At 45.8% G+C, this 144179-nt stretch overlaps 3 protein-coding genes and 1 pseudogene across 3 annotated transcripts; 2 read left to right on the top strand and 2 right to left on the bottom strand.

The window, feature by feature from the left end:
• The first annotated feature begins 11134 nt into the window (after positions 1–11134).
• LOC131502153 (proteasome maturation protein-like) lies at positions 11135–11561 on the top strand (annotated as a pseudogene).
• A 25144-nt stretch (positions 11562–36705) lies between these two features.
• Positions 36706–37245, bottom strand: LOC131502152 (uncharacterized). The gene has a single exon (XM_058712739.1). It carries the CDS (start codon positions 37243–37245, stop codon positions 36706–36708), a length of 540 nt encoding a protein of 179 aa, XP_058568722.1.
• Positions 37246–38949: 1704 nt separating this feature from the next.
• Positions 38950–46472, top strand: GPR101 (G protein-coupled receptor 101). Its single transcript, XM_058712639.1, has one exon. It carries the CDS (start codon positions 38996–38998, stop codon positions 40487–40489), a length of 1494 nt encoding a protein of 497 aa, XP_058568622.1. The 5' UTR covers positions 38950–38995; the 3' UTR covers positions 40490–46472.
• A 3089-nt stretch (positions 46473–49561) lies between these two features.
• LOC131502015 (transmembrane 9 superfamily member 2-like) lies at positions 49562–139370 on the bottom strand. Its single transcript, XM_058712638.1, is given in 18 exon segments — positions 49562–49727; positions 63358–63529; positions 65427–65538; positions 68089–68237; positions 69839–69998; positions 79283–79340; positions 79542–79661; positions 80901–81033; positions 82271–82379; positions 86208–86269; positions 86271–86288; positions 98939–99050; positions 104126–104253; positions 121340–121469; positions 122147–122274; positions 126951–127044; positions 128875–128942; positions 138872–139370. Coding segments are annotated over 18 exon segments (2007 nt in total). The 5' UTR covers positions 139058–139370; the 3' UTR covers positions 49562–49659.
• Between the last annotated feature and the right edge of the window lie 4809 nt (positions 139371–144179).

Raw genomic sequence — 144179 nt, 5'->3', positions numbered from 1 at the left:
CTTCTCTACTCCTTGATGTCTGGGACCTCAGCTGAGAAAAGACTTGAACATTTGTGAAATGGAATCATCTGGAGGCTTCCTCACTCGTATATCTGCTCCCCAGCCTGGGATGACTTAAAAGCTAGGTTCAGCTGGGACTGTCAACCAGTGCCTTTATGTGGCCTCTCCATGTGCCTTGGGCTTCCTCACAGCTTGGTAGCCTCAGGGAAGCCAGATTTCTTATGTGTTGATTCAGTTTCCAAAAGTAAATGTTCAAATGAACATGCTGGAAACTCAATGGCCTTCTATTCCTAGCCTTGGAAGGCGCATAGCATCACTTCCCTTATAATTTATGAGTCAAAGTCATCATCACCCCCAGTTTCATTGGGGGAGGATATAAACACCACCTCCCAATGGGAGGCCCATTCCAAACCACCAAGCAGATCATGACATTGCCTAATGAAGGCTCCCATTAATTGCCTCAGCAATAACTCTCAAGTGGGGACTCCCCCGCTCTAGATGATGTCTCAGGATCACCTGAGGAACAGTCCAGCCTTCTAGGAGTTTGTGTTCTCTAAAGGTCATGGGCTCAATCGCCCAGGTTACTCTTATTCATGCGCACTCCTCCACCAAGTACGTACAGGGCTGATACTCGCTCACATGGCATCGTTGTGCAAGTTTAAAAGGTGCCCCTTGCCCCTCTACATAGACAGCACCCTGTTCCGCTAGACATGAGCACAGTGAATGAAGCATGGGTCATATTTAGTCCCCAATCCCTTGCTCTCTAAGCCAGGTGCCTTTGTGTATGACACAATCCAACATCTACAAAAGGGTTCTCCCCATCCTTGCCACACCCTTCGCTCTGTGCTCTTACACCCTGTGTCTAGTCCATCAGGAAACCACATCACCTTTCTCTCTACACATAGAGCACAGTCTAACTGGAGTACAATTATGAGTGCTCGTCTAGTCTTCTCTACCAGAGAGGAAGCTCCTCGAGGCACATACGGTACCTCATTTACTTTTCATGCAAACAGAAGGCAAGAGTGCCTCTCTCCCATCGTGGTGCCCAAATACCTCAAATACCAACATTAGAAATTCCTTTCTCTGGCTTCCTGAGTCTACTTGATTTTTAAGTTTATGTATTTACTTATTTATTTTGAGAGAGACAGAGACAGCACGAGCAGGGGAGAAGCGGGGAGAGGGAGAGACTGAGAATCCCACGCAGCCTCTGCACTGCCAGCGCAGAGCTGAACACGGGGTTGAACCCACAAAACCGTGAGATCATGACCTAAGCCAAAACCAAGAGTCAGACGCTTAACCGACTGAGCCCCCCCCCCCGCCCCAGGTGCACCCTGAGTCTCCTTTAGATGCCAGCGTGCCTGGCATTTAATTCAGTCCCACTGAAGTGTTACATTACCAGCACCCTGGTGTGACAGAGCAGTCCTCACCTGCTAACCTAGAGAACGTTTCATAGCCCGAATCGTTCACCTTCCTCCTCTTCTTCACAGATGCTACTCACACCCGAAAACATAAAGTTCCTCAAGACCTTAGAAAACGAATTCCTCTATAAAAGTTTAAAAAAAAAAAAAAGCAGGAGGAGGGAAAGGTCTAACCAAGATGATGGAAATCGGTAAAAACCTTTCTGAAAAGCAATTTGGCTCTGTGTATCATAAGCCTTTGGCCCAGAAATGCCCCCTTCTGGCAACTGATCCCGTGGTGGGGGTGGGGGGAACAATTTCCAGAAAAAGAATTCCATACAATGATATCCACCTATAATGGTCTACCAAAAGGACAACCAAAACGTCCAACAATGGGAGGTCAGGCAACTAACCAATGCAGCCAATGGAAGTGGTGTTTTCAAGGAATGTTTAAATGACATAGGGAAACGCCCATGATATAATTTAGCGGATAAAGCAAAACACAAAACTACATCTGCAGTAGGGACAGGTTTCCATTGTTGTTTATTGCTGTATACACAGTGCCTAGAACAGTGCCTGGCTCAGTAAACAATCACTAAGTTAATATATACCATATATATAACATACATAACATAGTCATTGAATGACTAAAATAATTGAGTGCCCAGGGTAGGGCCAAGCTCTACCCTGGAGTTTCGTGCGGTGTACCTATCCTGTTAACCTGTACCACAATCACAATTGTGATTTTGTCTAACAATTGTGAAACAGTTACTGTCATCATCCCAATTTTTACAGACGAGAAAGTTGAAAGTCTGAGAGGATAAGTGATTTCGCTCAAGGACACTTAGTTACTAAATGGCAGAGCTCAGATTCGAACCCAGGCAGTCTGATTCCAGGGGCTAAACTCTTTAACAATACAGTAATACTTGACGCACACCTTTGCGCACGTATGGGGAAAAAAAAAAAAACCTAGGAGAAAAACACCCCGGTGTGTTACCAGTACCTTATCTCTGGGTGATAGGATAAGAAGGAATTGGTATTTTCTTCTTTTGCTTTCCTTTATAAAGTCCTGACAATAATGATGCATTGATTTTTTTTTATTTATTTATTGAGAGAGAGAGAGAGAGAGAGCGCGAGCATGAGCTGGGGAGGGGCACACAGAGAGAATCCCAAGCAGACTGCACTGCCAGCATGGAGCCTGATGTGGGGCTCGAACTCACAGACCGTGAGATCACGGACCTGAGCTGAAACCAAGAGTCAGACGCTTAACGGACTGAGCCTCCCAGGCGCCCCAATGAGGTGTGGCTTTTGTATTCCGATTTTTTCAATTTTTCAATTTTTCAATTTTAAAAATGAATTTCATTTTTAACCAACCAGGAACTTTGGAGTTTTTAGTAATTGAGTCCAGCCCTTGGTTCTGAGCTCATGCTCGCCACCTGGGGCAGGTTCGGCCACCTCCCGTCCTGACCTAGCCATATGCTCGGATTCTCTCTTGCCAAACCCACCAGACTCCCAGCTGTAAGTGTAAACAATGCTTCCTGACGGAGGTTGGGGTCAACCCTATGTCGCTTTGCGGCTGTCCTGCCTAGTCTCTAGCTTTCTGGCTTACCTTGCTCTCACCCCCTGTTCTGCCTTTGCTACTCAGGCTCTCTGCCTCCTGGAAAACCATCCCCACCCCATCCCTGCCCCCATCTTTCACTCTCAGAGCCTATAGGCTCAGTATGACATCACAGCAACACCCACTGCGGCAGCTGGGGGGGGGGGGGGGTAGTCTATGTGCAGAGTCCTTGCGGCACACAGGATTCAGGGACAAGCCCTCTCTCTCTTCTGTGACTTCTTCGCTTCCCTCTTCAATTACAGACCCCAAGCTGATCACACCATTCTAATAAGGCCCTGATCAATGCTAAGGAGTTATTTTATGATTCCCGCAGGTTGTATTCCTGTTATTATTACACATCACAGCATCCCATTAGCTTTCAAAAAACAAACCGGCATTGATTTGCTGACTCACTCTATGGTCTCTTATGACGCCCAGATCTTTCCATTATGTTTGCATCTCCAGGCAAGGAGAGAATTGATTTCGTCTCCAGCCCTCTAAGAGGTTCCTGTTCACTCCCTGCTCCCAATCTCCACCCTGTCTCAGTACCTCAAGCGGAAAAGTGTGGAAAGCAACAGAATCCTGAGGTCTATTTGTCAAACCCCCAAGCAACAAAAAAACAAAACAAAACAATCACAAGAAGTAAAGCAAAGTCTCTTGCCTACTTTCTGCCAGACCTCTCCGATTTCTGTTTTAAAAACAGAAATAGCCCTGGCGCCTGGGTAGCTCAGTCAGTTAAGCGTCCGACTTCAGCTCAGGTCGTGATCTCACGGTTCGTGAGTTTGAGCCCCACCTCGGGCTCTGTGCTGGCAGCTCAGAACCTGGAGCCTGCTTCAGATTCTGTGTCTCCCTCTCTCTCTCTCTGCCCTTCCCGCTTTCTCTCTCTCTCTCTCTCACTCAAATAAATAATAAAAAAAAATTAAAAACAGAAATAGCCAAAAGTAGTTTCGTTTATGGCCTGTAAATCTATGCAGTGGGGGCAATTCAGGGCTTAAGCTATGGAATCAGAGAGCTCTGGGTTCAAAATCCAGCTCCAAGACCTCGCAGCTATGTGACCTTGAATAAATCGCTTTGCCTCTTAAGACCTCAGTTTTCCCACCTGCAAAATGGGAGTGATTACAGGACAGTCGGTTCTGCTACAACGTGATGTATGTGTTCCTAAAAATCCCACGCTATGTCAAATTGTGCGTTCAAAGTCACAGGATTCACGGGAAAAGATAAGTTGAGAGGCACAACAACTCAAAACCTTCATCAGCAACATGTTCTGGAAGACAGGAACCGAATAAAAACAGCATGGCCATTTTGTGCATGTTAAATGGTCAAGTAATACATAAATACGACAACAAATGTGGCACTTTAAAAAGACCTGAGGTTTGCTTGTGCAGATAGCTGTCGGAAGGGCTGTAGCCTGTGAATTCTTGCCAGGCAGGGGAAGGAGGGCGATCTGAGATCAGACAGAGGGGCTAGAGCAGCTGCGGACTGCTGTGGCTCCCATCACACGTGGGGAACTGAGAGAGCTGTGGGATGTCTAGGGGCGTGTCTGTGCATGCTCGCACATGCTCGCACATGCTTCGTGTATCCCTGTGTGGTTCGGTTCAGGTGGGTGCAGTTTCCTGCGCTCAACTCGTGTGTCTTGCGGAGGAAAGCATACGTGAGCAAATACGAAGTTCATGTTATGCTCAGATTGTTCCCGACTCTATCAGCCACACTAGTCGGAAAACGACTTCACATTTTTTCGAAAGAGGAGTTCGAGTGGAACTGACCGTCCTGACCTCCTGGGCCTGGGAAGATTACATGAAATAAGGCCTTTAGCAAAATGCCTGGCACACGGTCAGTTCCCAATAAATGATAGCTGCAGTTATCAAAAGCAGCAGTAAGAGCTCAGACCTACAGACCTTACGGTGCCTGCAGACAGAATCCAGAGCTGCCTTGATGTGGGGTTTTCCTGCGCACATCTGATGGGAGGCAGTGGAAGCCCAGTAGAGCTCAGCTCTGTTCAGAGTCAGCTCCCCCCCACACCCTACCGAGTGCCTATTTGCCGTTAATTCTATGAACGTCTCTTATGGCCCTAGGGTGCCAAACAGTGGCTCTGCTGCGCAGGGTCTACAAGAGGAGCCAGAGGCCCAGCTCTTGGCCTAAAAGAGCTTCCTCTCTCTCTGCTCAGTGAGAGGGTAAGGTGAGACAGGGGCCGGAGCTGGCCGGCTGGAGAGTCTCCAATAAGCAAAAAGGCGACACTGTCGGTTCCAAAGCAGGGAAGTTTCAGGATCAGGGCCACTGTTTAAAACAGGCGTCAGCAAACTTTTTATGTAAAAGGCCACAGAGTAACTTTTTAGGTTTCGTAAAAGGCCACAGAGTAACTTTTTAGGCTTCGTAGGCCATACGATCTCGGTTACGGTTCATCAAATCTGCTATTGTAGCAGGAAAGCAGCCATAAGCAATACATACACGAATGGACGTGGCTGTCTTCCGGTAAAACTTTATTTATAAAACAGGCAGTGGGCAAGATTTAGGCCCCAGTTTGCCAACCTCTGCTTTAGAGAGGTTCTATCTGGTAGAACTTGTGCCACGGATGCAAAACCACGTAGGTCATTTTAAATTCTTCTAGTAGCCGCATTTTGTATAAATCAAAAGAAAATGGTATTGTTCATTTTCATGTATATTTTATTTAGCCCCTCAAATATCCGACATACTATGGCTTCAACATGCAATGAACAAAACCATTATAAATGAGATCTTCTGTTTTCTTTGTACCATGCCAAATCCTTGAAATCTGTTATGAGTTGAATCATGTGCCCCCAAAAGGTGTGGAAGTCCTAATACACACCGTTTGTTGTATTTTGGTAGAGCGACCCTAAAAAAGAAATATAAAATCTACGCCTTTGTGTTTTATGTTCTCAGCACCATCCAGTTCATACGCACCACCTGCCGAGGACTTAATAGACAGCCAGCCATGGCTAGTGGCCACCATATTGGACAGCCCAGCGGGACAGAGAGCAATGTGGCTACGTCAAATTGATTAGTTTAGAGACAGAAAGGTGTCAGAGACACAGATGGCTTGAGGACTAAGTGCAAGCAAAGGGCTTTTTGAAAACTTAGCCCTTCCTTGAAAACGTATCAAATGGGATGGTTCTAGGCGTTTACTTTCTCTCAACGGCTTGGGGGCCCTCAGGAACTGCCCATGGCACAGCCTCGGAATGCCCCATTTTCTTCAGCTTTGGCTGAAGTCATTTCATTCCTGAGCTCTGTTTTTGCTTCTGTGATGTGTGATGATCATTTTTGTCTCCCAACCGATTCCTTCTGAAGTCAGTCTGTGGTATTTTCCCTTGAAGTAATTTGGCAGTTTCATCGTTTTATCGCTCTTACATTCCCCATTAACTGTAGTTGTGCCCCAACATATCACGTGAAGGGACGGGGAGATTGTAACAAAAAAGTCTAGCTCCGTCTTTGATACTGGACTGCCGACACCTTTCAAGCTCCTTTTCCCTTTTCCCCTTTTGTCCTACGTCTATCAAGGCCACAAGACAGCCTGGGCATCTGTCCCCTGGTGCTGGTGAGCAAGTCCAAACCAAGAGCACCCGAACCCCAGGTGCCAGAATCTTCACCCCAGTCCCATCTTCTACTCACAATACAAACCTGAGCCACTCAAGCTCAGCCCTCCTCCCCCCAGAAAGCCTCATGACGTGAATAACAAACTTTTTCACGCCCTCTTGCTGCATGTGCGACCTCATCGGCCTCAAGATCCAAACCCATTTTGAGGGGGCGGGGGTAGAGGGCCTGGTGTTGCGCTCTGCGAGGGAACCTCGAGACCATTGGTGCTGACGGCCGGATGATCTAAGAGATGGACCATCAGCTCCTGGAGGTCTTACTTCGATCACTCACAGCTTACTAACTGACTCCACACCCTGCCGGTAAGTGTGCACTGTGAGCTCCTGCCTGCTGCCTGCTAGCGAGCTTGCATTAGAGCCGTCGTGGCATTTCGTAAGTCCTAGCGAGCCCCGGTTTCAGATAGGACCAAGCCAGGTAGGGCAGGAGTATGGGCTGGGGACCCTTCTTAATGTAGCCCTAGGCTGGGCACCACCGTCTCAGAGCGAATCATCTGTTTTCTACTCCTGCACGAGCTATGACTGACGCTAGACTCGAGGGAATGACTCTTACTCTGTGACCATCGGTTGGGTTTCAGCCAGGCATTTGTCCCGTTTTATAAAGCGTTCAGGAAAAAGACTGATACCGTGTGCAATATCATGGTCATGGGTGGTCACCGGTATGAGGGAAAATAGTCACCGTGTGCAGTGCTGAGATCACACTCCTAAAAGCAGATGGCTCATTAGGACCCTAAATGTGTCTGGTGAAAGAAACAAAGATTCTGATCCTCAGAATCATAGGGGGGAAAAGACCCATGGTACTCCCATGGCACACACCCTTATGAGAAGCACACTGAATGCTCTATCCCCACCCCTCTTAAAGAGCCAAAGGGCACCATCACTCCAGTGGACAATTGTAAAATGGACCAATGAACACTCTAGGTTCTATTTAGTGCCACAGCTGGTCGACATGCCAAGAGGTTAATTCAAACTCATTTTAAGCCCAGAGTCTCTAGACCAAATAAGACAATAATTGCCATAAGAAAGGTCTCTCTATGTGATGATATTGGTTTGAGACTTTCTAGAGGAATAAACTTATAAACATGACCAGGGTAGAGAGGATTCCCCCAACACGAGGTATATCCAATAACCACCAAAACAAAAAATGAAATCAAAAATCTTTTCATACAGGCTGAGGAAAGAGAAACTGAAACAGAGGCCTGAAATTTGACTCAATCATAAATCCAAATTTTACCAAAATAACATATGCAACACAAAAATAATAGGGTTCTTATTGGCTTTTGCACTCGAAAACATACATTCTAAATTAACATCTGCTGAAATGCACCAATTGGCAAACTTTCGTGGCCTAACTGGTGCTGGGGCCCAAATTACAATTATACCTGGGGATCTCTACATGCTTAGGGGAATTACCAAATATGAAATAAAGGACAAAGAGGTATGCCTCACTTTAACCATCAGAACTACCATCTTGGCTAAATTGCCCGTGGTCATCCATGCCCATAGTGGGCATAGCCACTCTGACCCAATGAGTAATAAACCAAAATAAAATTAAATATTTCATAGTTACAATTGGCTTGATATAAATGAAATCACATGGACCTCTTCCCTGCTGTTTAAAATTCGTTAATCATACCCAGTAGCCCAAACTGGCCAATGCTCAGGCCTGATTAAAATGAATAGTGCCCAACAGTGGATTGCTTCAACCTTAACTACATGGCACCCCTGATTGAGGCCCCTCCAAAGTTACAGGGAGCACAGTTCACAAGACTGCCCTCACTTCTGACACCAATTGTAAGTTTAAGCATTCTTGCGATCACACTAGGCTTCAGTAATTCACTAGAAGAATCCATAGAGTGGCACCTGGCTGGCTGAGTCAATAGAACATGGGACTCCTGATCTCAGGGTAGTGAGTTCAAGCCCCATGTCTGGTGTGGAGCTTGCCTAAAATTAAAAAAAAAAATCTTTGGGGCACCCGGTTGGCTGGAACATGCAACTCTTGATCCCGGGGTCATGAGTTTGAGCCCCACATTGGGTGTAGAGATTACTTTAAAAAATAAATAAATAGGGGAGCCTGTGTGGCTCAATAAGTTAAGCGTCTGACTTCAGCTCAGGTCATGATCTCACGGTCTGTGAGTTCGAGCCCCACGTAGGGCTCTGTGCTGACAGTTCGGGGCCTGCAGCCTGCTTCGGATTCTGTGTCTCCCTCTCTCTCTGCCCCTCCCCTGCTCACGCTCTGTCTCTCTCTCTCAAAAATAAACATTAGAAAATAAATAAATAAATAAATAAATAAATAAATAAGTCAACTTTGAAAACAAGAACTCATAGGGATAACTAAATGCTGTTATACTCACAGTTATAGTTTGTTACACCGAAAGAATATACAGACTAAAACCAGCCAAGGGAAGACATACGCAAGGCAAAGTCTAAGAAAGTTCCAAATGTGGAGCTTCCGGTTGTCCTCTCTCCACAGAGTCACGGACAGTACTACTTTCCTGGCATCCAGAATGTGCCAATACACATGGGCTATTGCCAATCAGGGGAGCTCACCTGAGCCTTGGGTCCAGAGTCTTTGTTGGGGCTTGACCACACAAAGCTGGTCGGCCATCCGTGTGGCTGGCCTCAATATCCAGCCCCTCCAGAGGTCAGTTGATACTCTGTGACACAAAGCCCTCACCCTAAATTGCGTTGTTGGTATAGCCCAAGGCCCCAAGGCAAACAAAGATATTCCCGTTAAGCATGCCACTTCAAGGGCTTAAACACCACCTCTAAGAAGCCAAGGGCGAAGGCTGGACCTGCCTTTGGACACGGTTAAATTCTTTCCTATACACTTGCCACATACACACCCAATATTATTGAAATTATTGACTCCATGCAACCCACAACTGGAAACATCTTTGGCTATTGTAGATTTGCTGAATATGTTCTATTCAGGGCTTTTTTCAATAGTCTCTCCGCTGAAGTTTGCCCTCATCATCAAAGAGACATAGTAGGCCTTTACCCAGCTACACACAGAGTATCTCAACAGCCCTACCATTGCACACCACCTTTGCAGCCATCCAACTTTCCCTAAGAGCAGAGGTATGATATCACACTGATGACATCATCTCCAAAGAGATGCATTTGACACACTCAATCAGGGTATTCAAATAACTGGGAATCGTTTGGTCAGCCAAGGGCCACTCCATTGCTGATACTGTTAGGAAACAACTACTGACATTCTCAGCACCTACGTCATTAAAACAACCCAAACATCTTTCAGACACGTTTGGGTTCTGGAGGCAACATATTCCTTGTTTAAAATTTTTTACTTCAGCCCACTTTATGCTGTTACTTACAAATCAGTTCATCTTGAATGGGGCTCCCTCCAACAAGGCTCTACAAAACAACAGGCACTCCCATTCGTGTCTTTCACTGTAGTGGCTTTAGCAACCTCCTCTCATGCCTTCTAGAGTCTCTGGACCACCTATGATGGCTTATAAGTTGTCTGTGCAGAAGAACCTGGTTTTTCTGTAGTACAAAACAACTTTTCTTCTCGGCCCCATGCTACACGTCATTGGAGCAACAAATGCTAGCTCTATACTGGGCCCTTCTGAAGACGGAAACTCTCACCGGTGACTCAGTATTCTTTTGATCGTGGAGGCAACACCCCTTCTTATGAAACGAAAATGATACTTCCATGATACTTACAAACCTGGCCTCTGGTATATCTCACCTCTAAGAAGGGGGCCCTCCCCTTCCTCAGTGTTCTTAACAGATACGATGGTGCCGAAAAATAGTATCCCTCTCTTATGCTCAATGACCACATGGGGAGCCCCTTGAGTTCAACTGAGTGATCAGAAAAGGGAGTTTGTACCCTTTACATTCAGCAGTGCTGCTGGACAGCTGCTGTCTGTCATCTAACCTGGATGTCCCTAATCAAAGAGAGGATGCCACTGTCAGCAAAATGAGCCAAACTTCAGGCCATCATCTTAGCACTAGACAATACCTGGCCAACAATCGGTCGCATACGCACATTTTTACAGACTCCTGTGCTATTTCCACTGATCTGGCCCTCTGGTCTGACCAGTGGCAACAATTCCTTATCCAAGGTTGCCCCTCTTGGGGTAAGGAACACCGGGAATTTATTGCCTCACAGATACCCAAAATATAAACCAAGGTCACACTTCTCTCTGCATGTATTTAATGCCACAATACAAGGTCTCAGCCAGGCACTCCTTATTCTCTTCAGAGTTCCAGACATCACTGATGGTGAACAAGGCATTCATGTCACTTCGTAAAATACACAATGCTGGGCTCTTGAGCAAGGTATCCAGTGGAACATTCCCTTCCCTTAAACTGGTTGCAGGCTGCAGCCCTCATAAAGCATCATAACGGCTTTCTTAAACACATTCAAATTCAAATAAATGAAATAAGGTACAACTGAGTCATCTGTGAAACATCAAAGGTGAATTGTAATAAAGAAGCTGACTCCAAGTGAGCAGTGGGGCCGGCTAATGATAACAGGGTGGAGAGACTGTTCACAGAGCAAGTTGAAGATGAATGTCAAAGGTCTCGGATCACAGCTAAAGGACAGCATTCCAGTTACTGAACTTTGAGCAAGTGGACCTTTATGAAAGTCATGATCTTCTTCGAAAAGGTCTTCCTTGTGTGAAGAATGAACTTTTGCCTAGTCATCCTCTTGAAATATCAGAAAAAAATTTCCAGCTCAACCAAGATAAAATGAATTCTTCCATACTGAGAAACATCCAGGGTCTGTTTGTTCCACTAAAATTACAAATGGAATTCAAGGCAGTACAGCGGGTTCAGCGTCTTCCATTTCCTCCAAGCTCTAACCTTTCACTGGATACTTTGAGGGGTAATGATCAGACTATTGCATTTGAACATATTCTTAATGAGCCATCACAAAGTGAACTAATGGGAGAACCGAACTTGATGGTGGAATATAAACTGGGTTTGCCATAATCTGGGGTGCTGTTCACGAAAATACAGGGGCTACACCTTGTTCATAGTCATCTTTTTACTCTAATTTGATGTACACGACATTAAACGCACTGAAACGAGAATTTTGCCTAAAGAGTATCTGTCATCATTTGAAATTATTTGGGACTTTGGTTTATTGCCATGTGACAATTGAAGGCACTAAAGGGAGATGTTAAAACTCCCAATTTATATGAAAAGAGTAGCCTTCTACGCCTTTTTAAAAAATTGTTGTTAATGAGAATTTGAAAACTGTCTACAGGTCTACAATGCAACCTATTTCTGGGTATTCTATAAATTTAATTTTGAAACCATCATCAGCATTTGAGTCTGCAACCTTCCCAGTAATGTCTTTCAGAATAAACACATGTAATTGATTTTAGTGGCAACACTTCAAATTAAGTACAAAGCCAGGTATTTATATCTTACCTTGTTTCAGTATAGCTCATTAATAGTCACAAGAATAATATTGGCTGTATTGATGCTATTTTAGAATTATAGCTATTCTTTGATTCTTTCAGGTTGAAAAGTATAAGTTGGAAGGTTTTGATTTTGGTCTTGTTTTAAAGTGAAAAATTAAATAAAGCAACTAGGATATGTCGATTTAAAACAAAACAACAACAACAACAACAACAAAAAAGAGTCTGGGGCACCTGGGTGGCTCCGTCACTTGAGCGTCCGACTTCGGCTCAGGTCATGATCTCGCAGTCTGTGAGTTCGAGCCCCACGTCGGGCTCGGACATGCCCATGGCTCAGAGCCTGGAGCCTGTTAAAAAAAAAAAAAAAAAAAGACTCTGACTCCATTTTTTTGCTTGCTGACATCTTTGAAGCCTCGCTCCTCCTCTGCCTTTTGTCCCACATTTGAGCAAGCCCATAAGGAAGCCTGGGTAATCCCTCCCTTTGTGCCGACAGGGTAGATCGAACCACCAGAACCTCAGCCCGTGCATAGGAACCCTCACCCCTACCCCAGGCCCCAATCTCAATAAAACCAAAGCCACTAGCGTCTTCCTTCATTCAAGCTAAATGGACCAGCTTGGGAGCCTGCCCCGTTGCCCCTAAAGAGCCTCATGGTAGCTTTTCCATACCACCTTTGGTGCATGAATGGGATCATCGGCCTCAATTTCAAAACCAATCTGGGACAAAGAGCTAATCCCACCCTCTCCGGGGCACACGCAAAACAGAGATTCTACCAATTAATAACTAATGTAAGACATACCATCACATTTCTGATGAAAACTAACCCCACCTCCAGGAGAAATCAACTTTTAGTCATAAGAGTACCCATTGAAGGAACAAGACATTTTAGAAGCTTATATAACATGTCACATATCTCCCCCACTCCCACTTAGCTACAAATTAATTTCCCCTTCAATGTATTTGCAAAAGCTTACTTTTCTAGCCTGGCAGAAAAGAATGCCAGATTCAAAGCCGTCATCTGTACAGAAATCCCGAGACAGTTTTAAAGAACTGCAATGTCACAGCTACCCTGGTATTGTTAATGCTTGAAGAAATGGAGTTGGTGTTGCCCCGGAAAGCTTTGTCAATACTATAACCACGACATATTTGGCCAACAGCAACAAAAAAAGTAGCAGCAGTAGGACTGAAATCCTGAGTAGGTTTTATAGAAATGAAGGTTCTGTAAGAGGCTGTGTAATGGAAATGATATTGACAAATGCCATAGCAACCAAAACTGCTTGTCGCCTTGTGAAGATTAAAATCTTCCTGATGATCAGGCATTTGGTGTGTCTGTAAGCGAACGTATGAATAAAAAGCTTCCCCCGGAATAAAACCCATTCCAGGCCTGCTAATACTGTTCGGGCAAGAGGGAACTTCAATTCTGGAAATCTCTTTCTTTCAGCCGAATCCTACATAGACGATATCAATCTCAGCTTCCAAACAGAAAGGAGAAATGTGCATGTATGTGAGAATGTGAGGCGAAAAGGCACCTGCAGAGGCAGCCACTGCATCAGGAGCCCATCGATAGGGTTGTGCTTCCAGGCGAGGCTCTTCAGAAATTCTGTATTTCCACAGAACGGTGGTATTTCATTTTCTTCCTTTGCCAAACACTGATCACAGCCCTCACTCGCAGAGTTATTTCTGGGTCTAACTTCCGCTCTTCTTGCCCTGGTTTCAGTGCTTCTCATTGTTTTGGAGATTGTTTTCCTTGTACCTGATTGGTAGACTTGACGATGGTTCAGCATCCTGTCGGTTTCGGGAAAAGTCCTCAGCCATCCAATCTAGCCTTGTCCGCAGGTTGAGAAGCTCAGAAATATTTCCATTCTGTTACAACGCTGACCCGGGCATTCGTCCCCACTGAACACAAACGCTCCTGTCTCTCTGTCCTAGGAGTCACTGCACTTCACGATTCCTACGTGAAAAGAATTCTAATGGAAGATTTCTGTTTTTATTGTTGAAGCATAGCTGACATACAATATCACATTCGTTTCAGGTGTACAGAATAGTGATTTAACACTTATATACATTACAGAATGATCACCACGGTAAGTCTAGTTACCGTCTGTCACCATAGAAAGTCATTGCAATATTATTGACTATATTCCCTATGCTATGCTTTTCATCCCCTATTTATTTTCTTTTTTTTCAACGTTTATTTATTTTTGGGACAGAGAGAGACAGAGCATGAACGGGGGAGGGACAGAGAGAGAGGGAGACACAGAATCGGAAACAGGATCCAGGCTCTGAGCCATCAGCCCAGAGCCTGACGCGGGGCTCGAACTCACAGACCGTGAGATCGTGACCTGGCTAAAGTCGGACGCTTAACCGACTGCGCCACCCAGGCGCCCCTCCCCTATTTATTTTCTAACTGGAAGTTTGTACCTCTGGATGCCCTCCATCTTTTTGCCCATCCCCCCACCCCCTCCCCTCTGGCTACCACTAGTTCGTTCTCTGTGTCTGTGAGTCTGTTTCTGGTTGTTTGTTCATTTGTTCCGTTTTTTAGATTCCACATATAGGTGAAATCCTACGTGTCTTTCTCTGACTGACTTACTTCACTTAATACCCTGTAGGCCCACCCATGTTGTCGCAAGTGGCAAGATTTCATTCCTTTTTTTTTTTTTATGCCTGGGTAATATTCCGGTGTGTGCGTGTGCGTGTATGTGTGTGTTTGTGTGCACGTGTGTGCACGCACACATTTGTGATTGTGTATACTACGCCTTCTTTACCCATTCATGTATGGATGGACACTTAGATTGCTTTTGTATCGTAAGTATTGTAAATCATGCTGCAATGAACATGGGGGGGGGTGCACTTATCTTTTCAAATTAGTGTTTTTGTTTTCTTCAGATGAATACCCAGAAGTGGGATTGCTGGATCATAGGATAGTTCTCTATTTAATTTGGGGGGGGGGGGGGGGAACCTCCATACTGTTTTTCATAATGGCTGCACGAATTTACATTCCCACCAACAGTGTGCAAGGGTTCCCTGTTCTCCACATCCTTGCCAACACTTGTTATTTCTTACCTTTTTGATTCTAGCCATTCTGATTGACGTGAGGCGATATCTCATTGTGGTTTTGATTTGCATTTCCCTGATGACTAGTGATGTTGAGCATGCTTTCATGTGTCTGTTGGCCATCTGTATGTCTTCTTTGGAAAAATGTCTATTCAGGTCCTCTGCCCAGTTTTTAATTGGATTGTTTTTTGGTGTTGAGTTGTACGAGTTCTTCATATATTTTGGATATTAACCCTTTATAGGATGTATCATTTGCAAATATCTTCTCCCATTCAATAGGCTGCCTTGTCGTTTTGTTGATAGCTTCCTTCAGTGTTTAGTTTGATGTAGTCCCACTTGTTTATTTTTGGTTTTCTTACCCCTGCCTGAGAAGACAAATCCAAAAGTATTACCGAGACTGATGTCCAAGAGTTTACTGCCTACGTTTTCTTTTAGGGGTTTTATGGTTTCAGGTCTTACATTTAGATCTTTAATCCATTTCTAGTTCGTCTTCGTGTATGGTGTGAGAAAGGAATACAGTTTCAGGGCACCTGGGTGGCTCAGGTGGGTTAGTCGCCAACTCTTGATTTCAGCTCAGGTCATGATCTCACAGTTTCATGAGTTCAAGCCCTGTGTCGGGCTCTGCGTGCTGACCACAACGAGCGTGCTTGGGATTCTCCCTCTCTCTCTGCCTTTCCCCTGCTCACTCTCTCTCTCTTTCTCTCTCTCTCTCTCAAGATAAAAGAAACATTTTTTTAAAAAAGGAAAGTAATCCAGTTTCATTCTTTTGCATGTAGTTGTCCAGTTTTCCCAGCACCATCTCTTTTTTTAACGTTTATATATTTATTTTGAAAGAGAGAGAGAGAGAGAGAGCACACACAAGCAAGCAGAGGAGGGGCAGGAAGAGAGGAGAGAGAGAGAGAGAGAGAGAGAGAGAGAGAGAGAGAGAACCCCGAGCAGGTTCCGAACTGTCAGCACAGAGCCTGATGTGGGGCTTGATCCCATGAATTGCGAGATCATGCCCTGAACCAAAATCAAGAGTCAGAGGCTTAACTGACTGAGCCCCCCAGGGACCCCCAGCACCATTTATTGAAGAGACTGTCTTTTCTCCGCTGTAAAGTGTTGTTTCCTTTGCTGTAGATTAATTGGCCATATACGTGTGGGTTTAGTTCTGGGCTCTCTATTCTGTTCTATTGATCTATGTGTCTGTTTTGGTACCAGTACCATATTGTTTTGATTACTATACCTTTGGAGTGTAGTTTGAGAACAGAAAGCAGGATGCTTCTAGCTTTATTCTTCTTTCCCAAGATTTCTTTTGGCTTTTCAGGGGCTTTTGTGGTTCCATACGCATTTAGTGATTATTCGTTCCAGTTCTGTGAAAAATGCTATTGTTATTTTGACAGGGATTGTACTGAAGGCATAGATTGCTTTGGGTAGCATGGACATTTTAATAATATTGGTTCTTCCAATTCACAAGCACAATATGTCTTTCCTCTAATGGAAGACTTCCTTTTCTTTCTCTCTCTTCTCCCTTCCTACAAACACACACACACACACGCACGTGTGTGCACAACTGCTCAGGATTCACAATCTCAACAAAGTAGAAAGAACAACAATAACTTGAACTCTCTCTGCTGCCCGTTTGATGAACCCCTCTGACCCCCACTCAGCTCTACAGGTTGCTGTTCTCCTTTTCCACGTGAGGAAACATAGGCTCAGAATCATAGAAGAAGTGCTCACAGTACTAGCCCTTGGTGGAAATGAGATTCCAAGCTTTAACTCCTAGGTGCCCACAACGCCTGGGTGACCTCGGGTTGGCCCAGCTCCCCCCCCAAAACACGCCCCGGAGATCAAGAGTTGGGACACAGCGAGTCAGGCCACTCCCCTTATCCTTCACATCTTGAGAAGTACTAGTAATACCACCAAGACACCCAATGGCCTTTTCTGGGAGTCCAGTCTGAGGCTTACCGACCAACCCAATCTCCCAGGAAGACCAAGTAAACAAAACAAAGGAAGCAGAGGTTGCACAGTTACAAAGGGAAACGAAGCATTTGAACACTGGCAGAAGAAATCAAGTTTGACCTCCGAACTTCACACATGTGCAACAATAAAATTAAAAATATAAGGGCTACGTAAGGGAAAAAGAAAAAGAAGAAACACATTTAAGAAGATCCACACAATGCAAGTGCTTCTGCAAGCTTTGGACTTTCTTAAATGGGACATGCAATTGTTTCTTGCAATTGTATTTCTCTTATCATTTCCTCCTTCCAACCTCTTACAGATCTGCCTTTCACAGAAAACGCATTTGGTGATGGGTACTGAATCGGAACGCTATACTTGTGATAAACCTGTCCTGCTGAGTTTACATAAAAGGAGAGGGGAGGCGGGGGGGCGGGGTGGGGGGAATCAAGTAAGAGAAGATAATGCCATAATTGAGACAATAATAATTCTTCTTCTTACTTTTGCCGTTAAAAACATTTTAACATTTGAAGTGATGAATGCATATCCTCCCAGTCTCTGCTATTCAATAACCCAACTCATTAGGAGGGAGCAGAGAGAAATCTCGGTGGCATTAAGAACACCGAGCAAGGGGAAAATGAAGGCCGGTGTTACAAGCCCCATGGCCAAATTCAGAAGTGGAATGGTAATTAGATTGTCGATCAACACGCACAGGCGATTCAGGCACACATTTTGAATCGCATCCACATTTGCAGAAGGGAGAGGTAACAATGCCTGGAATGTTGCCTTTCAAAAGTATTAATGATGCACTATAAATTTCGTCCACGTATTAACAATAATTCAGTCCTCATTAAGCTCCGGTGCCGATAGCAACCCACATTTCGGCACAGCAGGCCCCTGCAAAATTATTTTCCCTTTGTTAAATCTAGTTTACTTTAATAGTTTGCCGAGCAATCGGCAGACGCTGCGTGGGGGTGGAAATCAATTTCTACGTCTGATCAAATACCGGCTTTTCTAACCAGCAGCACCCACGCTCTACGGACACGCGGGCACCTTCTGGCTTCCGAGGAGAAGAGGCTATGCCCGGGGCTGCAGATGACATTTAGTTACGAATGGGCCGCAGAGAGATAAGCGCCCCCCCCCCTCCTTTGAGTGCTTCTCGAAACGAAAATGGGGGTGGGGGCAGCAGATGACAGCCGCTAGGGCGTCGCAAGACGGGGCCCGGCAGGGACGCCGCCCCGAGGGACCGGCAGCAGCGTCGGGATCAGGGCGCGGTGGGGACCTCGGCCGCGCTGAGCTGCAGGCTCTGCCATCGGCAGGAGGTGGCGCCCTCGGGGCAGGCGCGGCCAAGCCCAGCGCCCAAGGGGCGCCCCGTCTTAGGCACAGTTTCGCTAAAGAAATAAAAGTCTGGAAGCGCCCCCCGGGTCCGCGTTCTGTGCACCCAGGGGGACTCGGGATACCGGGGAGGGGAGGGGTGCAGGCGGAGGCGCGGGGCAGGGCGGAGGTCCCGGCAGTCACCCACCGAGGGGGCCGGCGGGCTCCGGGCGCAGTGACCGCGCCGGGACACCAGAGGGCGCCGTGCGCACAGCTTGCTTAAGGTGCGAGCCGGGCAAGGTCGGGGAGCTGCGGGCCTCCGCGAGGGTGGGGACCCCAGCGGGTCTTCCTTAGCCCACCCGAACCGCCGCTAGTCGCCCGCACCGCCCCCGGGCCACCCTGTGCGGTCCCGCACTTCTCCGGCACACCCGATCAGATACGGTCTGATGACAACCCAGCAAAACGCAAATGAAGGAGGGGGAAGCATCCATAACACCTACGGGAGCTCAAGCAAATGTCATTTTAAACTGCCGAGCATGAGCGGGCGCCTTCAGACGCTCTCCTGCGGCACCTCACAGCCCCTGGGGGCTGCCTGTGTCCCGAGGCACCCTCCGCCTCAGATGCAACGGTGCCCCACCAAGGGGGCTTCCCGTGTGCGACGCCCCAGGACGGCATCACAAATGGTCAAAATAGCACCTACTGTTTGCCGTCGCTGCCCTGGCTACTTTCACGCTGATCATCTTCCTCGATGCGCCGAGGAATCCCACGAGGCGTTCTCAGCCCCACTCTGCAGATGGGGAAACGGTGGCTCACGGGGTCGTAGAACCCGTCCAGGTTCGCGCAGAAGCCGCGTTCTTTTCACTGAATGCAAGGCCTCCCTGATGGGGAACACATACTTCTGCTTACATGGCTGCTTACATACTTCTTCAAGGCAGCAGGAGCTGTCAGAGCCGAAAGGACGCGTGTGAATTCATAGAAATAACTCGGGCTGTAATCCCTTTTCCCTTTGGGAAATAACCCCCAAAGCCTTCCACTGGTGCCCTTTCACTGCGGTATCTCAGACTGGTTGAGGGACACTTCCCCACTTAAGTCAGGAGGTCATCACTCCCAACAGGATCCACGGTGGCCCCAGACACTCAGACCCTTTTCTTTCAGACTCTCAGGCACGGGTCTTGTCAACATTTGCAAGATCTGCTTTCCGCGCGCAGAGCAGAAGGGAGAAGCATCCAGTGGTTAAGAGGTGGCACCAAGCACACCAGTATGAGCTGCCAATGCCAGGGTCTCACCTCCTTCCAGAAGCCTGTGCCAGCTCCCTCGGCCCACACCAGCTTCCCAGCTTCTCCTGCCTCTGACCTCCCCCCCCCCCCACCGGCACTTACTGTAGGAGCCATCCTGTAGCAACTTGCTCATTTCTACCTCCCGTTCTCTGGCTGTCTCGTGTGTGTGTGTGTGTGTGTGTGTGTGTGTGTGTGTGTGTCTTCCCAGGGAGCTGGCGAGAACCACAAGAGCAGAGGTCGTGTCAGCACTGGGCACTAGCAGCTCTCAGGCAGTTGTGAAATTGAATTATGATCGTGTCTCCGCCTGCAGCATCAGTCACTTTCCACCAATTAAATAGGGTGGCCCTGTTTGCTTTTTCTCCTGGTTTTTAGGTTTGTTTATTGGAAACAGTGAGGCCCGCTGGCCGGTACAGTTGCTAAAAAGACAACAGCCGTCGTGAAAATGTGAATCACTTCCTTTGCACAATGCAACGTTCACCACTGTATCCACTCTTCTCGTTTGCAGCCCGTTTCATATCTCTCTTTGTTTATGTTTCTGTGCGAATTCCGGCATGGTTAACACACAGCGTAACATTCGCTTCAGGTGTACCATATAGGGATTCGGCACTTCCACACGTCACCCGGGGCTCATCCCGACAAATGCCCTCCTTGGTCCCCGTCACCTGTTTCACCCATCCCCCCACCCCCTCCCCTCCGGTGACCATCCGTTTGTTCTCTATAGTTGAGTCCGTTTCTTGGTTTGCCTCTGTCTCTTTCTGCGCCTGCATTTTGATAACAGGTACTCATCTATGCTACAGAAAGCCAAATGCAAATTAATGCTAATAGGAAACACTGCTGTCCAGCCAATTCCCGTCTTCTCCACAATTTGCTAGAATGTGTTTCGAGTGCTGTGGAGCAATCAGATGTGCTGGGCTGGAGATCTCTCCCTCTTCCCCATAATGCAGTGCCCAAACTGGCTGTCACTGGTCAGAAATGGAAAGATGGGCAGTGAGGGGGAGAAAGCAAGGGCTGATGAAGAAACATGATGAAAAAAAGGCAGAACAGCGGTCGGGATGTTGGAAGTTGGAAACGCAACAGGGCAGTGTGGACACTACAGAACCCAGTAGCTGGAGAGACGGAGTGTTACGGTCTTGATGCTTGTGTCTCCCCAGGATCCACGTGTTGAAATCCTAACCCCCAGTGTGAGGCTATTTGGGAGGCGAGAATTCTACCATTGAACCACCAATGCTGTGTGAGGCTATTTGGAAGTGGGGCCTTTGGGAGGCCATTAGGTCGTGAGTGTGGAGCCCTCATGAACGGGGTCAGTGCCCTTCTAAAAGAGACTCTAGAGAGTTCCCCTCACCCTTTCCACCATGGGAGGACACAGTGAGAAGACAGCTATGAACCTGGAAATGGGTTCTTACCAGGCACCAAATGTGCCTTGATCTTGGACTTCCCAGCCTTCAGGAGTCGGAGAAATACATGTCTGCTGTTTAACTTCTGTTTTCTTACAGCAGCCCAAACTGATGAGGACACGGAAGAAGGCCTAAAGGGTTGAGACTTCTTGATAGACCATGGCAGGCCACTCAAGTGGCTCCATCCAAAGCACACACCCCTGCGAAGGCTCCAGAGTTTGCAGAGCTACCTCATCATGCGGAGCTGCTGCCTCAGTTTGAACATGAGTTCCGCAAGCTCCCTGAGGTGCTTTGGTTGAAAAGGACAGAGCCTCGTCCAGGATCCCTTCAGAAAATGGTCCACCTCACGAACAACTGAATCTAGGTAATGATCCGCAATGGCTGTTAACATCGCCGAGAGAGGGACAACCAGACGCCGCTCATCTGTTGACAGAAGTACATGGCACCTTCTGTGAAGGGGTCTTGCTGAAAGGCAGACCGGAGTCTGATGAAGCTTCCGTCCAACTACTAACTTACAGGAAATACAAAGGACTGAGGAACGTGTTGAAAGACATCACAGGGATGCGATCAGTAAGATCCGGACTCTGGGAAACTCTACAGAACAAATGATCTCGTTTCTTTAACAGATAAATTGGAAAGACAGGATATAGGGGAACCTGTAGATAAAAAGGCTTAAATCTGTATCAAGCGATCTCAATTAAAGACCTTATTTAGCTCCAGATCTGAACAAACTATAACTTTAAAAATCCTATGGCATCTAAGAGATCACTGGAACTTTTAGTACTGATTGGATTATTAAAGAATTATTGTTGGGGCACCTGGGTCACTTAGTCGGTTAAGCATCAGACTCTTGGCGTCGGCTCAGGTCGGTTTCTGAGTTTGAGTCCCACATCAGGCTCTGCACTAACAACGCAGAGCCTGCTCGGGATTCTCTGTCTCCCTCTCTCTCTCTGGCCCTCCCCTGCTCGCTCGCTCGCTCTCTCAAAAAATAAATAAATAGGAGCGCCTGGGTGGCTTAGTCACTTAAGCGTCCGACTCTTGATTTTTAGCCCAGGTCATGATCTCACGGTTTGTGGGTTTGGGCCCCACATCAGGCTCTGTGCTGACAGTGCAGGGCCTGCTTGGGATTCTCTCTCTCCCTCTCTCTCTGACCCTCCCTTGCCCGTGCTCTCTCTAAAAATAAATAAATAAACTTTAAAAAAAGTTTTTAAAGGAATTATTGTTGATTATTTCACATGTGGTAATGGCATTGTGTTTATGGTTGGTTTTTTTAAAGGCTCCTGTGCTTAATTCAGAGATACATCCTGAACTATTTACCGATGAAATGATGTCAGAGGTTTGCTTCAAAATGTTCCAGGAGTGAATATTACTAACAGTATTATTGATAATGGCCAAAAAGTAGAAACAACCCAAAGGTCCATCAACTGGTCAATGTATAAATGAAATGTGGTATGTCCATATACGATGGAATGTCATTCAGCCATAAAAAACGTACAAACTACTGATACATTCTATAGGCTCAAAAACATTATGCTAAGTGTAAGAAGCCAGATGCAAAAATCTGCGTATTGTATGATTCCGTGTATATAAAATGTCCAGAAATGGCAAACATATACAGAAAGTAGATTAGTAGTTGCAGGGGGCTCGGGTGGGAAAGACAGTGCAGTGAAATGAGCATATGAGGAATCTCTTTGGGGTGATAAAAAATGTTCTACAACTGGATGTGGTGACAGTGGTACAAATCTGTAAATTTCCTAGAAGCCATTGAGTTTTACACTTAAAATGGGTGAGTCTTATGGTTTGTAAATTATGCCTCAATAAAGCTGTTTTTGTTGTAGCGCTCCAGGGGATGGGAGAAGGAAGTGGGTCGGAATGAAATGAAACACGACCGGCTCTGATAACGGCTTCAGCCAGGTGATGGGTACGTGCGACTTATAAAGCTATTGTCTTCAATTTTGCATATGCTTGAGAATTTCCACAATAAAAAAAAATAATTAAAAAGTGAGAGGAGGAGCTTGGAAGTTGAAAGTCGTCAGGAAGGAAGGCTTCTCTGGGGACCCGCTACTCCCGCCAGTTCTCTTGCTCCTGTGCCACATTATCTTTCCCGGTGTCTCTGCTCTTGCCCATGCCCTTGTAACGACCAGCTGACAAGCGTCTTGACATTCCCTAGTCCACAACCCAGAGGGCACTTTCCGCATGGCCAGGCTGACTGCCAGGGCCACTCTGAGGCAAAGTCCTCGGTGCCAGCGTAGGGGGCTGCGGAACAGGCTGCGCTAGAAGCAGAAACTCAGTACAGCGGACTCTAGTATGTTCCGTATAGCCCCCATTCCCATTGCCCACGGAACAGAACACGAGCTGTCGCGTTTCTGGCACTGCCTCCGCTGGATGTGGCTCCGGCAGTTGAGTCTGAGACGCAGAGCACGGCCTGCCAACACGGATGAGCAAAAGTGATGGCAGGTACCCCGGTCTAGCGCTGGATGGCAAAAGCTAAAGAACAAGTCAAAGTCTTCTGAAAGGCCCACGGACCCAAGTGAAGACTAATGACACTCAAAGAGCCCCCAGCAACCTAGGGGGTTCACTAATTCTACAGGCCAGGTACGCGTCCTCAGCACCTTCACTCTGGTGACCAACTCTCCCAAGTTCTCTCCTGAAAGTCCTTGACCATAAAGAGGATAAAAGAGGTCCAAGAAGACAGAGAAACAACTTCTGGGCAACCAAAACTGTCTCTATTTGTGGTGGGGCAAATAAGTGATGGCGAGTGGTTCATTAGCAGCAATTCACCCTTCCGCCCCTGAAGTGGTTGATTACAAACATTTCCCTGGCTATTTCCCCATGAGCTCACCTACAACCACCCGCAGAAATGGCACGTTGCCTTAGGCAGGGAAAGTGCTACATTTGAGCCAAAGAAGCTATTCAGCCTCTAAGCCCCACTGGCTTGTGCCACTTGAACACCACCACAGGAAAAGCAGGACTCTCCTCCTGCCACAGTTACACTCCCGCTGTCACTCCAACTCTCTGGCTGGGTCCAATGCCAAGGGTAAATTCAGGATGCCAAGCAGATGCCCCAGGCTGACACAATTAATTCCAATTAGCTGACCCCTTTTCCTTCTGCCTGTTGGCTCCAAAGGAGCTTTGCCCTGATGCTGCCAGTCTAGCCAGAGCTCTTTCACAAGCTCCGTATCTTGGACAGTTACCCTCCATAAATGTTCACCACGGAGGGTGCGTACAGCCGGCACTCAACACAGCTCAGCCTCCAGCACGGACATTGTGCTTCAAAATGGACCAAATGTAGGTACATTAAGGGTGCATCTGCATAAACCAAACGACGCCAGTGCCCTTTGCCCAGCTCCTTCTAATCTCCACTCTCTGGGTCTCAACATCCCCCTGACACCCCACAGTTCCATGGCACAGATGAGCGGGCTCTCGACAAAGGAAATCGTGACCTCTCCATAAAGAAATAGAATATCAGTGTGAGGGAAGTTCTCCCTAAAAACATCCCCCCTCCCCCACCATTTACTTTTCCTTAGGCTTGCTTCTTTTTTAGGCCAGTGGCTCTCTAAGTCTGCTCATTTCGCCCAGGAGCAGTCCTTCACCCTCACTCAGCCACTTTTCATCTGAACATACATCCCTCTCACTTGGGCCTTTATCTTACTCTTTACTTGGCTATTCGTTCATAGATCTTGGCTGCTATAGCAGAAAGCATGGATTCTCCTCCTCATTTGCCAATCACAGAAGCACTTCCCAGCCATTCCACAGCCACCAGCAAGTCTCTGGCCAGACAAGCCCTTCGACCTGAGATGCCGTGAGAATCTGCCCACTTGGCCCCCGTTCCCTCTCCTTATTATCATTGGCAGAGCTTAGCACAACTTCTCAGCTACAGAATCACCGTCCAAGAGGGAGCTGGCTCCTTCCAGATACAGTCAAGGCTCTGGATGGAGTCCGGTGGCTCGCTGATCACCCACACTGGTCCTAGTCCATAAAGTCAGAGCACAACCAAGCTGCAGGGGAGGATGCTGGGCTCCGTGAAGGCCAGGAGCCATTTTGTAGAGCAGGGGTTAACCGAGGGTCCCTAGAACCCAGACTCTGTGGATTGTCTTCAAAGATCACGAACACTCTACGATTGGGTTCAGACTGGTACATGTCTCTGTGGGTATGGATGCGGGTACATGCGTTCCTGGGTGGACAGGGTCCCTAGCTTTTATCAGCTTCTCAAAGGGGACCCCGATCCAGAAAAAAAAAAGTTAAGAATCACTGTTGTCAAAGAAACAGTAGGCTTGGTTGGCTCTGCTCCTCAGACCATTGTGGAAAAGACCGGAGAGCCAGAGTACAGGGAAGGGCATTGTAGAACTGAGAATGGGATTTCAGGACCCTCTTCTCCAGAGCCAGACAGCCCAACCACAGCCATCAGTCCAGATCTAAATGCTGACTCCAAGGTTCAGACACTGGACGGATCCAAAACTCTTGCCCAGGTCTCAGTGCAACGCTTTACTCATGGACAAGGGTACACATTAAAAAGGTGGTAATGGAAACCGAATCACTGGGACCTCAGTTATAGATCCCTGTCCTTCCTGTGGGTCGTCCCCTCATTAAAAGGAGGAAACTGAGCCCAGAGGAGGGAAATGGCCTTCTAACTATCATACAGGGAAATTGTGACTGAGACAGGCCAGAAGCCAGATTCTCTGACGCCACAGATTGCCATGAAGCACCCACTGGTTTCGCCTATCACCCTCCTGCACCCTGGGCCTATAATCAGTAATGGCTACTGATCAGGTCATAGTGAGTGAAGCCTTTGAAAACGCTGATGTCAGAATAACCAGCGCCACCATCCCCGTGGGACAGGGAAAGCCAAAGAAATCCACTATACACTCGTTTACTTCATTGCAGCAAAGGGAGCCCTGACCAAATGTGAGCATTAGTCAAAAGAGGAATTGAAGACGTTAAGAAAGTCAAGAACCTCAAGAGGCCTGTAGATGGTTTAGAAAACTTACCTAACCGAAATACCAGGGTATTGTGTGTGGCAAAAAAATCCCAAACACCAGAAACTTGGAAAGAACTATCTTCAAGCAACAAGTAGCCAAGTAAGAGAGGAGCAGTGTGAAAAGGGCCCCTTCTCCAAATGGAAAGGTGGCTCAAGAGAAGGGAACGAAGACACTACCCAAAAGGGGCAGGGCAGAGGCAAACTGAAAATCAGGAAGGACTGAGGGAACTGGAGAGAAACCAGGCAAGGTACCTGAAAGCCAAAGCCAAGAGCCTCTTCAGTTATAGTCTAGGAAGAATGCCAGCAAGATGATCAGTGAGGACAACTGACAGTTGGGATAACAGCCATGCTTGGGAGGCCAAGAAGTGATACCACACAGGATATCACTGGGATGTCTGTTCCCTAAGCTCTCACCGGAAGTGTCCAAGCTGCGAGACTAGATTGTGGCAAATGCTGAGGATGTCCAAAGCCTACAGAATAGGCTAAAAGTATAGCGTTCACTAGAACACAGTGGCAAAGTGTCCCCAGTGAAATTAGGGCAGAAGGTGCAACCTGTCCTTACCAAGTAGCCCCCATGACGAAGGCGGGCACATTGACAGTATGAGTTCCATCCATAAGGTAGGGTCCTAAAGAGATCTTGGGGCACAGGCTGGGAAATACCTAATTTGTATAACGAACAATGAGCTCAATGACCAGTTAGACCTCAGATTACACAAGATGAAGTCGTGCCTGGCCAATCTATCGGAAAATTTTAAGCAGCTAAAATGCAAATAGGCAGTAAATAAAAAGCATGAATAAAAAGGGAACGTGAGAATAGAAGCTTTTTGATATAGTGCCAAATCACTACGGGATTGAGAGTATATTTGTATCACGGATAAGCAGTGGGCATAAGGACAAGGACACGGGGATAAACCTGACTTTCTCTTAAGGAGAGAAGTGTAGATACTACGGACTCCCCCCCCCCAAAAAAAAAAATTGATGGAGATCTAGCTTATTTGACTTACTCGAAAATTAGGTGGAAGAAAGTCAGCCTCGTAAAAACTTCAGGTTTCCAGGCAACACCCAACCCTTCTGGGTAGTAACATGTTAAGCTCTTTAGATTAAACTGCAGGAAGATGCTGAGAGGCTGTGTGAGTGGGCTGAAAAGTAGCAGGTGAGCGTCAGTGTAGGCAAGTGCAACATAATGCACTGAGAAAAAGAATCCCATTAACCACTCAAAATAACACACGGAGCAATCAAGCCTCCTTTGTACAAATCCTCGGGACATCTGCATACAAAACGAAAGGGCCAATTTTGCCATTAGACCGATGGAGTGACATAGAGGTCATCCACTCAAATTCCTCCTTTGAGGAATGAGAATATGGAGACCCGGGGACACAGCCAGGTCTAGAACCAGGAGCACACACCAGGAGTATTAGTCTTTAAGCATCGGCTAACAGATCAAGAGTCGCGGAAATAATGTGGTGTGATAGAGGCCCATGGCTTTGCAAGCCAGACACATACAAATCCCAGCCCCATTTCGAGCTGTGTACAAATTAAGCGAGTGGCTCAATCTTTCCGAGTCTTTCTGAGTCTCGTTACCTGCAAGGTAGGAATCATGCAAGGCTGTTATGAGGATTAGAGACACTTTAAAAGTGCTCCACAGAAGGATCTGAATAGGCACTTATCTAAGGAAGATATACAAATGGCAGTACGCACATGAAGAAATCATTAGGGAAATGCAAATCAAAACCACCACGAGATATCACGCCACACCCACCAGGACGGCTCTAATTTAAAAAAAAAATGGAAGATAACAAGTGTTGGCAAGGACGCGTAGAAATCACAACCCCAATACGCTGCAGGCAGACACACAAAAGGGTGCAGCTGTTGTGGAAAACAATTCAGCAGATCCTACGTTAAAAGGAATCACCATACGACCCGCCGATTCCACTCCGAGGCATAGACCCAAAAGGATTGGAAACAGGTGTTCAAACAAAAACTTGTACGTAAATGCTCGTAGCCGCTCTATTCACAACAGCCAAGAGGTATAAACAGCTCAAATGTCCAGCAGCTAATGAGCAGATAAGGAAATGGTGGTCTATCCATACAAGGAAATATTACTTGGTCAGAAAAAGGAATGAAGTACCGATATATATCATCAGTTGGATATACATACTTGGATATATCAGTTGAATCCAAGTTTCAACACGGATGAAACTTGAAAACACTACGCTAAGTGAAAGAAGCCAGTCACAAAAGACTAAATATCATGTAATCTCGTTTACATGAGATGTCCAGGACAGATAAATTTATTGAGATAAAAAGGAGATTCGTTGTTGGTTAAGGCTGAGAAGTGTAGAGCGGGGGATAAGGGACTATAAGCTAAAGGGTATGGGGTTTCTTTCTGAGGCCGTAAAAATATTCTAAAACGGACCCTGGTGAAGGTTGCCCACGTCCACGAAGATACTAAAATCAGTTGAACTGTACACTTTAAATAGGGTGTAGGGCGTAAGGATTACATCTCAGTAAAGCTGGATAAAAAAAGTAATGTGTTCTACGGACAGTGATGTGTTGGTAAATGTTTAACATCTGGATCTCAGAGAAAAAAGTCCTCCTTTGTAGTGTTTGATTATTTCCATGGTGAGAAGGGTCCCTTGACCCATTTCGAGTGACCAACGTGGTGTCGGGAGATACAGAGCTGGGACGAGATGTGTTGAGGCATGCCATTATAAAGCACGTGCATCATGGGGACACAATGGACGTAAATAACCTCGAGATCACACGTGGTAGGAAAAGGTGATAAAATAGTTAGGAAGTGGTGTGTTTTGAGGATTTATTACCTGTGTTTTGAAGGTGATTCATTTAACTGTAGGTTTATATAACTTTTAACGGGTGCTTGCAAACTTCCTGGAGACTTACCAGTCGGCTCTCGCAAACCCAGTACCGACTGTTGCCAGGCACCTCACTGTAAGCACTGAATACTCCTTTTGAAGGATGACACACACGAATCTTCCATAAAAGTGCCACCTTTTGCATTCATTTGGGCAAAAACTCAAAACCGTCTATGGCCATTACAGTTTGGCTTGAAGAAGCTGCTATTTCCCCCCCTCTAATGCTGATATCTGAGCATGGCAGGAATGTTTTCCTAAATGTGGAAATATAATCCTATTTTCTGTAGACTCCATCTTGAGGCGTTCTGGCAACATCGCCACAACCCCCAAGCAACGCTAACTGTTCAAGGACGGCACCTGAACGCGCTAGAGTTGCCTTTCTCTGGTCAACCCACTGGCCCCGGGGGCTCTCTGCTGATTCTCAGCCGCCATCAAACTCAGGGTTCATACTGTTTTATGAAGTCGAACTTCCAAATGTCTTAATTCAATTACAAACAAAGTATAAACCAGCCTTTAAAAACTCCACAGACCCTGGGGCGCCTGGGTGGCTCGGTCGGTTAAGCGGCCGACTTCGGCTCAGGTCATGATCTCGCGGTCCGTGAGTTCGAGCCCCGCGTCGGGCTCTGTGCTGACGGCTCAGAGCCTGGAGCCTGCTTCACATTCTGTGTCTCCCTCTCTCTGACCCTCCCCCGTTCATGCTCTGTCTCTCTCTGTCTCAAAAATAAATAAACGTTAAAAAAAAAAAAAAAACTCCACAGACCCTGTTCTTCAACGCACAGCCAGGGGAGGTTTGAAGCGTTTGGAGCTCTGAATATTCACTACCAATTAGCAATATGTCAGTTCTAACCACCCAAGCCCTCCACCCAAGGAATACATGTAGAATGCAGCAGGCCGGCCCAATGCTCCTGGCCCCTGATACTTCACCAAGGTCACATTGTGAAACTCTTGAGCCTCTGGGCAAGTTGACTCAAGAAGAGTAAGTGTGGTTCCAAAGATAAGAGGGTTTCCTGTTCTGGAAATCTGAACAGGAAAGCGAAGCAGCTACAGCGAGCTCTGAGGTTTTTCCACATGTTACCGGGGGGACTTTGAACAAATTATACAGCTTCTCTGAGCCTCGGTTTTCTCGTCTATAAGATAAGAAATATTGGCAATACCCATCTCATAAGACCGTTGGGAAATTAGATAAGGTGTATAAGATGCCTTGCACGTCAGTGATATGTTTGCAGAGCTGCTTACAACAGGGAAGCAAAGTCGCGTAGCAGCTAAGCAGCCATGTTGTAAAGTCAGAGTCTGTCCTAAATTCAAGTTGTATTATTTTTCAAAGTTTATTTACTTATTTTGAGAGAGCGAGAGAGAGCAGACATGCCCGTGCAAGAAGGGGAGAGGGGCAGAGAGAGAGAAAGAGAGAATCTCAAGCAGGCTCTACACTCGGTGCACAGCCCGGCACAGGGCTACACCTCACGACTGTGACATCCCGACCTGAGCCGAAATCAAGAGTTCTTTGCTCAACCGACCGCGCCACCCAGGCGCCCCACTTTAGGTCATTTTATTTATTTATTTATTTATTTATTTATTTATTTAATGTTTATTTATTTTTGAGACAGAGCATGAACGAGGGAGGGTCAGAGAGAGAGGGAGACACAGAATCGGAGGCAGGCTCCAGGCTCCGAGCCGTCAGCACAGAGCCCGACGCGGGGCTCGAACTCACAGACTGTGAGATCATGACCTGAGCTGAAGTCGGTCGCTTAACCGACTGAGCCACCCGGGCACCCCACTTTAGGTCATTTTAGATTTGTGTGCATTTCTGAATCATTCTGTGGATGGAATCACACACTATGTACTCTTTCTGTGTGTGGTTTCCTTCACTCAGCATAATTATTTTGACATTCACCCATGTTGCCAGGTCTGTTAACAATTTGTTCTCTTTTGTAGCTGCAAATGGGATTCCAATGTGTGAATATACCATTTGCCTGTTGGTAGACATCGGAGCTGTTGCCAGTTTTTATCTGTTACAAATAAAGGAGCTGTAAACGTTCAGGTATGCCACGGGAAAATGTTCTAATTTCTTTTAGGAGTGGAAGGGCTGGGTCATACAGTAGGTATATGTTTAACTTTTTTTTTTTTTTTTAACCAACCCACTTCCCAACGTGGCTGTCCTATTTTCCATCCCAAAAGCAGTGCGTGAAGATTACGGTTTCTCCAAATCCTCATGACCTATGTGGAGAAACGAGCATTAGGATGTGCTGTGATATGGTTTTCCTCCGATCTGTGGGGCTTGGGTTTTGTTGAGGCTCTTGGATCCATGGGTGTCTACTTTTTAACTCCCTTTGGGAAAGTTTTGGCCATTAGGTCTTCAAATAATATTCCTGTCTCCCTAACTCCTTGTGGGACTTTAGTTACACTTGAAATTGTCCCACAGCTCACTGCTGCTTTGCTCCTTTTTTCTCTTTTTTCTTTCGGTTTCATTTTGGGCAGTTTCTCTTGCTGTGTCTTCAAGTTCACAAACGTTTCCTTCTGTGGTGTTGAGCATGCTAACAATGTCATCCAGTGTGTTTCTTATCTCAGACATTATATTCTTTAACTCTAGAAGTAAGATTTGAGTCTGTTTTCTCTCTTCCATGTCTCTCCTTCACATGCCCATGCTGTCCTCCACCCTCTTGAACGTATGGAGTCTGTTTTTCAAAAAACCACTTTAGGGGCGCCTGGGTGGCGCAGTCGGTTAAGCGTCCGACTTCAGCCAGGTCACGATCTCACGGTCCGTGAGTTCGAGCCCCGCGTCAGGCTCTGGGCCGACGGCTCGGAGCCTGGAGCCTGTTTCCGATTCTGTGTCTCCCTCTCTCTCTGCCCCTCCCCCGTTCATGCTCTGTCTCTCTCTGTCCCAAAAATAAATAAAAAACGTTGAAAAAAAAAAAATTCAAAAAACCACTTTAATGTCTTTGTCTCCCAATTCTATCTATCATCTGTGTCTGTTTTCTAGCTAAGGGGTTTTCTTCTCATTACGGGCCACATTTTCCTGTTCCGCATACTGCGTAATGTTTGATTGGACTTTGGGCTTTGCAAATGTTATGTTGTTGGCTGCTAGATAATTTGTGTACTCCTTTACAAATTTCTGAGCCTTGCTCTGAGTTGTGGTAAAGATACTTGGAAACTGTTCAGTCCTTTCAAAAGCCTGATTTTAAGCTTTGTCGTGTGGGATCAGAACAAACTTTAGACTGAGGTTAATTTGGCTCCACTACTAAGGCAATCCCATTCTGAGCACTGATAACCCTGCACGGTATGAAGTTTCTTCTCTCTGACTTCCGGGAAACTGGGCTATAGCCAGCCATGTGTGAGCCCTAGAAATCGCTCCACCTATTCCTTTTGTGTCATTCTTTCCCCAGCCGTGGGTAGTTTTCTCACACACATGTGCTGATCAGTATTTGGTCAAAAATCTGAGGGGTACCTTTTACAGATCTTTGGAGCACGAGTGTGCTCTCTCTCTGTCTCTCTCCGCTCTCTCTTTCTCCCTCTGGAAAGCTCCTCTCTAGTATATTACCTTGTAAATTCTAGCCACCCTCACCTCCCTGAATTCTAAACTCTGTCTCCTCAAGTTAGGCAGATTTTCAGATTCAGCCGGAGTTCCCACCCTGGAAACTCTCTCTATGTAGTAAACTGGGCCAATGGTAGGGCTCACTTCATTTATCTCTCTTTTCTTGAGGATTATTGTCCTGTACTTCCTGTCTTGCGGTGTATGACAATCATTATTTCATTGCCAGAAGCAGAAGTCCAGATATCACATTTTAAAGATTTGGGTTGGATTAGTTTGGAGAATTTTTTTAAATGTTTGTTTGTTTGTTTGTTTGTTTGTTTGTTTGTTTAGAGAAGGCATCTGAGAGGGGCAGGGGCAGAGAGAGAGAGGGAGAGAAAGAATCCCAAGCAGGCTCCATGCTCATTCAGCGTGTTGCCTGGAGGGGCTCGGTCTCATGACTGTGAGATTGTGACCTGAGCCAAAACCAAGGGTCAGACGCTTAACTGACTGAGCCACCCGGTGTCCCAGTTCAGAGGATTTTTAATAACACCCTGATAGAAAGTAGACGGAATCAAAAGTCAGAAACTGAGAGGACCCGTAGAGATTATCTAACCCTGCCCTCACCTCATTTGGTAGATTCATAACACTGAGATCAGAGAGGGGAGGGGATCTTCTCAAAGTCACACAGCAAGTTAGCCACAGAATTAGGACTAGAAATCAGGTCTCCTGCTCTTCATCTCTAATCCATCCAGTTATTTCCTGCCAATATTCTCTTCCAAACCATTTGATTCGGACAGGCATGACTTTGAAATCCAGACCTTCTGTCCTGCCCAAGCCTACAAAGTGGGCAATATTATCTCACACCCAGATGGTACTTAATTTCCCCTGGGTTTTGCAAACACAACCTCTAGGGATGGCCTAAAGTGAATGCCAGAGCAGCTCATAACATGAAAAAACTCAAAACGCCCCCTTGGGCAGGCACTCCAGAACGAAACCATATATCATTCCCCGCTGACTTATTACGAACCCGCTAAGCAAGAAGGAGTGTGACTTAGAATTTAGATTAACTCATCTCGTCATTTCACCACCTATGGGAGCCATGTATCCTACTAAGAGAAGCCATTTTCAGCGCGACTGCGTTTGTCTTCCCACAATTCTGGCAACTCACCTGGATTCCAAACTTTCTCCTGAGCTGGGTCTCTGGGAGCCTTTCTGTTTTGCTTCTTGAGCCTTCCAGGAAGCCGTCTAGGAAATGTCCTCGCGTCGGAGTCAGAACAGGTTTTACCTCTCAGCTCCAACATTTACTTGCTGTGTGGCTTTGGGTAAGTTATTTAACTTCTCTGTAAGGACAGGGATGGTACTATCACACACAGATTCTGAAGCACATTTTTAATTTTTTTTTTTTTTACTTTAGCATCTTTGAAATCAAGAGGTATATTGCTATGAGTGATGTGACAGCTAAATTTGCAGCTTTTCTTTCTTAATGATAAATGATACCTTGGATTCTAAAAATACTGTATTGATCTGTAACTTGCAGAGTTCCCTCAAGGATTAAATAGGATAAAGCAAGCATAGGGCCCGACACATGATAGGCACTCAAGGACCCTTGTACCTCCATTGTTTCTAGAACCAATACCTGGCTGGGCTGTGGGCCTGCGATTTCCCTCGTCCAGCAGGTGGCTACATCCATCGGGGCAGTCCGATGAGGTGAACGAGACGAGGCTGGCATGCTGCTGGCCAATGTTGCTGTGTCTGACTGTCATCAGGCCCTAGACCCCTTTCTAGAAACTTCCTGCTCTCCAGCCCCACCTCATTAATACCACTATCCCGAGCTGATTTCTGCTGCTACTGAATTATGAAGGTAGGGAAAAGGACTAGGTGGCTTCTTGTGCCATCACCCCAAACTCTCCCTGTCTCGTCCCAAACAACCTCTCCAGAATCTAACGAGGCTTGTCCGTTGAAGGGCTCTTCCAAGGCCATCAGAATCGGAGCCTGCAGGGCCTGAAGCCAAATCCACATTCTCCAAGGCCCCCCACATACCTCCAGTTGGGATGCTGATACTTGAATGCCTTTGAAATTCAAGGACACCGACTCTGTTCACGCCTGGAGGAAACAAGAGGAACCAGACACCTGAGGATTTACAACCCTCAAATATCTCCCTGTCCAGAAGAGCGCCTTTCATTTCTTTCCCAGAGCTTCCCTGGCTTTCTTGCCGTCTCCTGCAGGCCGACTGGCCTGTTCCAGAGGCCTCATCCGGCTCGGGCTCCTCCACATCCCCCTCTGCCCGCTTAGTCCCCAGGGAGGCAGCTGCAGCCTCCATGAGCCTGCCACCCTGAGGCACCCACCTTTAATATGTTCCTAGAGGTTTGCGCCCTGTCCCCCAGCGGATTCCAGCAGTCCAGAGAACTCTCAGGACCACAGTGAGGAGCAGGAGAGGGTAGGATGGACCGAACTGGGCTGTGCTGTGGCCACTTCTCACAGGATTCTGTACCACGGCCAGCGTGAGGCTAGGAATTAATAACTGTGAGCGATTATCATGGGAGCTGTCTCCAGGAAAAACGAGCAGGTTTATACCATTCAACCTTGGGAAGATAAAATCAGGCCTAGCAGAAAAAAGACAAATGATCTACAGCAAATGTAGGACTTAAAATCCAAAGAGCGTCCTGGAGCCTGATTAGACACCTGCCTTGTCTCCCTGTCCAGAATGCATGGGGTGCAGGAGTTGGCGGGGGGGCATCTCTCTCTAGCCCATCCACTGACTCAGAACCTTGTGCTCATTGTCGGCCCTCTCCAAAACCTCCTTGCCCTTCTCCCTCACCGCTGTCAATCTTGCCTCTCTGTGGGTCTCCGTTCGGCCCCCTCCGGGTGACCTCTCAAGACCCAGCTGGTCCCCTGCCACAGCCTCCTTTCTGCTCTTTCTCCCTTCAGTGTCTCCCCCACCCCCACCCCAGTCCCGCTTCTACAGGACCCTGGAAAAACAGCAATCTCATCGCATCACCCTGCACAGAAACCGTCAATGAACGATAATGGCAAAATGTTTATCATTGTTAAGGCTAGAGGGTGGGAACATGGGAGGAGGTGATTTTCTTATTCCCATGACACCCCTGTACGTTCGAGATGGCTCAGCATAAAGCAAACCCTCAGCAGCCCTCCAGGGATCTCAGGATACAGTCGCCAGTCCCCAGACTGGCACTCGAGGCCGTTCAGGATCGGCCCCTGCCCCATTTTTCCAGCTTACCTCCTGAAGCTCACCGCGCTGCTGCCTCTCCTGGCCCCCAGCTCTCTCCTGCAGCCTTATCTCTGCCAGCGCGTCTCCTTGCAGAACATGCTTTCCTTTCGGTCCTGCTTAGAAAAACTGTCTCCTCATCCCTCGGGAACCAGATGCAAATGACCCCTGTACACCGCTACCTTCCCAGGCCTGACCCTCCCTTTTTTTCTTCTTTTGGTAGGTGTGGGGGGGGGATGCCTTATGCCCTGGTATCTGCCCAGGCGTGGCACAGAGCAAACACCCCGTATGTGTTTGGGGGAGACCGGAAAGTCTTGGTTAATAAAGCAGGTGCCACACTGACTTGAACTTGGGCAAGTAGGGGAATCTCTCTTGGCTTCGGCTCCTGTCTCTATAAAACGAAGGTAATAGCAATACCACTCTCACAAGGCTGAGGTGCGGATTCGGCGGCATTCTCTGCGTGAACAGCTTACCACAGTGCCACGCTACCTGGCATGGAGGGTGGGGGCGGGGGTGGCTGACTGTATTACAGACAGACTTCCATCAAATGATACCGTGGATCATTAAGCGGCTTCTCTCACACGAAAGGCTCCCCAAACCCACACGAAAGGAACTACCGCTCAGCTCTGGCCGGGAGCCAGAGAAAACTGTGGAAAATTGGTGACATCAAAGTCACCCTTCCTCTCTCGGGCCCGGGGGCAATTCTTACTTTGGAGGCGGGGAGGGGAAGGGAGCGGAGCGGGGTGGAGGGGGGGGGGTGGTCTTCAAAGGTCGAGGCCCGAGGCCCCGGGACCGGGTTTCTGCGCCTCTTTGGAAGAACTGTGCAGGTCTGTGGCCGGGGCCCGGCCCGCAATCCGGGGGCAAGGGAGGCACAGGTCTGCCCGAAAATCCGTCCCGGCGACAATCCCCAGTCTGTGAGGTCTCGGCGAGTTCGGGGCCGCCCGGGTGGAGACGCGGGGCGAGAAGTAGCCTAGTGGGGTCCGCGGCCGCGCGCGCGCGCGCGCGCGCGCCCCTCTCCCTCTCCCTCCCCCCTCCCCCCTCCCCCCGCCGCGGGCCCCCGCTCCTCCGGGCGCCCGCGGCCTCGTGCGTCACCGGCGCGGGCGGGGGCCGAGGGGAGGGGGGCGCCGCAAGGTGAGGGCCCCGCGCCGCCTTAAGACGCCGCGCGCCCCCGCCGCCGCTCAGAGCTTCGCAGCGCTGCGCGCCGGCCGGACGACGTGCGGGCTCGGGCGCCCCCGCTCCCGCCGCGCCCCGCCGCCCCGCCGCGGGCTTCCCCGCCGCCGGCGCCTCGGGAGGCAGCCCGGACGAGCGCGCGGCGAGTCCCCGAGGGAGCGGCACGCAGCTCCCGCGGCGCGACGCCTCCGCCAGCAACAGGTAAGCGGCCCGGCCCGGCTCGGCTCCCCGGCGCCGCGGCCCCCACCCCGCCGCCCTCCCCGGCCCCGCGCTCCAGCGCCCCGGACGCCCGGTCCGCCGCGGCCCCGACGGCAGCCCCGCCACGCGCCCCCCGTGCGCCCCGCGGCCCTCGCCTTTGGCCTCGCACTTCTCGCACGCGGCCTCCCGCTCCCCCCTTGCTCCCCACCCTCCCTTTCTTAGCCTGCCCTTCCTCGATTTTCCTGTCTCTGTCTCTCCGTGCCTCTCCTTCGCTTGCTGCCTCTCTCATTTCGTCGTCTCCATTCCTCTTCCTCTCGGTCATTTTCTCTGCGTCCCTGGGTGGGCTCTCATCCTGTCTCTGTCTCCCATCCTCTTTCTGTCTCTCCGGGTCTCGTTTTTTTTTTTTTTTTTTTTGTTTTTTTTTGTTTTTTTTTCCTTTCATTCTCTCTCTCTCTCTGCCTCCCAGCGTCTCCCGCTCTGCCTCTCTCAGACTCTCCCGTCAGCCCGGCACCCCTGCCTCCTCTCCTGCTTTCCTCGAGCTCCCCCTCCTCACCCACCCCCCGCCCCCCGCCGCCGCCGCCGAGAGAGACCGCGGGAGGACCGGAGGATTCGGGGAGGGGGCCGAATAGGGAGGGGGTCGCGGGAGGCATCCTCCCCGCATCCAGCCGCGGCGGTGCCGCTGAGAAACTAGGAGATTTATCCGCCTGAGCCCGCGGTAGCCAGGGCGGCAGCTGGTTTCCATGGCAAAATAGTCAAGCGAGAGATAGAGATCGGGGACAGAGAAAAACCGAGGTGAGGGCTCGTCGGAGACAAATGGAGAGCCACAGAGACGCACACGCGCTGAAACATACGAAGAAAGTGTTCCGCGAGAGTCCCGGGGACAGAGGGAGAGACAGAGATCCCGATTCTCCAAGCGCACGCGCTGGCGAGACAGCCTGAGCAACGAGAGACAGGGACAACTAGGAGAGACAGCCGTAGATCGTTAGAGCCAACGGCGAGAGACAGGCGGACGGCGACAGAGACGGAACTTCGCGCGCGGAGAGACAGAAACCGCAGGGAGACACGGGGGAGACAGAGATAGAGAAGAGATGGACGGAGACGCGGAAGCGGGAGGCTTGGGGAGACGCGGAGACCGACAGGGACAGGCACGCAGCGAGGGACGGTGAACAGGTGCACCGGGGACTCACAGAGATCGTCGAGGAGATAGGCTGAGAGAGACGGGGAGAGACGAGACCGCACTGGGAAAAGACGGAGGAGCGCACGCACTAGCGAGAGACATAGACAGTGACAGGGACACAGGGAGAGACGGGAGCGCAGCAGAAAGAGACGGAGGGAGAGACGGGGACAAGGCCGGGAGAAAGGCAGAGAGAGACAGACGTGCACACACAGCTACAGAGAGAGTGCGCTGCCGAAAGGGGATGGGGGGGGGGGGGGCGATGGGGAGGGAGACTGAGTCAGAGACATTGACCGAGACTTGGAGGGAGAGACGGGAGTGACGGAGAGACAGAAAGGCAAAAGAGAGCACGACAGACTGACGGAGACCGACAGCGCGCACGTGCTAGCGAGAGACCGGGAAGGAGAGACAGCGTGCGGGACACGGGCGGGCGAGAGAGTCGGAGAAAACCGGTGAGACGCGGCACACACACACCCCCCGAGAGACACGTGACGAGTGCGCTAGTGCGGGACACTGGGGTGAGAGAGACAGCGACACGTAAACAGGCAGAGACAGCGCGCGCGCATGCGCCGGCGGGAGAGATCGCTGGAGAGATGGAGAGACGGTGGGAGAGAGGCGCAGCGCGCGCGCGCCCGCTGAGGGGCCGGTGGGGGTGGGGTGGGAGTGGGGGGGTGGGGGTGGCGCCGAGACCCCGAGAGGGAGGGCCGGAGGGGCCCGGAGGGGCAGAGGAGGTTCAGACGAGCCGCGGTCACGCGCGGACTGGCGCGGCGCGGCGCGGGCGTCCCCGAAGCGGCCCCGCTCGGCGGGGTGACTAACCCGGCCCGCGTGTTTTCTTTGGTCCCCGGCACAGGCACTGAGTGCGGTCCCGGCGCGCCTCCGCCGCCCGCCCTCTGTCGCCATGACGTCCACCTGCGCCAACAGCACGCGCGAAAGCAACAGCAGCCACACGTGCGTGCCCCTGTCCAAAATGCCCATCAGCCTGGCCCACGGCATCATCCGCTCGAGCGTGCTGCTCGTGTTCCTCGCCGCCTCTTTCGTCGGCAACATCGTGCTGGCGCTCGTGTTGCAGCGCAAGCCGCAGCTGCTGCAGGTCGCCAACCGCTTCATCTTCAACCTCCTGGTCACTGACCTGCTGCAGATTTCGCTCGTGGCCCCCTGGGTGGTGGCCACCTCCGTGCCTCTCTTCTGGCCCCTCAACAGCCACTTCTGCACCGCGCTGGTGAGCCTCACTCACCTGTTCGCCTTCGCCAGTGTCAACACCATCGTGGTGGTGTCCGTGGACCGCTACCTGTCCATCATCCACCCTCTCTCCTACCCCGCGAAGATGACCCCCCGCCGGGGCTACATGCTCCTCTACGGCACCTGGATCGTGGCCATCCTGCAGAGCACGCCCCCTCTCTACGGCTGGGGCCAGGCTGCCTTTGACCAGCGCAACGCCCTCTGCTCCATGATCTGGGGGGCCAGCCCCAGCTACACCATTCTCAGCGTGGTGTCCTTCATCATCCTGCCGCTGGTCGTCATGATCGCCTGCTACTCCGTGGTGTTCGGTGCCGCCCGGCGGCAGCATGCCCTGCTGTACAACGTCAGGAGCCACAGCTTGGAGGTTCGGGCCAAGGATCGTGTGGAGAACGAGGACGAAGAGGGAGAGAGGAGGGCTGCGTCCCGGCGCCAGGACGGAGGTGAGGCCAAGGCCGAGGAGGGCGGCGTGCAGGCCGAGGAAGAGAGCGCGGAGGCCAGTGCGGGTAGGGTGGCGGCCGCGGGCAGCGAGGAGGTCTGGGACGGCGGCTGGGTGGCCAGCGAAGGCAGCTCAGAGGGCCGGGACGGTGGCCCCCAACCGGCCGGCAGCGTGAAGGCGGACAAGGGCCGCGTGGAGGTCAGCCAGTGCAACGTCGACCTGGGTGAAGATGACGCGGAGTTCGGCGAGGATGACCTCAACTTCAGCGAGGAGGACGTGGAGGCAGTGAACATCCCCGAGAGCCTCCCGCCCAGTCGTCGAAACAGCACCGGCGACCCCCCTCTGCCCAGGTGCTACCAGTGCAAGGCTGCGAAAGTGATCTTCCTCATCGTCTTCTCCTACGTGCTCTCCCTGGGGCCCTACTGCTTTCTGGCGGTTCTGGCCGTGTGGGTGGATGTCCAAACCAAGGTGCCCCAGTGGGTGATCACCATAATAATCTGGCTTTTCTTCCTGCAGTGCTGCATGCACCCCTACATCTACGGCTACATGCACAAGACCATCAAGAAGGAAATCCAGGATATGCTGAAGAAGTTCTTCTGCAAGGAAAAGCCCCCGAAAGAAGACAGCCACCCGGACCTGCCGGGAACAGAAGCCGGCACAGAGGGAGGGACCGAAGGCAAGACCGTCCCTTCGCACGACTCCGCCACTTTGCCTTGAAGCTAGCCGGAAGGCAAACCTTGAACTGTCCACCGTGCGGAAAACGGGAGCGGCTTTGTTTCACACGGACCCCCCACAGCCCCACTCATGCCAACCCGTACCATTTCAGGCCGAGGTGTTGCACACATCCTTCTCACCACGAGAAAGACAGACAGACAGATAAGTATACGGAAGAGGTAGGAACTGGAGCTTTCCCTTAAAAGTGTGCCCCTCAAAGCACGGACTTGAGGATTCTGACTGAAATTTCGCGGCCCCCCCCCCCACCGCCCCCCGCCCCAAATTATTAGGCTCTAAATTTCTTAAGGCAACAAGGGCTATCCACTTGGGTCCTCGATCTGTCTCCCCAGAGCTACAACGTCCCAGCTTTTGCTCTGAGGGAAAAGGAAGAGGAAGATGACGCCTGTGAACCTGGGGACTTTTAGGCCCTCGGGTCAAGAGATCATGGGTGAGAGCTACAGCCCAGGTTCAACTGAAAGAAAAGCAGTGGACCAAATCGTTCCTGGAGCCCAAGAAGCAGAACCTGACTGACTGATCAGTGTTGTAAACTGAAGAGACCCACAGTCCGGTGCAAAGACTGTTTTGGAACCTAAGACAAAGGGCGTCGTGTGTTGAAGATACGAAGAAGGTTCCCAGATCCTCTCAAGGGACCCAGAGAAGTGGAAGAGGATATTAGGGCGTGTTCGAAATGGGAAGCCGGTCCAAGGGAACAGTTAGAGAAATAACACACATCCATGAGGCTAAACAGTTGGCTGTTTTCTTTTTCTGTAAAACCCTGGGTTTGTGCATGGGCTGGGACCAAGGTCATTCCATACGCATGGAAAATTGTCAGTTGACACTAAAACGGTGTTTGTTCCGTCTCCTATTTGAGCCACGGTGGGACAGGAATCACGCCACTACTTTGTAATGTCCCTCTTGTGGTCGAATTGGGATGCCCGTCAGAATCTTCCACATCTCCTCTGCCAGTCCCAGAGGCCTTTTCGGTCAAACAGATTTTTCCAGAAAAAAAAAAAAGAAATGTAACTAGGAGTGGCCAAAAGTTTCTCAAGCTCACACTCCCGATCGAGAGTGACGTGCCCATTAGAAATCTCTTTTGTGTCAAGGGGATCATAGACAAGAAACGTGACCTCCACGTGGGGAGCAAGCGAGGCAGAGTAAACATTTTTCTTCCTCCAGGCACACCCATGGGTTTTTTCTACCTGTGGCTCTCCCTTAAAGCCCTTAAGCTCCCCGGAGATGTGGAAGAGAAATACAAGAGAGTCAGAAATAGCAGAGAGGATGGTTTCTCAATACCTAGCAAGCATCCGACCTATTTCAAGCAACCCGAGTTTCAAAGCATTCGGGTCAGACATGTCCCGATCATTGCTATTGAAATGTATTGCTTTGGGAACACCGTTACAATATCTAAATTATCCCCAGGGTCAGTGCAGAGGGAGGGCTTTTCACATCTCCGACCCTGAAATCACTCTGGGTCAGGAGATCCCTGTGTGTTCCTGGGGGCCCAGACCACGTCGACATGACCAAATAACATGGGCCCCCAAAACGGTCAAGAGAGTGTTTTTGATCGTCCTGAAGGTCAAATTAAAGCCGACTGGTGGCCAGTCAACTGTTCATGCAGAAATCCAATGTTAATATGGGTGGAGGCACAGGTGGGAGGATTTGGTTGAAAAATGTTCATCGGCCGGTTGTATATAAAGATGGCCACATTCAGAGTTTAGCCTCATTCTTGTGCGGTTACCGTGTCTGTATTAGAACTCAAACTTCAGCCATGTAAATGCCCGCCTCACTGATATTTTCTTTATCTCTTCCTCCTCACAGATCCCAACCCGAGCTTCTCAAGGGGGAGAGGTAAACAGCAGCATTATTTGAGCTGTGAATAAGTCTGCCTGGAGATTTGGGCTTGCCATGTTCAGGATTTAGGAAAGTAGCCGGGATTGATGCAAACAGTGTTAAGCTGGCCTGTCAACTCAGTATGACCACGATAAACTTACTAATTCCGACCCCATTAACCTGGAGTGTGTGGCAATTGAGACAAGACACGCGGGCTGCTGTTTACCCTCGCGCTATCGTTCATTTTTCTACCAAAACGTATGAAGCGAATTCAGAGTCGTCAATTTATGACACCCGTTCATTGCCACATTCTCACACTGCCCCGTCCTCAGAGGATATCTGGGTGCGGAAATAGCCTGTGTGGGCGATCCTCTTATGGGGGGAGGGATATTGCCTCGGAGGTCTGTCATGGTCAAGAGTTCCAAGCAGCTCCGGCCTGTCCTTTGGGTAGAAATGCTTACCTGGGTAGGAGACAGGCTTTCAAACGTAAGTGTCCTCAAATATGATGTTGAAACTGAACTTCTCGTTTTATTTTTAAAGCTCAACCCCTCCCAAGTGTATCAGAGAAAATTGTTTGCCAAAATCCCAAATCAGAATGGAACCAGAACCTGTACGAGCGTGGTAAGTTCATTTAACAGCACACACAACATTCTCCAGGGCGCCAGCACTCGCCAACTTCCTTCTCAGAGCTCCTCTCTTCCCTGTTTTAGTCACTGTCTGTTCTTATGGCAAATTGGATTTTTCAAAGGTGAAAACCTTTTGAAAATAGACTGGAAAAGAGGACCTTCGAATCGAGAGCACTCTGCTTCGCTGACATTTTCTGCTTAATGAACAGTGGGGCCTCTAGTTAGCTCGAGATAGCAACTGCTTCCAATTTTGTGCCATTTCGAATAAAACACTATCAACTTAATGAGGTTTTACCGCACATACTCTTTTGTCATTTAAAACTCTGGAAACACACACAAAAAAGTCATCATCAGCCTCACACATCCTCACGTGCAATAGCTCTCCCTAAATGTTCCTAAAGGATGTATTCTTTTGCCAAGGCCACTTCATACGTGCAGTAAAAACCCCATTAAAGTACAGGGGCCAGACGAACCAGACTTTGAAATGATGTGATTTCCAACTTAATGATTTCCTTATTTAAAAATAATAAAGCATCTAGTTTTGCCAAGGAGCCGCAGGTGCTCTCGCTAACGTACCAATTTCAACAAGCTTGGGAAGGCGGTAATAAGGAACAAGCCCAGGGCTCCTACGATGCAAGGGTCCATCTTCTCGACGGCACCGCCGACGGCACCTGCTGGGAAGTCCTCTGCACTGCCAGCTCCCTGCCTCCCTCTTGCCCATCACACCCCTGCCTCCACCTGCCTCACTCCCCCTCCCCCTTGCCGGGCGCTCGGTGGGCTCACCCCCTCCCATGCGTCCCCTCCTCCTCGGGCACCCAGAGCTGGCACGTTCTCCAAGGGACCCCGGGGGCCCGAGGAAGCAGGGAAGGAGAGAAGTGAAGGATAGGAGTGGCCAGCAGTTAAAGGCATGTTTCCGTCCAATACAATTTAGAGATGACGGGATATCAACTTCAAATCCGACGTAAGGAAAAGGGCCATTTTATCATTTAGGAGGTAGGCACCTGGTTTCTTACCCAGAAAAGCACCCACTACCACCCATCTTCGGGGGCACATTCAATCCTGTGGACCACCGTCCACTTATTTCAGAAAAAAAACCCCACAGAACACTAAAAAAATCCCTTACCGATAAAATTACAAGGTGCCTAACGTTGCCTTACTCGATACGTAATTAGCCAATCGAGCTGAAGTTACTTCAGAAGGTTTTGTTTTCGTACCACCTTAAGGAATAACGTACGAGATTAAACTAGGCGTTCTTTCTTAGACTTTGCCAAGATGCTCTTAAAAATGTCTGAGATACACCATTTGGAAGAGAAGAATCCTGTATCACCTGGTAGTTGGAGAGCCCCCAAATCGAAGCCTCCGAGGTGGTTGGGAGGAAGGCTTCGCCCACATTTTGAGGACAAAAAAAATCAAAAGAAGTGTTTTCCCCTCGTCATGTTTTTTTGCTGTATTGCTCTTTAAGACAAAACCCATGCCGTCAGGAGAGGCTTCTCTAAAGCAAACCGTCTTTTCCTCCTAGAGCAGACGAAAGATTAAAGGAACAGTTGGCTGCCAGCCAGTTACCAAGATAAGGAGAGAAAAGCGGGTCAGTCATGGCTTTTAACCCTGTCCCTCCTTATCTCTGTCCCTCTCGTTTTCTGCGGGCCGGACAGGTGCTCTTGACCCCCCTCGAAGCCCCTCCCAGCTTAGGCATAAGGAGACAGGCCGCCGCCGAAAACGTAGAAAGAATGGAAGCCCTTGTCATAAATTCTTTCCAGTTACTTCCAAACGCTCTCTTCCTCTACGGCCAGCGCCCTGCCTGCTGGCAGCAGTCTTCTGCTAAAAGCAACAAGACTGGCTGGAGGCAGAAGTAGGAAAGCCACGGTCTGCAGAACTTGACCACTGATTGCCGCGTCACCGGCAAGTTCACCGCTCTTTGGTAAGTAGAGTAGGCACCCTCGAGGTAAACAAAGGTTGCCAACGGGAGTCAGACGTTCCCACCGTCACCTCCCAAAGCTCTTCGATCCCAAAGCACACACACACCAGGAGGAGACCGCATCATTTCCACACTCGCCAGAGGCTCGCCGTGTCTGAGGGTTCATTACCGGATCTCCCTTATTCCAAAAACGAGACTGGTTTCGGTTCGGTGCTTTAAAGTTGAGTGGATTCCACCACCCCACCCCCCACCCCCGCTGCATCCGTGTTACAACTCTGATGTTAAAAATTTGGTATTTTTGTCCGTTTCGGTGGTGTATTTCTCTCTGTAGTAGTTCTCCGAATTGTAAGCTGTAACTGTATATATAATACCAGTGTTCTTGGAGATAAGGTGCTAGATATTAGATCTTCTGTGTTCGTAGATAGTGTCACCCTCGAAAATGGGTAGATGTACATGTAACGTTAATCAAGTGCATGCGGAATTCTCTGTGTGACCCACACCTTGGTCCGTTTCTGAAGTAGAACGTAGTACATTCGTTCGCAAAATTTCATTTTTAAAGTGTATACTACAGGCTGTATAACATGGCTCCAAGGTGGGGTAGCAGGTAACGGTGCCTTTAATTCCTCAAGCCCCTGGTAGAGTCTCTGACAGGTGAGAACTCATTCTGGTACAATTGGTCACTAATGCGAATTAATCATCTCGGCTGAAGTCCCCACTGGCAGTTCTCCACGACACTCTTGGCACTGGTATGCCTGTCGTCCACGAGTTGAACGTATAGAATGCAGAATCCGAGAAGACAGTCCTTTCCCCCTCAAAGAGCAAAGACCCCCGGATAGGCTGTTGGAGTCCTGTTAGCAGGATTAAAAAAAAAAAAAAAAATACCGTGAACCGACAGGATTTGCATTTAGCAGGTCTATATCGTACCCCTCCCCGCCCCCTAGAGCAGCGCCCAAACCAGAAAAAGGCTGCTCTGGTTTTTTTCTTTGGTCGGTCACCTGAGACAGAAGACAGAGCACGGGTGGGTAGATAAAGTAGTGGGACTCCTCCGGGGGTCACAGCTAAGGTGTTTGAGAATATCACAATCGTGTATCGACAGCGTTTGCGTCAGACAAAAAGAGAGAACCATGAGTTTATTATATTTTAAGAACAAAAATATTAAAACTAGAAAACTGTGTATATATGGATACCCTCACTGAATAATTTCTCAAACTGCCTTTAATACCAAATTGTATGTGCTACTTTGAGACTGAAAACAATAGAAATCTTCATTTAGTCAACAAACAGTTCTCCTTAGTATTTTAAATCTTGAATTTAAAATGTTCCTTTTCCTTTCCCCTCAAAAATTTGTCATTTAAAAGTGCCTTTTCAAAGGATTGCCAAACTACAATCCTGGGGCCAGGTTCCCATTGGCACAATTTACCTTCAGGTGCACAAAAGGGGTGGGGCTTTGTCCTCCTCACCCGGCAAGAAGAGAAACCCCGTCACACCCCAAATTCATAAATCAATACTGTTACACGGACCAGTGTCTCAGAGACTCTGCCCAAGGACAAGGTTTCATATATTGGTTGGCTTAAATTGGATCGTTTCTAAAATGGTTACCATGCATTTTTTTTTCTTTTTTTTTTTGCTGGACAGGAATAATGGACTCCTGCTTGGGGAAGGCAGAGAGTTTGATGTTTGTGGCTTAACTAATTATTATTGAGTAATGTTTGTGTTTTTTAAATAGGTGCTGTTAATCTGTCCTTGGTATTCTTCTTAAATATGCTAAATAAAGTCTAATTTTAACGTGCGTATCTGGTCATTATGTGGGAAGACAGCGAGGGAGACACAACCAGCTGTTCGTGCCTCCTCTTTCGCTGCAAGGGAAGACGCGGGATGAACTAACTGTATTACACAGAATGAAAGACGGGGGCTCTGAGATTTCCTATTGTGCTATCCCGATATAAGAAGTATGCAATGGGACGGGGGAGCCGTCCTGATGGGCTTGCCGGAAGAGGGGCGGGTGCCTAGCCCTCTATGAATGAAAAGGATGTCAAAGTGAGGGTGGGGTGGGCAGAGTGGAGAAAGAGCCGGTGGCCTGTGGGGCTACCAGTGCCCGGCTTTATTCCCAAGGCAATGAGGTTGGGGGGGGGGGGGGGGCGGGGCAGGGAATAGCCTTCATTTTCAGGAAACAGTACTGCCCAGCACCCGGGTCACCCCCCACTGGGCTCCTGACCCCCCCCCCCCCCCCGGTGCCCCGCTAGTCAGGACTAGAACACCTCCCCGGGCCCAATCCGGTCACAGCCACCGCGGCTCACCAAGGTCTGGGGGACAAGAGGGCAAGTGCATATTTCCTGGAGCCCCAGGGTGAGAAAACGGTGACACCTCGAACGCCAACCATGAAATATGTACACACGGGACACGGATGAAATAGTCAAATATGTCTAAAACTTAAGAGCCCGTGAGTTCGTCTGGAGCTGACGTGCTTGACCTACTCGTAGCTCTTCTTCTGTCATTTCATCAGCAGTAGCTCAAGGAATCGCATGCCTCGTGCTTCCCGAGTGGCATTCAGGGCCCACACGCAGAGGCTCAGGGAACTATTCATCTCCGTTTCAATCAAATGAAGAGCCCTTCTCCAGTTTTCACTCCAAAATCAAGCTAAATACTGACTGACACATTGTATTTCAAGATGTTCAAAGATGGCTGCCATGAGAACCGCATGTGGCCACCTTCACCTTAGCCTGTGAATGCCTTGTCTAGGCGGCGACTTTTTCCTGCTGCAAAACTAAATTTGCCTTTCTTTGTCTTTTTAGCCCTTATTATTGAAGCATAGTTGACTTAGAATGTTATATTAGTTTCAGGTGTACGACGTAGTGACTCAACGATTCTATACGTTACTCACCGCTCACCACGGTGGGTATAGTCACCGTCGGTCACCACACAACATTATTACGATATTATTGATGGTATTCTCTTTGCTGCACTTTTCATCTCCGTGACTTATTTTACAACTGGAAGTGCGTACCTCTTAATCCCCTTTGCCTATTTTGCCCATCCCCCCACACCCCTACCCTCTGGCGACCACCAGTTTGTTCTCCGCATCCGTGAGTCTGTTTCTGTTTTATTTGTTCACTTGTTTTGTTTTGTTTTGTTTTTTTAGATTCCACGTATGAGTGAAAGCCTATGGTATTTGTCTTCCTCCGTCTGACTTATTTCACTTAGCATAATACCCTCTAGCTCCATCCATGCGTAACAAATGGCAGGATCTCATTCTTTTAATAAATTTGCCTTTCGAGCAAACTACTACCATTAATGCAAGTAGGAGGGCTTGTGAGCTTAAATAAAACTATCAGGCAGCCAACCCGGCGGGAGAAGAGTCCCCCGAAGCTCACTATAACAACTGCTTAGTTCAAAGTATTTAGAGGAGAATGGAATTGGTTCCAATGAATCTCATAACTGCACTTACTCCTCACAGGGCTCAGCCTATGATTCTGAGACTGAATGGAAGAAAGTCGAGAGGATCTGAAAATTCCACTGTTAAGAGACACCTTTGACCTTGCGTAGCCACTCCCTCCTCTCTCACCGGCCAGCTCCAGGTCCCAGGCCTATTTGCCACCAATCAGAGCCCTGATCCTTCAATGTAGACAAAGGCATCCTAGTGGTTCGGGAATTACCTCCCTCCGTGAGGAAACCAGTCGAGTTCCACGTCCCCCCAACTCTCCTTCAGAATGCAACTCTCTGACCCTGTCCTTCTGAATTTCAATCTCCCCTTCAAGGGTAACCCGACTTCTTTGATTCCTCCCCCCCCCCCGCCCCCGCACACACACAAACAAGTACTCCTCAGCTTAAGGACGGCTTTGAGAATGTTCATGAATTGAAGCATATGTGTACGTTGTTTTCAAACGTTTTCCCCAATAAGGCCAATAATTATCAATAAAATTTATCACAGGAAATGTAGGATTTTCATGACTGCTTCCCCAAAACGACAAGCTGGGAGAATATTTGCCACACAAATTCCTGACATTTGGGGAGTTATGACACCTGACTATTGTTTAGTCAAAGCAAATAAATCCAAGAAAATTGAGTCCCAAGATTTTTAATCTACACACAGCTAAGTCAAACTTGAACATTCTCAACCTCCAAAGGACAGCAAACAGAAAAAGACAACCAATAACCAGAAATGTGCAGATTTAATTGAGGAATATGACAGCGGTATCTGGTATTTCATAAACTTTATATGCTAAACCAATGTGCATTTTTAAAATGGTCATCCAGGGACACCTGGCTGGCTTAGTCAGTAGAGCACGTGACTCTTGGTCCTGAGTTCAAACCCCACAATGGGCATAGAGATAGATAGATAGATAGATAGATAGATAGATAGATAGACAAAATGATCAACTACAAGAATGGAATACAGTTTGTCCAATTCACTGACGTTAGAAAAATTCACGTTTTATTTAACATTTATTTGACAATAGTTCTGATGCCGTATACAAAATGAGGAAGAAAAAGGAAAAAGAAAAAAAAAAAACATTTCATCTGAAAAGCCAGTGTGCTCACCTTTCATTTTGTAAGGAAATGTGCCTCCTTGCTCTAATTGCTTTCAATTAAACCTTTTTTATGCTATCTTTTCAGAATGGTCTGACTTTGAATAAACCTGTTTCCCAACCTGTTTTTTCCACACACTCGGTATTTTGTGTCATACAAACGGAAGCCAGACAATGAGATTTTTAAGTGATATCTATTTATTGATGTTCATTTAGATACAGATGCATATATTCCAAAGCCACGGTGATGTGCCTGGAAGCCCCTGGGTACGTTCTTTAATCCACTTTCACCACACTGTAGATTTTAATAATAAACCAAAAGCAGGAAAAAAAACCAACTGTCCCTGAAAGAAAATGAAAAAAGATCCTTGTTAACCAGACACTATAGCAAATCAAAGCATGTCAGTTTTGAGGTGGGCCACTGATTCTCTAAGTCTCAAGACTTGTACCTTATCAAATAAAAAAATCACCAGGCTCTCTTGCCGAGCAAAGAGGATGAGCAGAAGGGCTGGAGTAGCTTAAGTTCTCCATTTCAAAAAGGATACAAAGAGGTCCAAGGCTTGTTCCTAATATAATAAACTTGGTAGAACTTGCTTCGATTTAGAAAATGTAAATAACCGTTATCATTCTATGTAACAAAAGTGGCAGTAATCTATTATTTACTTGCATACCCTGGACATATATTAGGTTTTTTTTTTTTTTTTAACACTTCTTTATTTTTGAGAGAGACAGAGACAGAATGCGAGTGGGTTAGGGGAAGAGAGGGAGGGAGACTCAGAATCCGAAGCAGGCTCCAGGCTCCAAGCTGTCAGCACAGAGCCCGACATGGGGCTCAAACTCACAGAGTGTGTGATCATGACCTGAGCCGAAGTCAGACGCCCAATCAACTGAGCCATCCAGGCGCCCCTATATTAGTTTTATAAATCAAAGTTTTGTCTTATTAAACTTGAGAAATATCCCATTTCTGGGGATTTATCTAAAAGAAATGACCCCATAGAAGGAAAAAAAATTACATCCAAAAATGGCGTTCATAATACTATGATTTATGATATTGAAAAATGAAAAACAAACCAAATGCCCCCAAATAGGTGACTTAGCTCAATGCTGGACTAAGTGCTCAATGAAATAAGACAGTCGTCAAAAGTGCCTGGGTGGCTCAGTTGGTTAAGCGTCCCACTCTCGATGGTCGCTCAGGTCATAATCTCCCGGTTTGTGAGATCAAGTCCCACCTTGGGCTTCGTGATAACAACACGGAGCCTGCTTGCGATTCTCTCTCTCCCTCTCTTTCTGCCCCATCCCTGCTTGCTCTCTCTCTCAAAATGAAACATTTTAAGAAATGACAAATTTAAAGCAGCATGGGGCAATCTCTGTAATATGGTGTTAGGTAAGCCAGACCTTAACTCACCAGTGTGGACACGGTATATACACTTAAACCCAAGGACCAGATAGAGCAGAGCGTGGACAAAAGAAAATACCTTTATATTTACAGTGATACAATTCTGGGCAAATTTTTCTTTACCATAGGATTTCATTGATGTTCGGGTTATAAAAGCAATTCTCAGATATTAAGGTTCAGTGACTCAATCAAAGAGAACTCTAACAGTTCTCTTTCCCAGATCCTATAATCTAATGGGGCACCCCAAGACAATTCAATCGTCTAGGAAAACATCTTAACCACAGAAAGCATTAGGCAGGATTTGGTCCCTTTTTCTTTGCCATTCTCCAAGCTCAGAATAACTTCCCATCCAATATACTATCATGCCACTTCCCTCCCTCCCTTCAAAGCTCCTTGTCAGCAGTCAGTATGGTACAGTGACTAAGACCATGGGCTCCGGAGTGACACAAATCCACCTATTCCTACTTTAAGCTTCCTCTTCTGAATCCAGCAACTTTAGGGGTTCAGGAGACAACAATGTGTAGCTAACACATGCCTCCGAATCTAAGACATTCCTGACTTCAATTTACTGCATATTATCCCCATAAACTACGGAAATGTCTATGAATTTTCAACTTTTTGGTGCTCTACTTACAATACCCAAATTGTCTCCTACCCGAGACACAAATATCCAGCAACCCTCACACTGTTCTGATAGTCGACTGAGCTCAGTCAGCTGACTTCGGAGTCAGGCAGTCACTTAGCTATATGATATAGAACAAGCTACCCATCTCTCCTGCTCCTCCTAAGTGAAAAGGAGTTATATTCCCACCCAAATAACAGGCTTGACCTGAGAGAAAAAGGTAAGATACATGAGAGTGCCCGTCAGAGTAGAAATTACAAGAAATTACAGCTGCCGTTCATGTTCTGATTTGAAAAATAGGTTCATATTGAAAAATATGGTCACATGGGGCTTATTTAACTAGTGTAGTAGGACTCAAGATTGCCTGTACCCGGGGCGCCTGGGTGGCGCAGTCGGTTAAGCGTCCGACTTCAGCCAGGTCACGATCTCGCGGTCCGTGAGTTTGAGCCCCGCGTCAGGCTCTGGGCTGACGGCTCGGAGCCTGGAGCCTGTTTCCGATTCTGTGTCTCCCTCTCTCTCTCTGCCCCTCCCCCGTTCATGCTCTGTCTCTCTCTGTCCCAAAAATAAATAAAAAACGTTGAAAAAAAAAATTTAAAAAATAAAAATAAAAAAAAAAAAAAAGATTGCCTGTACCCTGGAATCATCTAGGGAGATTTAACAACTACTAATGCCTGGGTCACAACCCCCAGAGATTCTGATTTAATTGATCTGGGATGCAATCTAAGTATCAAGATTTTTAAAACCTCCCCAGGTGATTCTAACATGCAACCAGGGTTTCAGAATCTGTGGACTAGCGGGGCGCCTGGGTGGCTCCGTCCGTGAAGCATCTGACTTCGGCTCAGGTCATGATCTCACAGTTCATGAGTTCGAGCCCCGCGTCGGTCTCTGTACTGACAGCTCAGAGCCCGGAGCCTGCTTCGGATTCTGTGTCTCCCGCTCTCTCTGCCCCTCCCCTGCTCGTGCTCTCTCTCTTTCTCAAAAATAAACAAACATTAAAAGAAATTTTTTTTTAATTTTTTTTTCAACATTTATTTATTTTTGGGACAGAGAGAGACAGAGCATGAACAGGGGAGGGGCAGAGAGAGAGGGAGACACAGAATCGGAAACAGGCTCCAGGCTCCGAGCCATCAGCCCAGAGCCTGACGCGGGGCTCGAACCCACGGACCGCGAGATCGTGACCTGGCTGAAGTCGGACGCCCAACCGACTGCGCCACCCAGGCGCCCCTAAAAGAAATTCTTTAAAAAAAGAACCTCTGGACTAGCCTGCCTGCCTTCCTACCTTCCTTCATTATATGTAAGCAAACATAATTAAGTATAAAGAGAGGTGGGGAAATTTCTCTTCTGAAGGTCACTGAACCACACAATTGAAAAAATAACTTAAAAGGATCTGGAGAAAATTAAAAAAAATTTTTTTTCTACAACTCAATTGCGTGTAGCACAATTTGAAGGTAGAAAAACAGAGACGGGCCAAAAAGGGAGAGAACGATCACTTCAGTGTCTCTGTCTACTTTTGCCTCAGGTCAGAGAAAGTACTAAAGCAATACGAGAAACGTCCTGGTTTCTTTCTAAGCTTCATAACCTTTTACCGTTAGGTCAGGGGATACATAAGAAAAAGGCAATCTCACCACAGAATCTTGATGAGGCACTCCAAGACAAGCAGAGAAGCCCATTTTTCCCCTTGTCTTTTGCCTAATTGCAGTCCTAGCACATTCTACTCAATATAACCAACCTTTAAAGGGTCTTCCCACAGCCACGGTGGGCGCTAAATTCCAATACACATTAATTTAAGAATGTGCAGCACTGAGTAAACCATGCAGACAAAAGCTTTTCCTCAAGTTGGAATTAAGGCCGTGCGTTGCACGAAGGAATGAAGAGAAAGCTTGTTTGGAGAAGAGAGTCTTGAGGGTCGTGACTCCCTTCAGCCATGTTTGATTCAGTATTCATGAAGCACTCTCCCCGGGCCTGGCCCTTGCTGGCCAATGGGAAGGACAGACAAGGGCTCTTGTAGGGACTGATCTCAGGTGATGTCTACACACTCCTATCTCTACTTACATAGACAACACGTTAAATCCTTCTTCATTTGCATCCACATCTTGTGGATCCACATCACCAAGACCTGCCAGTTCCAACTACTTATGACCTTTGGAATCACCCCCTCCATCCGTCTGCCCAACTGCACAGCGACTGGGCCTCCAGCCACATCCTTTTCATCTCTCATCTAGAAAACTCTCTCGGCTTGTCTCTACCTCCAATCTCTCTCTTTCTCTCTCTCTCCCTCTCAAATCTATCTTCCACTCTGTCAGAGTGACGGTGAGATTTCCAAAGCACAATTTTGATTACCATGCCTCTACTTAAAACCTTACATTGTTTCCCATAGCAGAAGCACTCAAACTCTGGAGTGTAGGAGAAACCTTTTAAGCTGTTAAAAATAAACATCAGCAAGGATTCTGATTCAGGGCTGTGCGATGGGCCACGGGCATCAGATATATTGGTTTTAAATAATTTTCACAAATGAATGGGATGCACACCCACATTTGAAAACGACGACTGGATATAAAAATTCCAACTCCTTAGGGTTGGCACACGAAGCCCTCCAGGACTGGGCCCTACCCTACTTCTTTAGGACTTGTTCTTGCCACTTGCCATCCCATGTCTTAAATTTCTTTTTTTTTTTTTAATGTTTATTTATTTTTGACAGAGAGAGAGAGAGAGAGAGAGAGAGAGAGAGAGAGAGAGACAGAGCATGAGCAGGGGAGGGTCAGAGAGAGAGGGAGACACAGAATCCGAAGCAGGCTCCTGGCTCTGAGCTGTCAGCATACAGCCCGACGCGGGGCTCGAACCCACAGACTGCGAGATCATGACCTGAGCCGAAGTCGGACGCTCAACCAACTGAGCCACCCAGGCGCCCCACCCATGTCTTACATTTCAAACTCCGGCAGCCCAAAGTTACCTATAGATCTCCACATACCATGCCTTGCTCAGCCTGTCAGTTCCCCCTTCACCCTGTTAAGACTCAGTCTTCCCTCAAGACTCCACTCTATCACTTTCTCCAGCAAAACTTTTTCTGATCTCCTTCGCTCCCCCCACCACCTATGCCTGAGCTGGGAGGCCCTGTTCGGGGCTTTCACAAAAGCCTGGGCTTCACTCTACTAGGCAACTTGCCACAATGCATGGAAATGATCTATTTGGAGGTCTTCTCTCTCCAGACTATAGCCGTAAGGCTAGGGGTTAAGCCTTGCTCAGTTTTGTACCCCCAGTGCTCAGCATAGTGCTGAACACGTTGTAGGCAGACAGCACTCGTTTGTTAAACTGAACCGTTTGAATGAACTGCATAGCAATGTAAGCTCCACGAGGGTAGAGATTTTTATCCCGTTATATAAAGTTTTGCTCACGGCTAAAGTCCCGGCCTCTAAGGACTGACGCACAGTAGGTATTCAATATATACTTCTTGAATGAATGGCAAGAATTTGGAGAGGGCATCACAGAGAAGATACTCTAAAGCAGGACTCAGGGGCATTGGAGGATGGGAGACAGCTATTTGAGACAGAGCAAAAAGTACCCATAAAGGCCTGGAACACTTAAACCCCGGCAGTGTTAAGGAACAGCGAGAACCATGGCAGAAGAATTGGGACATTAAGGATGTGTCATCAAAGAACGAAAGGAACACTGGGGAGCCTGGCTGGCTCAGAAGCACACACGACTCGATCTTGGGGTCGTGAGTTTGAGCCCCATGTTGGGAAGAGAGATTACTTAAAAATAAATAAATAAACTTTGAATATATTTTTCAAAAATTAAAAAAAAAGTACGAATTAAGGGAACACCAAAGACGGCATATAGGAGAAAAAGTAGGTGAGAGCCAAATAGGGAATGCCGAGTTAAGAAGTTTGGATTCGATCAGGCAGGCGCCTGGGAGCCAACGAAGGCACATAAGCCAGAGAATGAGACGACCAAACTTGTAGTTCATGACGATGACAATAATGATGATAATAATGCTAATAATGATGAGCATATCTGCTGTGTCCTAAATACTTACATGCTCAGCCCTGGGTTAAGTGCTTACATGTGCGATCAGATTGAGTTGAAGTCTCCGAGGTAAGTACTAGGATTTTCCCCACTCTGCGAGGAAAGAGAGGCTCAGACAGCCCGTTGACTGGCCTCACAACACCCAGCCAATAAGCAATACAGCTGGAGTTCAAAGCCAACCCTGTCCGACTGTTCCAGGTCAGGGAGATCAATACAGGTTGAGGTGACCATGAACTGCTTTGTGCAGAAAGACCTCGAAGAATAAGCACCAGGTGGACACAAAAAGCTTGGGGTGGAGGGAGTAGACATCAGTTCAGGTATGCGATGCCAGAGAATGTAAAATACACGATACGAGAATGCCAGAGAATGCAGATTCTGCTTCCCTCCGGGGAAAAGGAACACTTCCCTTCCAAACTAGAGGAATACCGGCTACTAGGGGCCCAGAGCTGGAGGAGGCCAGCAACCACTTGCGCTGGGAAAAACAATGGGAGCCGGAAGTTTTCGATAGCCTTGAGAATCGACGGGACTCTGTCCTGCTCATTTCTACAGCACTTAGCATTTAGGGCCATAAAATGTAAGTTGAAATCAAAATGAGCTGGGACTGAAGAAGTAATGAAACTATTCCAGAGGAAAAACTAGAAGAATGTGCCTCTATTTTTTTGTTTGTTTTTTGTGCCTCTATTTTTTTGAAAGAAGGGTCAAAAGGGCATGGGAAACACTTGAGATACTGTGTTTTCATCATGGATTCCCGAGGGCGATATTGTATTGTCTTACGTGCGCCGATCAGCTCTCCCGATTAAGAGCAATCTACCTGGTCAAACAGAGGACCACAGAGGAGAGTCCGTGGGCATTCTTCCGTTGTTGGTTTGGCCTCCGCCCAAGGAGAGTCTCTCTCTTGAAGAGGACATGCAGAGTTGTATTTAAGAGAATGAGCTTTGGAGTCAGACCAACCTGGGTTTGACTGAATCATAGCTCCAACGCGTACTAGGTGAGTGACTTTGAACAAGTCACTTAATCTCTCTGGGTCTCAGTTTCCTCACCCATACAATGGGACTTACATGACTTAACACGTCGTGACAATTAGACAATTAGGTGAAAATTAAGTGAGATAAATATATGCCAACAGTTGGTACATAGTCAACTCAACAAAAAATAGTCTCAGATCTGTGTTTCCGTATTCCCTATTAGCACATCGCCAAGCCCATAGAAGCTTAATAAATATTTGTTTGTCGGTTAACAATTAGCATTAATACGTCTTTATCCCTTTTTTTGATTTTTTGGCCTTTAGAGCCGAAAACTTTACTAAGGCGGAGACAACTTGGTGTCGTAAAATACAAAAGGCCCACTAGAGCTAACATTTGTGTGTTGAGGTAATTGGACTTTTCCTTCAGGATATTTCATCTTACACTGATAAACTATTACACAGTAGAAACTCTCAAAACATATTGAGCGTTGTGAGGCTCTTTTAATGAATAGAAATACATTCAAAGCACAGACACTTAGTGAGAAAGCCACCAGAAAGGCACTCTGCACCTGGCTGACACTTCTTCTGGGTCTCAAACGCTCCTTGTACCACACTGGCTTCAACACCACACAGTGATTGGTGGTTCGGAGTCTCAGATTCTAAACATAATCTTGATTCCTGAGACGATCAAAATTGTCTTTTGAAAATAGCATCAACTCCCAGGTAAAAGTGAGGTTCAGAAATAGTTCACTCTAGACCAGGGTTTCTTAACGGTGGCACTGTTGGGCATTTGGGGCCAGATAATTCTTTGCGGTAGAGGGCTGGTCTGCACATAGTAGGATGGTTAGCAGAATCCCTGGCCCCCACCCACTAGATGTCACTACCAACCTCCCAGTCATGACAATCAAAAATGTCTGCAAGGGCACCTGGGTGGCTCAGTCGGTGAAGCATCCGACTTCAGCTCGGGTCATGATCTCACAATCGGTGAGTTCAAGCCTCACGTCGGGCTCTGCACTGACAGCTCAGAGCCTGGAGCCTGCTTCAGATTCTGTGTCTCCCTCGCTCTCTCACTGCCCCTCCCCCACTCACTCTGTCTCCTTCTCTCTCTCTCTCTCTCTCTCTCAAAAATAAATAAACATTTTTAAAAAACTAAAAAAAAAAGTCTCCAGATATTGCTAAATGTTCCCTAGGGGCAAATTCACCCCTAGTTGAGAACCACTGCTCTCAATGGCTGAATAATAGATTGTGGCTAAATGAAAGCATTTTTCATTGCTTGCCTAAAATATACATCATCACATAAAATATTTCATTTACTACCCAATATCCATGGAAGCCAGGTTTACATTAGGCTATACATTATAATACAACATAGCACTATAGACTTTTAGAGAAGGAATCCTAAGGTTAGATCTTAACTGGTTATTGTGATCTTCTGTCCTTCCTATCAATATAAAAATCTATTATTTCAATTCATTTTCTTAAGCCTTTAACTTATTTGGGGTGCCTGGCTGGCTCAGTCAGTAGACTGTGTGACTCTTGATCTCAGGGTCATGAGTTTGAGGCCCATGTTGGATGTAGAGATTACTTAAATAAATACATTTTTAAAAAATAAATAAAGGGGCACCTGGGTGGCTCAGTCGGTTGAGGGCCTAAGTTCGGCTCAGGTCATAATCTCACAGTTCATGAGTTCAAGACCTACATCGGGCTCACTGCTGTCAGCACGGAGACCACTTTGGATCCTCTGTCCCCCTCTCCCTGCCCCTCCCCTGCTTGCATTCTCTCAAAAATAAATAAAACAATTTAAAAATTAAAATAATAGGGGCGCCTGGGTGGCTCAGTCGGTTAAGAATCCGACTTCAGCTCAGGTCATGATCTCGCGGTCCGTGAGTTCGAGCCCCGTGTCGGGCTCTGGGCTGATGGCTCTCTTTCTCTCTCTGCCCCTCCCCCGTTCATGCTCTGTCTCTCTCTCTGTCTCAAAAATAAATAAACTTTAAAATAAATTAATTAATTAATTAATTAATTAAAATTAAAATAATAGGGGCACCTGGGTGGCTCAGTCAGTTAAGCATCCAACTTCAGCTCAGGTCATGATCTCACGGTTTGTGAGTTTGAGCCCCGCATCAGCTCAGGGCCTGGAGCCTGCTTCCGATTCTGTGTCTCCCTCCCTCTGCCCCCCTCCCTTGCTCACACTGTCTCTCTCTTTCTCAAAAACAAATAAACATGTTTAAAAAATTAAAAAATAAATAACATAAAATAATAAATACATAAATAAATAAAAATAAAGGATTTGTAGCAACATGGAAATAGACTTAGTGTATAAAGAGTCTTCCCTAGAGTCACAATACTCAATATTAAAAGATGACAGCTGTGAAGTCCTAGCCTTCTGCTGTGATGACACAGATGAATCCAAATACCAAAGATAAATGTGGTGATCGCAAGGAATAGCTTCGGATGAATGCATAATTATTCTAAATGAGTGTGAAACTCCTCAGCATTTTTTACCATGAGTGGACACTGCTAATTTCCAAGTTGCCATTAAAAAAAAATCACTTTCAGGGGCGCCTGGGTGGCTCAGTCGGTTGAGCATCCGACTTCCGCTCGGGTCATGATCTCGCGGTTTGTGAGTTCGAGCCCCGCGTTGGGCTCTGTGCTGCCAGCTCGGAGCCTGGAGCCTGCTTCGGAGTCTGTGTCTCCCTCTCTCTCTGCCCCTCCCCCGCTCACGTTCTCTCTCTCTCTCTCTCTCTCTCTCTCTCTGTCAAAAATAAATAAACATTAGAAACAAATTTTTTTAATAAAAAAATCACTTTCAGAAGCATGTGTCTACAGCAAGAAAGAGTAATCAGCAATTAATAACCGTACTCTTGTGTACATCTATATTCTCAAGACTAATGATTTAATTGAGGATGCCTTCCTCAAAAGTGAAACAACATGAACATAGACAATAAGACCTGCTTCCTGCCGTGAACCTCAAGATACAATGATAATGAAAAAATAAAAGCAATTCAACAGGAAAAAACTATATGATGATGAAATGTAAGGAGATGCCATTTACAGGTCTGTGAGCAGACAGGGATTCTTAAAAAACAATTCTAGAAAATAGACGTCAAAAACACACTTCATAATTTTACTAATGTTTTTTCTGATAGGAACGATAACCAGAATTTACCCGGGAGGTTTCTCATCCCTATGATGTAATTTTTAAAAAAGATATGGAAACATCACGCCATAATTGTATCTCCTCTCTTTCACACTCTACACAAGTCAAGAAGAAACATGTGCTTTGCACAATGAAGGATACAAAATAGGCATAAGACATAGTCCCTGTTCTCAAGGAGATTCCAATTCCATGCTCAAACAGTCTGGAGGAGGCTTAGAAAATACACTGAGTAGGCAGAACAGGGGCCCAACCCCCAAGGTCAGTTTACCCTTGATAGACAAGGACATATGTCACTATTAAAGTTTTCTAATTAGAAGAATGACGGGCGCCTGGGTGGCTCAGTCGGTTGAGTGTCCGGCTTCAGCTCAGGTCGTGATCTCATGGTTCATGAGTTCAAGCCCCTCATCAGGCTCTCTGCTGTCAGCACGGAGCCTGCTTCAGATCCTCTGTCTCCCTCTCTCTCTGCCCCTCCCCTGGTCGCTCTTTCTCTCTCTCTCTCAAAAATAAACAAACATTTAATTAGAAGAATGATACAATCACATTAGTCCCTTGTTTAAACTCCCTGAACTTCCTATGGCTCCTCTAATAAGATCTAAATTCTTTAATATATTTTCTAAGACCCTTGTAAGATCTGACCCCTCCTTACCTCTCTAACATCACTATTGTCTCCCAGAGCCCCCCTCCCTCTAACGCCATCCTAAGCTTCTCTGTGTTCTTTGAAGATGTCAAATTCCTTCCTATGTCAAGACTTCTGAACACACTGTCACCTCTGCTTGGAACAGTTGACCACCCACCTCTTCTTTAACATCATTTCTTCCATGAAGCTCATCCAACTAATAATTGCTTGTCTCCCTGCATTAGAATATAAGGTCCACAAAAACATGGGACCCCTATGTCTTCTTCACCCCTATGTCCCCAGCACCCGGCATAGTGTAAGCATTCTATAAATATGTGTTGACATATTAAAATTAATCTTGGACCGAATTGCATTAATATAATGAAAAAAACGACAGAAGTTCACCATCAGGTATTGTGCGGAGTGGGCTAGAAAGAAGAGACTTGGGTCCAGCCAACTGAATAGGAGGCTGTCGGAGCAATTCTGGCATCAGGGAACAAAGGCCTCGACCAAGACCAAAAGCAAGAGGTGGGCAGAATGAACAAAGATAAGAAACTTCCGAAGAAGCATGACTAGGGAAGTTTAATCGGCTATCAGGCATGAAAGGGCTATGTTAAGAATTCCTGACTCGGGAGGGGCACCTGGGTGGCGCAGTCGGTTAAGCGTCCGACTTCAGCCAGGTCACGATCTCGCGGTCTGTGAGTTCGAGCCCCGCGTCAGGCTCTGGGCTGATGGCTCGGAGCCTGGAGCCTGTTTCCGATTCTGTGTCTCCCTCTCTCTCTGCCCCTCCCCCGTTCGTGCTCTGTCTCTCTCTGTCCCAAAAATAAATAAACAACGTTGAAAAAAAAAATTAAAAAAAAAAAAAAGAATTCCTGACTCGGGAGCTGTCGCCATCGAGGAGGTAAACAAAGCCACAGGACCGAACGGGCTCCGCCAGGGAGGCGGTACAAAGAGGAGACTGAAATGCTGAAGACTGAAGCTTGGATAAAGGCTAGAGGTAGGTGACAGGATAGGGGAAGGGAAGCAAAAGAAAGCCCAGAGGGGCACAAGGAACATGACACAAATCACACTGAGAGACTTCCACAGAATAGGTGTTGGGGAGTGAGTTGCAGAAGCCAAGGAGGGTGACGGCTAGAGAAAGGCCACTGGATCTGGCAAATCACCGGGAACCTTCACGAATCAGAATTCGGGGGGAGGGTGACAGATGACACCGCAAACGGTGGAGCCAACCAATGGGAGAAGATTTCTGCCCGCAGTGTGACCATTCGGGATTCCACCTACCTTCGGAAAGAAGCTGTTGTAATACGAGGCTTCCAGAAAAAAAGCAACCGGAGTCAAAGTGCTAGGTAATGAAGAAAACAGAAGCCTGAAATTACCGTGCTCAACACAGCCAACTCCATATCGCCCAAATATAAAAGCCAGTCAGTCCCTGGGGGACAAATCCAAAACAGAAGACACGAGGGGTGTAGAATGTCCAGTGGCTGAGAGATGAGAGGAAGTCTGCACAGCCTTCTGTGTACCGAGGGGTTGAGACCGGCAGCTCACGGGTAATACGGTATCAAAAAGGAGCCGCCACCGAGATGCCTTGGTTTCTCCGGTGACATTTACACCTGTCTCAGGACTTTGATTTCTTTTTTTTTTTTTAAGTTTATTTCTTTTTACAGAGAGAGAGAGAGTGCACACGCACACAGGAGAGAAGCAGAGAGAGAGAGAGAGAGAGAGAGAGAGAGAGAATCCCAAGCAGGCTCCAGGCTATCAGCACAGAGCCTGTCATGGGGCTCGATCCCATGAACTGTGAGATCACGACCTGAGCCAAAACCAAGAATTGGACACTTAACCAACTGAGCCACCCAGGCGCCCCTCTCGGCTTGGATTTCTGACAAGTTTCCACTGTGGATTTTTACACATTTGTTGAACCTGAGACTTAAAATCCGAGACAGTAACTTAAAATTTGTCAAAATGACCTGTGACTTGAGCTAAAACTAGAACTTAAAATGAAGAAAAAGTATGGGGTGCCCGGATGGCTCAGTCGGTTGACGAGCATCCGACCGGCTCAGGTCATGATCTCGCAGTTTGTGAGTTCCAGTCCCACATCGGGCTTGCTGCTGTCAGCATGGAGCCTGCTTTGGATCCTCTGTCCCCCTCTCCCTCTGCCCCTCCCCCGCTTGTGCTCGCTCTCTCTCTCTCTCTCTCTCTTTCAAAAATAAGTACAACATTTTTTTTTTTAAGGGAAGCAGGTAGATGGGTGCCTGGTTGGCTCAGTCATAAGAGCATGCGACTCTTTTTTAATTTTTTTAACATTTATTCACTTTTGAGAGAGAGAGACAGACAGAGCGCAAGTGGGGGAGGGACAGAGAGAGGGAAACACAGAATCCGAAGCAGGCTCGGGGCTCCGAGCTGTCAGTATAGTGGACACACTGATGACTAGAACCCACAAACCACGAGATCATAACCTGAGACGAAGTCAGAAGCCCAACTGACTGAGCCACCCAGGTGCCCCAAGAGCTTGTGACGCTTGACCTCGGGGTTGTGAGTTCAAGCCCCACATTGGGTATCGAGATTACTTAAAAATAACATCTAAAAAAATAAAATATAAAATAATAAACTCTTTTTTTAAAAACGTGAGGCAGATAGAGATGGAACACTGCCTCACTTGTACTGAAAAGGGTTCCAAGCTCTCTGACCTCATAATTTCCTTAACCGGATCATTTTATAAACCACTCCATTTTGTCACGTACTTCAACAAGCCTTCATCTACAGAAAGGCTGCTGTCACATCTTGAACCCAAATAACAACCCCAAATGAGTAATCCTGGGGAGTATACATCTTGTCCCTCACATCTAATTGCTTATATGGCCACACATTTGCTTCATCTACTTTTGCTAATTTAAAATTTATTCAAGTCAGTTCATTTTTATGCTTGGAGGCTATTCAAAGGTGATTACACATAACCCTTTATGTGCTTTGGAACACATCCCTACTGTTTAGAAACATTCACAAGGGACAATCTTGAAGCTAAGTACATCAGGTCCCTCTGGTTCCCCAGGCTTTACAATCTTTTATCCCCAAAGCATAAAAATGAACATGATGACTTTGTTCCCTATTCCTTCCATTAGTCGTTAATTGATGCTTATCACATTATTATCTCCAAGTCTCTTCAGAGAGTGTGAAATGCATGAAGTCATTCTGTGGTTACCTGTGAAAAGGAAGAAAATCAGGACCATGACCATCGTGTACCCAAAATACAAAATGGCGCTTGCCGTGCCTGTGATTTGAAGTTTGGCGAAGAAGTAATGAACTGTATATATCAAAAGGTAAACAGCTGTAAAACTGCTAGTGAAAAAGGCTCTCCACCACCAGTGATAATCCTGCAAAAAGAAGTAGAAAAAAATCACTTTAGGTGAAACCTAACTCTAAACGGGTTAGCAATTATTGTGATAACAAACCACATGAAACAGGCTCCATTAGATTATGGATTAGAAGAAATCCAAGGGGAAGTTTTATAAGAAACCGTCGGACTAATGTACGTTCTGCTTGGGGTGCCTTAACATTGATAAACTCCCTGTTTCCAGGGGGACCACGTGTGCCCTCGGAGACCGTACTTGTAATGCACGCATCCTTTCTGTCATGACACTGCCTCAGCCTTGGAAGGCTTTCGGGTCAGCTTCAATTTACTGGCAGGAGCTGGGCCTGAATTGATGTTTCAGGCCAGGTAGACAAAGGTTAGTACAGAAACTGCATATAGAGCTTTATGGTGAATGGGATTTGTCTCACCCAGCTGAATTCAGGACCCATGGGGGCATGACTGAGGTCAATACACAGGTTTGCCTCACCCTTCCCCACGGCTCCAACTGATGCTCATTTTACTGTAAAGGCACTGTGGTCAAGGGCCAAGGGAACCTACAGTGCAGAAAAGAGTTAACATAGCAGGTCTGAAGTTGCTATCTTTAGAAGGGCCTGCTTGCAAGGTTGGCCCTTGGCTTATATCTGAGAATTCGGCATTTAATCATCCCCTGACTGATAAGACGTGTTGGCTATACCTAGGCCGTAAGAACAGTGTGATTTACGGTGAACACATGCTTTCCTTTTGGGGGTCTGGAATTGTTGTAATTGCTAGGCAGAGGATGCCTATGTGACCAGCTCCCAGTAAAAACCTTGCATGTGAAGTCTCTAATGGGCTTCCCTGGGCAGAAACATTGCACATATATGACTATATTTTTTATCGCTGAAAAAGGGAACGTAATTGGTGTGTCCCCTCATGGAAAAGAAAAAGCACAGGAAGACTAGACGTGGATTTCTCCAGGTTCCACCTGTGTCTTTTCCCCTTGCTGATCCTGTTGTGTGTCCTCTGGCTATATTAAGCCCTAGCCAGGCGTGCATCTGTATGCTGAGTCCCACGAGTCTTTCCAGTGAACCACCAGACATGTGGGTGGTCTTGGGGGCCTTCAAAACACTTCTAAGAAACAGAAATATACACATCATCTGCCTGTGAGTATATACTTCATTCACTATTGTTGCGGGTTTTCTGTGACAAAAAATACACCGTAGAACTGAGAAGCTGAATATAATATATACAAAATTCTAATTTTTTCACCCTTATACTTGTAGCTCAAGAAGAAAATGCTCTAAGAACATCATGTATATGATCCTCATTCCCAAAACTCTCTATTGTTACGTTTAGAGAGTCACATTTAACTACCAAAACAAGAGGGATTTTGGGGATTTAAGAAAATAATGTTCACTACCACCTTAGTTACCCAGAAGGACATCAGAAACAAAGTGGGGGTACAGTGGGGTAAACAAAACTACTTCTGCCCATGGTAACCAAAAGTAAGAGAAAAGGCCTTTAGCAGCAATCTCAAACCCATAAAATGCAATCCTGGCCCAAGCTGTGAAAACTTTAATTGTCAAAAAAAAAAAAAAAAAAAAAAAAAACCACCAATTGAGCCAGATCTTTTGTATGTCTAAATATCAAATCAGTTCCCTGCTCTTTTCTATGTTAACTGAATATCATGCAGCAATTATAGTAACTAGCCGGAGAGAAATTGCTTTCTGTTTAGATTTTCCACCAAAGTAGCATTAACTTTCCATCAAAGCTGCATCAAAATCAACATGCGTCATCAGGAAAACACAATATGAAACTGATCCCAAGTTGTAGAAACCAGTCAGTTAACATGTACTTCAATTCCTTTCTCAACACAGGCTTCCACTTCCAATAGTGCGAGTTTGGGAAGGAGAAGATGCATTCGTTTCTTAGGTCTTTACCTCAGCACACAAGTAGAAATAACACAGCAGAACCGCAGCTTCTGAGCAGGTGATCAGGAGAATTATAAAGACCAAGAAAAGGAAGCCAAACATGAAGTACATTTGATGAGACCTGAAAATAAAAATGATAGCCTTAAAATTAACTTCACAATACACAGAAAGACCATTCCAAATGAATACAAGAGACGGTCACGTTTGTCTAACCTGAGAGATTCACTCCAGACCTTCATCGATCCATCCAACATCCAGAAACCATTCCCTGACCGACCAATGTGGCTTCAGAGTTTGGCCTGATCTCCTCCAGTACGAATCCATGTTCCTACTTACCCCTATTTCTCTGCTCGTGCAATTCAGTTTTCACTAAAGAACCATCAGTATCTCTACCATTTTCTTCATGCACATTTTATGGTTGTTTTGTTTTTTGAGAGAGAGAGAGAAAGCAAGCGGTGGAGAGGGCCAGAGGGAGAGAGAGACAGAATCATAAGCAGGCTTAGCCTGACGCAGGGCTCGATCGCACGACCCTGCGATCATGACCTGATCCAAAATCAAGAGTCGGACGCTTAACTGACTGAGCCACGCAGGCGCCCCTCTTCACGCACACTTTAAGCCATGCTTTCTTTTTAGCAATGGAAGGTTCTAAATGCCATAAATATCAGCAAATACATTATACAACCAAAAAAACCCCACAGAGTCAGGGGCACCTGGGTAGCTCAGTCGGTTGGGCATCTGACTTCGGCTCAGGAAATGATCTTGCAGTCCATGGGTTCAAGGCCCGCAACGGGCTCTGTGCTGACAGCTCAGAGCCTGGAGCCTGCTTCATATTCTGTGTCTCCTTCTTTCTCTGCCCTTCCACTGCTCGCTTGCTCTCTGCCTGCCTCTCTCTCTCTCTCTCTCTCTCTCTTGAAAATAAATAAGCGTTAAAAATTTTTTTAAATCTCGTGTAGAGTATATACCTGGTTGCAAGGACGAAGAATGGGGGTTGGGGAGCATCATGTATATAGATAATAAGTATATACAATGTTGTACACAGCAAGCACCCTCTTTTTCATTGAAACAAAAGTTAACTTGTCCAAAGAAGCTTTTAGTTTTCACTTTAAAATTATCCCATCAAAAACATCTGGAAAATACAGTTACATAATCTATTTTGCAGCATGTTAAATATTTCGTTGCTGACAAGGTAACAGATTTTACTGCTTATCTTTTAAACCAATTTGCCACAATGCTGTTTAAAAAGTGAGCAATTAATGTGCATGATTAAACCTCACTTTTGAGGACTTGAAAGCTTTGTCTGAAAGATTGCTTTGGGATGAAAGTGTTAGAAATACACACAGCTGGCTACTCCATTTGATTTTATGGGGCCTTTGCCCCATCTCCAAAACTCCCTCTGCAGCGACACCCCACTTGCCCAGCTCCTGAAACCAGAATGCAGTCAAGAATCAGGAATTAAGGAAAAAGGGACTGGGAGAAACTGAAATAGCTGTCACGGACCTGGAGCTTTGCAAGTAAAAACTGTCGCACTTTGGAAAGCCTGGGTTCTCACCTTACGTGCGTTTCTGTCTCGGTTGCCAGAATTCTTTAAAAAACATTTTTTTTAATATGTATTTATTTTTGAGAGAGACAGAGACAGAGCATGAGCAGGAGAGGGCAGAGAGAAAGGGAGAGACAGAATCCAAAGCAGGCTCCAGGCTCTGAGCTGTCAGCACAGAGCCCGTCGTGGGGCTCAAACCCACGGACCGTGAGATCATGACCTGAACCAAAGTCGGTCACTGAACAGACTGAGCCACCCAGGTGCCCCTTGGTTATCAGAATTCTTTTTTTAGAGATTTTTTTTAATGTTTATTTATTTTTGAGAGAGAGAGAGAGAGAGAGAGAGAGAGAGAGAGAGACAGAGCGTGAGCAGGGCAGAGAGAGAGGGAGACAGAATCCAAACCAGGCTCCAGGCTCTGAGCTGTCAGCACAGAGCCCGACACGGGGCTCGAACTCGCAAACTGTGAGATCATGACCTGAGCCGAGCCGAACGCTTAACCGACTGAGCCACCCAGGAGCCCCGGCTATCAGAATTCTTAAACCCCAACAGATTCAAAGCAGCAGATAAAACGAGGAAAGCTGTGAGGAAAGAGCAGGCATCCTGACACCAGAACTAACAGTTGACAGAAAGGAGAGCCGAAAAACATGACTTACAGCTCAAAGTAAGTCTTTGAAGCTGTAAGTCTTCAAAGTATTTTTAGCAGAGGAACTCTGAACTCTTGCATGGAAGGTTGGTATGGAAAAGAGATACACATCACGGCTGCCTCTTCCGGTCTTTAGGTGCCTCCTTCCAAGGGACAGCACCCCCCCCCCGCCCCACCCCCTGCGAAGGCTCGGAGAAGTGTGGTGTGAGCCAACTTTGTAAGTCATCTGGAAAGGCTTAAAAAGAGGTTACTGCTTTTAAAAAAGGAAACCTGCGTAGAAATTTCCATCAAAAACTGTCTTTAAAAACTTGTGAATTAAGTCTCAGTTCCCTAGGAAGTCCCCCCCACCCCAGGGGTCAGAGGGCTATTTCCTGGATAAAACCAGAGGCAAATGAAGTTTTGCCATACCCAGACTCTAACCTCCTTGAAATATAGGAAACTTCGTTTATCAACAATTAAGATGTTTTGAGTTGTGACGATACCGTACTCACCAAATACTGTTCAGAATGAGAAAGAGTTGAATGAAAACACAGCCAAAAGGTAAAATGCCACCGATCATGATGCCAAACAGTGGTTTCGTAAAAAAACTCTGCTGAGGAATGTGAGGGGGAATCTGGTTCGTGCAAACTGGAAACCTAAACTGCTCGAAGAGAAATCAGGTGAAAATCAGAATGACATGAAATTGAAGTGAATTTATAGACATATAATCACAAGACAGAATCCTGAATCGGAACTGGACACAGAACACTTCCCAGAGCAGTCATGTGGGCAGAGGCTAGACCAACACTGTGCTATAGAAAGATAATGCAAGCCACATAGGCAGTTTTAAATTTTTTAGAAGCCGCATTTTAAAGAGTAAAAAGAAACAGGTGGAATTAATTTGTGAATCCATTTCATCGGATCTAACAAATGTTCTCAGTTGCGTGTGTCATTGCTATAAGAAGGACTCAGTAGGGGCACCTGGGAGGCTCAGTCTCTCCAACGCTCTCTCTCTCTCTCAAAAATAAATACACATCAAAAAAAAACTGTTTAAAAAAAGAAGTAGTCAATAGATGTTTTCTATTTGGCTGCTGTTGTTCTGTCTGCAATCCACTGTGTATTTTCCACTTCCTCACAGCACATACCAGTTTGGAAGTAGCCACATTTCAGGCCCTCAAAAATCACATGTGGCCAGTGGCCACCACACTAGAAAGCACACAGCTAGGCAATAAGGATGTTTATCGTTTCCTGTCAGTTTCAAGGGAGAGACTGGACAAGATTTAGTGGTGCCTATTCCAATATGAAGTAATACATGTCAAAAAGTCGTCTCAGAATTTGTCTCACGCATTTCCCTCAAAATCTGTCGGTAGTTTTCAGACATTTTTTCTTTTTTTCTGCTCTGTGTGGACCTCCAGCTTCCGTTTTGTGTTGTCTGATTTCTCCCTTCGCACACAGTGTGCAAACTCACACTATGTCTTTATACATTCCTTTTGCAGAGTAGTCTTTTCAGTGTCCTGCTCCTTTACCCTATATGTACAATAAGCTAACTTCAAATCTATAAACTCAACAGTTCCATTTTTCAGACTGTACCTTAGCTTTCCTCCCCTGCTGTATACTTTTCTGACTCGGTTAAAGTCAGCCTTCCTACTACTATATATCCTTTTAATTTTCTCCAACAGAGACAGAAATTTAAACAACCTATAAAGTGGGGAGTACTTTAAAGAATGTCTTTTAAAGAGTTACTGGGTTCCATTTTTGTTAATTTTTAAATCTTTTATTCTGGAATGATTATCCCAGGATGCCTGGCTGGCTCAGTCAGAAGAATGTGTGACTCTCGATCCTGGGGTTGTGAGTACGAGCCCCATGCTGGGTATATAGATTACTTAAAAATAAAATATTTTTAAAAAGGAGTATTCTAGGAGCGCTGAGGTGGCTCAGTCAGTTAGGCGTCCAACTTCGGCTAAGGTCATGATCTCACGGTCTGTGGTTCAAGCCCTGTGTCAGGCTCTGTGCTGACAGCTCAGAGCCTGGAGCCTGCTTCGGATTCTGTGTCTCCCTCTCTCTCTGCCCCTCCCCTGCTCATGCTCTCTCTCTCTCTCAAAAATAAATAAACATTTAAATAAATGATGAAATAGATAAATAGGATTATTCTTCGTAGTTTTCTCCAATGGTACATTTCACATTCCATGTATAGTAATATACACGTTGAGGTATTATTTCAGACATCAGTCAATGGTCAAAAGCAGTATGTTAGAAATTTACCTTTTTCTTGGCTCCAAAGTACGCACCCACAAATGTTAGGGGTACTGAAATTCCACACCACATTGCAAGAATCCCTATCAGAGTACCAAAGGAGATGGCAGCCGATGAACCTTCCACCCAAAGAATCACGTTCATAAAAAAGAGGTCGGCAAAGACGACACTGGGGAGAAAAAGAGTCATCAGGAAGCAATATGCTTTCGTGAAAATGTTAAACTCATACTTGAGGTGAATATCAGAAAGTTCTTTTGGTGAGAAGGATATAATAAATTATAAGGCTATACCCTAAAAGAATAGTAAATCTCGGGGCGCCTGGGTGGCGCAGTCGGTTAAGCGTCCGACTTCAGCCAGGTCACGATCTCGCGGTCCGTGAGTTCGAGCCCCGCGTCAGGCTCTGGGCTGATGGCTCGGAGCCTGGAGCCTGTTTCCGATTCTGTGTCTCCCTCTCTCTCTGCCCCTCCCCCGTTCATGCTGTGTCTCTCTCTGTCCAAAAATAAATTAAAAACGTTGAAAAAAAAAATTAAAAAAAAAAAAAAAAAAGAATAGTAAATCTCACTGTGGGAAACCAGTCATTGAGCTGGGACTTAAACCCAATACCATATAATAAGATAGCAGTTCATTATAGGACATCATTTCCACATCCTACTCATCTTTGCACCCCCAGAGTCCAGCAGAAAATAAATGAGATGGGGAGTAATATGCCACGGAAAAACTCAATATGCAATAGAGTGAACACAATAAAGACAATGCATAGACTAGGGGCGCCTGGGTGGCTCAGTCGGTTAAGCGTCCGACTCTTGGTTTTGACTCAGGTCATGATCTCATCTCGCGGTTCGTGGGGTGGAGTCTGGCATCAGGCTCTGTGCTGACGGTGCGGAGCCTGCTTGGGATTCTCTCTGCCCCTCACCCATTTGCGTGCTCTCTCTCAAAATAAATAAATAAATAAACTTAAAAAAAAAAAGAAAATGCATAATAAAAACAGATTTCTTTTAATATTGTGAAGTTTTTATTTGAGAGAGAGAGACAAAGACCCTTGCGGGGGGGGGGGGGGTGCAGAGAGAAAGAGAGGGAGAGAGAGAATCCCAAGCAGGCTCCAAGCTGCCTGTGCAGAGCCCGATGTAGGACTTGAGCTCACGAAACTCGCTAGATCACGACCTGAGCAGAAATCAAGGGTCGAGCATTTAACCAACCGAGCCATTCAGGCGCCCCTAAAGGCAGATTTTAGAATCCTAGACTGAAATAGGCTACAAGCCTCAAGTCCAATAAATGTTCACTTAAAGCAAGAGCTTTAAGTCAATCGCTCAAAATCAACAGGTCAGCTGCTGAATCTACTGGATAAATCACCAGGCAAGCCCAGTTGTCGTGCCCCTATTTGTTCCAGACAAGTTGGCTCAGTGCTACAGGTGAGTATGGGCAACCATATGGATGTGAGTGTTTCTGAAAGCCTAAAACATGAGGTTGAAAAGGTGGGCGGAGGCTAGATTGTGGAAGGCTTTGAATGGCAGGGTAAGGAATGCAGACGTCCAGAAGCGGCCGGAGGGTTTTTACGCTCAAAGCTGTGAGGTACATAATACAGTCTTCCCGGCAGATGAGTCCACAGCACGGCAAAGGACAGACCTAAAGGAAGAGAAACTAGAGACCAGGAGACTAGATAAAAAGTGGTAAGAAATGGTATAATGTGGTGATGGTTAAAACCTAAGTGATGGATATGAAACACATGAAGAATTAAGAGGTTTGGTCAAAGATGGTACATGGAGGGGCGCCTGGGTGGCTCAGTCGGTTGGGCGTCCGACTTCAGCCCAGGTCACGATCTCGCGGTCCGTGGGTTCGAGCCCCGCGTCGGGCTCTGTGCTGCCGGCTCGGAGCCTGGAGCCTGTTTCCGATTCTGTGTCTCCCTCTCTCTGACCCTCCCCTGTTCATGCTCTGTCTCTCCCTGTCTCAAAAATAAATGAAACGTTAAAAAAAATTTAAAAAAAAAAAGATGGTACATGGAAATCACACCTTTGGCTCTGCTCCCTCCTCAAAACTCTGATAAAATTATGGTAAAAGAACTTTAAAAGGGTATGAATACACAAGGGTGGGGAACACAGGAGAGAAGCAACCAATTTTGTAAACCAGACAGCAGAAGGACAAGTAGTAACTGAGTTAGTAGAACAGGGAGACCTGGGATCCCGAGTCGTCCGTAGGGAAAGCTGAGAGGCAACTCCGCTGACACCAAGGAGCTCCAACAAAGGCTCAGGGATTTGTAGCACCAGGTTCCTCTGGAAGTAGGAGGGAAGGAGTGGCTAAAACCAGGACTGGTTGGAAGTCAGCCTAAGACACTGACATGGCTGCCGGCTCCCTCCCAACTCTGCAGAGCCAAGGAACTTCCCTTCCTGACCCCAGCAGAAGACTGGAGGTCTAGTCTCTCAGAGAAGGTCCCTGAAGCTCAGAAGAAAACTTTAAAAAGGAAAATCTGTGACTGACATCCTCGGAGAGATTAGAGGAGGCACTGCAACCATGAAGCAAGAGGAATTAGAAATATGACAAGGAGAATTAAAACCTCAGTAAAAGGGTTGGGATATAAAGCTAATGATATGTCTTAGAAAGCAGCGTTAGGGGTGCCTGGGTAGCTCAGTTGGTTAAGCATCCGACTCTTGGTAACGGCTGAGGTCATGATCTCAAAGCTTGTGGGTTGAGTCCCACGTCAGAAGGAGGATAAGGGGGGGGGAAGAGAAGAAGAAATGAAGACACCCTAAGTGCCCGTTGAAGGATGAGTGGATAAAGAAGGTGTGGTGCACATACATATACATTAGCATATTATTCAGCCTAAAAAGTGAGGAAATCTTACCATTTGCCACAACATGGATGGACCTTGAAGGCATTATGCTGACTGAAATAAGTCAGAGAAAGACAAACACCGTATGATCTTCCTTACACGTGGAATCTAAAACGCAAACAAAAGCAAACCAAACTCCTGGAAGAAGAAAATCACACTTGTGGTTTCTGGGGCCAGGGTGGAGGCACGGATTGGAGGAAGGTGGTCAAAACTTCCAGTTAGAAGATAAGTATGTCCTGGGGACGTTATGTACAACGTGATGACTACAGCTAACACGGCCGTGTGACAGGGAGGCTAAGAGAGTAAATCCTCAAGAGTTCTCATCATCACAAGGAGAGATTTGTTTTCCTTTTTTTCCCTTTCTTTTCTTTTTATTGTATCTACGTGAGAAGACGGACGTGAGATGAACCCTTTGTGGGACTCTTTTCACAATATATGTAAATTGAACTGCGATGTATGTCGATTGTTTCTCAACAAAACTGGAGGAAAAAGAAAAAAAATTGAACAGAAGAAAAAAACGAAAGAAAGGAAAATTAGACAACCCAGGCACGTGCAAAATAGGAGTTATTTGAATAGACAGAGTTCTGTTTTAATTTTTTTTAATGTTTATTCTCGAGAGAGAGAGAGACAGAGACAGAGACAGAGTGTGAGTGGGGGAGGGTCAGAGAGAGAGGGAGACACAGAATCGAAAACAGGCTCCAGGCTGTCAGCACAGAGCCTGATGCGGGGCTCGAACTCACATACCGTGAGGTCACGATCCGAGCCGAAGTCGGACGCTTAACTGACTGAGCCACCCAGGCGCCCCTAGACAGAGTTCTTAATGTCTTTTAGGGATATTAAATAATTCCTCAAGGTCAGACAGCTGATAAGAGGCAGAGCTAGGATTCGAATTCACGTGTGTGTGTGATTCTTTAAGGGCAAGCTGTTTCCATCCCACTATGCTATACTAAAGCCTCTATGGTGGGGACCTCCCCCCACCACCAATCGGGTGTATCTTCTCTTCCCCCAGACACTTAGTCAAAGACCAGAGAGAGGGAACATGGTAACATCCACATTATGAGGCACTAGGTAAAGCTTTGAGGTCTCCCGTCGAGGGAATCTCTGGTTTAGTCCTGTAGTTGGAAGTTCTCTCAAGGTCCATTCCAATTCTAGGATTTAATGCTGCCTTCCAATTTCTGATTCCGGATCTTTTTTTTTTTTTTTTTGGATGTTCCTCATCTCTCATAATAAACTGACTTCAGCCATTTGTTCCTTCATTTTACTATTTCTGCCTCACCTCCCCCCCCTCTCACCCCCGCCTTGTGTGTACGATCTCTTCTGCGTACTAAATCTATGTCGGTAGGGACATTGACTGTGCTTTTTCAAGGCGCCTACTTTGCCCCTGCTGGAGCTGTGGTTTTGAACCCTTTCAAAATACAACCACAGTAAACCTCCACCTTAGGTCTCAGTGGTTTCTGGCATCTTAATAAGGGAGGCTGGTTTCCCATGATTTAACCATACTTCTTCAAATGTTTCTTAATACCTTTCTGCTCTAATGAATTTGTTGAGCCACAGTATTCCTCTGCCAAATTTCCTAGCTTTTGAGAGATTCATTTCAGCCGTTATCATTCCATGGCCAGAAAAAATTACTTCTCACTTGACAAATCATAACCTCCCTTCTTATACATAAACTCAATTAACCTGTCTCAACGATTTCCCTTTTGAAAGTACACTCTAGAATGTTAATATGTGTTTAACAATTCTGTAACTGCCCTTCAGTTTCAAGTTTTTATATTCTAAATAGTTCTTCCTTTGTTGGTCTCTAATTATTTCTAGACCTTTTCATGGAATCTTAAACAGCAAAACTAAAAGGAAACTTGAGAGGTCATCTGGGTTCATCTCCTACCTGAAACATTTATTCACACACTCATCAAACATTTATTGAGTACCTATGGGTTAGGCCCTGGTGTTCAAAGATAAATAAAAATCTTTGCTCTGCAAAGCTCAGTCTAGTGGGGGACAGAGATAAACAAATAAATTACAACACGACACGGAAAATGCTATAGCAGATGATAAACACAGAGCAGTAGGAACACAGAAGAAAAGAGTGACCAAAAATACTTTATAGCTCACAAAACAATTTCACAATCCATTAGTTCATTTATTTCTCTGAACGACTCTGTGACACAGGCATCACAGGCAAGGAAATGGACAATCAGGAAGGGGATAGGACTTCCCCAAAGTCACTTAGCTAATACTGACTGCCTAATATTAAGTGCTGGAATTCAGACTTGCTTCTTCTAATTGTTAAGTTTGGGTGCGTGACCATCAAACTATGCTGCCTCTTCTTTTCCCTTCCTACCACTTTTGGGGTTATATGAAGGAAACGTATATAGTTTAATAATCTTACTTTCTTCAATTTCTTCTAGGGAGCATAAGTGTTCATTAGTCTAAATGCTTCTCCTTTTAAATGTAAAGCCTGATTTTTTTTTAAATAATAAATTTGAAGCCAGTTTTACACTGCCTATTTATGGCACTGTATCAGCTACTCACATTTATACACTGCGAGGCACTGAACTTCTCTTTCAACCTACTACTTTCTAAGAAATAAGAATGCCAGTACCTTACGATTTTCTCTCCCATCGACCTAAGAGGGCCCCTAAGCCACTTGAGGGAAATATATCCTTTGTATCATGCCTGTTTACTGCTTTAAAACTGCATTCAGGGGTGCCTGGGTGGCTCAGTCAGTTGAGCGTCCAACTCCTGATTTTGGCTCAGGTCATGATCCCAGGGTCATGGGATCGAGCCCCTCATTGGGCTCTCCACTGAGTGTGCAGCCTGCTTAAGATGCTCTCTCTCTTCCCCGCTCTGTCCCTCTCCCCCACTCACACTCTCTCTCTAAAATAAAATTATTCCCATATTACCCATGAGGAAACCCAGGATTAGACAGGTAACATCACTTGCCCAACAGGCCGTGATTAGTAAATATTATCTGAAGCTCTTTTTCGCCGAATTTAAAAGACACCTGCATAGCGCAATAATTTTAAATCTGTGCTGACGAGCATACAAAGTATTAAGACGTAATTTGTATGGCAGTGACGGCACGAAGAAGGGAGGTGAGAAAGGAGCTTGATAGGAGCAAAGTTTTGTCTAATATTGAAATTAAGCTGGGATTCATCCGAACTAGATTGGTGTAAATTGGGACACTAATTGTAATCTGTAAGGTAACCACTAAGAGAAGAACTCAAAAAAAAAAAAAAATGGTAAAATAGATGACAAGGGAACAGAAATGGCACCGCAGAAAATATCTATGCAACGGAACGGAAGACAAAGATCTCAAAGAGGTACGTGCACGCCTATGTTCGTCGCAGCGTTATTTACAATGTGCTCAAGGCCCGGTAACTAGGAGGAGGTAGAATTGGGAATGAACCACTCTATACGTTTGCAGTATAGGGTACGTGTGCGTGCGTGCACACGCGCGTGTGTGTCCGACTCTAAAGGCTGTGCCGTCAGCTTCTGGCACTACCTCTCCCCTTTAATATATGGTTCTGAGTTGGTGTTACTGTTGTTCATAATGAAATTACTTAAAAATAGGTAACACGTGCATATGGTACATGATGCAAAAAGGTGGGGAAAAAAAAGAGCGAAAAGTAAATCTAATACAAATAGTCTCCTTCACACTCCTGTCCCCCGGCCCCCCGAAAACCCACCCAGGACACAAGCACCGTTCCCGGTTGCTTTTCAAATCAAAAACTTTTTTTTTTTTTTTTTACTTTGACAAAACTGTGTCTTGACACCGCGTCATCTCAAAGTCCATGTAAACCTGAGCCGTGTAATTATGGATTTCTACTCGAATTTTTGAATTTCTCTGTGTAAAACATGCTTCACAATCAATCTCACAGAAAACATGATGAAAACAGCTCATAGCGCATTGGGAATGCTAATGCTTTTCTCAGACATTGATTGTTCAATTTGGCTCATCAAGCTTAGCGATATGATATATTCTAATTCTTTTACATTTTCTTTTTTTTTTAATTTTTTAACGTTTTTATTTATTTTTGAGACAGAGAGAGACAGAGCAGGAGCAGGGGAGGGGCAGAGAGAGAGGGAGACACAGAATCCGAAGCAGGCTCCGAGCTGCCAGCACAGAGCCCGACGCGGGGCTCGAACTCACGGACCGTGAGATCATGACCTGAGCCGAAGTCGGACGCTTCACTGACTGAGCCCCCCGGGCGCCCCTTTACATTGTCTATTTCTATGATGTAACTTCTTTTTACAGTAAGATGGAACATCTGTGTGATGAACGCTGGGCCATTATTAGTCCTCTTAAGCCACGAAGACACAGTTTCAGAGACAATTTGTATTTAATTTCCTCTACAGTGCCTAGGATAATGCCTTAAATAGGGTAAGAACGAAAGCAAAACACAACCAAAAAGACCACGCTGGGTGTGCCGAATGAGTAACGAACCAAAGCAGAGAACAGTGGACAGTTTGTGGACTGGTTCCTGCACGTGATACCCCTTGTAGTACAACCCAGTATAATGACACTTGCACAATGGCACTTTGCTGCCAAATTTATCCAGTGTGGGATTCATTTGAGTCTTGAACTTGAAGCAACAAATAGCTGAAATATTGTCAAGGACATTGCTTTCTTACATAAATGTAATAAAGCATTCACCTCAGAGAAGACCACCCATTCTAGTTCCCTTGAAAACAGTTATAGGAAAAGCAGATGGCTCTAGTCAAGGTGGGGAGGCGGAGGGGACTGCATTGTCCTTATTTTAAATAAGTCAAAAATTCTGAGGTTCCTGTATTTGATGTGCAAACTTGTAATGTTCAATCCTCTCAATGATCTCCTCTTTTTCCCTGGAGTTTCAAGGACAACAAGCCACATGGAGATAAAAGGTTATGGGTCTACAGAATCTATCACTGCGTTGCCTCATTCACGGCATCATGCACAGCCACAGAGCATTGTTAAAGCATTTTGCTCTCCCTTTGTCACCAATCAGCATATAATGTAACTGAGTTTACTATGTATAACTTTCATTTTAGGACCTCTTCCACTATGGGGACATACTTCTAGCATCAAGGACATGGGAATTTTGTAACAAATAGGAACTAAAGTACATGACAATTAAGATAGAATCCACTAGTTTTTCCTTAAAAAACAAAAAAAAGTGGGGGGGGGGAGGTGGGGAGCCTGAGTGGTTCAGTCGTTTAAGCATCTGACTCTTGATTTCAGCTCAGGTCATGATCTCGTGGTTCGTGGGATCGAGCCCGGCATCAGGCTCCTGGCTGACAGTGCAGACCCTGCTTGGGACTGTCTCTCCCCCTCTCTCTCTGCCCCTCCCCCACTTGTGCTGTCTGTCCGTCTGTCTGTCTCTCTTTCTCAAAATAAATAAACCTTTTTTAAAAAGACCTTTCCTTCATAACATCAAGGAAAGAATATGAGAAATGAAACGTGCTATGGACTGAGTTGTGTCCCCCTCCCCAAATTCATGTATTGAAGCACTGATCCACAAGGTAATGGTATTTGGGGGTGGGGCCTTTGGGAGGTGATTAAGCTTAGATGAGGAAGGACTTCATGATGGGATTAGTGCCTTTATGAGAGGAGACACTAGAGAGTTTACTGTCTCTGCCTGCCATGTGGGGAAACAGCAAGACTGCAGTCGTCAACAAGCTAGGAAGAGATTTCTCACCAGGACCCAACCCTGTTGGTGCCCTGATCTCCAACATGTCCGCCTCCAGAACTATGAGAAATCAAATGTGTATTGTTTTGTTTCAGCCCCCTCCCCCCACTCTATGGGATTTTTTTTTTACATTTATTTATTTTTGAGAGACAGAGACAGCACAGGTCGGGGAGGAGCAGAGAAAGAAGGAGACACAGAATCTAAAGCAAGCTCCGGGCTCTGAGCCGGCGGCACAGAGCCCACAGAGCCGGACGCGGGGCTCAAGCTCACAAACGGAGATCATGACCTGAACCGAAGTCAGACGCCCGACCGCCTGAGCCACCCAGGCGCCCCTCCAGTCTGTGGATTTTGGTAGGGCAGCCCGAGCTGACTAAGGAGGTGAAACCCTAAGTGAGTCAGCACTTCATCAGCGAGGTTCTGTGGGAAGATCCCAGGACGGGATGCAGGGGGAACATCCGGTTATATATAGCGCTGACATCCCACGTGACCTTGGCCACCAATCCCGCACGTCTGTAACTAGGGGGCTGACGGCGCTACTCACACAGCCACTGTGCGGCCCCGCCCACTCCCCCTTGGACAACGACTCTACCCCCGAACTGCAGTCACTAATGACACTGCAGTCACTAGGGGAGACGGGAACAAGGAATCACAGAAGGCAGCGACAAGGGGACTGACACAAGGTGGTGCCTAAATTGCCATTCTAATATGGTATATAATGCAAGATGTATAACTGAGATGAGCATTTACGAAATGTGCTCCAAGACCGAAGATCAAAATTCAATACAGCAGCACCCTGGCTATCTCTTTGCACTCGAGGCTACGCTGTACAAAGAGAGAATGCTGCCGCTACAGAAAACTCCTCTCCCTTCGACCCTTCATTATCGCCTACGATGATTTCTCCAAGACGAAGTCTAAGGAAGAGTGTAATTGCATAGAGAACGGAGAACGTGCAATGCTCACCCAGGACATAATAGTGCCGTCAGCAAAAAGTTTGTCTTCCATTTAACACCTTTAAGTGCTGAGGAAGGAAAAGACAGAAGAGTTACTGTCGCAACTTGATTCAGTCCACTTTAGACCTACTTTATAACCAGGACACAAGTACCTTTGGATGGGTCGGCTAAAATGCCCCATGCGATTCTCAAATGTTGTGTTTTACGGCCTTTTAATTTCTACACTGAACACATGAACTTACTGGAATGAGAGCAGATGTAATGCTTACTCTTATACATTCTTGCAGACACACATCCGGCAGGGGTTCCCAGAAGGACCCAGAGCACAACGGCACAGGTCATTAAAGCGCCTCGGTTGGAGGGGGATAGAAAACCAAGGCAGGCCAGAACTAAAGGCACAAAAAAGAAATATCAAACCAGTTACAATCATAGCCTCAGAAGCACACAAGACTTTGTAATAAATTAAAGACCCACTGATTAAGACATATTATGTGTAACAGCACACAAGGATATTCTGTCATGTGAGATCTTAAGTGACACTGTGAATGAATGTTATTCACTTAACTAATGACAATTTTGTCTTAATGAAAAGGTGTGATTTTCAAGACAAGGCAAGTGAAGTTCAGTTTCCAAGTTGGATCTAGTCTTTACCTCACCATTTAAATCAAAATTAAATAAACAATCCCCCCTACTCTAGTATCATTCCGTAAACAGAAAATCATTTTCCCACAAAAATTTCCTTCTGCTTCCTTGTATTCAAGGGGAAGAATAAAAAAAAGATCAAAGCAGTGGGGCACCTGGGTGGCTCAGTCAGTTAAGCATCCGACTTTGGCTCAGGTCATGATCTCATAGTTTATGAGTTCGAGCCCATGTCAGGCTCTGTGCTGACAGCTCAGAGCCTGGAGCCTGCCTCAGATTTTGTGTCTCCCTCTCTCTCTCTGCCCCTCCCCTGTTCTCTCTCTCTCTCTCTCTCTCTCAAAAATAAACATTAAAAAAATTTTTTTTAATCAAAGCGAGACTTGGTCTCAGGAAAATACAATCTTGAAAGCTGAATTTTGAAGTTAGCACTGACATCTGAAACACCTAACAAGCCTTTTTTTTTTTTTTTACAGCAGCCTTGTTTATGAAAATCACCACTCTGGCTATCAAAAATTGACAGGCTCCATTTTTACTTTATACATGAAGGCAGCCAGGGTTCAACAGCCATTGTGAGCCTCCTAAAGATGCCATTCTGTTTATACGTTTAAAGACCAGCACTTAGGCTTGCCACAGCATTTCAAAATGCTAGTGTTTAATTATGAATTCCCTTAGTCCACTTAAAATATGATTCTACCCACATGCTGGTTTTCAAGAAAGCATCTCTTTTGCAAAGCAAGGACTTTGTGTATTGGACAGCACAATAAATTATTCACAACTGAAGAAGCCATGAAAGGTCCCGGAGACAGGAACATATTCAGACTCCTATCCTTAATTTGAGAAGATAGAATTGTAAGTACCATAATACATACATTTTCTTAAACTTTAGGGTATTTTCAAAGCCCTTTTGTACACGTGGATCAAAATTTAACATACGGCAACAGTTCGCTAAGAATGTTTAAGATGACACATATCGATCTGAGCCTACTTACGTAAGGTGATAAACGTCATGATCAAAACTTGTGTTCCTTGGCCCAGGAAAACTGACAGCAACATTCTACTCCTTGGTGGTCTGAATACATCCCCATGAAGCAGCTTCCAACCAAAGTCCTCCTGGGCATCTTCCTGCATATGAGAAAATCTTTGGTAAACACACTGTGGCAGAAAGTTACCAGAACTCTGAAAGTTAGACAGAAATGAATTTTCCTCTAAAGACAGACTAACTGGAAGCCAATGGCTCATTCTGGATATAGCAGCCCTCTGGAAGGTAGGTGATCCTGCCATCCAAATGAGGCGCTCCCTTACTCTAAGTTTTGCATTAAAGGGAACGTGTTCCTCATATAAGGAACACGCCTGGCTTAATTGCATGGAGAAAGTGAAATGATTTAATATACAGAGGGAATTCGGCCAATTTTTATAGAAATTTAAAATTCGGGGCACCTGCGTGGCTCACTTGGTTGAGCGTCTGACTTCGGCTCAGGTCATGATCTCATGGTGTGTGAGTTCGAGCCCCTTATCGGGCTCTGTGCTGTTAGTGTGGAGCCCGCTTCAGATCCTCTGTTCCCCGTCTCTCTGACCCCACCCCCGCTTGCACTCTCTTTGTCAAAAATAAATAAACCTTAAAAAGAAAAGAAAAACAAAGGATTCTCTTTTTAAAAAAAAAAAGAAATCTAAAATTCACCAATACACAGATGATTATAAGAGTCAAAACAGTATAAATGAGATAAAACTAAATTTAACCTCAAAAAAAATTTATTAAAAAAAAAAGAGGGGTGCCTGGGTGGCTCAATCGGTTAAGCGTCTGACTTCGGCTCAGGTCATGATCTCACAGTTTGTGAGTTCAGGCCCCACGTCGGGCTCTGTGCTGACAGCTCAGAGCCTGGAGCCTGCTTCAGACTCTATGTCTCCCTCTCTCTCTACCTCTCCCCCGCTCACACTCTGTGTCTCACTCTGTCTCTCAAAAAATGAATAAATGTTAAAAAAGATTTTTTAACTAAATTTAACCCAAATGATAACATTTTGCAATGTTTGATATATTTATCTCATACTCCAAATTAATGGAAACATTAAATAATACTTTAAAAGTTCAGAAACATACAAAAAGGAATAGAACCAGAGTGGGTAACAAATACCTCTCTAATAAACTGCCTTCTACTTTTACAGAGCACACCCAACTCTATACTTTCTGATAGAACCTACCCAACTCTATACTTTCTGATTTGGTATAATAGGCTAAATTGCTAGATGTCGAAATGTGCCGTATTCGAGGTATTATATGCCCTAAGTAAAAATATAACATTGACAAGTGGACAGAGTAGGCATTCAAATATTTGCTGAATCAAATATGTGCATTTTTACTTACAGAAGAACTCATCTCATTGTATCTGATAATATCTCTATGAAGAGTCCTCAATATAATTATAGCCACCATGCCAGATAAGAAGAGAATGATAACAAAGGAATTCATAATACTAGAAAATTTAAAGAAGAAAAAAGAGAAGTTAAACCTCAAGTTCCTTATTTAAACAGTGAGAAGAAAATGTGGGTACATATAAAAGAAAGGCATTCAAATTACCATCATGTTGATCACTTTTCCAAGGTTAAACTTAGATCAAAAGCTGAATACATCAGTATATTAAATGAACTTAATATATTATAATACACAATATATTGATATTATGTATTAATACACGTAATCCACAAAACTGTATTACAAATAAAGCAATTACAAAGGGGCGCCTGGGTGGCTCAGTCTGTTAAGTCCGACTTCAGCTCAGGTCATGATCTCACGGTTCGTGAAGTCAAGCCCCACGTCGGGCTCTGTGCTGACAGCTCGGAACCTTCTTCGGATTCTGTGCCTCCCTCTCTCTCTGCCCCTCCCCAGCTCATGCTCTGTCTCTCTCTGTCTCAAAAGTAAACACTAAAAAGAAACAAACAAAACCAAATAAAGCAATATAAGCAACATTATTCTTAAGGTGATTTTAGAATATTTTAAGGGTACATTCCCAAAAAGAAGCAAGAAGAAGTAAATAAGATCAATTAACAGAAACTCAATTCCAGGGCATGGAACTGAGAATGAAAGTCCAGGAATCAAGGTTGAACTAATGGCTGACTGACTTCTTAACTGATAGACCAAGGTTGTAGTCTTTTTATGAGCTTCAGGGTAATGACCCCATGGTCACTGTACTTCCCAGCTCTTACTGTTTCTAAAATTTCAACTTCAAAATTATTCCCAAATCCAAACCAATCCCTTCTACCATCCCACCACCCAGCCAAACCCGAACACATCAACAAAGCTTCACCAGAATCTGAAAAGACCAACACTGTTCTAGAAAGATGCCAATAAGGAGGAGCCTGGGTGGCTCAGTCAGTTAAGCATCTGACTTTCCCTCAGGTCATGATCTCACGGTCTGTGAGTTTGAGCCCCACATCAGGCCCTCTACTGTCAGCGCGGAGCCCGTTTCAGATCCTCTGTCTCCCTCCCTCTCTCTCTGCCCCTCCCCTGCTTGTACTCTCCCTGTCTCTCAAAAATAAATTTAAAAAAAGATGCCAATAAGATGATTGATGTCTATGGTTGCCAGAGAGGAGGTAGTATGGGGGGATGGGCAAAGTAGATGAAGGAGATTAAGAGGTGCAAAGTTCCAGTTATAAAATAAGTAAGTCACTTGTGGCTGCCAAAGGGGAGGGGGTGTGGGGGGATGGGCAAGATGAGTGCAGGGGGTGGGAGGTACAGCCTTCCAGCTATGGAACGAATAAGTCACAGGGATAAAAGGTACAGCATAGGAGGGGCGCCTGGGTGGCTCAGTCGGTTGAGCGTCCAACTTCAGCTCAGGTCATGGTCTCACGGTTCGTGAGTTCGAGCCCTGAGCCAGGCTCTGTGCTGACAGCGCGGAGCCTGCTTGGGATTCTCTGTCTCCCACTCTCTCGACCGCTGCCCTGCTTGTGTGTGCACACTCTCATGCTGAAAATAAATTTTTTACATTTATTCATTTTTGAGAGACACAGAGAGAGAGCATGAGTGGGGAAGGAGCAGAGAGAGAGAGGGAGACATAGAATCCAAAGCAAGCTCCAGCCTCTGAGCCGTCAGCACAGAGCCCGACGTGGGGCTCAAACCCACAGACCACGAGATCATGACCTGAGCTGAAGTCGGACGCTTAACCGACTGAGCCACCCAGGCGTCCCTCTCAAAATAAATAAATTAAAAAAAACTTTCAGGGGCGCCTGGGTGGCTCAGTCGGTTAAGCGTCTGACTCTTGGTTTCAGCTCAGGTCATGATCTCACGGTTCGTGGGTTCGAGCCCCATGTGGGGCTCTGAGCCGACAACGTGGAGTGTACTTGGGATTTCTCTCCCCCTCTTTCTGCCCCTCTCCGGCTCGTGCTTTCTCTCTGTCCCTCAAAAATAAACATTAAAAAATTTTTAAAGATGACTGATGTCTAAAACGTCTGTTAATGTGGTAAGTGAATTAGATCATGGCTGAAACAAAGTACATTCCTTATTACGCTATAAATACGAATACTACTAGAGATTAGCCCCCACAGTGTATCTGGAGGCCCTTTGGTCTCACAATCCCTTTGGAGAAACCATTTAAATAAATTTTACCTGAAGAGACTTCTGGGGATGTGACAAAATGGGGCCTGGACAGTTGCCCAAACAGAAGACTCTGGAAAAGCTACCATATGATCATAATAATGAGGAGGAGGAAGAGGAGGAGGAAGAGGAGGAGGAGGGAGAGCAGGAAGACACGAAGGAATAAGTCTAGAAACACAGGAGCGGGGGGTGTTATTCTCACTTAAAAGGCAATGGGCATATAAGGAGGGTCATCACCTCAAGAGACCATACTCGGAACCACACCTTCCCTCACTTTCATTTTTACTTTCACAGTCTTCTTCCACCCCAAACTGACCTACCCCCCGACCTCCCTCAGCACTTGGCCACAGTCACGCCCAATTGTCACGTTCTCAGCTGGTTCCTCCCTCCATTTCAGGCTGAAACTTCCACCTCTGCGGTTTGGCCCTGTTGAAGGTTCCGGAGCGATCAAGCGCGTGTCCTCTGCATCCACCAGAACATAAAGCCTCGCGGGAGCAGAAGTCCGTCTGTCTCCCTCACACTGTCCCAGAGCCCAACAGGGCTTCTGGCCGCCTCGCAGGGACGAGGAAGCACACCAGTGGCATGAGCAGCCCCTCCCCGACACACCTTGTCCCCCACACGGTCCTCTCTGTCACCCGCCCCGCTGAGGGAACGAAGGGCCCCTTGAAAGGTCTTGGTGTCTCACATGTAATGCCTCCACCTTCCTCCTGGCCCTCTTCCTCAGACTTTCTGAACCCAGGAGCACAAGTCTCTACTGTGTTTTCCTCTCATCTCGTGCGCGGTGTCCCCTTCCGCAGTCACACCCTGCCCACTTCGCACCCCCCCCCCACCGTGCTCTTTGTAGGCCGCAAGGCACCTCTCAGACACCTCAAGCTGCTCTTCCCTTCGGCATACGCAGGCGTGTATTTAAGGCCCGTCTTCCTTTTTCTCTTTCTTTGTGCACGTGGAGAGGTGTGTGCGAGGAAGGAGAGGGGAAACCAGCCACAGGGAGGAAAAGGTGTCACTCAAGATCATCTCTGGTAACAAAATAGCTTTTTAAAACACATAGGTATATAGATCTCACCACTCATGGGTTCAAGCCCCGCGTCCGGCTCCTTGCTTTCAGCCCAGAATTTTCTCTCTGCTTCTCTCCCTCTCTCTCTCTCTGCCCCTCCCCTGCTCTCTCTCTTAAAATAAACTTTAAGATATATATATATATATATGTACATATATATAAGATATAAGATATATATATGATATATATAAGATATATATATATGTATATTTAATACAAATATATATTTACATTTCTCCTACTGAAGCTACCTACTCTTTGTTTTATAAAGTACTTACCTAGGGGGGGCGCCTGGGTGGCTCAGTGGGTTAAGCGTCCGACTTTGGATCAGGTCATGATCTCACGGCTCATGAGTTTGAGCCCCGCGTTGGGCTCTGTGCTGACAGCTCAGAGCCTGGAGCTTGCTTCAGATTCTGCCTCTGTCTCTCTGTCCCTCCCCTACTCACTCTCTGTCTCTCTCTCTCTCAAAAATAAACATTTAAAAATAAATTAATTAATTAATAAATTAAATAAAGTAGTTACCTAGAAGCACCTGGCTGGCTCAGTCAGAAGAGCATGCGACCCTTGACCTCAGCATGCTGAGTTCGAGCCCCATGTTGGGCAGAGGTTACTAAAGAAAATAAACTTAAAAATAAAAAATAAAAATAAAGTACTTACCTCAACCACTGAATGTTGGTATGAGACACGGAATCCAAAATGTAGTCCCACCTAGATGCCCAACTTGATGCTTTTGTTTTCCTAACAAACAAAAATATACAGTTATATGACCAAACTTCTAGTGACTTTTGCTGGTTATAATCCTAAAACAGACAGAAGGTTATTCTGCATATATTTTCGCCTTTTCTTTACTACTAACTTCCTGGAATAGTAAGATGTGTCCTGACATTTTTATCTTATTTTTATGAAGTGATATTCTTCATTTCAGGAAGGAACTAGGAAGAAAGTACTTGTAGCTTGCCACTGTTCACCAGAAATAGCACCTTTAAAAAAAAAAAACAGACTCAGTATCTATTTGTTTGTTTACTTATTTATGTAATCTCTATACCCAACATGGGGTTCGAACTCACAACCCCAACATCAAGAGTCGCATGCTCTTCTGACTGAGCCAGCCAGGTGCCCCTACATTTTTATATGTTAAGTATTTTGAGATGTCGTAGCAACAAGTTTATAAAAGATGCTTTGTTTTTAAGGTTTGTAGTTTTCAATACTGAATAAACCATAAGAAAATACAATGACTGGGGTGCTTGGGTGGCTCAGTCAGCTAAGCATTCGGCTCTTAATTTTGGCTCAGGTCATGATCTCACGGTTTGTGGGATCAAGCCTGGAGTCAGGCTCTGTGTTCACAGCATGCAGCCTGCTTAGGATTCTCTCTGTCCTTTTCTCTCTTCCCCTCTCCCTCTTCTCTCTGCCCCAGCCCTGTTCTCTCTCTCTCTCTCTCTCTCTCTCTCTCTCTCTCTCTCTCAAAATAAATAAATAAACTTAAAAAAAGAAAGAAAATACAATTACCAATCAAGCTGTTTCTGTGACATGTGATCAACCTCAAACTGTCAGTAGCTTTCTTACAAAATATCCCCAATAGATGAAGTTCGGAACTGGGAATCCCCAATAAACACTTACACCATTAATACAGTGTAATCACCCCTCAAATCAATAACATGCTTTTAGCAAAAGGAAAATGCTGGTGCAAATTGACTAAGTAATGTTTGAAATGACTTATTATTTAAAACTGGGTTTTAGGTGTTTTTCCCAAAGTTTAGAGTTGGAGTATGGAGAAAAATTAATATACACTGCTTTTTTTCCTACTTTTTTTTTAAGTAGGCTCCACACTCAACATGGGGCTTGAACTCATGACCCTGAGATCAAGAGATAACGCTCTACTGACGGAGCCAGCCAGGTGCCCCTAAAGTATGCCACTTTAAAAAAAAAAACCCAGGGGCGCCTGGGTGGCGCAGTCGGTTGAGCGTCCGACTTCAGCCAGGTCACGATCTCGCGGTCCGTGAGTTCGAGCCCCGCGTCAGGCTCTGGGCTGATGGCTCGGAGCCTGGAGCCTGTTTCCGATTCTGTGTCTCCCTCTCTCTCTCTGCCCCTCCCCCGTTCATGCTCTGTCTCTCTCTGTCCCAAAAATAAATAAAAAACATTAAAAAAAATAAAAAAAAAAATTTTTTTTTAAAAATAAAAAAAAAAACCCACATGATAGATTTTAATTGGGTTTTAATTCAATGATGGATTTTAGTTAAAACGTGATGACCAGGTGATCCTGGTTAACATTACCAGTGACGGGGCAGGTTGACATCACGTACTTCCTGATGTATGCAGCATCGGGTCTGTGGTGCGATCCCTGCCAAGAACGTACGGCCCGAGCCTTGTCATAAAGAACCATCAGACAGGGGGCGCCTGGGTGGCTCAGTCAGTTAAGCGTCTGACTCCGGCTCAGGTCATGATCTCACAGTTTGTGGGTTCGAGCCCCACGTCGGGCTCTGTGCCGACAGCTCGGAGCCTGGAGCCCGCTTCGGATTCTGTGTCTCCTTCTCTCTCTGCCCCTCCCCCACTGTGCTCTCTCAAAAATAAATAAACATAAAATTTTTTTTTTAATTTTTTTTAAATAAGAACCATCAGACCCAGTTTGCTGGTCATCCTGCAGATTGTAAGGTCTGTACTCTATAAAAATTTCAAGGATGTGAAAGACAGAGAAAGACTAAAGAACGGGTCTGGATTGGAGACCACAAACTAAACAACACATACTCCTAGATAGGACCTCAAACCACAAAGGGAAAAAGTGACATTGTTGGCCAGCTGGCAACATTTGAATGGATGCATGTGGACGGGATGGTAATGTGATAGCAATACAGATTCCTGATTTGCAGAGTTATATGCTAGTTGTATGCTATTCTAGTAGGAAAATGATCTTGTTTGGGGGACTCTGGAGCGTTTAGGGGCGATAGAACATCTAGCTCTCAAAAGATTCAGAGAAAGACTAATGATAATGGACACAGAGAGAAGGGTGAACCATGGAGCAAATGAGGTAAAATATTAACAATTGGGGGGTTCTGATTAAAGGGACTGGGGGAGCTCTTTGTATTGTTCTGTCAATCCTTCTGTGGTCTGAAACTGTTTCAAAATAAATTATCACTTAAAACCTATAAATAGGAAATCAGAATTTATAGATAAATCAAGGGATCAACTACTCACTGCCTAAAAACATACATCTTAGCTGTTCTACTAAAATACTGGGCCTGTCGTCAAATGTGACTTAATTTGTAAAAATTTGAATTACAGGCTTCTCTTCACCAGCCTACCCATTGCCTTAAGCAAGTTAATTCATATCGGGTCTTTCAAAAAGGAGAGATACCTTCCAGTATGCACCATGAAGTTTGAATTTTAAATACTAAGAGAGCCTAGAAAAATCTGCAGCTGGTAAGCCTGACGGTTTTTGCACCAAACATCGCCATCTGCTGGCAATAACAGACCATAACACGTGGTACTCTGCCCTAAGAAAATAAGAAACGATTTAAAACTCCTAAGGCACATTTGAGAGCAAAATGACAAACGCAGAAAGGTAACTAAGTGGTGAAACCTACTTCCTCAATCCCCCGAACACTAATGAGCTATTCCGCTTCTTTACATGGCAGTTCTCACAAAACCACAGCAGGTAAACAAGTCCTTCGTGTTTACTACCGGAGGCACGAGCTGCAAAAGTAGAAACAAAACCAGACTTCTTGAATCCTGACGCAGGACCCCACGATGGATGTCACTCAAAGAATATTCACGCAGGGACTCAAAGAATCAAATGGGCAGACAGCTGGGGTTTCTTCTGGTCCAGGTGATTGCAACAGAGGGAGCAGCACCCCCTAAGGGGCATGATGAGGATGCGTAGGGGATACTTCAGGGATTAAGCAGCAGAGAAGGCGGGACCCACACGGCACTTCCCTGGGAGATGAGCACAACACAGAACTGAGTTGATCAACATCTCAGAAAATCATGCCCTCTCTCGGAAAGATGTGGTATTTGAGCTACCAATGGACGATATTCTCATATTCATCTGCATTCACAGCCCTGACATTTACAGTGATTAAACACATTGGTGCATGCATCTGACGGGGACTGAAATATGTACTGAAATACATGCTATTTTCTTAAAAATTACTTTTTCTTTCTTTTATATTATAGTTAGGATGTTATATTGATATTTATTGAAACTAGGTGTACAGACAGGTTCAATCATCTAGTGTCTATAAATATGAATTTACAATAGTAAAGGGAGACAGAGAAAACATCTGATATTAAAATAAGACATCAGGGCGCCTGGGTGGCCCAGACAGTGGAGTGTCGGGATCTGGAGTTCCACTCTCAGGTCATGATCCCAGGGTCCTGGGATCGAGTCCCATGTCGGGCTCCACACTGAGCATGGAGCCTGCTTAAGATTCTGATTCTCGGGGCGCCTGGGTGGCTCAGTCGGTTAAGCATCCGACTTCAGCTCAGGTCATGATCTCATAGTCCGTGAGTTCGAGCCCCACGTCGGGCTCTGTGCTGACAGCTCAGAGCCTGGAGCCTGCTTCGGATTCTGTGTCTCCCCCTCTCTCTGGCCCTCCCCCGTTCATGCTCTGTCTCTCTCTGTCTCAAAAATAAACATTAAAAAAAAAAAAAAGATTCTGATTCTGTCTCTCTCTCTCTCTCATCACTCCCTCCGCCCCTCTCCCCCACTCATGCTCTCTCTCACTAAATTAAAAAAAAAGAGAACATCAGTCTGATAGGGTTGAGAACTACTGATCCATTTCAACTCTCTCATTTTATTACAGGGGAAACTGACGTTCAGAGAGCGAAACGAACTTGCTCAAGGTCACAGTATGAGCTTGAGGCAAGCCAGCACCAAAATTCTCTGCTTCTCAATTCAGTTACTGGCCCATGCTGCCTACAAATCAAGAATATGCTTAGGAGGGGGAACAAAAACCCAATGCTATAAATGTGGCTAGGATCCCAGGCCAACCCACAAATGAAGCTTATGTAAGTCACATACATGGCTAAGAGTAATGTGATTAGAATGAAGCCACAAAACCTTTGGTTCCTGGTATAAAAACGGTAAGTTTCTGAAATAAAAGTATTGTGAATAGTAATACGTAGCCTGGCATTCAAGGCCATTCAAAATCTGGCCCAAGCCTATCTTTCTAAACTTCCTACCAATACTATATAAACGATTAAAGTGTGAGGTGTCAAACTGAATCTTTTTGGCCCTTAGGGACCCCAGCACCTAATCCCTGGCACATAAAATGTATTTACTATCATCTGATGAATGAATAAGCAAATGAAGACAATTTTCTTTCAATTGGACTTTTGTTCACTCTTCCCCATAGGTACTGTTCCCATGTACACTCTTCCCCAGAAAGCCCTACCCTAGCTCCTCTCCAAATGCCTAAAATCTAGGTCTCTTAACTCAGTCCATTGGCCTTCCCACAATGCCTCACACTCCTCTCTTATAAAGCCTTCTTGGCCCATTCACCTGCCATAATTCCTTCCCATTTTAAACTCACACCATGTATTATAGAGGCTGCGTCAAGAGCCTGGACTCTCTAGTCAAACTAATCTTGGTTTATAATCCTTTACATTTGTAAAAGCCATTTGGCAAGTGGCTTTCCCTCTATGGGTCTCAGTTTTTATTTCTTTTTAAGTTTATTTCTTTATTTTGGGAGAGCGAGAGTGGGGGAAGGGCAGAGAGAGGGGAGAGAGAGAGAGAGAGAGAGAGAGAGAGAGAATCCCAAGCAGGCTCCGTGCTGTTGGCACAGAGCCCCATGTGGGGCTCGATCTCACGAACTGTGAGACCATGACCTGAGCTGAAACCAAGAGTTGGACGCTCATCCGACCGAGCCACCCACGTGCCCCTCGGTTTTCTTTTCTATAAAGTGGAGTTTTAAAACAGTACCTGCTTTCAGAGGACTATTGTGAAAAATGAAGGTAAAGAAGTTACTTAATAAAAATTCCCAGGCTAGGCATATAGTAGGCACTCGACAAGTATCTGTCATATAAATGTATGAATAAAAGGTCTTCACTCAGATATTAATCTTTATGACCCATCCTTCAATAACTTCTGAACATATTTGTTATATAAACTCCAAACTGTATACCCATTTGGGAACATGAATCATTTTCTGAAAACATAAAATACACAAGATGCTTTCTTTTTTTTAGAGAGAGAGAGAGAGAAAGAGAGCGCGTGAACTAGTGTGGGGGAGGGGCAGCGGGAGCAAGACTCTTAAGCAAGCTCCAAGCTCAGGTGGAGCCTGACGCAGGGCTGGATCTCACGACCCTGGGATCGTGACCCGAGCCAAAATCAAGAGACAGACACTCAACCGACTGAGCCACCCAGGTGCCCCACAAGACGCTTAATTAAAAACCCGAAAAGAATTGTAACTAAACACTATACCGCCTCTGGACCTTTCTGTAGCCAGTAGCTGCCTGACCAGGGGCTGAGGCCCACGACCTCACCGATGACCGTGAGCTCTGCTTCCAAACAGCAGTTTGCAGGTGGCTGTCGAGGAGGTTCAAGGAGGTCTCAGGTGGTCGAGGGCCCCAGCTGCTGCATGGTCCTGACACCTGTAAGTGGTTTGACGTATGCATGGGGTGTGGCTTCCTGTCCATATCTCCCTGCCCCATCCCTGCGTCGGGATTGTGCCTGCCCCTCCCCCACTGACCCCGAGAACGACCCGTGTGCCAGAGGTACATGGAAGCCTTCCGCAGTCCGCACGGGGTGAGACAGTGTAGTTCATCCAGCCAAGGGCCTGGAATCCATCCGTGTCACAAGACCTGGTGAGATTTTCTGTACTGAGAGTGAGAAGCAGCAGGAAGGGGGGGAAACACGCGGAAGCGTGGACCCGAGGGGAAATTCCCAGGAAGCACGGAGGTGTAGATCTTTGCCAAGGTAGTGGCCCCTAGTCACATGTGGCTATCCAGCACCTGAAATGTGGCTAGTCCTAAGTGAGATGAGCTGTGTGAAATATGAGCTGGCTTTCAAAGATTAAAAAAAAAAACAAACCACAAGGTATTTCTTTACTAAAATGAGTGCTATAGAAACACTGCATTCCAGTTAATAAATTTGTTTCTCGGCGCCCGTGGGTGGCTCAGCCGGTTAAGCATCTGACTTTGGCTCAGGTTGTGATCTCATGATCGGTGAGTTGGAGCCCCGAGTCGGGCTCTGTGCTGACCGCTCAGAACCTGGAGCCTGCTTCCGACTCTGTCTCCCTCTGTCTCTGCCCCTCCCCTGCTTGTGCTCTGTCTCCCTCTCTCAAAAATAAACATTAAAAATATATTTTAAAAAATCAGTAAGTATCAGAATTTCCCATTTATTAATTAATTAATTAATTAATCTCTCACAGGGGTATGGGTTATCAGTTTTGACACTACATGTATGCTAGGACTGAACAAATAAATCAGGAGTGCCTGGGTGGCTCAGTTGGTTGAGCGCCCAACTTCGGCTCAGGTCACAGTCTCACGGTTCATGGGTTCGAGCCCCGCATCGGACTCTGTGCTAACAGCTTGGAGCCTGGAGCCTGCTTCAGATTCTGTGTCTCCCTCTCTCTCTCTCTCTCTCTCTCTCTCTCTCTCTCTATATGCCCCTCTCCCACTCGCACTCTGTGTCTCTCTCTCACAGACACAAAAATAAATAAACATCAAAAAAATTTTTTAAAAAAACAAATAAATCAACACATTATAGAAGATGGGGGCCATATTTCTCAGCATCAGAGAAAGAAGTTAGCAGTCAGCAAGGGGAGAGGGCTAGCCCGAACACTGTAGTGCTGCATTATGGTCAGAGATACTGATACGAACTCGTGTTCATTTATTTCCTTATCCACTGACTTATTTTTATATTTTCCCATTTGCAATTAGCAAGTCATGCGTGGGGTGACACTCTCCCACTGTGAGAACAACCAGCTTTCCTAACGCTCGTTCATCTCCGATTTTAACATCCATTGATACTATCGGCCTGAATCAATTACTTAATTGGAGGTTGAAAAATAGCGATTTTCAAATTCACGTTCAATTTCCACTTCAAGTAGTTATTACCACTGAAGCAATTCAATAAATAATATCAACCCAGCTAACTGACAAAATCCTTCCTACGCTATAATGCGATTTCAGTTCTTTTATATTACAGTTACCAACATATGAAGGTTTGCCTCTTATTTGTCGGCGGAAAACTCAAGCTCTGTTGTGGTTTCAATAAGATTTTGTGAGGTACTCTAAGATGCAACCACCATGGACACTTGAGACACCCCAAGTGGGAGCCACGATGCAATATAGATTTTTCTCCACAAGAGTACTCCAGAGTCAAGTGTGGTTGACTGAGTTAGACTCAGTCAAAAGATTTCTTCATTAGGAGACTTTTAAATATTTTACTCATGTGCTTTGGGAAGCTCAGAAATGAAGTTGTAGAAAGCAGCATTTTCCAAACTTGTCTGACTCGTGTTCTAGGGAGTGCACTTTGGGAAGGGTTGATGTGCATCATTATCACCGGGTTAAGAAAACATTTTTCAACTCAAGACCATAAAATGAACAGCACCAGAGATGTGTAACAGCACGCTTCCTTATGCTCGCCCCCGCCTACAACGGCAACGCGCTGGTGTTCAGATACAGACTATGGCGGCGTGGTGTTTTCTCACCACACAATCTCACGCTGCTGTGTGAGACACCTGTAAATCAAGTGCTCCTGTGTCTGCAAGGAGGAATGGAAAGGATTGTGTGCCTACTACAGGCTAGGTACGGTGCTAAACGTTTTATGTGAGCTCACATACCCCAGAATAATCACCGGAGGTGATGATTTTATCCCCATTTTACAGATGAGGAAGTTCACACAGCTAATAAACGTCAGCACCAGTTTTCAAACTCAGGCGCATCTGGGCCTTTGCATCATGCCACTTATTGAGGCCAAGAGCCTCCTAAGAACCCTAAGTGAGTTTCAAGGAGAGGGAAAGAATTCCCTCTTCTGGAAAAGCTTCCAAGAGTAGGCGTGTTAAGGACCAAGGGATTGAGCCCTAACCCCAAATAACGTGACTTCCCCCAAATTCCCCCATTTGGTACAGCTGCATCTGAACTTGAGCTTCAGCTCGGTCGGTAGCCACAGTTGCTTCCTGACAGGCAGACAGTCCACTAGCTCCATACCATGGAGGCTCCCGGTGTGAATCTGAACTTCAATTTAGATGTGCATTCCCTTGGCTTTTACAGTAAGCATAAAAGTTCCTACATTTAATTTTTTTTTTAATTTAAGTATGCTCCATGCCCAAAGCAAGGCTTGAACTCACCACCCTGAGATCAAGAATTGCAGGCTCTACTGACTGAGCCAGCCAGGCGTGCCACTACATTTAAATGTGTATAGCTGACGAATAAGTGATAAAAATGTAGAAGGGCTTCAGTTCTTTGATCATCTTCTTTTAATTTTTTTAATGTTTATTTATTATTTTTCAGAGAGACAGAGAGAGAGAGAGAGACAGCATGTGAGCAGAGGAGGGGCAGAGAGAGAAGACAAAGAATTTGAAGCAGGCTCCAGGCTCCGAGCTGTCAGCACAGAGCCCATCTCGGGGCTCAAACTCACTGACCATGAGACCGATCATGACCTGAGCTGAAGTCGGACGCCCAACTGACTGAGCCACCCAGGTGCCCCTGATCAACTTCTGATAATAACTTAGACTTTTAATAATGTTCTCAATCATTAGGGAAAGTTATTTTAATTTCTTCAGGGTGTATTCCATTCCTTCCCCCAGATTACACTTCTGTATTTCATCCAGAGATCAGAAGGCTGACCATATTGGACTAGTAAATTGCCTGTTTTCACCGATTGTACTTTGCGTAAACCGCAGGATGTAGGCTCAAGTAATCCTGACCTCTAGCCAGATGATCCAAAGCACACACACGCATTTCTAATATAAACGTTTCTCATTTTCTTTAGAGTAACTCTGTGGACAGAAGATATAATAGACCTTTAATACGGAAAGCCAGAATGGTATAGCAGAAAAGCTATGAGTTTGGGGGCCAGACAGTTTGAATATCACTTGCGCCTCCCGCCAGCAATGATCCTGAGAAAATTACCCCACCTCACTGGGCTTCAGTAGCCTCATTTATAAAATGGATATAACCACATAGGTGATACATAGGGACAAAAGCAAGGCAGCCCTAAGATACGATTGCTTTCAGACTGAGATTAGGAAAAAATCATGTTGTAATGGCTGGCAGGTCATGTATAGAAATGACACAAGCTGAGCACAATTTGTAAATGTTTGAAGAAATTTGAGACCTAATCCCCAATAATGTGATTAGGGCTTGGTCTCAAGAAAGCACATCTAAAGCTTTAAGAAATAAGTCATTTACACCAAATCGAGTATGATCAAAGCCGACTCAAAAATATGAGATATTGCCTTAAAAAAAATAAAAAGAGAAATGCATAAATCTATATAGTCTTAAAAGGCTTTCCCTATAAAAGGAAAGCCCCCAAGTTAATCTTTCGATGAAACACCTGTAATACTGTCCAGGACTAAGAGTACCCAGCCCATGAATATAAACATCTGGTCCATGGGCAAGCAGAGGACTAGAGGGCCATGAATATCATGTTTTAATACCCACTTCCTTTTGCTCTGGGGTCCTAGGCTCACCAACAAACTTTCTATTTATGCTATTCTATTTCTATTTGCTTTCTCATATATCGTTATCACAGGCAGATGTGCTAACCAGCTAACATGAATGGTGTGGTCCCTGGCACTCATATTTTTCCATGTAAATTAATAAATCGGGATTCTGGTTTATACATTGGACAATTAGGGGTTTGCTTAATATGAATCGATCTCCCTTTGGTATAGTCACAGAATTAAAATTTGGAAGCACAGGACGGCTCTTGGTCAGGGCTCAGGTTATGATCTCACGGTTTTGTGAGTTCGAGCCCCGCATGGGATTCTGTGCTGACAGTGCAGAGCCTGCTTGGGATTCTCTGCCTCCCTCTCTCTCTGCCCCTTCCCCACTCGCACTCTCTCTGCCTCTCTCAAAATAAATAAATAAATGTTAAAAAATAAATAAAATAAAACTCTGAAGCAAAATTTTAAAATATTGACAAAAACCTAGCACTGCTGAGTATGTGAGGAAACAGCACATCCTCGGGCCCAGCAACTTCTCTGGACAAGAATTTGGCAATGTGTTCTTGAAATCTGCACACCCTTTTACCTACATAATCCTGGTGCTGGGAATTGAACTTTAGGAAATAATCACACAAGAAGAAACATAAGAATGTTCATTAAAGCACCGTTTCTAAATTAAAAATTAGACATTTGGGTTGTTTTTCTCAATGAAGCACTAAATAAGTCAACCATGGCCTACACATTAAATGTAGTATGCAGTAAATTAAAAAAAGGATGGGGGGGGGGGGTGCCTGGGTGGCTCAGTCGGTTGGGTGTTCGACTTCAGCTCGGGTCATGATCTCACTTTTTGTGGGTTCAAGCCCCACGTCGGGCTCTGTGCTGACAGCTCAGAGCCTGGAGCCTGCTTCGGATTCTGTGTCTCCCTCTCTCTCTCTGCCCCTCCCCCACTCATTCTCTCCCTCTCTCTCTCTCTGTGTGTGTAAAAAATAAACATTAAAAAAATTTTTTTAATAAAAATTAAAAAAAAGGATGGGACTCTGGGGCGCCTGGGTGGCTCAGTCGGCTGAGTATCTGACTCTTCATTTTTAGCTCAGCTCATGATCGCAGGGTCGTGGGATTGAGCCCCCCACATGGGCTCCGCACTGAGCATGGAGCCTGCTTAAGATCTGCGCGCTCTCTCTCTCTCTGTCTCCCTCTACCCCTCTCCCTGACTGATGCACTCTCTCTAAAATAAAAATAAATATTAAAAATTAAAAAATAGGGGCACCTGGTAGCTCAGTCAGTTAAGCATCCAACTTTGGCTCAGGTCATGATCTCAGTTTGTGAGTTCGAGGCCCGCGTCAGGCTCTGCGCTGACAGCTCAGAGCGTGGACCTTGCTTCAGATTCTGTGTCTCCCTCTCTCTCTGCCTGCCCCCCGCTCATGCTCTGTGTGTGTCTCTCTCTCAAAAAAGGAATAAACAATAAAGAAATTTTTCTAATCAAAAAAAAATCTTTAAAAATTAAAAAATAAAAAGGATGTGACTCTACTGACATGGAAAGACATCCATGATGTACACATGAAGTGAAAACAGCACATGTAAATATCTCATTTGTACAAAATCGTATATTTTTTGGCACCACGTGCAGTGTTTCCCTTGTATATTCTAAAGAACATTATATCCCCATGAGTTCTGCCATGGTCTATGAAATGCTAAGTATTATAATTATCTTTTGAAAATTCAGTGGTTTTTAACATAATGAATACTCTCAATGCATTGTTTTAACATTGCTTGACCTAGCATTCTCCAAAGTAACCTCATCGCAGGACCCTTTTCTCACCTAACACCCTTTAAAACACAAAGCAAAAATAAGGGGCGCCTGGGTGACTCAGTCGGTTGAGCGTCTGACTCTTGATCTTGGCTCCAGTCGTGATCTCACAGATCATGAGTTCGAGGCCGCACCGAGCCCTGCTGAGCCTGCTTGGGATTCTGCCTCTCCCTCTCTCTGTCAAAATAAATGAATTTAAAATAAATATGAAGAAAAGAAAATATAAAGCAAAAATAAATAAAATGTGAAGCAACCAGTTTGCAGAAAAACCTTTGGGAAACACGGGCATCAGAGAGCTGTTAGATTATTCACCAGACTGTTAATAGTCAGTCTGTACGTCTGTCTAGCCACCGAAGATACACACCACTTCATAAAAATAGCTACTTACAAAAGAAGAATTAAATGTGTAGAAACAATAATGAAGGCCATATGTTGAGGACCTATTCTGTGCAATGCTACGGTCTTTATATATTCTGAAAACGAGGAACAAATGCCCAGAGAAGAAATCGAGCCTGAGATCCCACGACTTACCTAAGCTCACGCGGCCAGTAAGTGGCCAAGCCTCAATTTGAACCACAGGTCAGTCTGAGCCCAATATGGATGCTCTTCTCACTACATATCCTATCCTCTGTCTCTTCCACAACATACTCTTCCTTTCAGGTCCCACTTGAGCAACCTGCCAAGCCCAGGCAACACCCCTCCAGTTTCCCACGTACTTCCTTCAAACCTCTGAGGAAGTAGGAGAAAGTAAATTACCTGGCACGGTACCTGAAATGTGGTAGATTTAATACAGATATTCCTTTAAGGATGGTCCTCTGAATGGTTTGAATGTAAAGAACTTACCTACTTTCTCGGGCTTTTGGCTGGGTTATACAACCCTGATGATCAAAATTAAGGCTTTAATATTAATGAAGTATATGATAGTTATGTACCTGATTTGGAACAAAAGTAAGATGATGGCGTGGAATACTTACTTCAAATTGCACAGAGTAAGTGTAGGTTACATTAAACTTCTCTGTATGTTCTTCAGGAATTTCCATAGGGGGTCCATTACAGGCTAGGCGGCCTTCACCTGAATGCTTATAGCTAAGAAAGAAGGGGGTAAGAAAGAGAAAGTAATTTTTATACCAAACTACCGTTGTAAATTTCCAATTCATGGCTATTCAGGAATGTAACAGTAGCAGGTTGAAAAAATTTGCCTTTCATTATAATTAGTATTTAAAACTTTATGATTTTATTTTTTTAATGTTTTTTATTTTTTTTTGAGACAGAGAGAGACAGAGCATGAGCAGGGGAGGGGCAGAGAGAGAGGGAGACACAGAATCCAAAGCAGGCTCCAGGCTCTGAGCTGCTAAGCACAGAGTCCGACGCAGGGCTCAAACTCACGGAGTGTGAGATCATGACCTGAGCTGAAGCTGGACACTTAACCGACTGAGTCACCCAGGCACCCCAAAACTTTATGATTTTAAATACTTTTGTTTTGGGGCACCAGGGTGGCTCAGTTGCTTAAGCGTCCAACTCTTGGTCTCAGCTCAGGTCTTGATCTCAGGGGCATGAGTTCAAGCCTGCTGGGCATGAAGCCTACTTAAAAAAAAAAAAATAGCCTTGTTTCTAAATGCCCCTAACACTCAAATAAGAGTCAATATACTGCCCAACACATCAAACAGGTATCCCCTGCTTTTCCAAAGCTCACTTTATGCCACTTCGCTTTTACGAAAGACCTCCATTAGTACCTGTTTTCACTAAGTGAGAGAAATCCGAAGAGGATTTTCACTTTTCTGAAAAATCAAAAAGTGCATTCAGTGTTGGTGTTGCAGGGAGCCATTAGAGAGGCAGTTCCCCTCCCACCCAGTAGCGAGAGTGGCGCCGCCCAGCTCCTTCCTGGGGAACTACACTCGACATTTCGACATCAAGCCCCCAGAGCTCTGAAATGTGTGAGCATCTGCGCTTTATCTTGGCTTATGTTGTGCATCCATTAGCAAGATGTGCCTTAAGGTATCAGAAAAGCCTAAGAAAGGGGATTTGGGGAGTCTGGAAATGCTCACAAAATTTTCCGTATAAATGAATGGCAATTGCTTCTTCGCTTTTGACATTTCGACTTCCAAAAGCTTTCAGAGGAACGCTCTACTTTCAGATAGCAAGAGAAAATGTGTCGCTAAGAACCTTCTCATGGGGCACCTGGCTGGCTCAGTCGGTAGAGTACATGATTCTGGATCTCCGGGTTGTAAATTCGAGGCCCATATTGGGTGTAAAGATTACTTAAAAATAAAATCTTTAAGAAAAAGAATAAAGAGACCGCAATATCACGCAAAACATAAAAGAGGAATAAAGAGGAGATGGAAAAATCAAAAAGAGAAACAGTGATGCTTCCCTTTTGAATTATTTGGTCAACATACAATTTATCCCTTGGCTTCTGTTTAAAGAATAATATGCAATCCTTGTGGGACTGTTATTTCTAGAAGTACGTGTGCAATAACGCCATTCACTCACCATTGCGGATGCCATTCATGTGCACCTCTTCCCATTCATTTTTTGTCACCCTAGTGTCTGACATATGATATGTCCTTACTAAGTGTTTGGAGGGTGAATTCATTGAAAGCCAAATTGTATTGTGAAACAGCTATGAATTTTAAAAATGATCATTGTTAAGGCTACCGACAAATAACATCTACAGAAAAAAATTCAATGACTGCACGATAATGCATATCAAGGTTCCCTGTTTAAGTCTGGGCCTTGAACCCAGCACGTGAAATATCTGCATTTCACATCAATGAGATTATGCGGCAAAAATTGTATTAAGGTCTCTAATCATGGGAATGCAAACTGGTGCAGCCGCTCTGGAAAACAGTGTGGAGGTTCCTCAAAAAATTAAAAGTAGATCTACCCTATGACCCAGCAACAGCACTGCTAGGAATTGACCCAAGGGATCCAGGAGTGCTGATGCATAGGGGCACATGGACCCCGATGTTTACAGCAGCACTTTCAACAATAGCCAAATTATGGAAAGAGCCTAAATGTCCATCAACTGATGAATGGATAAAGAAATTGTGGTTTATATACACAATGGAGTACTACACGGCAATGACAAAGAATGAAATCTGGCCTTTTGTAGCAACGTGGATGGAACTGGAGAGTGTGATGCTGAGTGAAATAAGTCAGAGAAAGACAGATACCATATGTTTCACTCTTATGTGGATCCTGAGAAAGACAGGAGACCATGGAGGAGGGGAAGGGGAAAAAATAGTTAGAGAGGGAGGGAGCCAAACCATAAGAGACTCTTAAAAACTGAGGATAAACTGAGGGTTGATGGGGGGGGGAGGGAAAAGTGGGTGATGGGCATGGAGAAGGGCACCTGTGGGGATGAGCACTGGGTGTTGTATGGAAACCAATTTGACAACAAATTTCATATTAAAAAAAAAAGATCTCTAATCAACGTAAAAGCCCTATTTTAAACCACTGGCCTTGCGTGTGGGCTGTATAAGGCCTTGTAGGCCATTTTCAAAACTGGCTTTTACTCTAAGTGAGATGGGAAGTCACTGGAAGATTCTGAGCAGAAGGCTGACATGAGCTGACATTTCAAAAGGAATACTCTGCAAGCTGTATTGAGAAGAGACTGCTGGAAGTCAAGGGTGGCACCAGGGAGACCAGCGAGGGTTTTGCCCTAATTCACTTGAGATATAATGATGTCTTGGACCAGTTGATAGTGGTGGAGGTGATGAGAACTGGTGGTGGATCCTGAATATATTTTAAGAAGAGAGCCACGTTATCTGCCAAAGGTTGGCATGGATATAGGGTATGAATGAAGAATAATAAAGAGGAGTCAAGGGTGTGGCCATAGTTTGGGGGCCTGAGAAACTGGAAGGATGTAGTTGCCATTTACGGAGATGGAGAAGACACTAGGAAAAACAGGTTGGAGGAAAGATTAGAAGTTCATTTCTGGCCGTGTTAAATTTGAAGTGCCTACTAGACATCCAAATGAAGATGTCAAGTAGACAGCTGCATATACAAGTCTACAGATCAAAGAGTCAATGTGGGCTCTAACGCCAGGAGACAGGGTAAGATTGCCAATGTGTAAGTATATATAAAGAAGAAAAAAAGTTCAAAGACTCAGTCCCGGGACCCTCCAATATTGAGATGTTGGAGAAATGAGGAGACGACTGATAAGCGACTAGTGAAACAGGAGAAAATCAGTAAAGTATGGTATTCTCGAAGCCAAATTAAGCAAGTGATTCTAGGAAAAAGGAACAATCAACCATGGTAACCATCAGGCAAATTAGCTGGGTACAGTACCTAAAAGACAACACAAGATGGTAGGCTTAGAACACCATTAGGCCTAACTCACTGCTATGGCCTTGAACAGACTAATTCTAAAAAAAAAAAAATTAATTATAACACAGTCCTCGTTCTCAAGAGGCCCACAAAAATGACCTTTACAATGACTAGATACATGCTACTCTAAAAAACCATTTTCTTGGCTTTTTACTCTGAGTCTGAGAATACGAGGTATAACCGTAAAGCCTTAAGTTTGATTTTCATATAGCTGATGAGACTAGCTTCTTCCTGGATGATCATACTTTGTATGTTTACTACCTAATGACGTTGAATATGAGCAGCCATCCTGAGATAGACCTCACAGTCCATCGTCCTAAAATTCTGTTGCCAGATATCAGAAGTGACATACACACAAAAAAAGCACGGGTGATTGCCCTTGACAATGATGAGTATTTCCTGGCCTCTCTTGGTAGCTATGTTTATTCCCTATTGTTCAAAAAACACGCTCTGATCCTTTTCCCCAGAAAAATACACATCAATAAAAATTTCCAGGGTTTGACACATCAGGGGCCACGTGAAAAATTCCTAATTCAGCCCTCTCCTTTCACAGATGAGGAAATTAAGCCTATGACAGATCAAGTTAACCTACCCATGGTCAAAAGCTTGGCACAATACATTCTCTATTCTTTCTCTTTGAGCATCATGTGTGACAGACGGAACAGCCGTGCCTAAAGGAAGATAGGGTAGTAGCCTTAAAAATAATGAAGTCTGGCTCATTTCTACAAACTTAGGGTTTCCTTCCAAAATGGAACCAGGACAGATGAGACTAAAAATCCAAATTTCCTAATTCCTTGCTCTGTGTTCAGAAAATTATACCACATGTGCCTCCTTTAATACACCTCACGGAAGTTTCAAGGGACAACTTCCTCATCTTAATATTTCAGGTTTTGTATATTTTTCCCATAATGGACCATGATTTTATACATTGTGTGCCATATTCCCCTCTCTACCTGTCTTAATGGAAGAGTACTAATCTATCCTATAGGATCTTAGAGTCGGAGCATTAAAGGTCGCCTGTCGAATCTGTTACCCAATGTCCTTTACAATTCATTGAGCACTTACTTACTAGGGACCAGACACTATGCTGGAGGCCTACTTATGAACTCTCCAACACCTGGGTCATCTAGGCTCTTTCTGTAACATCCAGGGATACAGTACTCATTAATTCTTGGGATTGCTTATTTAATTAGAGTTAGAGAGCTCTAATTGTTAGTAGATTCTTCCTTATACTCAGGTGATACCTGCCTAATAGACTCCAGTAATAGACCTGTCCTCTGAAAAAGCACAAATTGAAATTAAGCTCTTTATCATAGGGCAGCAAGTAAAGAAGAGAGTAAGGATGCCCTCAGTAGGCCTATTCCCTTCCAGATCTGTCAATTCTTTCTCACATCACATGGTATTCAAATGCTAACTACAAGCAGAAGGGAATAAATTGCCTATTTGATTTTTCAAATTGTATGTCTGAGGTGACATCACACATGTATTCTAAAAATGAGAATTCTAGTTGAGAACTTCCATATTCTGAATTAATTTTTAAATTAATGGAGCTAATTAAAAAAGATATTCTCGGGGCGCCTGGGTGGCTGGTCGGTTGAGTGTCCGACTTCGGCTCAGGTCATGATCTCACGGTCTGTGGGTTCGAGCCCCGCGTCGGGCTCTGTGCTGACAGCTCAGAGCCTGAAGCCTGTTTCAGATTCTGTGTCTCCCTCTCTCTGTGACCCTCCCCCATTCATGCTCTGTCTCTCTCTGTCTCAAAAATAAATAAACGTTAAAAAAAAAAAATTAAAAAAAAAAATAAAATAAAAATAAAAAAGATATTCTCTAATTACCTTTGGGGCTCAAGTCTAGCAGAAACCAATCTTGCAAAACCCCCATTTCTTCCACTGTCCTCGTGGTATGCAATAGTAATATCAACGTGGTTGAAGAGGAAGTAAATATGACTTTTGTTGAATTCAGGCTGCAAAAAGATAAAGAAACTTTAAAGAAGCTTGAACTTTTCTTAAAAACTAAAAAACATAAAATCTGGCCATGGAATAAAAATGAGATACACTATAATATTATTGACTATATTCTGTTTTTCATCTCCATAACTTACTTTTTTTTTTATACCTGGAAGCTTGTACCTCATAATCCCCTTAATTTATTTTTGCCCATCCCCCAACCCCTCCCCTCTGGCAACCACCAGTTCTCCCTCAGAACCTTCGGAAGGGGGGCGCCTGGGTGGCGCAGCCGGTTAAGCGTCCGACTTCAGCCAGGTCAGGATCTCGCGGTTAGTGAGTTCGAGCCCCGCGTCGGGCTCTGGGCTGATGGCTCAGAGCCTGGAGCCTGCTTCCGATTCTGTGTCTCCCTCTCTCTCTGCCCCTCCCCCGTTCATGCTCTGTCTCTCTCTGTCCCAAAAATAAAATAAAAAACGTTGAAAAAAAATTTTTTTTAATTAAAAAAAAAAAAAAACCTTCGGAAGGAACCAACGCTGCTGACGCCTTGATCTTGAACTTCTAGTCTCCAGAACTGTGAGACAATGAATTTCTGTTGGTTTGAGCTCCCAATTTTGTAGTGTGTTTTTAAGAGCAGCCCTAGCAAACGAGGGGCTTGGCAATATGAGCTTTGCAATCAAACAGCTGGTTACTAGCTGCATGACCATAAACAAGTCATTTAACCTCTTGGACCCTCACTTTCCTCTTTTTATTTTTTTAAGAATTTTTTTAATGTTTATTTATTTTGAGACAGAGAGTATGCCCGTGCAGTGGACTGGCAGAGAGAGGAGGAGAGAAACCCAAGCAGGCTCCATGCTGTCAGCAGAGCCCCATGCAGGACTTGATCCCACAAACTGTGGGATCATAACCTGAGCCGAAATCAAGAGTCGGATATTCAACAGACTGAATTCCCCAGGCACCCCTCCTCTTTTTAAAAATGGGGACAATCGGGACACCTGGCTGGCTCAGTTGGTACAGTATGTGACTCCTGATTTCAGGATCATGAGTTTGAGCCCCATGATGGGTATAGAGATGACTTAAAAAAATTTTTTTAGGGGCGCCTGGGTGACGCAGTCGGTTAAGCGTCCGACTTCAGCCAGGTCACGATCTCGCGGTCCGTGAGTTCGAGCCCCGCGTCAGGCTCTGGGCTGATGGCTCGGAGCCTGGAGCCTGTTTCTGATTCTGTGTCTCCCTCTCTCTCTCTGCCCCTCCCCCGTTCATGCTCTGTCTCTCTCTGTCCCCAAAATAAATAAAAAACGTTGAAAAAAAAAATTTAAAAAAAAAAAAAATTTTTTTAATTAAAAAAATAAGATTGCTCATAGAACTGTTGAGGACTACATAGAATCATGTATGTAAAGTACTTAGTGAAGTGCTTAGCATAGGAAGCCTTGAATAAATACTAGCTGTTACATCACCCAGGCCCTTCAATCTTCAGAAAATGAGTCCAAATGAACCTTGTCAATTACCATATTGAGTCATCTGCAACACGCAGAACTCCTAGATTAAGAATCATGGCTCTGCAAATCCCAGAACTGAGAGTGACGGGCCTGAAGGAACTTTTGAGATCCTTTAGTACAGTGATGATAGAGGGTAAGAGTGATCCTACTGCGGCTGGGCGACTGGGTGGCTCAGACCGTTGAGCATCTGACTCTTGATCTTGGCTTAGGTCATGATCTCACAGTTCGTGGGTTCGAGCCCCGCATCGGGCTCTGTGCTGATGGTGCAAAGCCTGCTTGAGATTCTGTCTCTCCTTCTCTCTGCCCCTCCCCTGCTTGTGCACACTCCCTCCCTCTCTCTCTCTCTCTCTCTCTCAACATAAATGAATAAACTTTTAAAAATATTAAAAAAAAAAAAAAAAAAGAGTGCCCCTGTGGGGGAGTATCACAATCAGCTTGGGGTGGAGAGTAAGTACTGCTCACGGCAATGCTGTCCATTATTGCAAAGAATTAGAAACTGGGAAACAAGACCATCAGTACAGTGAAATGAAATATGGAATAACCATATAGAGCAATAAAATGCAGCTAGCAGATTTGCATGCACTAGGATGGAGGGATACCATGTATCGGTATTGGATGTTCATGATCTGTACTAACAGAAGCTGCACAAGCAGCACAGCACAGTGGTTAAGGATGTGGACTCCACAGTCAAACCGCCTAAGGTGGAAAGCTCGGGTACGGCATCCGCTAGCCTGTGTGACCAAGTCACTTAACCCCTCAGTGTCTGGGTTTCTACACCTATGACGCAGAAATCGTAACAGTACTTACCTTTTTTTATTTTAGTTTAGAGATAGAGAGTGAGTGGGGGAGGGGCAGAGAGAGAGGGAGAGAGAGAATCCCAAGCAGGCTCTGCACTCAGCGCAGGGCTCAATCTCATGAACCATGAGATCATGACCTGAGCCCAAATGAAGAGCGGAACACTTAGCTGACTGAACCACCCAGGCACCCAATAACAGCACTTATCTTAATGGGTACTGTGAGGATTAAATCACCCCAGGAACAGCATCTCCACCACTCTGGGACACAAAAGGGTCCAATGTGATGGGTAAAGTGGTAACAAGGCCCTTAAGGATCTGGATCCTGCTTCTCTCTCCAGCCTCATCTGCCGCCACAGCCTCTACGTCTAACCAGGTAAATGACTACAAAGAATTCTTTATGCTGTGCTCTCATAGCACTGGGCTCGTATGCCAGTCACTGACCACATCAAATTGTAGTCAGTGTACTCACACGTTTACAGCCCCTAGTCAACTGTGTTCCCCAGCAGATCACAAGGCTGGGAACTTTGCTTCATTCATCCATTCGTCCATTCAGCAAAATATTTTTGAACATCTACTATGTTCCAGGCACTTCTTAACTGTGTCCTAAGAGCTAATATCCCACAGGGGGTCAAAAAATGCAAGAGGTAGTTAGGTATATTGCAAAGAGACAAGAATTTGGATCAAAAACCATTGGGATGCAATTCAGATTTTGCCCCATATAATCCTCTGTAGGTCAGTCTTCATTCGCCTTAGTTTTCTTTTTCTTTCTTCTCACATAACAGGAAATGAATTTTTCTTTTTTTTTTTTTGAGAGAAAGAGAGGGCAAAGTGAAGGAGGGCAGAGAGAGAGAGAGAGAGAGAGAGAGAATCCCATGGGGGCAGAGAGGAAGGGGGAGGGAAAGAGAGAGAGAAGTGGGACTCCAGCTCACCTAAGGCGGGGCATGAACTGGTGAACGGTGAGATCATGACCTGAGCCAAAGTCGGATGCTTAACCGACTGAGCCACCCAGGAGCCCCCAAAGTAAAGTCTTTTAAATTAAAAACAAAAACAAAAACAAAACGTGAGCTGACAAGAAAGTAAAGAACTGCCATGTCAAATTCTAAAGCAGGAAGCCAGAGAGGTAACCTCCGTGAGGGAGCATTGATGGTGCTCTTGCCCTGGGGACATCTGACCTGGGCAAACTTGGAAAGACAGTTTGGGTAGCCTCCTGGAATAAAGGGCAGAGAACTCGAGGAGGGCCCTCCCAGGCAAGAAGGCTCTGAGACCACCCACCCCGCTCAAAACCAATACCCTCAGGGTAAAGACAAACAGGAAGCAAGCTTTTTCTCCTCCCAAAGGACTACAGGGAAGATGGCCTTGGTGCTAAACAGAAAAGGCAGTGGGGGAACTGTCCTTGAACAGTTGTGGCCACAGGCCAGCCCTAACATATATATGCAGTTTGGAGTCCCATCACCGAAGTGGCCCCAGGAAAGTCAAATTGTGAATTTGCTTTCAGGCGGCCCCAGACTGGTATTTCCCAAAAACCCCTGGAAGAAGTCAATGAAAATCCTCTCTGGAGGAAAGTACTTTGACCCCAGGGCTCAAAGAAACTCCACAAACAACTGTTGAGAACAATGTGTATGTTGGGGCACCTGGGTGGGTGAGTCTGTTGAGCCTTCTGACTTCAGCTCAGGTCATGATCTCGAACCCCTTGTCAGGCTCTGTGCTGACAGCTCAGCCTGGGGAGCTCCGCTGGTTAAATGTCTGACTTTGGCTCAAGTCATGATCTCAGGGTTCATGGGAGGCCCCATGTAGGGCTCCACGCCAACCGTGAGGAGCCTCCTTGAGATACTCTCTCCCTCTCTCTCTGCCCCTCCCCTGCTTGCATGCACACACTCTCTCTCTCTCTCTAAATAAATACATAAATAAAAACTTTTAAAAATTTTTGCAGAAATGAGAGAGATGATTACTGAAATTAAAAATTCAATCCCTATGTTCAGGTGAGCACAAGCCCCGCTTAGGGAAAACACGAACCCTACTTCGGGTGAGCCCCGCTTCTCTCTCTCTCTCTCCCTCTGCCCCTCGCTCACTTGCACTCCCTGTCTCTCAAAAAAAAAATCAATGCCTATGTTTATTTTTTTTCAGTATTTTTGAGGCTTGTTTATGGATGAAATAACTTAGTAATTTATCACTTACATACAACACCCAGTGCTCATCACAAGTGCACTCAATGTTTGTGTTCATAAGAGAAGAAACAAGTGAGGAAGAAAATTTATAGACTAGAAGATAGGGCAGAAGAACACGGCACAGGAAAAAAATGGAAAATACAGAAGGGAGGTTAAGAGACACGGAGGAGAAAATAAAAACTTTTAACCTAGGTTTAATCAGAGTCTGAAAAGGAAAGAAGAAAAGTTCTGACAATGGCTGAGAATTCCAGAACTGATAAAAGGCACCAATCCAGGGGCACCTGGGTGACTCAGTCGGTTAAGCATCCAACTCTTGATCTCAGCTCAGGTCTTGGTTCGGGGTTGTGAGTTCAAGCCCCACATTGGGCTCCATGTTGGCATGGAGCCTACTTAAAAAAAATCATACTACAGGGCATCTTGGTGGCTCAGTCAGTTGGGCATCCGACTTTGGCTCAGGTCATGATCTCACAGTTGGTGAGTTTGAGCCTCGCATCGGACTCTGTGCTGACAGCTCAGAACCTGGAGCCTGCTTTGGATTCCGTCTCCCTCTCTCTCTCTGCCCCTCCCCCCTCTCTGCCCCTCCCCCAGCTAAAGCTCTGTCTCTCCGTCTCTCAAAGATGACCATTAAAAAAATTTTTAATCATACTTCACAGAACCCAAATGCCACCAATTATAAAACATCATTATTGTATGTGCTACTAGGAAAAAACATTGCCAATTAAACTTTGACAACCCATCATCTGAAAGAGACACATCCTAATTTCATAAATGTTAAAATATGGGAAAATAGAGTTTTAGAATCAATAAAATGTGGGATATAAAAATAATTTACAAAGCATAAAATAATACAACAGAACTGAGACCAAACGTCATATCCATAAATGTAAATAAGTTTAACTCACCTATTAAGAGGAAAGGGGCTTTCAGAAGTTACCACAGAGCAAAACTCAACAATACGTTGTATATAAGAGACACATCTAAAACAAAAAGGCTCTGGGGTGCCTGGCCGGCTCAGTCAGTAGAGCATGGGACTCTTAATCTCAGGGTTGTGAGTTCAAGCCCCATGTTGGATGTGGAAACTACTTAAAAATTTTGAAGAAAATAAAGAGTTTCTGAAAAATTAAAAAGAAAGGAAGGGCCAAGTTACAGAGTGTGAACAGGAGAGGGGCGGAGAGAGAGGGAGACACAGAATCCGAAGCAGGCTCCAGGCTCCGAGCTGTCAGAACAGAGCCCGACGTGGGGCTCGAACTCACGAACCATGAGATCATGAACTGAGCCCAAGTCGGACTTGTAACCAACTGAGCCACCCAGGTGCCGCTTACGCCTTCACTTTAAACAACTAAAACCAAAATGGGTAATAAAGTATATGAAAACAACAGTTTTTGACCCTCAGACAACAAAGAACATTAAGAGAGTGATCACCAAGAGAAAGGCAACGAATACGCTGAGCCCTACTACTGCATCAAGCTTACTTCCCAGAGAGAGTTCCCAGGCTGTGGTGCAAGGAAAGGGGCCCCCAAGCAGCGCCCTGCAGGCTCCCCGAATTGAAGACAACAAGTTCACAGTCCAGGGACACCAAGCGGCTAGATGGTGTGGGGCAGAAAACCAGAGAGAAGAGAGCTACCCAGAGATTTCTGGAGGTACGCAGAGGGCTCTCTTTCATCACAGTATTGATGAGTACACGCATATAAAGTGTGCCAGTCCTTGTCTTTTTGCCCCTCATCTCCAAACCCATTCCCTTTGGTCTCTGTGAAAATCATATAGGCCCTTTAGTTTCCCTTTGCAAGCTGGCGCCGAAAGAAGTTTCGTCAGTAGAGGGCGCTGGACAGCCATTACCCGGGAATAGGCAGAAAGCAGAAGGCAGGCGATTTGTGGGGCAGTGAAACTCCTGGGTATGATACCGTAACAGTGGACACATGTCGTCTCACATTGGTCCAAACCCACAAAATGTACAACCAAGAATGAACCCTACCATAAACTGGGTGGTAATGGTGCACGAATGAAGGTTCATCAATTATAACGAATGTACCACACTCTGGTGAGTGATATTGATCCCGGGGGAGGCTCTATGCATGTGAGGGGGAGAAGGGGGTGCATGGGTGTCTCAGGTGGTTAAGTGTCCAACTCTTAACTTTGGTTCAGGTCATGATCTCATGGTTTGTGGGATCCAGCCCCTGCTTTCGGCTCTGCAGCGACAGCATGGAGCCCGTTTGGGATTCTCTCTCTCTCAAAATAAATTAAACATGTTTATTTTTTTTTTTTTTTTAATTTTTTTTTTTAATGTTTTTAATTTATTTTTGGGACAGAGAGAGACAGAGCATGAACGGGGGAGGGGCAGAGAGAGAGGGAGACACAGAATCGGAAACAGGCTCCAGGCTCCGAGCCATCAGCCCAGAGCCTGACGCGGGGCTCGAACTCACGGACCGCGAGATCGTGACCTGGCTGAAGTCGGACGCTTAACCGACTGCGCCACCCAGGCGCCCCTAAACATGTTTATTTTTGAAAGAGAAAGCGGGCGTGAAGGAGAGGCAGAGAGAGAGAGTGGGGCAGAGGATCAGAAGTGGGCTCCCCTCTGACAGCACAAGCCCGAGGTGGGGCTCAAACTCACAAACCAGGCGATCATGACCTGAGCTGAAGTCAGACACTCAACTGACCAAGCCACCCAGGTGTCCCAATAAATAAACATTTTTTAAAGATAGATAAATAATGGGGCTAGAGAGAAACAGAGTATGAGCAGGGGAGGGGCAGAGAGAAAGGGAGACCCAGAATCCGAAGCAGGCTCCAGGCTTTCAGCTTTCAGCACAGAGCCCGACGTGGGACTCGAACCCGTGAGCCATGAGATCATGACCCGAGCCGAAGTCGGATGCCTAGCCGACTGGGCCACCCAGGTGCCCCTATTTAAATTTTTTTGAGTTTAATTATCTTTAGTAATCTCTACACCAATGTGGGGATCGAACTCACAACCTTGAGATTAAAAGTTAAATGCTCTACCAACTGAGCTAGCCAGGCACTCTGTCTCTCTCTCTCAAAAAAATAAACATTAAAAAAAAAATTTTTAATTTAAATAGGTAAATAACACAGGTGCCTCAGATCTGGCAAAAATAACCAAGATGGTGTACAAATGACTGAAATTTAGGAAGCACCTGCCCTCTTCTCTGGAAAGAAACAGTTGACAGTATCGTCAGTTAGAGCACGGAAGTTTTTTGTGTGTCTCGTGTCCATGAAATACAGCCAGACCAACACTAAACCATCCTACACACCTAGAAAACTGACTGGAGGATAAACACAACCATCTGCACAACCTGAACCACAGAATTCAGCAGGTACGTGGCGCGGAGAGGTGAATTTGGGGAGCGAGAAGCCGCAAAAGGTAGGGAACTGCTTTTGTGGGCGGAGATAGGACAGAGACTGGGGGGGGGGGGGGTGGAGAATACGGGAACAGCACCCCTCCCCAAAAGCAACTGGAGAGAAAGTGGAAAATTGGAAACAGCCGCAGGAACTGAGCTAAAAAGGGAGAAAAGAGAAAGGAGACGGCTTAAATTCCATTAGGACCATAAACAAGGGGAAAGCAAAGGCTGCAACTCTGCAGTTCGATACCTGCCGGTGCTCTGGTGGGAAGGGCAAATCCCCAGGAGCAGGGTGGGGTCCGGGAGGTTCTCGGGCCACATGGGGAGAAGCGGTTCCACCCCTGGAAGGATATTTGGTAGACTGTTGAAGCCACCTGGTCCCGGCAGACCCCGCAAAACGGCCACATTTGCTGGTGCTGGAACAGGGTCGTTGAGGGGGAAGCCTGGTGCCAGGTGTGCGTTGTGATTTTCCATCATCCCCGAGACGCCGCTGCTACACTGTCTCGCGGACTTTTTCTGGGGCGGGCTGGCACCTGGCCGCAGTCTCGGGGCTCCGGCAGCGGCAGGGGTCCCGCCCGCGTTCCTGGGTGCAGCCGACATTCGGCCATTGCTCATTCGGCCTTTGCTCTGTGAGACCCTCCCGCAGAGGGACGGAACGGGTCAAAGCCGAAGTCCTTCGGAAGTAAGGGGCCGGGGACCACAGCCGCATCTGAGACAAAACTTCGGAGAGAGGTACCGCCTGGGGCCTGGTCATGGAAAGTGAAAAAGCGGGGAGTGGACGAGAGCTGAAGACAGAGGACAGGTGCGTGACTGCTGAGCCAGGAGAACAAACAGGGAGGCTGGGTGGCGCCATTTTCACCACTCCCGCGCATGCGCATAGGCACCTACGAGCACTGCAACAATCCACCCCAGTAGGCTAGCGGCGCCATCTAGTGGAGAGCGGAGCCGTTACACTGAGCCCCGCCCACCTGGGCCAACCTGGCTCTCGAGAACACAAGTCTCACTGCCGGCTTAGTTTATGGACTATAACATGCTACATACGCTAACATCTAAGGGAAAACAAAGCAATTTCAGTCCTACTTTAATCTGTTAGGTTCATCTATTCAGTTTTCTTTCTTTTTTTTCTTTTTTCTCTTTGTCTTTCACAATTCTTTTTCTTTTTTTTTTTTTTTTTTTTATTATTTTTGGGACAGAGAGAGACAGAGCATGAACGGGGGAGGGGCAGAGAGAGAGGGAGACACAGAATCGGAAACAGGCTCCAGGCTCCGAGCCATCAGCCCAGAGCCTGACGCGGGGCTCGAACTCACGGACTGCGAGATCGTGACCTGGCTGAAGTCGGACGCTTAACCGACTGCGCCATCCAGGCGCCCCTCACAATTCTTTTTCTTGAATACAGAAAGAGAAAAAATGCATTTTTATTTTCAATTTTTATTAAAAATATTTTTCTTTAACTTTTATTACTATATTTTTTCCTTTTGTGTAAATTTTTTCAGATTCTATTTTACTTCCATCATTTTATTTTAGTCTACTTCAGTGTATTCACCTTTTCAAATTTTCAAACAATTTCCTTTTTTTTCTTTTCTTTTGCTTGAATGCAGAAAGAGAAAACTTCAGTTTTACTTTCAATTTCTTTTAAAAATACTTTTAATTTTTGTTGCTATATTTTTCACTTTTATGTAAACTTTTTCAAATTCTATTTACTTCCATCATTTTATTTTAGTCTAATACAGTGTATTCACTTTTTCAAATTTACAAACGATTTCTTTTTTCTTTTTTTATCTTTTTTCTCTTCTTTGTTTCTTTTCTTTTTTCTTAAATACAGAAAAAGAAAAAATTCATATTTACTTTTAATTTTTATTAAAAATATTTTTCTTTAACTATACTCTTCACTTTTGTGTATATTTTTTCAAATTCAATTTTACCTGCATCATCTCATTTTAGTCTACTTCAGTGTATTCATGTTTTCAAATTCTCAAAAGACTTCCTTTTTTTTCTTCCCCCCCCCTTTTATTTTCTCTAATCTGTCAAACCACTTTCAACACCCAGACCAAAATACAACTAGGATCTAGCATCATCTATTCAATTTGTATGGGTGTGTGTGTGCGTAATTTTTAATTTTAATTTTTTTTAATTTTAGTTTTTTTAATTTCAATTTTTCTACCTCATTAATTCCTTTTCTCCCTTCAAAATGACAAAACGAAGGAATTCACCCCAAAAGAAAGAACACGAAGAAACGACGGCCAGGGATTTAACCAACATAGATACAAGCAAGATGTCTGAACCAGAATTTAGAATCACGATAAGAATACAAGCTGGAGTCAAAAATAGATTAGAATCCCTTTCTGCAGAGATAAAAGAAGTAAAAAATAGAATGAAATTAAAAATGCTATAACTGAGCTGCAATCACGGATGGGTGCCGTGGCGGCAAGGATGGATGAGGCAGAACAGAGAATCAGCAATATAGAGGACAAACTTATAGAGAATAATGAAGCAGAAAAAAAGAGGGAGATGAAGGCAAAAGAGCACGATTTAAGAATTAGAGAAATCAGTGACTCATTAATTTTTTTTTCAACGTTTTTTATTTATTTTTGGGACAGAGAGAGACAGAGCATGAACGGGGGAGGGGCAGAGAGAGAGGGAGAAACAGAATCGGAAACAAGCTCCAGGCTCCAAGCCGTCAGCCCAGAGCCTGACGCGGGGCTCGAACTCACGGACCGTGAGACCGTGACCTGGCTGAAGTCGGACGCTTAACCGACTGCGCCACCCAGGCGCCCCAATCAGTGACTCATTAAAAAGGAACATCAGAGTCATAGGGGTCCCAGAGGAGGAAGAGAGAGAAATAGGGGTAGAAGGGTTATGTGAGCAAATCATAGTGGAAAACTTTCCTAACCTGGGGAAAGACACAGACATCAAAATCCAGGAAGCACAGAGGACCCCCATTAGACTCAACAAAAACTGACCACCAACAAGGCATATCATAGTCAAATTCACAAAATACTCAGGCAAGGAGAGAATCATGAAAGCAGCAAGGGAAAAAAGTCCTTAACTTACAAGGGAAGACAGATCAGGTTTGCAGCAGACCTATCTACAGAAACTTGGCAGGCCAGAAAGGAGTGGCGGGATATATTCAGTGTGCTGAATCAGGAAAATATGCAGCCAAGAATTCTTTATTCAGCAAGGCTGTCATTCAAAATAGAAGGAGAGATAAAAAGTTTCCCAGACAAACAAAAATCAAAGGAGTTTGTGACCACTAAACCAGCCCTGCAAGAAATTTTAAGGGGGACTTTCTGAAGGGAGAAAAGATGAAAATATATATATATATATATATATATATATATATATATATATATATATATATATATATAAATAAATGCAACAAAGATTAGAAAGGACCAGAGAACACCAGAAACTCCAACTCTACAAGCATCATAATGGCAATAAATTCATGTGTTTCAGTACTCACTCTAAACATCAATGGACTAAATGCTCCAATCAAAAGACATAGGGTAACAGAATGGATAAGAAAACAAGATCCATCTATATGCTGTTTAAAAGAGACCCACTTTAGACCTAAAGACACCTTCAGATTGAAAATAAGGGGATGGAGAACAATCTATCATGCTCATGGTCAACAAAAGAAAGCCGGAGTAGCCATACTTATATCAGACAATCTAGACTTTAAAATAAAGACTGTATCAAGAGATGCAGAAGGGCATTATATCCTAATCAAGGGGTCTATCCACCAAGAAGACCTAACAATTGTAAACATTTATGCGCCAAATGTGGCAGCACCCAAATATATAAATCAATTAATCACAAACATAAAGAAATTCATCGATAGTAATACCATGATAGTAGGAGACTTCAACACCCCACTCACAGCAATGGACAGATCATCTAATCAGAAAATCAACAAGGAAACAATTGCTTTTGAATGACACACTGGACCAGACCGACTTAACAGATATATTCAGAACATTTCATCCTAAAGCAGCAGAATATACATTCTTCTGCAGTGCACATGGAACGTTCTCCAGAATAGACCATATACTGGGACCCAAATCAGCCCTAAGTAAGTACAAAAAGATCGAGATCATACCATGCCTATTTTCAGACCACAATGCCATGAAACTCGAAATCAACCACAAGAAAAAAATTGGAAAGGTAACAAATACTTGGAGACTGAAGAACATCCTACTAAAGAATGAACAACGCCATGAAACTCGAAATCAACCACAAGAAAAAAATTGGAAAAGTAACAAATACTTGGAGACTGAAGAACATCCTACTAAAGAATGAATGGGCTAACCAAGCAGTTAAAGAGGAAATTAAAAAGTATATGGAAGTCAATGAAAATGATAACACCACAACCCAAAACCTCTGGGATGCAGCAAAGGCGGTCATAAGAGGAGAGTATATAGCAATCCAGGCCTTCCTAAAGAAGGAAGAAAGATCTCAGATACACAACCTAAACTTATGCCTTAAGAAGCTGGAAAAGGGGCGCCTGGGTGGCGCAGTCGGTTGAGCGTCTGACTTCAGCCAGGTCACGATCTCGCGGTCAGTGAGTTCGAGCCCCGCGTCAGGCTCTGGGCTGATGGCTCGGAGCCTGGAGCCTGTTTCCGATTCTGTGTCTCCCTCTCTCTCTGCCCCTCCCCCGTTCATGCTCTGTCTCTCTCTGTCCCAAAAATAAATATAAAAAAAAAAAAACGTTGAAAAAAAAAAAAGAAGCTGGAAAAAAGAACAGCAAATAAAACCCAAAACCAGCAGAAGACAGGAAGTATAAAGATTAGAGCAGAAATTAATGCTATCGAAACCAAAAACACAGTAGAACAGATTAATGAAACCGGAAGCTGGTTCTTTGACAGAATTAACAAAATTGATAAACCACTAGCCAGTTTGATCAAAAAGAAAAAGGAAAGGACCCAAATAAATAAAATCAAGAATGAAAGAGGAGAGACCATAACCAACACAGCAGAAATAAAAACAATAATAAGAGAATATTATGAGCAATTATATGCCAATAAAATGGGTAATCTGGAAGAAATGGACAAATTCCTAGAAACATATACACTACCAACACTGAAACAGGAAGAAATAGAAAATTTGAACAGACCCATAACCAGTAAGGAAACTGAATTAGTAATCAAAAATCTGCCAAAAAACAAGAGTCCAGGGCCAGATGGCTTTCCGGGGGAATTCTATCAAACATTTAAGGAAGAGTTAACACCTATTCTCTTAAAACTGTTCCAAAAAATAGAAATGTTCCAAAAAATAGAAAACTCCCAAACTCTTTCTATGAAGCCAGCATTACCTTGATTCCAAAACCAGACAGAGACCCCACTAAAAAGGAGAACTATAGACCAATTTCCCTGATGAATATGGATGCAAAAATCCTCAACGAGATATGAGCCAACCGGATCCAACAATACATTAAAAAAATTATTCACCACAACCAAGCAGGATTTATACCTGGGATGCAGGGCTGGTTCAATATCCGCAAAACAATTAACGTGATTCATCACATCAATAAAAGAAAGGACAAGAACCATATGATCCTCTCAATAGATGCAGAGAAAGCATTTGACAAAATACAGCATCCTTTCTTGATAAAAAGCCTCAAGGGGCACCTGGGTGGCTCAGTCGGTTAAGCGTCCGACTTCGGCTCAGGTCGTGATCTCGCGGTCCGTGAGTTCGAGCCCCGCATCAGGCTCTGTGCTGACCGCTCAGAGCCTGGAGCCTGTTTCAGATTCTGTGTCTCCCTCTCTCTGACCCTCCCCCGTTCATGCTCTGTCTCTCTCTGTCTCAAAAATAAATAAACATTAAAAAAAATTAAAAAAAAAACCCTCAAGAAAGTAGGCATAGAAGGAGCATACCTCGAGATCATAAAAGCCATATATGAACAACCCAATGCTAATATCATCCTCAACGGGGAAAAACTGAGAGCTTTCCCCCTAAGGTCAGGAATAAGACAGGGATTCAACATAGTATTGTAAGTCTTAGCCTCTGCAATCAGACAACACAAAGAAATAAAAGGCATCCAAATCGGCCAGGAGGAGGTCAAACGTTCACTCTTCGCAGATGACATGATACTCTATATGGAAAATCCAAAAGATTCCACCAAAAAACTGCTAGAACTGATCCATGAATTCAGCAAAGTGGCAGGATATAAAATCAATGCACAGAAATCGGTTGCATTCCTATACACCAACAATGAAGTGACAGAGAAATCAAGGAATCGATCCCATTTACAGTTGCACAAAAAACCATAAAATACCTAGGAATAAATCTAACCAAAGAGGTGAAAAATCTATACACTGAAAACTATAGAAAGCTTATGAAAGACAATGAAGAAGACACAAAAAAATGGAAAAAGATTCCATGTTCCGGGATAGGAAGAACAAATATTGTTAAAATGGCAATACTACCCAAAGCAATCTACATATTCAATGCCATTCCTATCAAAGTAACACCAGCATTCTTCACAGAGCTAGGACAAATATTCCTAACATGTGTATGGAACCAGAAAAGACCCCGAATAGCCAAAGAGATCTTGAAAAAGAAAACCAAAGCAGGAGGCATCACAATCCCAGACTTCAAGCTATACTACAAAGCAGTAATCATCAAGACAGTATGGTACTGGCACAAGAACAGACACTCAGATCAATGGAACAGAATAGAGAACCCAGAAATGGACCCACAAACGTATGGCCATCTGATCTTTGACAAGGCAAGAAAGAATATCCAATGGAATAAAGACAGTCTCTTCAGCAAGTGGTGCTGGGAAAACTGGACAGCGACACGCAGAAGAATGAACCTGGACCACTTTCTTACACCAGACACAAAAATAAACTCAAGATGGATGAAAGACCTAAACGTAAAACAGGAAGCCACCAAAATCCTCGAGGAGAAATCAGGCAAAAACCTCTTTGATCTTGGCCGCAGCAACTTCTTACTCAACACGTCTCCAGAGGGGAGGGAAACAAAAGCAAAAAAGAACTACTGGGACCTCATCAAAATAAAAATCTTCTGCACAGTGAAGGAAACAATCAGCAAAACTAAAAGGCAACAGACAGAATGGGAGAAAATATTTGTAAATGACATATCAGATAAAGGGCTAATATCCAAAATCTATAAAGAACTTAGCAAACTCAACACCCAAAGAACAAATAATCCAGTGAAGAGATGGGCAAAAGACATGAATAGACACTTCTCCAAGGAAAACATCCCGATGGCCAACCGACACATGAAAAAGTGCTCAACATCACTCATCATCAGGGAAATACAAATCAAAACCACAATGAGATATCATCTCACATCTGTCAGAATGGCTAACATTCACAACTCAGGCCAACAACAGATGTTGGTGAGGATTCGGAGAAAGAGGATCTCTTTTGCATTGTTGGTGGGAATGCAAGCTGGTGCGGCCACTCCTGAAAACAGGATGGAGGTTCCTCAAAAAATTAAAAATAGAACTACCCAACGACCCAGCAATTGCACTATTAGGCATTTATCCACGGGATACCGGTGTGCTGTTTCGAAGGGACACGTGCACCCCCATGTTTATGGCAGCACTGTCAACAATAGCCAAAGTATGGAAAGAGCCCAAATGTCCATTGATGGATGAATGGATAAAGAAGATACGGTATATATACACAATGGAGTATTACTCGGCAATCGAAAAGAATGAAATCTTGCTATTTGCAACTATGTGGATGGAACGGGAGGGTATTATGCTAAGTGACATTAGTCAGTCAGAGAAAGACAAATATTATATGACTTCACTCAGATGAAGACTTTAAGAGACAGAAAAGATGAACATAAGGGAAGGGAAGCAAAAATAATATAAAAAAAGGGAAGGGGACAAAACAGAAGAGACTCTTAAATATGGAGAACGAACTGAGGGTTACTGGAGGGATTGTGGGAGGGGGATGGGCTAAATGGATAAGGGGCGTTAAGGAATCTACTCCTGAAATCATTGTTGCACTATATGCTAACTAATTTGGGTGTAAATTTTAGAAAATAAAAAACAAATTAAAAAAAACAAAAAAAGAGTACCATCAGTTAGACAACCAAGCAAGAAACTGGGCAGTCATCCTATATAGGAGACTGCTGGAGAGCCACAAGGCCAACCGTGAGATCGGGACTTCCAAGCTAAAAAGCTCTGAGCTGGATTCCTACTTCTGCACTTAACAAGCTGTATGCCTCTAGTCATGTCACTTAACCTCTCAGAGACTGAGTTTCATCACCTATAAAATGGCAGCAGCAGTTGGGGCGCCTGGGTGGCGCAGTCGGTTAAGCGTCCGACTTCAGCCAGGTCACGATCTCGCGGTCTGTGAGTTCGAGCCCCGCGTCAGGCTCTGGGCTGATGGCTCGGAGCCTGGAGCCTGTTTCCGATTCTGTGTCTCCCTCTCTCTCTGCCCCTCCCCCGTTCATGCTCTGTCTCTCTCTGTCCCAAAAATAAATAAAAAGCGTTGAAAAAAAAATTTTTAAAAATAAAATAAAATGGCAGCAGTAGGGTCCTAGCAACAGGGCTGTTCTAAGGACTAAATCAGGCACTGTAGGAAGTAATATCGCACACAGGACCTCCCTCCATGACCCAGCTTCTGCCCAGCCACCTTTTCAGCATCATCTCTAGCTGCACCTCCCAAACCCTAACCTTATGCCACAGACATGCTCAACTACTCACAGTCCCCCAATCATAGCATCCTGTTTCAGACTTCCAAGTTATTTTTTTTTCATTTTTTTTAATGTTTATTTATTTTTGAGAGAGAGAGAGAGACAGAGTACAATCAGGAGAGGAGCAGAAAGAGGGAGACACAGAATCTGAAGCAGGCTCCAGGCTCTGAGCTGTCGGCACAGAGCCCGACGCGGGGCTTGAACCCACAAACCGAGAGATCATGGCCTGAGCTGAAGTCAGATGCTCAACCAACTGAACCACCCAGGTGCCCCCAGACTTCCAAGTTCTTGATCACACTGATTTCCCTCCTAGAAATGCTCACCCACCCATTTATTTCACAAATACATTTTCACTCCCTCCATTATATTCACTCCCTCCTTGTCTCTCAGTCTCCTATCATAGGACATTCTATTGTATTGATCTATCTACAGGTCTGTCTCCTTAGTCAGGACTGTGAACTTCTAGAGGACAAAGACCATGTCTACTTGAGTTTGTATTCCCGACACCTAGCACAAAACCTAGAAGATTGTAGGTGTCCCATTAATGTTCGCTAAGTGACTACCCTAGAAAGCAAATTATTAAGTGAAGCAACATTCTTATATTTCTAGGTAAGTTCTCAACACTTACATGGATAAGGCAGGCATGTTTCAATTCGCCACTTTTGGTAATAAAACATCCTACTGGAAATCCTGGTGTGCAGTACTTGGTTCCATCCCCTGTATTATGGCACCATATGACAGGCATATTGTCAATAATCCTAAATACAAATATTTTACCAATAAAAGTTTTAACAAGCGTTTCACACCAAGCAATACCAACATCATCTTGCATGGATCGAAGTTCAAATTTTTAATCAAAGTTACAAAAAATAGCATACAATTTCAAGGACCTATTAAAACTACTTTTGGGGCACCTCGGTGGCTCAGTCAGTTAAGCGTCCGACTTCGGCTCAGGTCACGATCTCGCGGTTTGTGCGTTCGAGCCCCGCGTCGGGCTCTGTGCTGACGGCTCCGAGCCTGGAGCCTGCTTCGGATTCTGTGTCTCCCTCTCTCTCTGCCCCTCCCCCACTCACACTCTGTCTCTCTCTCTCCTTCAAAAATAAATAAACTTTTTAAAAATTTAAAAAAACTACTACTTTTTTTTAGGGGCACCTGGGTGTGGCTCAGTCACCCAAGCATCCAACTCTTTCTTTCAGCTCAAGTCATGATCTCACGTGGGCTCAAGCCCTGTGTCGGCTCTATGCTCATGGTGTAGAAGCTGCTTGGGATTCTCTCTCTCCCTCTCTCTCTCTCTGCACCCCCCTTCTCGTGCTGTCCCTGTGTCTCTCAAAATAAACTTAAAAAAATTTTTAAAAACCTACTTCCTTTTTTTTAAAAAACTACTTCTGAAAGGACTTGAAAAATTAAATCATGTCTTCTCATTTGCCAAACCTACCAGTGATGCTGATAATTCAGTCGTATTCCTTTCCTCAAAAAGGCCAGCTTTTTCTCCTGGTCATCATTTGCTGTATCATAGGATTTTACACAAACTTTTATGCATGTTCCTGTCCTGTTAAAAGGAAACTGTTGAGAAAGAATTCAAAGATTAAAAGTTTTGACTAAGTTTTATAAATCAAGGGTCACAAAATAGGCAATTTATCTTACAGATAAACCTTTCCTTCAGAGACTTCAGTGTGCCATCATCCTCAACACTATATCCTTTAACTTTCCATTTATACCTGAAATGATTACACCACACACACACACACACACACACACACACACACACAATATGCTTTCATGACTAAGACCAATTTGCCTTCTTCAATAACTCTCATATAGAACCCTTCACTTAAAAGTGGTAACAGAAGTGATTGTAGTCATGGTCACACAACTCTCTCAATATACTAAAAACGTTGAAGTGGACACTTTAAGGGGTGCCTGGCTGGCTCAGTCAACAGAACATGCAACTCTTCATCTCAGAGCCATGAGTTCAAGCCTCACCTGGGGTGTAGAGCTTACTTAACAAAAAACTGGACACTTTAAGTGGGTGAATTATTTGGTATGTGAAACTCTCAGTGGATCTGTTCCCAAAAAAGTGATAACAAAATATCTGATATTTTTCATATGAAGCCTCTTGTTTACAAAGTCTAGCTATGAGGGATTCTCAGGGTAAAGTGCCAATGTTATTCATCAGGAAATTATGAGCAAGAATAAACTATGAAAAGTGTTATATTTAGCACCTCATATCCTGGAAGCACACGAATATTAATCCCAAAGTTCCCTACTGGCAGCCGCGGAGAACACTCTCGTGCTTCTTTCTTTCTTTTTAACACTGTCATGTTTGTTTCTTCATTCCAAGGGACACCATTTCTTGAAAAAGTTCACTTTTCCATGAGGTCAGTGGTATGCCACAAGGGTATGTTGGGCAACTTTAATTGTCAAAAAGCTAATGCCTGACACAGAGACCAAAGGAAGAGATCAGCAAAGAGCCCAGAAATAGATCTACATAACTATGTCCATGTGATTTTTTTTGACAAAGGTCCAAAAGCAATTCAGTGGAGGAAGGATAGTCTTTTCACCGGCAGGTGCTGAAGCAATTGGACATCTGCAGGCACAGGAGGAAGAAGAAGGAGAAGGAGAAGGAGAAGGAGAAGGAGAAGGAGAAGGAGAAGGAGAAGGAGAAGGAGAAGAAGAAAAATTTCAACCCAATCTCATACCTCATACAAAATAACTCAAATAGAACACAGACTTAAATATATAAAGTAATTATGAAACTTTTAGAAGAAAACGTAAAAGAAAATCTTCAAGACCTAAAGGCTGTATCACATCTCCTTCAACTTGACACCAAAAACACAACCCATAAAAAGAAAACTTGACTATTGGACCTCATAAAAAGTTAACGAAGTTTGCTCTGTGAAAGACTCTGTTAAGAAGGTGAGGAGTGCCTGAGAGCTCAGTCGGTTAAGCATCCGAGTTCAGCGCAGGTCATGATCTCACGGTTCGTGAGTTCGAGCCCCGCGTCGGGCTCTGTGCTGACAGCTCAGAGCCTGGAACCTGCTTCGGATTCTGTGTCTCCCCCTCTCTCTGTCCCCCTCCTGCTCACTCAGTCTCTCTAAAAAATAATTAAAAACGTTAAAAAATTTTTTTTAGATGGAAACATAAGGGTGCCTGGCTGGCTCAGTTGGAAGAGTATGCAACTCTTGGTCTCAGTCATGAGTTCAAGCCTCATGTTGGGTATAGAGATTACTTAAAAATAAACAAATAGGGGAACCTGGGTGGCTCAGTTGGTCAAGACTCAACTCTTGATTTTGGCTCAGGTCATGACAGCACACTCATGAGATTGAAACCCGAGTCAGGCTCCACGTGTAGAGTCTGCTTGGGATTCTCTCTCTTTCTGTCTCTCTCTCTCTCTCTCTCTTTCCCTTTGTTCTTCCCTCTGTCCCTCCCATTCTTGCTCGCACCCTCTCTCTAAAATATAAATAAATCGGGGTGCCTAGGTGGCTCAGTTGGCTGAGCGTCTGACTTCAGCTCACATCATGACCTTGAAGTTTATGGGTTTGAACCCCATGTTGGGCTCTGTGCTAACAGCTGAGAGCCTGGAGCCTGCTTTGAATTCTGTGTCTCCCTCTCTCTCTGCCCCTCCTCCACTCGTGCTCTCTCTCTCTCTCTCAAAAATAAATAAACATTAAATAAATAAATAAATAAATAGGCTTTAAAAGAAAAGAAGGGGCACCTGGCTGGCTCAGTCAGTACAGCACCCGACTTTCCATCTTGGGGTTGTGAGTTCAAGCCCCACATTGGGTGTAGAGATTACTTAAAAATAAAATCTTTTTTAAAAGTAGATGATAAAAACACAGGCTGCAGACTGGGAGAAACAATTTGTGAACTGCTGTTGCACCAAAGGAATCACACCCGGAATATGTAAGGAATCCTGCAACTCCATAGTAAAGGAACAACCAATTCAAATAGAAAATGGGTCGAAGAGGAGACATCTCACTGAAGAGCACATACAGATAGTAAACGCCCACATGAAAAGGTGTTCAACATCATTAGGGGCTAGGAAAATGCAAATGAAAGCTACGGCGAAACTCACCTATTGGAGTGGTTAAAATAAAAACTGACAACACCTTGGATGTCGACTATACTTCAAGAACGATTTTTGTCATGACAACACCAAATGCTGGCAAAGATGCAGAGAAACGCCGTCACTCCTAATTTGCTGGTCAGAACATAAATGGTATGGCCACTTTGGAAAAAGGCGGTGTCTTGCAAAACTAAGCACGCCACTCTCACATTACCCGGAAGTTACTTACACTCTTGGATGTTTGCCCCGGAAAAATGAAAACCCAGCCACACACAAAAAAACCTCCACCTGAATGTTCACGGCAGTCTTACTCATCACAGTCGGACGCTAGAGAAACAATCCGAGTGTCCTTCAACGGGGTAAATAGTCAAACCGGAATATCCGCACCATGCAGTACTACTGTGAATGCACACAACCCACGTGGATCTCAAGGGGATGATGCTGACAGAAAACAAAGCTGATCCCAAGAAGGTTGCAGACAGCATGATTCCACTTGTGTAACATAATTGCAATAACATGGTAGAAACAGAGAGGACTGGAGGTGGGTGGGGGGATGGGTGAAACAGACGATGGGTATGGAGAACCATTTATCGCGATGAGCACTGGGTAATGTATAAAATTGCCGAATCATATATTGTACACGTGAAATTCATGTAACACCGTACATTAATTACACTGGAATCAAAGCAATAAATTAAAGGACTTGAAAAGAGGGGTGCCCGGGTGGCTCAGTCGGTTAAGTGTCTGGCTTCAGCTCAGGTCACGATCTCACAGTTCGTGGGTTGGAGCCCCGCGTCGGGCTCTGTGCTGGCGGCTCAGAGCCTGGAGCCTGCTTCGGATTCTGTGACTTCCTCCCCCCACTTCTCCTTCCCCCCCGCTTGCATTCTGTCTCTCTCTCAGAAATAACACATGAGTAAACTTTAAAAACAGGAAGGTGTTACCGTTGGGCAAATCTGGGCAAAGGTACCAAGACCTCCTTGTTCAAGATTTTTTTGTAGCTTCCTGTGAATCTATAATCATTTCAAACTAAAAAGTTTTAAAAGAAACTAACGCCTGATGGTTTCACAAGTGTCTACATATATTACAATTGGGGCACCTCGGTGGCTCAGTTGATTAAATGTCCAGCTCTTGATTTCGGCTCAGGTCATGATCTCACAGTTCCTGAGATTGAGCCCCGAGTCAGGCTCTGCACTGACAGCATCAAGCCTGCTTGGGATTCTCTCTCTCCCTCTCTCTGTCTCCCTCCCCCACTCACACATGCACTTTCTTTCCCTCTCTCTCAAAATAAATAAATAAACTTTATTAATTAAAGAAAAATAAAATTGACCAAACTACACACTTTCAATACACACGGTTTACTGTACTTCAAGTATATTTCAATGAATTTGGAAAGAAGGAAGGAAAAAGTTAATGCCTTCATAATCATAACTGCTTATGAAAAGATCCTTACTCTATCCCAATATTATTAAGATATTGAAGGCAAAATCAATAGGGAACGACAGTCCAATTACATCTGCTTCTATCACCCTACCCAAAATATGCAGGAACCATAAATTAAGCTTCTTTCCTTTACAAAGCAAAAGTAAAACCTGAAAGACAAAACCTTTACGTGGAACCTCAGACAGTTTGAAGAGCACATATTAAATGCATTCTTCTGGCAACACCACATTCTATCTCCTTTCCTTTTTCCCGACCTCCTTTTAAAACAAAGACTCTTTAGGGATGGCCTGGGTGGCCCAGTCAGTTAAGCGTCTGACTCCAGCTCCGGTCATGATCTCATGGTGCATGAGTTCGAGCCCCACATCCGGCTCTGTGCTGACAGCTCAGAGCCTGCCTGAAGCCTGCTTCAGATTCTGTGTCTCCCTCTCTCTCTGCCCCTCCCCCACTTGCGCTCCGTCTCTATCTCTCAAAAATAAATAAACATTAAAAAATGAAAAATATATAAAACAAAGACTCTTCGGGGCGCCTGGCTGGCTCAGTCAGAGGAGCCCACAACTCTTGATCTTGGGTTGTAAAGTTTGAGTCCCACTTTGGGTATAGAGATTACTAAAAAAAATAATAATAAATAAATAAATAAATAAATAAAACAAAGACTCTTTGTTACAATTGAACCACCCAGTTTTGAAAAGATTCAATTTGAAATAATATTTAATAAGAAGATCAGTTGAATAACCTTATAAGGAGATGATGATATTCGTTCTCCAAATAGCACTTGTCCAAGATTTTCAGAAGGATTTCTCTTTTCAGAGTCTTTACAGAAGTCAAAGCTAGAAGGGAAGCTCAGATAAGATAAAAAAAAAATCAGCAAAGAAATCCATCTTTGTAATCTGTCTACCGTCTCCACTGTTAATGGTAGATGCCTCTAAAAACATGACCCAGAGGTGTCTAATTATGATTTATAGACTTCATTGTAGATTCCTTTTAAAATTATTTAATCTTTTATAGCTATGAATTCATTATTTAAAATGCTCATGTTACTGCTCTTGACTTCTGTAATGTAGGTAATCCCAATCTTAAAAAAAAAAAACGAATGGTATTTTCAGGGCTAAACTTCAAATTACACAAAAATAAGCAAACAATAGCTTAAAATGTGTAGTAATTCTAACCTGAGACATCTAGAAACTGCAATTATCGGTTCTGATCAAAGGAAAACTGAAACAACAAAACCCCTCCTCAAATATATGCCCACAAATTCACTCACAGATCAAATGGTTACTACATGAAAAGAATTACAACTACCTTTAAGTAAATGTGAATATACAAAATTGAATATAAAATGGTAGAAGATAAAATCAGTTGGCGGGTTTGTGTAATATTTTAAATGCTTATACTAACATTTAACATTTAACTTGGTATTTTAATGAAAATTAGACCTGATTTTACCTCTGTTTAATGAATGGAAATAAAGCAATATCAAAGGGAGTTACAATTATTTTTCTAAAAAGTACATCATTTGTGGGGCGCATGGGTGGTTCAGTAGGTTGAGCATCTGACTTCGGCTCAGGTCACCATCCCACAGTTTGTGAGTTCGAGCCCCAGGTCGGGCGGGCTGTGTGCTGACATTTCAGAGCCTGGAGCCTGCTTCGGATCCTGTGTCTCCCTCTTTCCCTGCCCCTCCCCTGCTCGTGCTCTGCCCATCTCTCTCAAAAATAAATAAACATTTAAAAAAATTTTTAAGTACATCATTTGTTGTTATTCTCAAATGACTGATCTTAGGGCGCCTGGGTGGCGCAGTCGGTTAAGCGTCCGACTTCAGCCAGGTCACGATCTCGCGGTCCGTGAGTTCGAGCCCCGCGTCAGGCTCTGGGCTGGGCTGATGGCCCAGAGCCTGGAGCTCGTTTCCGATTCTGTGTCTCCCTCTCTCTCTGACCCTTCCCCGTTCATGCTATGTCTCTCTCTGTCCCAAAAATAAATTAAAAAGTTGAAAAAAAAATTAAAAAAAAAAAATGACTGATCTTAACCTGGATTATGTGATACATGCTCACTATTAAACTAAGCAGGTGCATTCATTAAAAACCTTAGGATAAACCTAACTAGCCTATGTTTTAGAAATACATTACAAATCTGTGAAGATTTTTGTAACTTCAAAAGGTAGTAAATTTATAATTTGCTTTTCTTAGAAAAATCAAATATGGCAACTTCTTAAATTTTTAAACACTTGTCTCACATTGAAATCTCTATATTCTAATCATTTCGTTCCTGTTACCTTTATTACAAAAATTAGCACCATAAATCTTTAATATATCCAGGGCTTTCATTCACTATCATTAAAAACTTTTTAACACATTCTAGGGCGCCTAGATGGCTCAGTCGGTTAAGTGTCTGACTTCTGCTCAGGTCATGATCTCACAGTTCGTGAGTTCGAGCCCCGCATCAGGCTCTGTGCTGACAGCTCAGAGCCTGGAACCTGCTTCGGATTCTGTGTCTCCCTCCCTCTCTGCCCCTCTCCCTCTCATGCTCTGTCTCTCCCTGTCTCTCAAAAATAAATAAACGTTAAAAAATCTTTTTAACACATTTTAACACAATAATATCATAATTGTGATGTAACCACAATTATATCAATTATATCAGATATAATTATAATACTTATAACTTATGTATTGTATTCATAAGGTAGGACAGATTCCACGGAGTCCAATCTATTTACAAATAGTGCTACTGCGGACTACAAAATGGAAAGAAAACACTCGTTAATAATACAAGATAAAATAAGGTAGCACTTGCAAAATACATAATGAAGTAACTGAAAGGTAATGGGGTCTATTGCTCCCATCAATTTATAACTGTGAAATTATAAATTTATAACTTAGTACAGTGTTATAAATTTTTAACATAGTGTAGCTATAAATTCATAACATTTCATTTGGCTGGAATCATTGGATTCTCTGACTACATAAATTTTTCAGATACCTCAGCCATCTTAACCCTTTTTAATTATAGAACCCTTTGAGAACTTGATGAAAGCCATGGCCCCTCTCCCCGGAAAAGCACACGTATTCACCAAAGTCACGGCTCTGTTTTAAGAGGCTTCATAGGACCCTTGGAGTCCATGGAATTCAGGTTAAGAAAATGAGATAATTATTTTCTTTAAAGGAGGGGGGCACCTGGGTGGCTCAGCCAGTTAAACATCTGACTCTTGATTTCGGCTCAGGTCATGATCTCAGTTTCATGAGTTCAAGCCCCGTGTCGGAAAGCTACCTGTTGTATTATTTTAACCACTTTTATAAGAATCATTCTAAAATACACTTCACTCTTTCCTATCTTAAACAGAACGTGATGATCACAATGTAACTTTCCCTGATGGTTCAGGGTCACTTTGAACTCGAGTCCTTGTGCCAGCTTTGACTCCGTGACTTAGTATCTGAAGTGAGAACGATTTGCTCCAAAGCCAAATTGCCATTGGTGTTACCCACACTCCTATACCCACATTCCTCACCCCTACCAAAGAACTTAAACTTCTTGGTAAAGATTTTATGTCTTTCTTTTCAACTGTCAGTTGTTGTGATGCCTCTTCTCCCTTCTCCCCACCCCCCCCCCCCCCGTCTGCTAGAAAGCAAGCCCTCAATTTGTGGAATAAATCAGCAGATTTGTTAAAGAGCTTGAGAGTTAGTACATGAATATTAGGACATCTATCCTGGCTTTTCACAGGATACTTCTTCTTCCTTTCCTGGACCTCAGCTGTGTTCCTGATAATTTACAAGACAGGATTTTTAAAACCACTAGAACAGCAGAACTTGGGTAATCATTTTATTCAAAATTCTGTAAACTGCTTTACCATATGGTTAGATTTTTTGTAATAAAAGGATGTACAAAATCAAGTTTGGGAACAAATACAAGCCTTACTATAACTCTGTAAGAGCATCGTATCTTCACTTAATTGAAATCTAATCAGGCAGTTAGCAATAGCAACATTTATCAGTCATAGTTTTGCGAAGGTGAACAGGCAAAAGTTTCTAAAAGGACAGCAGAGGGGCGCCTGGGTGGCTCAGTCGGTTGAGAGGCCGACTTCGGCTCAGGTCATGATCTCACGGTCCGTGAGTCCGAGCCCCTCGTCGAGCTCTGGGCGGACAGCTCGGAGCCTGGAGCCTGCTTCAGATTCTGTGTCTCCCTCTCTCTCTGACCCTCCCCCGTTCATGCTCTGTCTCTCTCTGTCTCAAAAATAAACAAACATTAAAAAAAATTTTTTAAATAAATAAATAAAAGGACAGCAGATAATTAAGGATAATACTTCTTATCTAGAATCCCAAAACACAACGTACATAAGATTTGAACTATATTTTAAAATGCACATTTGGAGCTTAATGTATTTAAAAGAACCTTAATAGTTTCTCAGAGCAAGTGGAAAAAAGACAAATTATTCTATAATGGTGGTGAGACAACTGTTCGGTGATTGAGGGAAAAAAAAAGGTAAGTTGGATGCTTACCTCATACATTACACCAGGAAATATCAATTTTATGTGTTACAATTTAAACCGTGAAAGTAATAAAAGAAACCAGGGGAGAATTACTTTCGAATCTCAGCTGGCTTAGTTAAAACCTTTTGAAACAGGGCACAAAACTCAGACCCAAAAAAATTGTTTTATTTATTTATTTATTTTGAGAGACAGCATGAGTCGGGGAGGGGCAGAGAGAGGGAAAGAGAGAACCCAGGCAGGTTCTACACTGACAGTACAGATGTAGGGCTTGAACCCAGGGACCATGCAATCATGACCTGAGCTGAAGTCGGCCACTTAACTGACTGAGCCACCCTAAAAATTTCTTTTGATAAGTTAGAAGTCAATTTTTCGAAATGGCAAAAAACAGAAACAAAAACAAAACACAAGAAGCAAAACCAAGCGGCAACTGACAAACAGGAAAACGATGTCACAGGCAAGGGACCCATTTCCTAATTTAAAAGTGTCCACAAATCAGTTTTTTATTATTTTATTTTATTTTATTTTATTTTATTTTATTTTATTTTATTTTTACTTTTAACGTTTATTTATTATTGAGAGACAGAACATGAGCATGGGAGGGGCACAGAAGAGGAGGAGACGCAGAATCTGAAGCAGGCTCCAGGCTCTGAACTGTCAGCCCAGAGCCCGACGCGGGGCTTGAACCCACAAACTGTGAGATCATGACCTGAGCTGAAGCCGGACGCTTAACCGTCTGAGCCACCCATGCGCCCCAGTTTTTTATTTTTTTTAATGCTTATTTGTTGAGAGAGAGAGAGAGAGAGAGCGCGCGCACGCTCTTGTGCACGAGCGGGGGAGGGGCAGAGAGAGAGAGGGAGAGGGAGAGAATCCCAGGCAGGCTCCTCACTGTCAGCACAGAGCCCTAGGCGGGGCTCAAACTCTCAAGTTGTGAGGTCGTGACCTAAGCCGAAACCAAGAGTCAGAAGCTTAACCGACTGAGCCACCCAGGTGCCCCTAAAAATGTGTTCATATGGAAAGATGGAGTTAATACAAAAGTGCGGGTTACAAAATAACATGGATATTATGATTTGATGTTGGTAAAAAATGCAGGTGGACTCTCATTCATTGCTAGTGGGAATGCAAAATGGTACAACCGCTTTGGAAGACAGCTTGGCAATTTCTTACAAAACTAAACATATCCTTAGTGTGCAATCCAGCAATGACACTCTTTGGTATTTGGCCAGAGGAGCCGAAAACTTACGTCCACACAAAAACCTACACGATGTCTAGAGCGGCTTTATTCATCATTGCCAAAACATGGAAGTAACCAGGAGGTCCTTTAGTAGGTGAATATATAAACGAACTGTGGTACGTTCAGACAGTGGGATATTATTCAAAACTGAAAAGAAAGGAGCTATTAAGACATGGAAAGGCACAAAGGAACACTAAATGCATATTACTAAAAATAAACATGTGGCAGGGGGCCTGGGTGGCTCAGTCTGTGGAGTGACTTCACCTCAGGTCATGATGTCATGATTTGTGAGTTCGAGCCCCGCATTGGGCTCTGTGCTGCCAGCTCGGAGTCTGCAGCCTGCTTCAGATCTTGTCTCCCTTTCTCTCTGCCCCTCCCCTGCTGGCATTCTGTCTCTCTCTCTCAAAAATAAATAAACATGAAACAAATTTTAAATATACAAATGTGGATATTAGTATATATAGAAAAAAATGTACAATATATGTGGTTTTCAAGGTTTTATTTTTTTAAGTAATCTCTACACCCAATGTGGGGCTCAAACTCATGACCCTAAGATCAAGAGTCATGCACTCTTCCAACTGAGCCAGGCAGACGCCCCTGGAATACATACTAAGATATCAGAAGTAGTAATTCTATAGTTATTATAAATGCTTTTCTTATTTTTGCTTGTCTGCTATTGCTTTTTTTTTTTTAATTTTTTTTTCAAGGTTTTTTATTTATTTTTGGGACAGAGAGAGACAGAGCATGAACGGGGGAGGGGCACAGAGAGAGGGAGACACAGAATCGGAAACAGGCTCCAGGCTCCGAGCCATCAGCCCAGAGCCCGACACGGGGCTCGAACTCACGGACCGCGAGATCGTGACCTGGCTGAAGTCGGACGCTTAACCGACTGTGCCACCCAGGCGCCCCTGCTATTGCTTTTGTAATAGTAAAAATTTTTAAACTAAAAAAAAAAAAATCAACAGGCGCCTGGCTGGCTCAGTTCGTTAAGCATCAGGCTCTTGGTATTGACTCAGGTCACAATCTCATGGTTCGTGAGTTCGAGACCCATGTCAGGCTCCACACTGAAAGCACAGAACCTGCTTAGAGTTGTATCTCTCATCCTCTCTCTCTGCCTCTCCCCGGCTCTCATGTGAGTGTGTGTGTGTGTGTGTGTGTGTGTGTGTGTGTGTGTGTCTCAAAATAAATAAATAAACTTTTTTAAAAAATCAAGGTGCTTGGGGCACCTGGGTAGCTGTTGGTTAAGCGACTGACTTCGGCTCAAGTCATGATTTCACAGTTCATGGGTCTCCCCTTCCCGTCTCGCTTCTCCTCTGACCCTCCCCTGCTCGTGCTTGCTCTCTCTCTCTCTCTCTCTCTCTCTCAAAAATAAATAAAAATTTTAAAAAATTTAAAAAAATCAAGGGGCTGGACACTAGCAAGTGAAGGAAGTTTGGAGTGTTGAACCTAGAAATGAGAGATTCACCAAAAGACAGAAGGCAAAATCTCAGAATAAAAAGTAGAACACATTAGGGATACAAGTAACAGCCTAAAAAGAAAAGAGCTCACAGAAAAGAAACTCCAGATATTTGTTACGATTAAAGATGTTTCTTTGCTAGGAAGCCTGCTGAAATAGACAGCCAAGATGAGGTATCACCAGAGAGAAAGCAGACATAAAAATATTTTTTAAAGGACATTTCTTTTTTTGTTGTTGTTGTTAAGTTTATTTATTTTGAGAGAGAGAGAGAGAGGGAGCAAGCGTGGTAGGGGCAGAGAGAGGGGGGAGAGAGCGAATTCCAAGCAGGCTCTGCAAGGTCAGCGCAGAGCCCGATGTGGGGCTTGAACTTATGCACTGTGAGATCATGACCTGAACCGAAATCAAGCGTCAGATGTTTAACCAACTGAGCCACCCAGGTGCCCCTAAAGGCCATTTCTGTAGGAAATTACTATCAATACTTCTCGCAGGAAAAGGCAAATTCCAAGTTTTAAGAGCAAACTTGCTGCACCTACAACTGGCCTTTAGAAAACCCCGGAACTTTCAAGTTGGTTAAGAATGTAGCCAAACCACACCCAGCACTGTTCTGAGCTTTCCAGTGCCCTTGTGGTATGCCAGAACACTCCCTCATACACTAGATCAGGCAACTAGGAGTCAGAAAAATAAGTCCTTTTCTAATGTTTATTTATTTTTGAGAGAGAGAGAGAAAGAGAGGCAGATCCTGGGTAGGGGAGGGGGAGAGAGAGAGAGAGAGAGAGAGAGAGAGACAGAATCTGAAGCAGGCTCCAGGCCCTGAGCCGTCACCACAGAGCCCCAGGCAGGACTTGAACCCAAAAACCTGCAAGAGATCTGAGCCACCCACTGAGCTCAGGGATAGGGAAAAGGAATAGGGAGAGGGAGAGGGGCAGGAAGAGGGAGGAGCCAAGGAGGGGGAAAGCAGAGGAGCCTGACAGAGGAGGAGGAGCAGCCAATAGGGAGGGGAGAGAGGGAGGAGGCCCAGGAGGAGCCCAGAAGGGCAGTGGAGAAGTAGCCTAGAAAAGAGGAAGCAGAGGAACTAAGAGAAGACAGCCAGCCAAGAGGGAAGAGAAAGAGGGTGAGGTGGAGTTAGGTGGGAGGCGCGGGACCCAGACAGGAGCGGTGGGAAGGGAGCCTTGGGGCCTAGAGGGAGGAGGGAGGGGATGGGGCCTGGATGGAGTGGCAGGGTCTATAGGGGAGGGGGGAGCACAGAGAGGTAGGAATTGGGAGGGGAGGTGCCTGAGAGGAGGGGCCAAGCCTAGAGGGGAGAGGAACATGGAGGGGCGGGGCCTGGGTAGAAGGGAGGGGCCTGGAGGGTAGAAAAAAGGGGAAAGGCGGGGCCTACAGGGTAGAATAAAGGAGAGGGTCGACTCTTAGAGGGGAGAGGAAAGGGGAGGAGCATGGGCTAGAGGGTAGAATAAAAGTAAGGGGTGAATCCAAGGGAAGAGAGGAAAGGGGAGGGGCGGGGCCTGGGGGGAAAAGCAGGGCCTTGAGGGAAGAGGAAAGTTGCCCGGGTGGAGGGACATGGCCTTGGTGGAACGCTGGGGCCCAGATTGCAGAGGAAAGTGGAGGGCCAGGGCCTACAGAGGACAGGAAAGGGAAGGGGAGGGGACTGGGTGGAGGATGGGGACACAAGGGGGAGAGAGGAAAGCTGAGGGGCGGGGTCTAGAGGGGACAAGAAAGTGGTCAGGCGGGGCCTGGTTGAAGGGGCGGGGCCTAGAGAAGTGAGGAACGCGGAGGGGTGGGGCCTGCATGGAAGGTCGGGACTTAGAGGGGAGAGGAAAGGGGAGTGGAAGGGCCTAGAGAGGAGACCAAAGCAGAGGGGCGGGGCCTACAAGGGAGAGGAAAGAGGACTGGAGGAGCCTAAAGGGGAGAGGAAAGGGGAGGGGGGGCCTAGAGTGGTAGGAATGTGGAGGGCCGGGTCCTAGAGAGGAGAGGAAAGAGGAGGGGAGGGGCCTGGGTGGAGGATGTAGATAGGAGAGTTGAGGGGCGGGTCCTAGAGGGGAGGATGGGGCATGGTTGGAGGGGCAGGGCTTACAAGGAATAGGAACGCGGGGGCGGGGCCTAGAGGGGAGAAGAAAGTGGATGGGCAGGGCCTGGCTGGAGGGGCAAGGCTTAGAGGGGTGAGGAACCAGGAGGGATGGGGACTGAGTGGAAGGGCGGGGCCTAGATAGGAGGGGAAAGGGGAAGGGGGAGGCCAGTGTGGAGGGGCGGGGCCTAGAGGGGACAAGACCTGGGAGTGGAAGGGCCTAGAGGGGAGAGAAAAGGAGAGGGCCTGGGCAACGAGGAGAGAGAAAAGGGGAGGGGTAGGGCTTAGAGGGAAGGGGAAAGGGGAGGAGAGGGGCCTGGGTGGAGAGGCAGGGCCATAGGGGAAAGATAAGGGGAGAGGCGGGACATAGAGGGACGTAGAGGGGAGAGGAACTTGGAAGGAAAGGTTCTCCGTGGAAGGGCAGGGCCTAGAAAAGAGAGGAAAAGGAAGAGGAGGGGCCGAAAGGAAAGGAAAGGGGAGAGGTTGGGCCTAGAGGAGAGAGGAAAGGGGAGGGGTGGGGCCTAGAGGGAAGAGGGAAGAGGAAAGACGAGGTAAGGGGCCTGGGTGGAAAATGGGGACATAGAGAAGACAGGAAAGTTGAAAGGCTAGTCCTACAGGAGAGAAAAAACTGGATGGGTGGGGCATGGTTGGAAGGGCGGGGCCTAGAGGGGAGAGGAAGGTGGAGGGGTGGGGCCTGGGTGGAAGGGCGGGGCCTAGAGGGGAGAGGAAGGTGGAGGGGTGGGGCCTGGGTGGAAGGGCGGGGCCTAGGGGGGGAGAGGAAGGTGGAGGGGTGGGGCCTAGAGGGGAGCAGCATGGTTGGGCGAGGTCTGGTTGGAGGGGCGTGGCCAAGAGGGGAGAGGACCATGGAAGGGCGGGGCCTAGATGGGAGAGAAAAGGGGAGTGGAGGGGCCTACAGGGGACAGAAAAGGGGAGGGGCAGGGCCTAGAGTTGAGAGGAAAGTGGAGGGCCAGGGCCTAGACAAGAGAGGAGAGGCGGGGGAGGCTCCTGGCAGGAGAGAGGAAAGTTGAGGGACGGTCCTAGAGGGTAGAAAAAAGTGGACAGACAGGTCGCGGTTCTAGGGGCAGGTATTAGAGGGGAGAGTGATGTGGAAGGGTGAGGCCTAGAAGGGAGAAGAAAGTCGATGGACTCGGCCGGGTTGGAGGGGCGGGCCTAGAGGGGAGAGGGGTGGAGCCTAGAGTGGAGAGGCAAGTGGAGGGCCAGGCCCTAGACAGGAGAGGAAAGGGGAGCGGAAGGGCCTGGGTGGAGGATAGGTTCACAGAGGGGAGAGGAGAGTTGAGGGGCGGGTCCTACAGGGTAGAAAAAATTGGACAGACAGGTCGTGGTTCGAGGGGCAGGTCGTAGTTGGAGGGGTGAGTACCAGAGGGGAGAGGAACACGGAGGGGCAAGGCCTGCGTGGAAGGGCAGGGTCTAGAGGGGAGAGGAAAAGGGAGTTGCGGGGCCTACAAGGAGAGGAAAGTGGAGGGGCATGCCCTAGAGAAGATAGGAAAGGGGAGGGGAGGGGCCTGTGTGGAGGCTGGGCATCTTGAGAGGAAATGAGAGGGGTGGGGCATAGAGGGGAGAGGAAAGGGGAGGGGAGGGCCTGGATAGAGAGGCGGGGCCTAGAGGGGCGAGGAAAGTGGAGGGCCAGAGCCTAGAGAGTAGAAGAGGAGGGGCTGGTCCTAAGGGGAGAGAAAAGAGGGTCAGGACCTAGAGGGTAGATGAAAGTGGCCAGGTAGGCCTGGGTGAAGGGGCGGGGTCATAGTGGAAGGGCGTGGCCCAGAGTGGAGAGGATAGTGGAGGGCCTGGGCCTAGAGAGGAGAGGAAAGGGGAGGGGAGGGGGCTGGAGGACGGGAACACTGAGGGGAGAAGAAAGTTGAGGGGCGAGTCCTAGAGGGGAGAAAAAAACTGGACGGGCAGGGCGTGGTTGGAGGGACGGGGACTAGAGAGTAGAGGAACGTGGAGGGGTGGGGCCTGGGTGGAAGGGCGGGGCCTAGAGGGGAGGGGAAATGTGGGGCCAGTGTGGAGGGGCAGGGCCTAGAGAAGACAAGACCAGGGAGTGGAGGGGCCTAGAGTGGAGAAGAAAGTGGAAGGGTGGGGCCTGGTTGGAGAGGCGGGCCTAGAGGGGAGAGAAAAGAGGGCTAGGGCCTAGAGGGTAGATGAAAGTGGCCAGGCTGGCCTGGGTGGAGGGACAGGGCCCAGAGTGGAGAGGAAAGTGGAGGGCCTGGGCCTCGAGAGGGGAGAGGAGGGGAAGGGAGGGGAGGGGAGGGGCCTGGGGAGAGGACGGGAACACTGAAGGGAGAGGAAAGTTGAGGGGCCAGTCCTAGAAAAAACTGGACGGGTGGGGCGGGTTTGAGGGGCGTGGCCAATAGAGTAGGGGCGTGACCTGATTGAAGGACGTGGCCAAGAGTGGAGAAGAAAGGTAATGGGTGGAGCCTGGCTGCAGGGGCGGGGCCTAGAGGGGTGAGGAATGCGGAGGGGCGGGGACTGCATGAAATGGAGGGGCCTAGAGGAGAAAGGAAAGGGGAGGGGCGACCCTAGGGGGGGAAAAGTGGGCGGGAGGGGCGTGGTTGAAGGGACGGGGCCTAGAGGCAAGAGGAAAGCGGAGGGGCCGGGCCTGCGTGGAAGGGCGGGGCCTAGATGGGAGAGGAAATAGGAGGGGCGGAGCACAAAGGGGAGAGGAAAGGGGAGGGGTGGGGCATTAAAGTGAGAGGAATGGGGTGGGGAGGGCCTAGAAGGGAGAGGCATGCAGAGTGGAGGATCATAGAGGCGAGAGGAAAGGGGAGGGATGGTGCCTAGACAAGAAATAAAGTCGAGGGACCGAGTCTCTGTGTAGGGGCGGGGCCTTGTCGGAAGGGCGGGGTCTAGAGGGTAGAATAAGGGCGAGAGGCAGGGCCTTGAGGGGAGAGGAACGCGGAGGGGCAGGGCCTAGAAGGGAGAGGAAAGGGACGGAACGGGGCCTGGGTGGTTGGGCGGGGCCTAGAGTGGGGAGGTAAGTGGAGGGGCGGGGCCTACAGGAGAGAGAAAGGGGAAGGACAGGGCCTGGATGGACAGGGAGGCTATCAGGGAAGGTGGGAAGGGAGGAGCAGAGCCCAGAGTGAAGAGAAGAGGAAAGCTGAGATAAAAGGGAGGGAGCTGAGGGAAAAGGGGGAAAGGAGGAGCTATAAGGGAGAAGGAGCTGAGCGGGAGTTGGACGAAGGCACAGCACGGGGCAGGAGCCAAAAGGGAGGGAAATAGAATCCGGGAAAAAGAAAGGTCCAGATACTCCCAAGTGCGAGGCTCAGAGACTGGGACGTTGAGACAGACCTATGGACAGGGCTTTGGCGTTCCGGGTCCGAGTCCAAGAGCTCACGACCATGGTCTCCCCTGGTGTGCCCGATACCCCAACCCAAAGCCTTCCCCTCACATCTCACTGCCTCCCAGGGGTCCTCACCTTGCAGGTTGCAGTCTCTCGGGATGCCTCGCAGAAGTTAACTGGAGCCAACCCGGGGAGGTAGAAAGCTGCGCTGCGGGAAGCCTGAAGCCCCAGCAACAGCCTCAGCCCCAGCAGCCACCTCAGCCCGGGCCGGGCGAGCCTGAGGCGCCAGGGGTTGGTTCCCAGGCGGAAACGAGTACTCATTTTAGGAACCGCCTCAGGGCTCGGGAACGCACACCATGAGGCGAGATTGAACCAGTGGAAGGGAGAAGCGGGAATGATAAGGAAGAACCGTGGACCGGGAGGAGCCTAGACCGGCTGGTTGGACGAGAACTCCTGGGAAGGCCACTTATTCCGGCGAGACAGTGGCTTGGAACCCGTTGCTAGGGCGCCAGGCAGTGTTTGCGAGGGCCTGCAATACGCATGCGTGCGGGTCCCCGCTGCGCCTTCCACCCCCCTCCCTGCCGCGTCCCCCATTCCCCCATCCCCCCACCCGCAGCCCGGCACTTTCCAGCGGTTGGCTGTACCTCGAGAGCTGCCTTTGGCGCTGTCTCGCGGTGCGGGGGAGGGGGAACAGGGAAGTCTGGCTGAGAGGTCTCTCAGCATCTCAACGTCACATCACAGGGTCTTGCGTCCTCCCCGAGTTTGCCTCGGCCCCAAAGTAGCAGGGTTACCGCCCCCCATCATCTTCACTTCTTCCTGCGAGGTGGGGGGACAAAAGGAGGGAAAGGGGGGGAATTCCGGGGCCAGACCGTACAGGATGATGGGTATTAGGCGCTAGAAATGCAGCCAGTCCGAAATGGATGTTCCATAAGTGTCAAATGCACACCCAATATCAGAGACAACCTGGAAAAAGGAGTGCAAACCTCTGCATTCGTATATTGATTGCAGGTCGAAATGACAATATTTGGGGTCTATTGCGTTAAATAAAACATTTTTTAAAAATAAAGTGTGGCTGCTAGAACATAGAATATTTACAGTGACGTGGCTCGCGTAATATTTTTTTGTTAAAGCAATTTTTACATAAATGCCACAAAAAAATACAGCAGACCCAAAAAAGCCATTCAGTGATACAAACTAGCCAGTTAAGCTGTTTAATATTTTTATGTTGTCTCTGATGATACATGTGTCACTCAATGTGAAATAAGTTGTGCCATCATTTCTACCCGGGAGATACAACTTTTATTTCACATGCATGACTTAAGCAGAGTACGTTTATTATATTATGATTCATTGATCATCTGAAAAACCTTAAGATAAAAATCACTTGAAGAAAGAAAACCACAATAATCACATCCTAGAGAATGTCAGACGGGCGTATCCTAAATTTTTTATTGAAGTATGGTTGACAAAATGTTATATTAATTTCAGGTGCACAGCATAGTGGTTGGACCCTAGTATGGGTTCACTCTCATTCTATTTCTGTTGGACAACATCCCAGGACAGTAGAAGAGCTGATCCTTTTTTTCCTCCTTGTCTCTCAAGAGCTTTGGAGAACAAGAGGTCACTTGTTTATGCAGAGAAGAGTGCGCCTCGCCATTCTGTCCAACTTCCCTCGCTTGGGAGAGGTCTGTCCTCTGCCGATTGGCAGGCGACTATTGGAGGCAGAACAAAGGCAGCGAGCTGGCCGTTAGCAGAGGCATGTAGAATTTGGCGAGTTAACTCTTGGACCAGGGAGGCAGGAACGGTTGAAGGAGAAAGTGTACCAAGGATCAGAATTCGGGGCGTCGGGAGAGTGGAAAGACCGGACTTGAGCACGCGGACCGGAGAAGCCCTTGCAAAGATGTGGAGAACAGGATAAGGCCATCGGAAAAGGACCCCGTTTGTGGAGAGGAACGGGAAAGGGAAGGTAGGGAGCGGTAGGGCGGTCAAGGTTAGAAGTCACCAGAGCTTGAATACAAAGCTTACGTTTCACCACTGCGTTACCGTCCCTCTCTGATCAGCCTTGGATGACAAGTGTACGTGTTCGCGTAAATGGGAGGCCCCGCCAACCTCGGAGGCCTGGGCGCGGGAGACTGGCGGCTGCCCTAGGGCCCTGCGGAGCCGGGATGGCTGCGGGACTGGGCGCCCTGCTGAGCGAGCCGTGGGCGGCTCGGCGAGCGAGGGGACCGTGGGCGCGACGGCGCTCCCCGGGGCGGGTGTGCCACCCAGGTCACCTACGGGCCGCCGGCCCCCGCCCCTCCGCAGACGCCAGAGACGGATAAGCAGCAAAGAGCCGCGGTGAGGGTGTTCGCGATCCTTTTTTCCCCACCATCACCTTCTTCACGTACAACTCCAACCGTGGCATTGAGGCCTTCCATTAAAGCTCCCGGCCGGGGCCGTGTCTGTTAAGAAGTGGAGCGTCACCGAAGGCTACTTCCCCGTTCTCAGCTACAAGATTCAGCCCCTCCTGGTGTCCCCAGTGTGTGACTGTCACCAGCTCCACCCCCCTGCTGGGCCTGAAATGGAGGCGGTTCGCTCCGGTGGATTCTCTGTGCTGCCCCGCGCTCTAGGAGTCGTCTTCTTGTCCCCCACCCCACCCCCCAAAGGCAGAAGCCCCTGGGCAGTCTTGAGCAAGCTAATCACTAGGGAGGCCTGGCTCTGCCCAACGCCAAGGCTCCCCCTCCCCCAGTTTGAAGAAGAACTCTTGCAGAGTGGGGCCTGACTGCCACCTATAAATAGGGACAGTTTTATTTCTTCCTTTCCAATTCGTATGCCTTTTTTTTCTTGCCTTGTCGCACCTAATAGGATTTCCAATAGGATATGGAGTATAAGTGAGAGGAGACACCGTTACCCTGTTTGCCATCTTAAGGAGAAAGCATTCAGTCTTTAACCATGAAGTGTGACATCAGCAATAGGCTTTTTATACTTGTCCCTTATCGGGTTAAGAAAGTTCCTTTCTCTTTCCTAGTTTGCTGAGAGTTTTTACCACGACTGGATACTGAATTTTACCCAATTTGGGGGGCAGTGTTTCTTTTATTTTTAAGTTTATTTTATTTTGAGAGAGACAGAGAGAGAGAACAAGCAGGTGAGGGGCAGAGACAGAGGGAGAGAGAATCCCAAGCAGGCCCTGCACTGTCAGCACAGAGCCTGACTCAGGGCTGGATCCAATGAACTATGATAACATGACCTGAGTGGAAATCAAGAGTCAGATGCTTAACCCACTTGAGCCACCCAGGCACCCCTTGGCAGTGTTTCTTATTAAAACTATTAATTTTAGGGGCGCCTGGGTGGCGCAGTCGGTTAAGCGTCCGACTTCAACCAGGTCACGATCTCGCGGTCCGTGAGTTCGAGCCCCGCGTCAGGCTCTGGGCTGATGGCTCAGAGCCTGGAGCCTGTTTCTGATTCTGTGTCTCCCTCTCTCTCTGCCCCTCCCCCGTTCATGCTCTGTCTCTCTCTGTCCCAAAAATAAAAATTAAAAAACGTTGAAAAAAAAAAAATTAAAAAAAAAAACTATTAATTTTAATTAATAAAGGGAAGCTTTTAATTTGCAAAGCTTTTATTAATATGAGGAGCGCCTGGGTGGATCAGTCCATTAAGCCTCCGACTTCGGCTCAGGTCATGATCTCACGGTTGGTGAGTTCGAGCCCCACGTCGGGCTCTGTCCTGACAGCTCAGAGCCTGGAGCCTGCTTCGGATTCTGTGTCTCCCTCTCATTCTGCCCCTCCCATGCTCGTGTTCTGTCTCTCTCTCTCTCAATAATAAATAAATGTTAAAAAAAATACTATTAATATGATGTATTACACTGATATTCAAATATTGAATCAGCCACGTATTTCCAGAATAAACCCCATTTGTTAGGGTGATGTATTTAAAAAAAAAAAAAAGTAACAGCAAAATAAATGGGGCTATATTGTGGTGCAGAATGCAAAATTTGCAAAGCTTTTAAAAGACAAAATTCAAGGGGACCTGGGTGGTTCAGTCAGTTGCACATCTGACTTCAGCTCAGGTGATGATCTCACATTTTGTGGGTTTAAGCCGAGCATTGTGCTTGCTGCTGTCAGCACAGAGCCTTCTTTGGATCCTCTGTCCTCCCTCCTCTCTCTCTCTGACCCTCCCCTGCTTGCACTCTCTCTCTCTCTCAAAAATAAATAAATATTTTAAAAACATTTTTAATGTTTATTTATTTTTGAGAAAAAGACAGAGTGCAGGTGGGGAAGGGGCAGAGAGAGAGGGAGACACAGAATCTGAAACAGGCTCCAGGCTCTGACTTCTCAACACAGAGCCTGACTCCAGGCTCGAACTCATGAACCGCGAGATCATGACCTGAACCCAAGTCAGATGCTTAACTGACTGAGCCACCCAGGTGACCCAATAAACATTTTTTAAAAAGATAAAATTCAAGAGAGAGAGAGAGAGACACAAACCAAGAAACAGACACTTAACTATAGAGAACAAACTAATTGTTATAAGAAGGGAGGTGGGGGGGTGTGGATTAAATGGGTGATGGGGATTAAGGAATGCACTTGTGCATGTGATGAGCCCTGGATGGTGTGTGAAAGTGTTGAATCACAATATTGCACATCTGAAACTAATATGACACTGTATTTTAATTGGAATTTAGATACAAACTTTTCTAAAAATATAAAAGTCAAAGAAATTAATTTCTTTTTTTTAATGTTATATTTGAGAGAGAGAGAGAGAGCACAAATGGGAGAGGGGCAGAGAAAGAGGGAGGCCCAGAATCCAAAGCAGGTTCCAGGCTCTGAGCTGTCAGCACAGACCCCAACACGGGGCTCGAAACCACGAACCACGGCATCATGACCTGAGCCAAAGTCGGATGCTTCACTGACTAAGCCACCCAGGTGCCCCAAAGAAATTAATTTTGTAATGTAGGCTATGCCCCAAACTCCAGGGAGATGTGGGTTTTCCTTCCTGTGCCATTAGGAGTATTTTGGTGGAAAGTGAAGAATACATTATTCATTTTTTTTGCTTACTGATCTCTCTTCCTCTACTGGAAGTAAGTGTCTCAAGTACAAGATCTTTTTCTTGTCTTCATATTCCTAGCACAGACTCAGGCACTTGGGAAGAGTATGTTGGAGAAGAAATTTTTTTCTCTACCCTTTAAAGTTCTTTTGACTACTCAAAGAATTACACTGACATAAGACAGATTAGCAGGAGACAATCTAATTTAATTACATACATATGGGGAACCCACAAAAACATGAGAAATTCCACAGACAGGGAAAATGAAGTATATATGTCATTCTGGAATAAGGAGAAGGGGTAAGGATCTGGGGCTTCAAAAGGAAGGCAGGCAATTCACAAGAAGATGAAAATGAGCAAATATTTGGTAAACAAATGTTTGCTGGGCTATACAGAAACAATGGGACACAGAGAAGAATTT

The sequence above is a fragment of the Neofelis nebulosa genome, chromosome X (genome assembly GCF_028018385.1).
Source record: "Neofelis nebulosa isolate mNeoNeb1 chromosome X, mNeoNeb1.pri, whole genome shotgun sequence".
NCBI lineage: Eukaryota > Metazoa > Chordata > Mammalia > Carnivora > Felidae > Neofelis > Neofelis nebulosa.
This window is presented reverse-complemented; position numbering and strand designations above follow the sequence as displayed.

Bases quoted from the DNA above. Each gene is read 5' to 3' on its own strand.
- LOC131502152 (XM_058712739.1), bottom strand. From the start codon at position 37,245: ATGACCGAGAGGAAGAGGAATGGAGACGACGAAATGAGAGAGGCAGCA.
- GPR101 (XM_058712639.1), top strand. From the start codon at position 38,996: ATGACGTCCACCTGCGCCAACAGCACGCGCGAAAGCAACAGCAGCCAC.